Consider the following 144,179-nt stretch of genomic DNA (forward strand, 5'->3'; position numbering starts at 1 on the left):
ACTAGTAGTAATCCTATAACCCACTGATATTCACCCTGTACAGGCAGAATTCCCCTGCATTGCACAAGGTGCAGTCTAGCTCCCCAACCAATGCCACTTCTAACAGGCCCCATCTCAGGGTGGGTGTGTGTGAAGGTGACAACTCTGAACGGAGAAGGGAAGAAGGAAAAGAAAGGAAATAAAGGAAGGAAAGAAAGAAAGCATTTTATATCTAAACAAGTTGCAATTATTACCCTATGTTACATTATTTGGTTGTACAGACTCATACATTTATTTAAAAATTGTGCAAAAACTGATCATGCTCTTCAGGACTGGAGAGTATAGTTTTTTGACTTTAAGACAGAAAACTAAGTGACACAGAAAGACAATGGGCTCGATTTTCGGACGTCTGAGACGGCGGGTTTGTGGCAGGGGGGGGCTCTGAAAATCGGGGATTCCCAGAGCGGGTCCGGAGCACGGCTCCAACCCGCCCACTTCCGTGTTTCCCAGTGACGCACTCAGATGCGCACGCAGCCCCCACCTGCGAGACTCCTGCCGGCAATTAAAGCTGGAGGGATCCCACTTAAGGCAATTAATTAGATAGTTTGCAGACCTGATTTGTGGGATATTTTAGGAGGCGTGGGATTTTCAACTCAACTGAGACTGTTTCCCATACTGGGGGAAACACTCCCAGTTGAAATGGACGTGTTGCAGCCACCAGCCTGTGGCAGCTGCAAAGGTCCATTTGACAGGTGGTGGTGGCGGGGGGGGGAGGGGGGGGGCGAGACCCTCACTCATTGCAGGAGGCCACTCTGTCACTTTGGACAAAGTTTGGCCGCCACCACCCTCCTCCTAACAATAAAATTCACAAGCTTGGAACATCCGGTGTGCAGACACATTTACCTACCTTGCGGACCCCCTCAAACGTACATCTTCCGGATGGGGGCCGCCATAGCTGCAGTCATGACCTCCTCGGAGGACAAACAGCAACACCAGCCTTGCCAGCCACGCCGTCTACCTCTGACATGTGGAGCTCCACAACACAGTGCTGTGACACATCCACCCGCACAGGAGGGAGGGCAACCGCAGAGACAGATGCATCGCAGAAGGCACTACCCTCCCCACAGAGTCTACAGACCGAGGCTCAGCTTCCTGGACCTCTCTGAGCAGCAGTGCACATGGAGGCTCAGAGTCACTCGACATGTAGTCGCAGACATCTGCAGTCTCCTTCATGCGAGCTGCTCTCGGCTGGCCTGAGCACCACCTTCTTACCTGTCGCTGTCAAAGTCACCACTGCCCTCAACAACAACTTCTCCGCATCCTTCCAGGGTGCCACCAGGGACATCACCAACATCGCTCACTCATCTGCACAAAAGAGCCCTGCAAATGCACCTACACCCACTCTGCAGTGACACAATGGGTGGCATCGGGAGTGGGTCTTCATGGTGATCCTCAGGAAAGGGCGTTTTTGCACAAACCAGACAAGATTTGCAAAGACGTGGCAGTAGTGGTGGCAATATAATATGTAATGGAGTTGATCAGAAATCAAATATAACTAAAAGCCATGACAAACCCTCAAACACCCTTGCGCATCCCCTTCATGCTCACGACACGTTTGCCTTACGCTTCCTACTACACATATGTGATGCATGCCCTGTGGCTGCAGCACAGGTAATGGCAGGTTGGAAGAGGCTGACCGAGAAAGGGATGCATGAGAGGGTGAGTATGAGACAGAGCCATGAGATTGTATGAGGATTGGGTTGAGTGGTAGTGGTGGGATGAGTACTGGCGAGGTGAGTAAGTGCAGGTAAGATGAGGATGAGCTTTGAGTGGGTGTGAGGAGTGATGTGACAGAGTAGTGTTGGCAGTGCAGAAGGAGATGTGGGGTGGGGGCAGTAATGTGGCAGACAGAGTGTAGGGGAATGGGTAAGTGTACTCACTTCAGCTGACCTACTTAGGTCATTGAAGCACCTCCTGCACTGTATGCAGGTGCATGATATGTTGGTGATGCTGGTGACCTCCTCTGCCACCTCGACTCAGGCCTTCGTGGTGGCAGAGGCAGGCCACTTCCTCCCGTCTGCCGGGGAGAAGATCTCTGTCCTCCTCCTCCTCCTCCTCCTCCTCACCCCATCCAGTGGGATCTGGAGTGAGGCATCATTAAACCTGGGAGCAGCCTTCCCACAGGGCTGCTCCATGCTGTAATTTTGGCTCCTTTCTGCAGCGTCAGTGGAGGACTGCCCCTTTAAATCGGGCTCCGACAGCCGACAGCCTATGATGCGGCTGCGCAGTCCGCCCGCTGCGCAGCTTTCCAGCGCAAAACCCGGAAGCCAAGGTAAGTGCCTTCAATTAGGTTGCGATTGCGTGCGGAGCACCCCGAATTCACTGGGCGCGTTACCCATGTGCCCAGTTGACCCCCCGCTGCCCACCCACCTCCCTCCTAAAATCGAGCCCAATAAGTATTTTTATTGACCATATATTGTGGCAAATGTTGATAATGAAATAAAATTTGTATTTTTGGGATTCTCCTTTCACCATAGAAAATCTGGCATATCCTCTGATGCATTCACAGCAATATATACTCAATATTTTGGTTGGTTATTTAACCATGAGAAATATTTATATACTAAAATGATTTTATATAGTTTTGTTATATATATATTATATATACATACATACACACACATAAACACACTCTCAGTTAGATTAATGTTGCAAGGATATGTCACATCACATAATCCAATTCTCATTCTACAGACCCATCATTTGCAACATGATCCAAAGCTTGAAAGGAATTTAATGTTAAACATGTCAGAACTAACTGACAAGTGCTGCCTACTGAGATTACAGAACAATTTTGACAGTATTGGACTTATAATCCCCATTACCTTTAAAAATTCAAAAATATATAACTTGCAACAACTAAACTATCAATCAGGATCCATTAAGGGCACAATGATTAAAATTTCAATTTTCCCAAAGGCCAGAGTTCATTCTGATGTCAAACGGTAATTTAATTTGCTTGGTAAAAAAAGAAACTAAAATGGTATTTATGGAGTGCTAATGCCCCTATTTAATGTCCTTTACAAGAAATCAAAGCAAATAATAAAACTATTTTTCTCTGTGCTTCGAGAATACTTTCACTATGATGCAAGTAGAAAGCTACTGATTACACATTTAAAAACCCAGCTGATTAGTGCTGCTTTCCTTATGATACTACTCAATTCACTCTTATGATTTAAGAAGCTCCCCCAATGGTCTTCTGGATAAAGGAACCAACCAGTGCAGCACTAAACTACATAGGCTAGAACATCACAGGTTTAATTCCAGATCTGTGCTGAGTTAGCTGACCTCAGTATAAGCAGCAGCAGGCAAACTATAATCGGCCTCAGTGACCCTGGGCTAGGGTATGGAAAAAAATCAGCCAAGACTCCTGCTCCTGATTGTGTCCGAGTGTCAAGTAAGGACAGGATCAGGCTCCGCTGTGATACACTCGTGATCAAATAGTCTGTTTGGCTCATGTTTGAAGAAGTACTGGAGGACTGCCAGTGTCAATGGAACCATACTCCAGCAGAAATCAGAACAATTCACAAAAGAAATGGGGAGAGAAATAAGAAAAAAATAATTTGCAAGACAAAGTCAAGGAGAAAAAAGAAAAATAAGGAAAATTAAACACATTAAAAAGTAGGCAACCAAAAAATGAACATTTGACATATCCTCTGAATGTTTTGCATGATATTTTACATTCATCAAACAGTCACATAGCAATTACACACAATCCTACCTCGTATAGCAACACCCAGTGGCTAAAGCATGTGTAGCATCATGAAATAGAACCATAGGCATGTTTTATCCCATATTTGTGATTCGATACAAGGTATATTATATATAGTCCTTGTATCGAATATATAAATTCATACATATACAGTCCCCATCGCTTTCATGTGAACGTGATTTGCCCACTATACGCGATGGCCGGCATACCAGGGTAGCGCTGTAATATGGGTGTAAAAGTCCACTGTTCCTTTCTTTTTTTGTTGAGTGAACAATTTTAATGAATCAAAGATCATTAATTCCCTTTACAATATTCGAAAAGTCAATTGGAATACTATTCATAGAGGCTTATATGCTTTCTCAAGGGCAATAATCACGTATGTTCTTTAACCAATGACTGCACAAACTAACCAACACACACACACACACACACAATCCAACAGTCAATCTGACTGAATTTCTGTATAATGGATTCGAGCTCCAGAAATGAACTGTTTTAGTTTCTCTGTTTCACTTTTAAATAATCAAATCAGAGAAAGTTGTTACCCTGAGCCCGAAATACTCCATCTGGAGAAATTGACTCCAACATGGTTCAGATACCAAGGAGTAGATTGTCTGCAACCTGCAGTTCGAGGGCTGTAAATATGGAATGCCCGGTGATTAAGTCTGCCGGCGTGATCCTATTACAGATTTTTGGAACCATTCACTGCTCAGTGACACCGCCTCCTTTTGAGTTTAATTGAAATAAAGTAACACAATGACTGATATACAAAACATATGTATGAACTAGGACTCAATTAACTCACCAGTCGTCTTAACTTCACATATCAAAAAACATCAATTTAAAATAGCTGAATACTAATTAGGATTGGTCACCTGAAGTAAAACTTCTTTGACAAGAAACTCAATACTTTTCATTCAAGATTATGTGCAAAAAATATACTTTCATAGAAAATATTCTATTTTGCCATGTCAACTTGTGTTGACAGTACATCTGACTGCGAGGACTATTAACAGATTTCTATTTATCCATTTATTTTTTCTTCTTCCATTTATAATTTCATTTTTATAAATTGTGTTATGTTCTCCCATTTTCATTTTACTAGCCTTTTGCTCTTCATATCCCATCCCATTTTCTTTCACTTCAAATTACAGCGCACTTTGCATTGACCTCCAATTTCGCATGACTGATCACAGACATCTTTGAGACATTTTTTCAAGGATCTTCACTTGTTTATATTTTGAAAATATAGAGGAAGACACATTATGAAGGTGATAATAAAATTTCTTACCTTTTGGCACCAATATTACTGTTGACACATTGTAAATTACAATCAAATATTAAGCATTAATATACAGTTCTCATTCTGTTTGCTGCTAGAAAATACTTCAAATTAAACTGCAATATTCAACAGATGAAATATTCAAAATATTAAAATTGTCCAATGTATCCATCTTATTTTCCAACGTAACTTGTTACAATATGAATAATACACAACAAATTTGTTTTAAGCTTTTTAATAAATACATTTACTTTAAGCTCTTTTTTAATAAACAAAAGTCTCAAAAAGAAGCAAGCAACATGTGAATATTGACCTTTCGTCGATACAAATTGTAAACTTTGAGGCATTTGCCTTTTTATGTTGCTTAGACTCGGAATATCATTCGTGATGACTATATTATCTACACATTCCATTTCACTGTCAAAAGCAACTTATTAAAAATGATGGATTAACTCCTTGAGCCCTATTATAATTCAGTAGACTAATGGTAAGGCGATACAAGTAATCTGATACAGTACTAATGATACATCTTGACGTAATCTTTCTGCAACCAAAATCGATTGTGAAGCACTGCCTGATTCTGTAAGTAGCAGTCGATTTTTACTGATTCTGTATTGGCCATTTTCTGCACAAGAGCTATAGAACATATGAAAAGTGGCTTCATTAGGTAGCTGAAAGTATTTGTACCACAGGCACAAACTGTAATCTATATGAAACCGCAGCATTGGTAGAAGGAAGATGGGATTATCACATAACCTCAGACCTTAGACTGAAGGCAGTGCAGGAAACTGATAAAGTAGGCTTGATAATTAGACAGACTCATTTAAGAAATGCAGGGAAACACATGAAAGAAAGACCAAACTTGAATCAATATAGCACCTTTCACATCCTCAGGGTGTCCCAAAAGTGCTTCATAGCCACTGAAGTACATAACACAGGGACCTTCAAGTTTCAATAGGAATGGATCCGCACTAGTTTTGTCGAGGGAGCATACTAACATTTTATCCCTCATTGCATCTGTGAAAAACGAAGTATGTAAAGTAGCCAACCTGGTGAAAATGGCCAAGAAATTGGTTTTGGCTGCTGGCCCTCAGGTAAGTCCTGGGTGGGGAAGAGAGAGAACGGGAGGTGATTAACGTAGTGCTGTGGAGCCAGGAGCAGCAAGAGTGCTCCTCCCGTTCCACATGAAGGTCAGTTTTTTTTTAAAAAAGATGTATCTTTTTGTTAATGGCCTCCAACGGTACCTTTAAGGACATTAGTTAGACTGGTTAGGCCGCTGAAGCACCTAAAAAAACTGAACTCCACTCCGTGCTAATCAATTTCCAGGATGGATCCGAGAAACAGGCATTAGGCCCCTTATTAACTTGTGCAAGGAGTCTAACACCTGTTTTAAGCAGCTGCTAGGGACGCCTAAATATCACCCGACCCAATATGGAGTCAGACGTATTTCATGTGCCCTTGGGCCACGGGAGACAGCACCGCTAATTGGTGCTTTTTGTCAATTTCTGCACCCGAAAAACAGGCACAACAAGGTCCAAATTCTGGGCCAAGAACTCTGCAATCTTCACTTTATTTCAAAAAATATTTAGCAGACAATGGTGCTTACTTTCCTGGGTGGCTGCTGTTCAGGGGCAATGTGTGTGCAGCACCCACGGTAGTAATGGAACACAGGAAATTTCTGCTGGCCTTCATTATAATGAAAAGGGTGGATTTTGGCCACTGCTGAACACACTCTATTGGGCACAGGACCAGTGAGGACAGGAAAACTGGAAGTCCCATAAGAGATCCAGAAGATCAATGTGTTTTTTTAAAAAAGGTAACAGGGAAGGATTTTTATTGTGCCAGCTTCTGATGAATAGGGGTAAGTTTTCATTTAACTTGTGTGTGCCAGAAGCTGTGATTTGAATGTTAGTGGTCTTTATGTTAATTTACGTCCCTCACGAATCAGCATGTGCTATAGTGCCAAGGCTGGGACGGCAGCAGCACCCCAAGCAGCAGTCCAGGCAGCTCTGCAGTCTGCCTTGCAGGGAGCTGGTAAGGGAACTGCCAAGCAGTAGATGGAGGAACAGAGGAAATAAATGTTGGCATGAAGAATGATGGTACAGTAGTGGAATAGGAACGGGTGCCAATTTGACGGTGAGGCTTCTCGTTTTATTCCAAGTGGCGTGGAGCAGGTGTAAGATCAGGAGCAGAGGAAAGTTCCCACCCTAATAGGAAAACAGTTGTTAGTACTACAGGAGAGCCCCAGGCACGACTTCAGTAGTTGTCAAAGGGTCTTGTGTTTCCCCTTGTCTACCTCAAAATAAGCTAAATCAAAAAAGGGTGGGGGGGAAAGAGGGGTAGCACAGTTCTGAATACAGCCTCCATCACTAAATGCAAAGGAGTAATAGCGTTCTGCAAAAAAAACTAGTAAACAGTGAAGAGGATAGTAACTCACTTCAGGAGGACATAGACTAATGAAATGGACAGACACATGGCAGATCAAAATTAACACAGAGAAGTGTGAAATGATTCATTTTGGGAGGAAGAAGGAGCAGCATTATAAACGAAATGGTACAATTTTAAAGAGGGCGCAGGAACAGAGAGACCTCGGGGTGTACACAAGTCTTTGAAGGCGGCAGGGCAAGTTGAGAAGGCTGTTAAAAAGGCATACGGATCCTGGGCTTTATAAATAGAGGTATAGAGAACAAAAGCAAAGACGTTATGCTAAACCTTAATAAAGCACTGGTTAGGCCCCAGCTGGAGTAATGGGACCAATTCTTTAGGAAAGATGTCAAAGCCTTAGGGAGGGTGCAGAGGAGATTTACTAGAATGATGCCAAGGATGAAAGACTTCAGTTACATGGAAAGACTAGAGAAACAGGGGTTGTTCTCCTTAGAGCAGAGAGGTTAAGGGGAGATTTGATAGAGGTGTTCAAAATCATTAAGGGTTTTGATAGAGTAAATAAGGAAAAACTGTTTCCAGTGGCAGAAGGGTCGGTAACCCGAGGACACAGAGAGAGCAGACAGCGAAGATGAAGAGGCGAGAGCGGCGGCGAGAGGCCCCGGACCAGCCCCAGGGTCTAGACAGAGTAGATTAGAGAGAAACTGTTCCCACTGGTGGAAGGGTCAAGAACCAGAGAACATAGATTTAAGGTGGTTGGCAAAAGAACCAAAGGCAACTTGAGGAAAAACTTTTTTTACACAGCGAGTGGTTATGATCTGGAATGCACTGCCTTAGGGGATGGTGGAGGCAGATTCAATCATGGCTTTCAAAAGGGAATCGGATAAGTACTTGAAGGGAAAAAATGTGCAGGGCTACGGGACTAGCTGGATTGCTCGTGCATAGAGGCCGGCACAGACTCGATGGGCAGAATGGCCTTCTTTCGTGCTGTATCCATTCTATGATTCAAGGTGATTAGCAAAGGAGCCAGCGGCGACACAAGCAAATATTTTTTTATGCAGTGAGTTATGATGATCTGGAATGCACTGGCTGAAAGGGTGGTGGAGGCAGATTCAATTATAACATTCAAAAGGGAATTGGATAAATATTTGAAGGGGAAAAATTTGCAGGGCTATGGAGAAAGAGCAGGGGAGTGGGACTAATTGGATAGCTCTTTCAAAGAGCCGGCACAGGCATGATGGGCCGGCTGGCCTCCTTCTGTGCTGTATCATTCTATGGTCCTATTATTTTTATTCAACAAATTAAAAATTAAGACTTTTCTTGACACCAGCTACAGGAGGAAATCTGACTGCCGAGGTATTTATTTGCATACAATTTACATTGCTTTGCCTTCTTCAGGCACAGTCAGGTTCAACCACTTGAAAAGCCATTCAGGAAATTGTACTGCAGTCTGAATTAGGCAGAGAGCTCTAATTTTAACTCCGGGCAGGAGTGCGGCATGCAGGGGCCAGGATGCTGGGAAACTCCCATGACAGCGTAGCATTAGGCCCAGGCCATTTTAAATACGCTGAGCTCATTTAAATGACTGAAATCGAACTCCCGCTTGAGCCTGACAGAGACCACTAGATGGCCAACGGGATTTCAAGTGGCAGGAGGCCACCATTGGAGACCCAAGGGAGTGGTCCCTGGCACACGTAAGTGTTCAGGGGGATTTCTGAGGCAATTACGTTCAAGGGAGAGGGGGGGCAGCGAAGCCCGGGGCAGGGAAGGCTGAAGATTTCCTTGTGGGGCCTGGACGAGCACTCCTGGAAAGCAAGGAAGGACTAGCAGCTGGTTTCCCTGTGCTTCGCGCCCATTTTTCGCATGCTATTTTGTCTGAAAATCGTCCTTAACAAGTCAAGAGGTTTAAAGTAGCTGCATGACAAATAATGTGCTCTGTTTTGCAACCATATTTGGCTTTCACTTTTAATTTAACAATCTCCATTATGAGGATAAGTAGGTCACAACAATCCCTGAAATAAGTCAACTTGTGCTACAAACAAAATACTTTGCGGTTGGGAAAATATATTAACTCATGGTTCTACCTCTAGTCACTCGGGATTTCATGCATCAGGAATCATCAGGCCAATCCACTCATGAAGCTATTTTTCTTACTTTTATATTGTACCACTGGCCCCAAACAGCATTAATGGACAATCCAGAAAATGTTCAAGATTTGCTCCACCAGTTGTAAAAGGTGTAACATATCATACTTCTGTCCAAAATGTTTAATACTTCAATCATTAACTTCAGCAACATACATTTTTGATAGAAACTCATCCCCTATAGTTTTACTTGAGTAATAAATCAGATTTGAACTCAGTAAATTTTCATAAGCATGCCCTTTTTAGTCTTTTCATAGTCAAACCAAATTGTGAATAAACTATTGCTGCAGTTATATGGGATCAAGGAAACAACACTGTCATTAACAGTTCACACCAGTTCAGAACCCATACTGTATAAAATTCTGATGTGACAAGATGCCATGAAAACTTTTCTTCTCCTCTCTCAATCCTAGAGACAGACAGAGAAAACAGCTCTGTAATTACCCCAGAGTTATGAAGCGGATACTTGTGACTAACCAGCTGAACACAAACCAAAACAAACTTTAATGCTAAGAAACCTTTTAATTTATTTGCAGCAATAAGTATGTTGACCCTGTCATTTGAACAGATTTCAGTATATTACTAGCTCATACCCTAAATAATTTCAATTTTTCTTTCCACCATCACCATTGATTCATATGCAACTCCGAGAAACAGTTCATGTAGACAGCATTTTTTTCATTGTTTTTTAAAAAACACTTCTTTTTAGCTTACACGCTAGAGTGAAGTTTCAGCTTGGTAGCACTCTCACCTCCAGGTCAGAAAGATGTAGGCTAAATGCCTGTCAAGATTTGAGTGCAGAGGCAAGGATGATACTCCAGTCCAGTGCTGAGGGTATGCTGTTTGGTTCAAGTTGCTCAGGTAGATTTTAAAAATCCCATAGAACGAGTTCAAAGAAGAAAGTTCACCTGATGTCCTGGCCAACATTCCTCCCTCAACAAATACCACCAAAAAACAGGTTAATTGGCTGTACAACTCACTGTTGTTCTGGGACATTGCTGGTGCAGAATGTATCATGTTTGCCTCCATGATAAGAGTCACTACATTCCAATGGGCTGATTCTCCGATCAGGCCTTCCCAGCAAAGAGCAGCACTCACAGGAAACGCTGGTCGGGAAATCATGGGCCTGCTGTTCCTGAGTTTTGATCCATTAATTTAAATGGATGGAAAGTCAAGAGGGTAGAAATTGCATAGCGATTGAAATTGAGCCATGGGCCTCATTTAAATTAGACCAGCGAACTGCCGATGCCTGTCACGCATCCCATGCAGCTCACTGGTGAAGCATACATCAATGCTGACCCACTGTGATGTCAGCAGCAGCCCTCAGATAGGTCTCTAGAAAGGGGTTGGAGCTGACTACCGGGGGGGGGGGGCGCGGCAATCGTAATGCCTGTGGAATTGGGGCTGCGCGGGCCACCGAAGAATGCTGAGCAGAGCAGGTTCGATACCTGCCCTGCTCATCGCTGACTAATTTTGAAAAGGGGTGCAATAACAGGCGTTAAGCCCCTAATTTACATACTCAACTCGTCAACCCGGGATGCCTAAAATATGGACCCGGTAAATTTAGCAGTGGGACCAACACCTGCGCAGATTGGGTGCAGACAGTCCCACTTCTGAATTGACAGGCTTTACACCCGTTTTACACCTGGAAAATGGACAACACGTACAAATTTCTACCTCATGGTCTGCTGGCTGGCAATTTCCTCACCAGCGTTCCCTGCAAGTGCCAGCCCTCAAAAATAATTTACTGAAGCACTTTCAGATGTTTCAACTATATAAGGCACGATACAAATGCTCAAAAAATTTTTCAATCATATCCATCTGGTACAGTACTGGACTATTTAGTCCATGCATCATTGCCAGCTACAAGCAGGTTATGAAAGTGTAAACATTTGTTCAACTTATAAGCCTAACAGAATTAAGACACAAATATTTTTTTTAAAAACTAAAAAGTAATGCCGGCACCGGATGGAATAACTTTAGATTATTGTTAGCTCAATGACATTAAACAAAAGACAACCTGCACCTCCAATTATACTGTTCCAATACTATTTTAAATTATTTCCTGTAATTACACTGGAAGAGAGAAGGTTACGTGGGAATCTGAGAGAGGACGGGGCTTCAAAATTATGAAAGATTTGAGAGGATAACCAGCGAAAAATTGTTTCCACTGGTTGGTGAATTGGTAATTATCACTAGAAGAAGCCAGGGGGATGTTAGGAGAAATATTTTCACCGAGTTATTAGAAGGTGGATGTTTTATCCCAAGTGGCTATTACATAATTTTAGCTGAAATTGCATGCATATTAGGAAAAGGAAGAATAAAAATGGATACGGGAAAAGGGAATGGAAATGGGATTAGATTTGAGTAGATTGTTCTCATTTAAAAGCTGGCACCAGCAAAAACAAAATAGGCTGAATGACTTCTTTCTGTACTGTAATTTCTATGATTCTATGCTGTATTCTCAAATTTTTCAATACAAACATATTTGTGTAGAAAACAATGAGTGGTGAAATAGCACGCCAAGTACATCATCCTTCCACCTCTGAAAATTAGATTTAAAGCTAGCCCAAGAAGGTGGAGAATGAAAACTTCCTCTGATATCTGAAGGATCCTAAATACATGATTCTGAACAATCTTAACCAATTCCTCTAACAGAGGAAAAAAAGTGCTCATGATTTGTCACTAAGGAACAGAATCAGACTCGACTGATATCCTCGATGGTCAAACAACCTGGTAACATTCACAGTCTAAGTTAACATGTGAAGAATGACCACTTGACCAAGGTATCGGAAGACTACTGGCACCCAGCACCCTCAGGTGGGAGGCAAGCAAACTGGTGGGGTGGGGGGGGGCGGGGTGGAGAAGAAACAGGCAAGGAACCTGATCCCAATGTCTCAGCCAATGTAATTTTTTTTAGATGAATGCGAGCTGGTGTGCAATGGTAGCCTTGAATGCCTTGTCCTCTACTCAGCACTTCCAACAGCACAGCAAGGGTTAGGAATTCACCATGCGAAGACTAGTAAGTGCAAGCCTTCATCCTAGCAATCTTGACACAATGTATTAGAGCACCAAAACCCACAAACAACTGTTAAAACTGGAATTAGAAGCAGCAGACAAACAATTAACATTCATACGATATTCCTTTGTCTGCTATTTTAATACAGGCATCAGTCAGTTTATTTTAAATGGGTTACCACAAAAATAACGGACAAAGGAATGTCATAGACATCTTAAACATTCATTCGCTGATATCGGCAACAATAATTTCTGGGCTAAGAAGAAATATAAAATTTAGGATTGTGCAAGTGCATTGTGAACTTTTATTGCTTGCAAAAGATGAAGATGTTTGATCCAAAAACCTGAATGCCACCAAATAGTCATGAAAAGTACAGAGTATATATTGTAGTATATAAAATCGAAACAAAATGATGTTCAAGGTCATAAGCACTGAGCTGTACAAATACAGTTAAGCTACAGTAGTCCAACATTATCTTTTTTTAAATTGGAAAGGACTTTTTGCTATACACAGTGTAAAAAGGTCATAGAAATCACTTAAGCTACCATCCCTTCACCAAACATCTATGTCAGTTTCTTCAAGGCTAAATCAGTGGAAACTGAAATCTACTTGGCTGTCTCTTCAAAATGAGCAGAACCTGCATTTAGAATATCATTCACAATTTGAGCAAATACTGTACCCCAAAATACATAATCAAGATCATTTCACTGTACCAAAAGTTACTTTGACGGTGATTTGAAACAGATAACAATGTGTTTCCATTTTGCTCTGTTGCATATGATGGTGGTCTGATGTTGTTTAATTTGCAACCTCAACATGTAAAATTGTATTCTAAATCCTTTCCCCAAGTACAGGTATCCTATTCCAAATTATTCTGACCTCTGTTTATACTTAGACTTACTTAGAAAACAGCCAATCTTTAACAAATTGCTATTATAATTTTAATGTTTTTTTTAAAAATCAAAATTTCAATGAAACAGAGAAATTGGAATTTGATATTTTTTCCTGCAAGGGCTTAATCTATACAGAAGTCTAAAAAAAGGACTATCAAATTTAAAACTGGAAGATCAGCTTCTGTAGCTGAACAGGTAAACTCATTAAGATACAATTAACAATGGCTATAACTCACCATGCTCCACTGAGAGATCTGGTTGGTATTCTGGGAACTGGCTTTCAGAAGGAACACTAACCGTTCGGCGTAGCAGCCTTGCCCTACATGACTCTGCTCGCCGCTCCTGCAGCAGCAATGGATGAATCTGGAAAAAATAATATAATGCATGATTCTTCAAACCCACAGGAGAATAACTGTCTATAAACATCTTGATTGGAATATCATCTTCATCAGTCAACTGTGTCAATAATTTTTTTACTACACTATGGGGATCCACAGTGCCTTTATCTGACTTAATGCAGTCAAGGCTATCAAGCATCTAATGCATTTTAATTATAGACAGGTCATTGGATTTGATGCATCAGCTAAAGTGAAGCTCAAAACCAATGTGTCATAATGAGACATGTGGATGTTCAGACAACAGCTGTCTTATATTTTGCTTGCAGGTAAAGGAATAATTAAAGTTTAACCATGAAATCATTAAGGCATATATGGTTTCTATGTTCAGTTACGTTAATATATGCTGGCTCTTTTAGGAGGAGGGGGGGGGGGGGGGAAACACGAAACCCTCCATTTTCTCCCCAGCTTTTTTTGATCTTACCAGACCTTCCAGTATTTCAGAACTGGATGCAGATTACTGTACACCATCTGTGCAGAGGTCCTGGAAAAAATGCTAAGGACCAAGGGACAACATGAGAAATGCTCACTCTTTTCTCCAAATGTTTTCAACACAATGGGGTAGATTTTTAATTTGCCGCCTGAGCATTAAACTGATGTTACGGTTTGGCTGCCTGTTATAGAAACCGCTTGATTTTCATTTCCATTGATTTCCCTTCAAGTATGGTCTAGGGGTAGTTTATCCTACCACACCTGTTTGAGGCCTCTCATATGATGCAAGCAACTACTTTTTGAAAGTCCTATTTCAAATCCAACTTTTAATTCCTTCTGTACCAACACTTCAGTTAATGGTGTTCAGTTCTAATGGAGGATATACACCCAAAATATTATAAACCACACAGATGCTCACTGACTTATGTATTTGTAGTATTCTCCGTTCTTCTTTCCATTCATTGTTTCGAAAATATTTCTCAGACCAACATAGCAATACTTCAATATGACTGATAGCAGTAAACAGATGTACAGTACTAAATACAATGCAAAATACTCTGGAAGCATGGACACTTTGCATATCTATGTTAATCATTCAAAAATCTATACATGGCACACACAGGTCTTTCACATCAAAGGAACAATGCTGCTAATAAAATGAAAGAAGCAAATCAACTTGAACTTTTAAGTAAATAATATTAGTGATTTAACCTTAACAACTGGCTATTATAATATAGTTCAGACAAAAGAGTCATAAATTGTACTGTATTATGGTATTAATGACTAATAATCACCCCTCCCCCACACACAAATTATAAGACTCTCAGTTACAATACTATTTCCATCATACCATACCATGACTCAACCTTTTTTCATTTAATATGTCATTCAATACTTTATTGGGTAGTTGCATAATTACGTACAGCATACTTGGCTCCCAAAGACTATTAAAGGTATACAGTAATTCAATTGCTAGGTTTAGTATGTTCTACTTGCAGCTACTAATTCTTAAATGCAACTAATGTTATACATATTGCTAACCCTTATATTTTTACCCAAATTCTGAATTCAACTTTTATTAATGTATTATCAGATATTCTACTTTGCTTAAATACATAAATTTATGACTTCAAAATGTTATTTATATAATTCATAACCGTTGGTCTACAGAGTTGGAATCTGTGCTGGGAAATACTGCAGATAGAAGAGAACTGTTCCCACATCCTTACTGCAAGCAGCAGCCCTCTTTGAAGACAGGACATGTCCAGATGGAAACTATTACTGTTAGATCAAAGTGCCAAAAACACTTGTGCTGACAGCATTTAGCTACACTAAATTTTTTCCATTTCACTTACTGACTGAGCCATCATTCAAAAAAAAAAGAAAACTGTTAGAAGCATTTTTTTTATTACCACTGTGTTGCATTTTAACATGTTCCTCACAGTGAAAAATCCATTAAGGACCAGCAAGCTTTATTTTTAGTACAGCAATACTCATTACAGAAACTCTAACGAACAGCACTCACTGATATGCTCTACCATTGCATCCATAGTTGTTTATATCTCCCTCATTAGTAGGTGATGTATAAAATATTCTCTCTGTAACATCATCTTTGCACGGCTGTCAAAAGCATAGATGGGATACATATACTACTTTTGCCGTAATAGTCAACAGCCTCAAGCTCAAAAAGTTATGGAGCCAGCCCACAAACTTGGTTACCAGTATTTAGATTTCAATTTCAAAAGCTGGCACAATTTTTTTTCCTGGTGAATCTAGGGGAGGGCAATCTTTTACCTTGTAGCTCTAGCTTCAATTTGAGAATTTTTTGCATGTTTCCAACTATCTCTCCTAAAGATGTGATTCATGTTGGCGTACGGCTCTAAGGATAGGAGCTACTCTTATCCAAGTGACCATTCTTCATGTGTGAACCAAACAGTGAGTATTGGCAGGCTATATATCACAGTTGAACCTAATCATACATGCACCCGACATCCACAAATGAAAGAAAGAGATTTACATTTACAGAATACCTTTCAGGACATCCCAAAGCACTTTAGAACATAAGAACAGAAACAGCAGCAGGCCATGCGGCCCCTCAAGCCTGCTCCATCATTCAATAAGATCATGGCTGATCTTTGGCCTCAACTCCACTTTCCTGCCCGATCCCCATATCCCTCGATTCCCCTGGAGTCCAAAAATCTTCATAGCCAATTAATTATTTTTGAAGTGTAGTCAGTTACTTTGTAGACAAATGCAGCAGCCAATTGCACACAGCTAGATCCCACAAACAGCAACAAGATAAGTGACTAGTCAAGCTGCTTTGGTAATGTTGATTGAAGGATGAAGGTAAGCTGGATGTTGCTGTTCTTCAAAAAAAGCCACAGGATCTTTTGTGTCCACTGAACAGGCAGACAATGCCGCTGTTTAACATCTTATCTAAAAGATGGCACCTCTAACAATGCAGGACTCCCTCATTGAAGCTTCAGCCGAGATTATGTACTCAAGTTCCGGAATGGTAATTAAACCCACGCCTTATGACAGAGTGGAGAGAGTTTGCACTTAAATAAAACTTAGGCCCTTCTTGCTCTGAGTATCTCCTTCCAAATTGGACAGAGTATTCACCAATTAAGGGATCATGGGAGTAACTTACTGTTCCTTTAACTTACATATCGGATGAGTGAAATAAAGGGCAGCACAGTAGACAAGCAACAACCTGGTGCTTCATGGAATGATGGTGTCCAAGTTTGCATTTGTAAGTAAATGATGCAGTTGCAGTCGACCCATCTCACTACTTAACGTGGACTACAAAATTCTGTCCAAGGTCATTGCCAATCGGGTCAAGTCAGCCCTGGAGGTGGTAATTCACCCCGATCAGACCTGCACCGTGCCCGGCAGGAAGATCTCTGATAGCCTGGCGCTACTCAGGGATACGATCGCCTACGTACAGGACAGGGGGGTGAATACCTGCCTGATCAGCCTGGACCAGGAGAAGGCCTTTGACAGAATATCCCACACGTACATGATGGACGTGCTCTCCAAAATGGGGTTTGGGGAGGGAATCCGCAATTGGATCCAACTGCTCTACACAAACATCAGTAGCGCCGTTTCAATCAATGGGTGGGAATCAGAAAGCTTCCCGATCAAATCTGGAGTCAGGCAGGGCTGTCCTCTCTCCTCCGTCTTGTTAGTGTGCTGCATCAAACCCTTTGCCGAGTCTATCAGGAGGGATGCGGGCATAAGAGGGGTGACTATCCCAGGCAGCGGAGGCACTCAGGTCAAGGCCTCCATGTACATGGACAAGGTCACTGTCGTTTGCTCAGATCAGCTGTCGGTCTGCAGATTGACGAGCATCTGCAACCAATTCGAACTGGCCTCAGGGGTCAGGGTAAATCGTATCAAGAGCGAGGCCATGTTCTTTGGGAACTGGACCGACCGATCCTTTGTCCCCTTCACCATCAGGTCAGATTACCTGAAGGTGCTGGGGATCTGGTTCGGGGGGGCCGGGGCATGCACCAAGAACTGGAAGGAGTGCATTTCCAAGGTGAAGCAGAAACTGGGACTGTGGGATCGACGATCCCTCTCGATCGTGGGCAAAAACCTGGTCATCAGGTGAGAGGTGCTCTCGGTGTTGCTGTACTTGGCACAGGTCTGGCCCATACCTCGCTCCTGCACCGTGACAGTCACCCGAGCCATCTTCTGCTTTATCTGGAGATCAAAAATGGACCGTGTCCACAGGGACACGATGTACAAATCTCTGGAGAAGGGGGGGGGGGGGAAGGCGTGCCCAACGTGGCCCTCATCCTGATGGCCACTTTCGTGTGCGGCTGCATCAAGCTTTGCGTGGACCCTTGGTATGAAAACACAAAATGTCACTACGTGCTGAGGTTCTACCTATCCCCGGTGTTGCGAAGGATGGGCCTGGCCATGCTGCCACGGAACACTCCGTCCAGTTGGACTGTTCCGCCACACCTGTCCCTCGTCAAAAAGTTTATGCAAAAAAACACTTTCGAGCACAAGGCGATCAGTAAGTGGTCCGCACATAATGTCCTCGAGACCCTGCGGGAAAAGGAGACAATGGATCCTGTCAGTTGGTTCCCCGCGCAGACTGTCAATGTCATTTGGCAGAACGCCTCATCGCCAGAACTTTCAAACAAGCACCAAGGCCTAGCTTGGCTGGTGGTGAGAAGGGCCCTTCCTGTCAAATCCTTCATGCACTCCCGGACTCTCAGCGCCGTCGCACACTGTCCCCGAGGAGGCTGCTTTGCAGACGAAACGGTCACCCATCTCCTTCTGGAACGCGCCTTTGCAAAGAAGGTCTGGAGAGAGATGCAGTGGTATCTGTCCAGGTTCGTCCCGAGCAGTTCCGTAACACAGGACTCTGTGCTCTACGGGCTGTTCCCGGGGACGCACACCGAGACAGACATCAACTGCTGCTGGAAGACCATTAACTCGGTGAAAGACGCCCTTTGGTCTGCCCGAAACCTGCTGGTCTTCCAGTACACGGAGCTGTCCTCGACCGAGTATTGCAGACTGGCACATTCCAAGGTCCAGGACTACGTGCTCAGGGACGCACCGAAGCTAGGTGCGGCCGCCGCAAAGGCTCTGTGGGGAAAGGCAACCATTTAGAGCCTTCCCGCCATTGTATACCGAGGGTCTACAATCAGGGAAAACCACCCCCCACCCCAGGCAGAATGTAAAATTCAAATTGCTGTAATGTACCTGTAATGAATCTGTAATCAATAATCTGTATTGAGTATAATGCAATGAGACACCCCAGAGTGTCATGAACTGTAATTATGTACAATGTGTTCATTGAACTGTACTTGATTTAACCTGCAAATTGTATAATCTGTATTGTGCACGTTTGGAATGTGATAAGACAACTGTATTGTACATTTTGCTACAAATTTTATGAATAAAGTATATTTTTTGAAAAAAAAGTTGCAGAGTATTGTCAAGTAGAGACCAGATTTTTCCTCATTTGTATCTTCCATATATTCCTGTATATTTTTTACAGCAAAAAACTTGATGGTTGCCTATAATACACACAAATCCTTGAAATACTATCACATCTGTGCTCAGAATCATTGCTTTAAATATATGTATTACATATTTCACTCTAGCAGACTGATCACCTACTTAGAAATCATGCAAGCGTATCATTAATAATTCCTTCATAGAATATACTACAGCTTGCTAGATCTGCACGTATTTTTGTCTGCCTGGTTTATGGATGTTAATTTATAGGTGATCTTTTAAATTGAGTAACATGTCATTTATTGATTGATCGCTTCGATCATCCAAGAAAACTTAATGTTTTTCCCTTTAACAGTAGTGTGTAATGATACCAGTGTGGTATTATATAACTTGTTTACATGCATCAATGTACAGTGGAAAGCAAGGCATATTTAATGAAATCATTTAGGGTGATACTGGTGATGTTGTACTGATCTTCAGCAAGTGAAATATGAAAAGTGCTTTCAATATTCCCACAGCAGAAGAATCAGAGCAATTTCCAAACTGATGAAATCATCTAATTGCTGGAATGAAAATTTTACATTAAAACAGATGCAAAGCACAGCATATAGCATCGTTCATTACAAGGTCCTCAGGATCCAAGAATTTTGCAGAATTTAATTAATTGAAGAGGACAGTGAATTTCCCAAAACATAAAATGGAACATGATAAAAGCTAGGATACCGGATCCAAGAGCATTAAAACTGTAACTGACAATGGGATGTACAGCACAGCAGACCAAAAAATGCTCAAACTTTAAATCTGAACATTTAGATCAGAATTCAGAAAATTTGAACATTATGAGAGTTTCACGGGTTGACAAATCAGCAATTCAGAAAGTAATAACTTGAAGATTCACACATTACAGACTTAATAGGGGCGATTTTAACTTCCCCAATCGGCGGGAAAGGAGCCGGGAGCAGTTAACTTGGATCGGCTTCATTTCCTGTTCCATTTCCTCCGATCTGCAATTTTAACACTGCTGGTTTTGGCGGTGGATAAGGTTCCCGTATGACATACAATGGACCCCGATGGAATTTTAACCTAGTCCTAAGCGGGGCGCCCACCCCAACCAGGAAAGGATGACAGTCAGCAATTCTCCAAATTTTATGTAATCGCCTTAGTTGCACTGTTCAAAATGTGGAATCTTCCATCTTGAGACCTCAATTAATTTTCTTTTGGAGAAGAATGGATTTGGGAAATTTTGACACTGCTTTTGCCAGGTAGGATGTTCCACAGATCCCATCAGACTTTCTTGGGAATGTCAGAGGAGATTGAATAAGGTTAGGATTATACGCTCAAATCATCTCAAGAGGTTGCAACTTGAAGGAGCACATACACCATAACAGACATGCACCACCTGCATACCAACCAGGTGTAAGTGACTGTGCATCATGCAGCTAAGTTGTTCTAAAATGATTTGAGGTGTTAAGGCCTTGGAAGATGTGAATGTGGCAAAGCTTCCAGTTCTACATTGCACCTTGAAGATGTCATCTTATGGCATGGGTATGCACAAGATAAAAAGAATGAGCTGTAAGGTTACATTAAGGCTTAACATGGGTGACGAACACTTCGCTGCAAACAACCTTAGGACCATCCACAAGATACACAGCACAACTGGGTATTGTTCCCTTGCAGATTCCTTTGTGTACTATTTTCTTTTCCATCTAATCCCAGGTCCTGCAGGGAGCATGCACAGCACTGAGCCTGCTCACCACTTGCTGTCATGAATGATGCCCTAGTGTCATCTGGAGATAGTGCCCTGAAGTGCCAAATTAGGCAACCCTCATCATCCCTTGTGTGCTCCCTTGATTTCCAGTTGCATGTACATTTAGTTATTCCTGAAGCAAGGGAGCGCTGTTGTATCATTCATTCTCTTGCTCACAGAATTAGTTTTTTGCCTCCACATTAGGTTTCCTTCACTTTATTTATGCCTGACACTCCTAATCCAGCCTTGGTGGCCAAGGCTCACAAATATCTGAAATTAATTTTGAAGCTTGATAAAGTTGAAATAAATATTTGTCCCTATTTACAGGCACTCAACTTTAAGTCACACATCCCTTTTATTTGGACATAATGACCAGAAATTATATGTGCTTGATTGGGTTGCTCTCTGCGTAAAGGCAAAACTGCACAAGTAGATATGCATGATTATTTTAATAAGTTCGAGTGCAAATTTCAGGGCAGTCAATGCACTTCTACACTGGAGCTGCTTGTGCGAGCAATGCAGCACAAAAACCTCAACTTCAGCCCCTTGGCGATATTCCAAGATGCAAATAAAAAGCAAACCACAGAGCTGTAGAATTTCACAATGGGTTATAATACATTTATGTATTCCCTCAGAATACAATTAGAGCACTCCCAATTCCAATTAAAAAATCCTAACAAACCTTGGTAAAGATGAAGATGTACTTCCTATAGTCTTATCCATTTGCACTAGATCGGCAGAACTGCAAATTCTGGTTAAAGCATCTAACTGACCTGAACCTTCAGTTTATTGGGCCTACCACATAGCTTCCCAATCAGCCAGTATGGAATACTGACTAAGTCAGATGTACCAATCTTGAAAAGATGTTACAATACCAAAAGTAACATCCCTTACATTGAGTAAGGAAATTCACTAAAATAATTGGCTGGGAAAAGGTGAGAACAACATTTTAAAAGCCCTTATTTTATTACTTCTCCACAGTGAAAAATGTATCATTTTAAGGAGTATTATTAAATCATTGGGGAGAAAAATGAGCCTGTCCCCCAATTTGGAGCAGCTAATCAGGGTTAATTAGCCATTTCCCTATGAGGGCAGCCACATCAGTATTATTTTCTGTCATTGCCAATATGCCTACATCCACCGGAATAGTAATCTCCTCACCAACTGAATGAAGCTTGAAATCTCCAAATCCAGCTCCAAATATTTCATAGCAGTGAATAATTAAATACCGGCCATCACTTGATAAACTGCCAGTCCTTGAATCACAGATTGTTACTCTTAGAGTGTTGATATTATCACTAACCAACTACACAGAGTATACAAGTCATCGACACCAACATACGAACATAAGAAATAGGAGGAGGTGTAGATCATACGACTCCTTGAGCCTGCTCTGCCATTCAATAAGATCATGGCTGATCTTCAACCTCAACTCCACTTTCCCGCCCGATTCCCATATCCCTTGATTCCCCTAGAGTGCAAAGATCTATCTATCTCAGCCTTGAATACACTCAATGACTCAGCATCCACAGCTCTCTGGGGTAGAGAATTCCAAAGATTTGCAACCCTCTGTGTGAGGAAATTCCTCCTTATCTCAGTCCTTGCACTAGATAGGCAACCATAATACCATAGATAACTATGGTCAACCATAATACTCAATGCCAGTAAAATAATTGACCCAAAATAGAATAAAAATGCATCCATTAATTTCATGGTGAATAAATGATATAGAAGTTTGTTTTTTTTAAAATGGCACATGGGACTGATTTTAAAGGTAACAATCTTATTTCTGCATTCATTTAATTTAACCCATCAGTGAGATTACTGCCCTGTAAACACTTCAAATTGGAAAAAATGGGGAAGGAAAGCAACAAGGAAAAATGAAAGCTTCACTAAATGATGATCTATATGTGTGCACGCTGCTCCAATAGTTTTCAGTTTCTACTTTGGTTTTCAAACAAAAAGCAAATTGTGCAGCTGTAAAAAGTTGCTTTCTTATATTTAGGAGGATAGAAATCTGTGCATGAAAGTGTAAGTTTTACATCAAATGTTGTAATATGTTCAATAGCAATTGAAGATAAACCAAGAATAAAAGACATAAAAAAAATAGAAGTAACCAGATTTATTATAGTTCTCATTAATCTTTCAGATTATTAGAGACACCAACTCCAAGTGCAGCAAGGTTCAATTCTTCCTAAATCAAATTACTAATGAGAATAGTAGGCAATATCTACATAATACTGATTGACACAAAAGGCTCAATTTTGAAATGGTGGCGAGTTGGCAGCCGGGGGGGGTGGGGGGGGGGGGGCGGGGTGAAGGTGCACATGGCAAACCCGCATAAACAAAACTTACCGTTTCCGACATAATCGCGTCTCTCCAGATTTTGCACCTGGCAGCCAGCCTGATTGATAGGCTGGCCGTCGACAGGAGCTGCAATGCGATAGGGGTGGGGGGGTGGGTGGGGAGAGGGGGAGATCGGAGGGACAACAGGAGGGTGAAGAGGGGGAGATCGGAGGGACAACGGGAGGGTGAAGAGGGGGAGATCGGAGGGACAACGGGAGGGTGAAGAGGGGGAGATCGGAGGGACAACAGGAGGGTGAAGAGGGGGAGATCGGAGGGACAACGGGAGGGTGAAGAAGGGGAGATCGGAGGGACAACGGGAGGGTGAAGAAGGGGAGATCGGAGGGTTTGACAGGGTAAACGTATTGATGATATTTCCACTCATGGGGGAGACCAAAACTAGAGGCCATAAGTATAAGATAGTCACTAATAAATCCATTAGGTAATTCAGAAGAAACTTCTTTAACCAGAGTGGTTAGAATGTTGAATTCACTACCACAGGGAGTAGTTGAGGTGGCTAGCATAGATGCATTTAAGGGAAAGCTAGATAAGTACATGAGGGAGAAAAGAATAGAAGGTTACGCCGATAGGGTTAGATCAAGAGTGGTGGGAGGAGGATCGTGTGGAGCATAAATGCCAGCATGGACCAGTTGGGCTAAATGGCCTGTTTCTGTGCTGCACATTGTACATAACTATGTAAGACACTACTACCACAAGGCAGTCAGATTTTTGCACCATCAAACTATCTACAAAAGTAGAATTTGCTGATACTCCTTAATTTGTTTTTTAAAAAATATTTGACCCAGCTAATTTTAAAAAGCTAAAAGTCATAACCAATGCTCCTGAGGGTGGCATTTTGCTTGTAAATTATCTGTTGGCAAGCAAACAAAAATAGACTTAGGTACACAGCAAATTTTCCATGGTGCTTATGTGCTACAACACCCTGGACACAAGCTCAGCAAATTCAAACGCAGGATCACACATAATTTGTTGCTTAAAATGGTTTCAGATTGACTGTATTCATAGTAAATTTCATGTTGTGATATAGCTCCAGTGTGAACTTACAATCAATCTACATACAGTATAGGATTATGGGCTCACCTTTTATAATTATAAACCTTTCATGTCGCTGCGATAATAAATGTGACATTCTGCCTCATTTCACATTTCTTAGAAAATAGGCAAGAACACCATTGTGTTAAACCTCCTTTTGTTTTAATTATCAAATTTCCACTCCTCTCCTGAAGGCACTGTTTCTAACTGAAGTGCAATTCCACTGCTACAAGTAGTCCTCAAGCACCTCATCCAAGTAGTCATTCTTCACATTCCGTTCTAGTCGGTAAGCTATTCAATCTTATAAGGGTGTGGAATACTGTATAGTACTGAGCATGTGCATGTTGTGTGGCGAGTTCTGGGAAAGGAAGTGATGACATGAAAAAGATCAAAGGGGTTTCACCATTTTGTTTGTGCCATGCGGTTGCTGTTTGTGTGTTGAAGCTACAAAATAAAGTGTTTGTTCCTTTTATAAAAAGTCTGTGAATACTCCTGTGGTAGCAATACACTACACAGGGCTTTGTGGTGAGAATCTGTTCTCACCCAACATCCACACACGTGTTTTTCAACAGGGGTCACTGGAAGCCTGTCTGATTTTTCCCTCCCTGGCCCGGAAACAGAATTCAATTATGGTGTCCCAACCCGTGCCCCAGCTAAAATCAGCTAATTCAGCTCGGACCAGAAATTCAGTCTGGGACCTTCCTGGTCCATATAGCTCATTGTCTTCACCCAGTGAGTACTCATCATCCCCATTTCAAATAGCAAGACAAATTGCTGAATGCAACTGTACTGAGTTATTTGTAGTACACAACATATACATAATACACCATCTTTTTAAAATGAAAAAAGAAACTTTCACATACCTCCTCTTTATCCAGCAACAGCAACTGACCATCTGTGACAACACAAAATTTGGTGTTCCATATCGCACGTTCATAATGCGACTTTCCACAAGATATTCTATGCGTGGGTGGACCTCTTACATCTGAAAAACAGAATGTACGTTTTCAACTTTACAAGGAAGAGATGGGCATGTTTAATGTAAAAAAGTATTTTCAAAAGCAGATTGACTCAAAATAAAAGTCACTAATTGTTACAAGGCTGTTCCATGTTATTTACTTTCATTTTAGCCAAAATTACAATTTTAATGGGAAATAAAACAAGATCAGAGGGTACAATAAGCAGCTCCATTAACTCATTTCAGCTACCTCTCACTACAATTTCTTTTATTGAGAAAGGTGAAGCGACAAGGCCCATAGTACTGGATACCAAGGTTGCTAAGAGTAAGAGGAAAACAAGGTAAATCAGGAATCAGTGATTCGGTGACCTTATGCTGAGAAAGGTAAAGCATTACAAAATCATAGAAAGTTACGGCACAGAAGGAGGTCATTTGGTCGATCGTGTCCATGCCGGCTGAAAAAGAGCTATCCAGCTTAATCCCACTTTCGAGCATTTGGTCCGTAGCCCTGTAGGTTAAGGCACTTCAAGTACTTTTTAAATAAGTTGAGGATTTCTGCCTCTACCACCCTTTCAGGCAGTGAGTTCCAGACTCCCAGCACTTTCTGGGTGAAAAAAATTCTCCTCAGCTCCCCTCTAATCCTTCTACAATTACTTTAAATTTATGCCCCTTGGTCACTGACCCCTGTTACCATTCTATGTAAAGAACAAGTTAGAGAAGTAGGCTATGTGATATTTATTGGGAGCTTAGAAGGAACAAGTTCAGAGGAGGCACTGAGCTCAGTAGTACCTGCATCAATAAAATAGATAAGGACTATTGTGTGTGAGAGAGAGAGCACATGTGCAAGAGAAAGATACACAGAGATAGAAGGAAACAGATAGGAAGAAAGCTGAAGGGGAGATGGGATCCCAAAAATGCAAGCTTTTTCTTGAATTGCTGAGGGATAATGTAGCACTTGGCCGAAAAAAACTATTTTGCATATGCGCAAGTGATTCCATATGCACCTCAATACCTACTTGAAATTCATCTTCACAGAACTGAAATATTAAATTTATGGAGCTGCTTTGACTTTACTCATTATTTCTTTGATGAATGAGTAATGGACATAATAGGAATATTTAGCTCCATAAATTCATATAAAAATAAAATTGAATATGTTATCAAGTTCTGCATGTAAAAAGTTGCATAACGAAGGTGATGAAAGAGTACTCCTTCCCTTAAACAAAGACACAGGGGATGAAATTCGGGAGCGCCTATACGTGGGCACCCCTCCCCCGCGCAGGATAATTACCCTTCGCACAAATGGTGAAGTCTGAGGCGTCCTGGATATTGGGCCTCGGACCTCATTATATTGAAAACTGCACTGCAGGAGGACACCGGACAGGTAAGTGCTGCAAGATTGGGTCGCAGCAGCCCATAGGTAAGTGACTGGGTTGGACACGCGAGGCTTGGGAGGGGATCGGGTGGCTCCGGGTGGGAGACATCAGGGGGTCAGGGGGATCACGATCAGTGGTCAGAGGGATGGAGGGAGATCGGGGCCTCGGGTGTCGGAGAGTCATAGGGGGTCGGGGGATGTCGATCATTGATTGGGGGGGGGGGGGGGGGGAAGAGATCAGAGGGGGAGGAGCATCGGAGGCTAGAGCCAGGGCCTGGAGGTCAGAGGTCGGGGATCTCCGGGCCAGGAGCGGCGGCGATCAGGATGGTGATTGTGTAAGTATTTACCTTTTTTTAACGTGGGCGATGTTTAGAGTTGGTAGTCCTGCCTCAGGGCAAACCAATGTTGCAGCAGGGACCCGAAGCAGGTGTTAGGCCTCTTATTTAAAATATGCAAAGGGCCCAGCGCCTGCTTCAGGCGTGGGTAAAGGATGCCTCTTGTTTGTCTTTACCCAATATGGCAGGCAGCACACTTCTGGTCGGAATTTGAGCCTTAGGAGGCCACATACTGCCTGAAAAATGTACACTACACGGCCCAACATAACCCCCACATAATCAGAAATCACTTCAACTATCAAATATAGAATCACAGAAATCTACCTTTCTTAAAACTAGTATTGGCATCAACCAGGAATGCAGTTTATTAAAGTGCACGTTATAAGCAGGGAGACAGAGGAAAGCGTGTCAGGAAGGGACAGAAGGTATGGAGTAAAAGGTAAAGTGTTAAAAAAGGAAAAAGCAGGAACTAAGTGTCACAAAACATATTTGAAAGTTCTTTATCTGAATGCACGTAGCATTCGTAACAAAATGGACGAGTTAACGGCACAAATAACTACGTATGGGTATGATCTTGTGGCCATTACTGAAACATGGCTGCAGGGTGACAACGACTGGGAATTAAATATGCCAGGGTATTTAACAATCAGGAAGGACAGGCAGGAAGGAAGGGGAGGTGGGGTGGCTATGTTAATAAAGGAAGGAATCACTGTAATACAGAGAAATGATATTGGGACAAAGGATTAGGATAATGAAACAGTTTGGGTAGAGATAAGGAATAATAAGGGGAAAAAAAACACTCGTGGGCGTAGTATATAGGCCTCCTAATAGTTGCAACTCTGCTGGAAGAAGTATTAATCAGGAAATAGTCGGGGCATGTAATAAGGGAACAGCTATAATTATGGGGGATTTTAACTATCATATTAACTGGACAAATCAAATTGGGCAGGGCAGCCTTGAGGAAGAGTTGATTGAGTGTATTAGGGATGGATTTCTTGAGCAGTATGTAACTGATCCTACAAGGGGGCAAGCAACCTTGGACCTGGTCCTGTGTAATAAGCCAGGATTAATTAATAATGTCCTAGTTAAGGATCCCCTTGGAATGAGTGACCATAACATGGTTACATTCCATATCCAATTAGAGGGTGAGAAGGTTGGTTCTCAAACAAGCGTACTGAGCTTGAATAAAGGAAACTATGATGGTATGAGAGCGGAATTGATTAAAGTGGACTGGGAAAATAGATTAAAGGGTAAGGCGTTACATAAGCAGTGGTGTTCATTTAAGGAGTTATTTTACAACTTTCAAAAAGAATATATTCCACTGTGGAAAAAAGGGTGTAAAAGAAATGACAGCCATCCGTAGCTAAGTAAAGAAATTAAGGATAGTATCCAACTAAAAACAAGGACATATAAGGTAGCCAAACTTAGTGGGAGGATAGAAGATTGGGAAGTCTTCAAAAGACAGCAAAAGTAACTAAAGGATTGATTAAGAAAGGGAAGATAGATTATGAAAATAAATTAGCAAAAAATATAAAAACAGACAGCAAGAATTTCTATAGTTATATAAAAAGAAAAAGGGTGGCTAAGGCAAACATAGGTCCCTTAGACAATGAGACCGGGAAATTAATGGTGGGAAACATGGAGATGGCAAAAATGCTGAACAAATATTTTGTTTCAGTCTTTACGGTAGAGGACACTAAGAATATCCCAACACTGGACAAACAGGGGGCTCTGGGGGGGGGGGGGGGGGGGAGGTGGGAGGAGCTAAATACGATTAAAATCACTAAGGAATTGGTACTCAGTAAATTAATGGGACTCAAGGCGGATAAATCCCCTGGACCTGATGGCTTACACCCTCGGGTCTTGAGGGAAGTGGCAGTAGGGATTGTGGATGCTTTGGTAATAATTTTCCAAAATTCTCTGGACTCGGCAAAGGTCCCGGCAGATTGGAAAACTGCTATTGTAACACCCTTATTTAAAAAGGGTAGTAGGCAGAAGGCTGGAAATTAGAGACCAGTTAGCCTAACATCTGTGGTGGGTAAAATTTTGGAGTCTATTAATAAGGAGACAGTAGCGGAACATTTGGATAAACATAATTTAATAGGACAAAGTCAGCATGGCTTTACGAAGGGGAAGTCATGTCTGACAAATTTGCTTGAGTTCTTTGAGGACATAACGTACAGGGTGGATAAAGGGGAACCAGTGGACGTAGTGTATTTAGACTTCCAGAAGGCATTCTACAAGGTGCCACAAAAAAGATTATTGCTCAAGATAAAGAATCACTGGATTGGGGGTAATATTCTGGCAAGGGCGGAGGATTGGTTATCTAACAGGAAGCAGAGAGTTGGGATAAATGGTTCATTTTCGGACTGGCAACCAGTAGCCAGTGGTGTTCCGCAGGGGTCGGTGCTGGGTCCCCAACTCTTTACAATCTATATTAACGATTTGGAGGAGGGGACCGAGTGTAACATATCGAAGTTTGCAGATGATACAAAGATGGGAGGGAAAGTAGAGAGTGAAGAGGACATAAAAAACCTACAAGGGGATATAGACAGGCTGGGTGAGTGGGCGGAGATTTGGCAGATGCAATACAATATTGGAAAATGTGAGGTTATGCACTATGGCAGGAAAAATCGGAGAGCAAGTTATTATCTTAATGGCGAGCAACTGGAAAGTACTGCAGTACAAAGGGATCTGGGGGTCCTAGTGCAAGAAAATCAAAAAGTTAGTTTGCAGGTGCAGCAGGTGATCAAGAAGGCCAACGGAATGTTGGCTTTTATTGCTAGGGGGATAGAATATAAAAACAGGGAGGTATTGCTGCAGTTATATAAGGTATTGGTGAGACCGCGCCTGGAATACTGCATACAGTTTTGGTCTCCATGCTTAAGAAAAGACATACTTGCTCTCGAGGCAGTACAAAGAAGGTTCACTCGGTTAATCCTGGGGATGAGGTGGTGGACATATGAGGAGAGGTTGAGTAGATTGGGACTCTACTCATTGGAGTTCAGAAGAATGAGAGGCGATCTTATTGAAACATATAAGATTGTGAAGGGGCTTGATCGGGTGAATGCGGTAAGGATGTTCTCAAGGATGGGTGAAACTAGAACTAGGGGGCATAATCTTAGAATAAGGGGCTGCTCTTTCAAAACTGAGATGAGGAGAAACTTCTTCACTCAGAGGGTAGTAGGTCTGTGGAATTTGCTGCCCCAGGAAGCTGTGCAAGCTACATCATTAAATAAATTTAAAACAGAAATAGACAGTTTCCTAGAAGTAAAGGGAATTAGGGGTTACGGGGAGCGGGCAGGAAATTGGACATGAATTTAGATTTGAGGTTAGGATTAGATCAGCCATGATCTTATTGAATGGCGGAGCAGGCTCGAGGGGCCGAATGGCCTACTCCTGCTCCTATTTCTTATGTTCTTATGTAAGCGCTTCTACATATTGGTAATTAATGATTCAATAGATGCATGTGCTCATAATTAAGAAAAGCATTGCTTTCGACTTAAATAAATGCAATAGTTTATAAGAAATCGCTTCCATTAAGCAATCTGTGGATTTTTCTACTGGGCACAACCAAACCCTTTTCTACTGTCTGCCACAGGCAAAAATATGTTTCTTTGTGCATGCTGATATCTACAAGGAAGATTTCAACCAGCCAGATAACTGCAATGGTCATTTCCTGTCCTGTACATTGCTACATTCATATAAATTCCCCCTATCGTAACAGCTGTTCTGTATGTTCATATTACTGTGAAATAAAGCAGCTTATCGATTCATATCTTGTACAGTCTCATCATGTATTTGCTCAATCTGCTTTCAGGAGAGATTGGAGCAGTAGATATGCGAAAGATAAATATCTTGTTTAGGTTATACCTTGGGTTACACTATTGTAAAAGTAGATTATAGGGCAGTGTGAGTCAACTCCCGCAAAAGTAAGATATTCAGACCACTTATGGAAGCGAATGACACCACTGAACCCGAGAAAGTATCTATGACAGACTTGAATTCTTAACAGCTACAAATGACAATTGCAGTACACGCAGCCCGTTTTTTTTAATTAAATGTTAGAGAACTAGGGTTAGCTAGCTAGATGTATGTGCAAAATTATTAGACCATTTGATGCAGTGCAAAACTCCCTTGAGGCATATTTGTTTTTAATCAAGTTTATTTTTCTTTATTTTATTTGCATAATGCTTTTATGCAAATAGTATCAGGCAATAGGTATGTTAGATCCCACAACCTAGCACCCCTACAACCTGCCCCTATTTACGTTATACTACTTGCTACAAGAACAAACCTGCTAACATAATTCATACTACAAGGGAGGTTTCTATTCTACTGTGGATTCCAATTCTAGCTAGATTTATGACTGGCACTTTCAATAATTTAATTCTTGAGAAATGAACAGCCAGAAAAGTTTCTTTAAAAAGGTTTAGCGTAGCTGCAAAATTATTTGGAGTACACTACAAAATAGTAAAATTTGTTCAAAATAATTGACATAATTCTGGAATGAATTTAAAACTAATTGCTTTACCTGTAATATGTAAATTCTGTACACATCCTAAGAGTATACAGTATGTGCATAAACAGGGAATCTTCATTGATAGTAACCTAATGACTATCTGTGCTCATTTTAATTTGGTTCTGTTGGATTAAAATGCCTTGTGACTCCTACAATTGAATTCCTCTGACATCAGCATTAGTTGGTACAAATATTTAAAAATAAATAGAAGAAAACTATTGATCATAGTTATTTTTAAATATTTAAATTTTAAACTGGGTACTGATGATATTTTTGACTATTTCCTACAGCTTACTTGTGTTTGTGTCATAATCACCAGGTACATAGATTACAGCAAATGAGTGTTGAACTCTCAAAAATCTTGTTTATATGTATGGCACCATATACCATGTGCCATGGCACTGATCCACACAGACCAGGAAAGATCTCAAGTTGGATCGTTTGTCTGAGCAAAGTTAGCTGACCTTAACCAGAAGTGATGAATGAGCATATAATTCACCTTTGCATTCCGATGCTGAGGAGGTGAGAAAAATCAATGTCCCCACTCCTGGTGGCATGCTTTTATAGACAAAGGTGAGGTCAGGATCAGGCTCAGCTTTGATGATCACCAAAGTTAAACAGTCTGCTGACACTCACTGTCCATGGATGATGAAGTTATTGGAAAGTGGTTACTATTGCCACCCATGAAACCATCCCTGCATTCAGCAGAGCAGGAAAATTGGAGGAAAAAAAGACTTCAGCCAGAAAATTGAACATGAAAGATTCCGAGAAATAATTCAGTAGTGAATTTTGACTTAGTGTAATGTACTATTAACACACCTCAATAAAAAAAACTGGTCACTCATATGTACAAATACATCACTGAATGTACATTTGAGAATTGACTAAAGTGCCTTTTGTCTGGTACACTCAGTTTTAAAACGTAAAACAAAAAAATCCAAATGATATCAAACATTTAAATTTATTTCACAGTCCATAAAGCCTATCCTCGTTCTGTCTTATTGTTTTGCAATAACCCAGGGTCTAATAGCAGACAGAATTCAAATTGTTAAATCTCCTGCAGCTGCAGAGACTAATCATCCTAAGGTCATTTGTCAGGTAAGAAACAAATCCTAGTTTGACCCCAATGGACCATGCTGGCTAACTCAGGCTGCACTATTTACTGGTACTCTGTAAAGAATGTGTTCAACAGATAAGAAACAAGACACCCACAGCTGATCATGATTGCCAATTTGTTTTTATGTCGTTAGAAGCAAATGTCAACAGCCATGCTTATTTTGTACCAAGGGGAAAATGAAATCGCCTGTTAACCCTGACCTTTAATGACGAACAATTTAATTATTTTCATTCCCTACATTAAGCAAGCAAAAGCATGATTATGATGCGAATAACTATCCTTAACCAGTGTTCCCAAACGGAGGTAAACAAACTCAGATCATAAATGGAAGGGATACCATGGTAACCAGGGACATACCTTTCTATGTTTTTTTTGTGGATACAGTCATAGGTTCAAAACCTACAAATTAAGACTTAGTGCCCCCAAACATAAGGTTTGGTAATTCATAAGAAATAACAATTACCTTTACATTACATAAAATCAGAAATGTAAAACAGAGTTGTCCAAGCACATCAGATTAGAACCACTACATGAAGCACTCAAATACTGTCACACTTGACTTTTTTTTTAAAAAGCAATCTTTAATATGAACATGACTGATTTTCTGTAACACAATGGAAAGCATATTTCAAGCACTGAATTATTACACTGCACCATCTTGGAGATCAGTAATTAATGAAGACTCCCATCACATCCAATATAACTATAAGTGATTATCAAACACTATAATCTTAAGTAGATACATGACTGTGTTCAGTAAGTTAAAGCAAAAGAATGAAACCAAGTCAAACCATGAAACTAAGTCAAGCCCCCAAACCAAGGCAAAAAATGGAAAACTTTCAAAAATCTGCAACTGCAATTTTCATTCCTTAAGAAAATCAAGCACTGACAACTCAATCCATTTCAGTATCTATTTCTCCAATAACAAAGATAAAAGGCCAGTTCATTTCTGCCAGTTGCCAAAATCAATTTTCTACAATCAATTTTCCACAGTAATGACATTTACATTAAGCATGAAGCCCAATTTGAGCCCAAAAGCCAAAATGTTCCCTGAAGTTGATACAATCCATACAGGCTTTCATTTTCCACATCCTTGAGAATATTGTATATGTCAACCCATTAGGAATGCTACATATTTCAGTAAACATACGCAGCTGCCTGTCTTGAAATTATCAGGTCAACAATAATATAAATTTCCTATAAAGCAAACACCAAACACCTAGGTAAATGTTTCCTATTATGGAATCAGCCTGCAATGATAAACAATGTACTGAAAATAACTGCCTTCTCAGAAGAATCTAACATTAAAGCATCACAACTTTAAATATATGCAGCAGTCTAAAACATAACTTTAGTTTCTGATAGCAACACTTCTGTTCATAAATAATCTACAATGTTTAAAAAACTCAATCTATACATTAACTACAGAAGCAATAAACTGAGTCCACCACATAAATAAGTGATCCCAAGGAGTTAAACTTCTGAATCAAATAGGTATTCAGAGTCTGCACTAAAGCTGAAATTTAGACTACAAGTTTAGCATCGACATTTTGGCTTCTCACTGACGCTAAACTTGTGTTGTGTAAGTTCGGTTTAGGGGCCAAACAGTTAGAGGGGAGAAGAGCCCCCCCGGCCCCTCAAGCAAACCTGTTTACTTCCCTGCAACCGCTCCACACGATCTATCCACGCCGCCAACTCCCACCATCCCCTGACAATGTCTCCGGCCTCCCTGATCGATCCACAGCACACCCCCTCCGACTCATGATCTCTCCCTCCCTCCTCTCCGCACCCTAGCTGCGGCCAGGTGATACAAGCCTTCCCGCCCGACAGCCAACCAGCCTCTCAATCTGGCTGGTTATGGCTGGAAAACGGAGTCCAAAAATTTAAGTCAGGTCCTGCCATTAAATTCAGCAGGACCTCCGGGAAAACCATACTTCCCGGCCGCTACACTCCCCACCACCCCGTCTCCCTGTAAATATCAGGGCCAAACTCTCACTTCCTGGGTGAAACTGTTTTGCAACAACGCTGTAGGTCAAGTGTAAATGCAGCTCAATAGGTCAGGGCCCAACCGGACACCAAGGTGCAATGGAATAAGATTCTGTCCTCCAAAGAGTCTCACTGTATTGCGCTCTGGGTTCAGCTTGCAGTTGCACTATAACTCAGCATCAGTGTAGAACACAGCCACTTTTCACAGACACTTCAGTTGTAGCGTAACTTCACCCTTAATTAATTTCCAACTTCTTACAATCTATATTATCCCTACCCTGAAAGTTATTTTTGCTATCATTTTTCCAAAACCGAACCTGATGTAATCAAACTATATACTGTAACTTAATCACTCATCAAATGAATCTGTATTTACCTTTGATAATCTGACACAACAGAATTCATATTTGATTAATTGTTGCTGCTCTATTGGAATAAAATCTGGCTTAGAAAGCTCAGGATCCTGAACAAAAAGTGATAATTTAACATGATTTGAGAGGAGGTTTTAAGAAATGTTTAAAATGCAGAATTTGCATCTAATTTTCAGTAACAGTAGATATAACACAATTTATTGTTAAATTTTAACAACTGAATCCAACAATGAGTGAAAACCAGATTCTCAAAACACCACTTTTCACCTCTGGAGACTTAGCTGGAGGTGGCAGCTACAATTTCATCACCAATATGATTAAGTCTACAGGATTATCAAAGTACTAAATAGCTCTAAAGTATATCTAAGAAACACAATAGTGATGTGAACTCAGCACATATAAAGGGCTAGTATAAATTCAATTTATTTATCCCATTCTGCTAGCTTTGTGCATCCCCGGGCTGCTCTGCTTCACTCTGTATCTGTATTTTTTGCAGGGTCGTCAATTCCTCAGTACATTGACTATTGCTATAGTTTATGCAATCAGTCATTTTTTTTTCAGGCTGTGTTTTGTTTTTGACTCCATTCTCAGCAAAGTCTTATATAGTCATAAAAGACTGGTATTATTTGCTACTGAACTCCAAAAATTAAGGAAATGGATATTGTACGGAATTTGGTACTGACCAGCAAAGAAACTGATTTAACGAAGGTTGAAAGAGAGACTGGATTTTCCATCACGCAGTAAACATATATGCAATATACATGGGAAATTGGTTGAGAAGTTTTAAAGTTTCAAAGAACTAGTCAATCTGTGGGATGCGTTAATTTGTCACAATTCTATTGACAGGATTGAGGAACTGATCGACATTTGCTAACAAATTTCCTAACGCAATTGTTAAACTGATTTCTACTCTGACAAAAATTAGTCACTGAGTTTAGGGATCAACACATTCTATCTGTAGCAAAAACTTGACAATATGTTTTTATGTATAAATCAGCTATTGCGCGATTCCAAAATTAATCAGCATCTCTGATTTGTCCACAAATTTCGTACCATGTGTCCTATTCGACCCTGAGCTGAGCTTCCTACCCCTTATCCTTTCCGTCACAGAAATTTATTTCCACCTCTAACATCGCCCTACCTTCGCCAATCTGCTGCTGAAACTCTCATCCATGCCTTTGTAACCTCCAGGCTTGACTATTCCAATGCTCTCCTGGCCAGACTAACATCCTCCACGCTCTGTAAAATTCAGCTCATCCAAAATTCTGTTGTCTATATCCTATTCCGCACCAAGTCCTGCTCACCCGTCATGCTGTCCTTAACCTACATTGGCTTCTGGTCGCTCAATGCCTCCAATTTAAAATTCTCATCCTTTTGTTTAAATCCCTTCATGGTCTTGCTCCTCCCCATCTCTGCAACCTCCTACATAAACCCTCCAACCTCTCTATTCCTTTGACTCTAGCCTCTTATGGTTCCCACCCCCCCCAATCCCTTGCCTTCGCCCCACAATTGGCATATGTGATTTCAGCCATCTAGGTCCCACATTCTGGAATTCTCTCCCTAAACCCCTTCTCCCCTCCACCTCCCTCTCCTCCTTTAAGCCTTCCTTAAAACCCATCTCTTTGACCAAGCTTTTAGTCACCCCCTCCCAATATCTCTTTGTTCAGCATTCATTTTTGTCTAATTATGCCTCTAAAACACCTTGGGTTGCTTTTCTACATTTATAGATGCTACATAAATCTAAGTTGTTGTTGTAGTCAACTGGGTGTAAATGAGCTAATATGATGGTTTTTTTTCCACTTCTTCATTAAATTTAATACAATTAATCACAAAACCAATATCAACTCCATAACCAAGAACAGGCAGGAAACAGTACAACCATCTACCAGTAGGAAAGATTCAAATCAGATTTGCTTAGAAGAATTGACTGGGATAGGGACCTCTATAAAGTCTTTTTCTAAAGTTTTTTTTTTAAAAACAAGCCCACCGAATTCAGGAATAGTAAAAACATGGAACTACTCTCCCAGTAAATGAAAGGCCCAATCTAGAAAGAGATTATGGTGTTATTTAAAACATACAACAATCCTACATTAATCATAGAACATCATATAAAGCACAATAACCCCTAAGTATTAAAATACTGTGATACTGAATTAACTTTTTGAAATAATTTTTCTTGATTTAAAAATTTTTTCTCCCATCCTTGATTATTTTTTTAAACTTTAGGTTCCTCTGCACCAATCCCTGGTAAGGGGGGAATGCAGCCCAGTCATTATAATTCTGTAACTGTCCTCCACAATGTTCACAAGCAGGAGTTCTTCCTTATGGGGATAACTTAGCCTCCACTTAATATTTCCTCTTGATAACGTAGCTAAAATTTAGAATGTGACATGTGGGAAAATTGCAGACGCGAATCTGGATCCTACCCACCTATGTCACAGTGTATCTGAGCACCAATGCACATCAGAGTGTTAAACTTTAATCATTGCAAAACCAAAATCAATGTTAGATCAATACAGATACTGAAACTATGAAAGTTTTAAAATCCACTCAAATATAAGTAGCAAAATTCAAATTCATTCACTCCTATTAAACTTGCAAATTTACTTTAATAGATCGTATTAATTAGTAGCTTTTGAAATATTTCACAGTGAAATGTAAGTGCTGAAACCTCTTCTCTATTTATATATAAAAAAAATGAACAAAATGTTTGTTGCCTGAAGGAATTCACATAAATTTTTATCCTGCGGCCCCAAAAAATTGTTTAAGTTTAGAATACGCAAGAGGCTGGGTTCTGTATTAATTCTACTAGATTCCAAACTGCAAAGTGTAAAATGTTTTTAAGCAGGAACAGTACAGTAACAAACGCTACTGAAGTTCACTTAGTGGAAAGCCATTTACTTAGGTGCATAAGGAGCTTATAAAACCATCAAAATCTCAAGTATTTCAGAAGGTTTACTTTAATCAGGATCGACAAAGCTTTTAAACTATTTTAAAAAAAAGAGTTGTGAACAAATTGCTGCGGGCAGTTTGTGAAAAGCTTTATGTTTGGCGTGAGTTTTTAAAATTATCATATTTATATTTTATTAAATGAAGTACAGCTTATATTCACAATTTGCAAGTTAGCTTGTGACAAACTCCATTTCCCAAAATAACTAATTTGAGGGGGGGGAATTCTTCAATTTCTGGAACAGAGGAACAAACTGGCTCTCAAATAGCAGCGTGTAGCATTAAGATACATATTTAAAGACAGCTCTAAAGGTAATCAATGAAAGAGAATTACAAGGTTATAATTGATAAGAACGGGTTTAACTGAAATAATCTCTGGTAGTTTGTAATCATTTGATCCCTGATTTGAATTACAGTCTAACTTAATCCTAGATATGTTACTTTACTTATGTTTTAAATAATCTTAACTTTTTAAACTGTTTTCTGCAATTTTATTACAAGTGTTACGAATTAAAATGTTAACATTTTCTTATTGTCAGCATAGCACAGATGATATTTAGAAGTTTTTTCTTTGCTTCAAAGTTCAACTAATTTCTTTTGGAAATCAGGATGAAGAAAAGCACTCTGCCAAGGTTATAAAACAAGCAACAAAATGTACAACAGATGTGTATTCAGTGCTGCCTTTTCTCACTACCTCGCTCATACACACATAGCCTTTCAGCTGAAATAAACACTCAAAGTGAACTTGAATGAACCTTTTGAAGTGAGTTTGTGTAGCAGATTTTCCAGTTACTGTCGCAACAAAGGGTTGTTAGTCCTTCAACAATAACTTCCACATGATTCAGGCCCAACTGGTTATTCAACAAGTTTTAATATTGACTCAACAGAATTGCACAACAGCTGTCTTCAACATTACATTAAATGACAAGCAGTTCATCATACAACCTGGACTCAAGGTGATCAGACTCAACCTCCATAGGCTGCCTTTCTGGGCTGTGGACTTCCGACTGTCCTGAGAGCTCTAACTTTTGGGAGGGTGCATGCCTTATCTTTATACTATTCAGGTGCCATGTTCTGCACGTAAGCATCTCGGTCCTTATCTCATGGTTGTAAATTATCGCACCAGGCTGACGCCACGTTAGCAACTCAAGGTGAGCTGTTTTATGTAACGTAACTAATCACAACAACAACAGCTTGCATTTATATAACACCTTTAACGTAGTAAAATGTCTCAAGGCACTTCACAGGAGTTTTATCAAACAAAATTTTATACCATGCCACATAAGGCAGTATTAGGACAGGTGACCAAAAGCTTGGTCAAAGAGGTAGGTTTTAAAGAGAGTCTTAAAAGGAGGAGAGGTTTAGGGAGAGAATTCCAGAGCTTAGGGCCTAGGCAGCTGTAGGCACGACTGCCAATGGTGGAGCGATTAAAATCAGGGATGCGCAAGAGGCAAGCATTGGAGGAGCGAAGAGATCTTGGAGGATTGTAGGAGGTTACAGAGATAGGGAGGGGAGAGGCCACAGAGGGATTTGAAAACAAGGATGAGAATTTTTTTTAAATCGAGGCATTCCCAGACCGGGAACCAATGTAGGTCAGCAAGTACAGGGGTGATGGGAGAACGGGACTTGGTGCGAGTTAGGATACTGGCAGCAGAATTTTGGATGAGCTCAAGTTTATGGAGGTTGGAAGATGGGAGACCAGCCAGGAGAGCATTGGAGTTGTCCAGTCTGGAGGTAACAAAGGCATGGATGAGGGTTTCAGCAGCAGATGAACTGAGGTAGGGGCAGAGACGGGCGATGTTACGGAGGTGGAAGTAGACAGTCTTGGCGTTGGAGCGGATATGTGGTCGGAAGCTAATCTCAGGGTCAAATAGGACGCCAAGGTTGCGAATGGTCTGGGTCAGCCTCAGGCAGTGGCATGAGAGAGGGATGGAGTCAGTGACTAGGGAACAGAGTTTGCAGCGGGAACCAAAGACAATGACTTCGGTCTTCCCAATATTTAGAGGAAATTTTTGATCATTGGACAAGCAATGTGACAAATGAGAGACAGTGGAGGGGTCGAGGGAGGTGGTTGCAAGGTAGAGCTGGGTGTCGTCAGCGTACATGTGGAATTTGAAGTTGTGTTTTCGGATGATGTCGCTGAGGGGCAGCATGTAGATGAGAAATAGGAGGGGGCCAAGGATAGATCCTTGGGGATTCCAGAGGTAACAGTGCGGGAGCAGGAAGAGAAGCCATTGCAGGTGATTCTCTGGCTATGACTGGATAGACAAGAATGGAACCAGGCAAGCGCAATCCCACCCAGTGGGACGACAGAGGAAAGGCGTTGGAGGAGGATGATGTGGTCAAACCGTGTCAAAGGCTGCAGGCAGGTCGAGAAGGATGAAGAGGGTTAGTTTACCATCGTCACAGTCACACAGGATGGTCATTTGCGACTTTGAAAAGGGCTGTTTCATCTCTGTTCTACAAGCTGTTATTATTCTCAGGAATGTGTAGGCTCCTCTTATCTGTGTCTCATGGCCTTGTGTGTTCTGTTAACCCAGAGATGAGCACCTCCACTACAACCACCTTCTTGCTAAATGCCTAGATGCTATGCGATACTGCATACTTGACCATGCTAGTTTTAAATCATATTCTTACGGTTTGCTACCTATTCTTCAAATAATTTGGAAAAACAATTGAACAGAAGCTGCTGAAGTTAAAGAAAAATATTCCAATGGTTTAATTGACTAAATGGTACTGATGTATCCTGGAAAAATTAGGTATACTGCACAATCTGCTTTCAGCTCAATGAGTCACAGTTGTGGGCAAAATTATCAAAGCCTAATCTTCTAGAAGAGGCTTAGACCTTCAAGAAAAAAAACTTTAATGAAAGCAATAAAAGACACAAAAGACAATTCAATGGAGAAATGTAATCATGTTTCTTTTATTTGTTTTTGGGATGGGGACAACATTTACTACCCATCGCTAGTTCCCTAAAATGGTGGTGAGCCTTCTCCTTGATCTGCTGCAGTCCCTGTGGTAATGATGCTCCCATGGGTAATTTCAGGATAGTGACCTGGTGACGATGAAGGAACGGCGAAATACAAGTCAGGGTGGTGTGCAACTAGAAGGGTGAACCTGCAGACGACAGTGTTCCCATGACACTTCCGCTCTTGTCCTTCTCAGTGGTCGACATCACAGTAGAGAGATGCTGTTGAAGTATCCTTGGTGAGTTTCTGCAGTGTATCCTGCAGATCATACACATTGCAGCCACAATCCAACGGAGATGGATGTGTGGATATTCTCCCACACTACTGCTATAAATAAGGCGGTAGTTCAGCAGAAATGCCATTTACACAGTTACGTTGGCGGAGCAGGAGAAGCCCCAAGGAAATTCCCGACAATTGAGTCTTGTGGCAAGGGCACTGATCAAGTGAACTGCTCTGTTCTGGATGATATCAAGCTTATTGAGTGAGTGTCATTGCAGCTATAGCATCCAGGCATGTGGTGAATATTCCATCACACTCCTGGTAAAGAGACTTTGAGGGTCAGGAGGTAAGCCACTTGTCAGAGTATCCAGCTTCTGCCCTGCGCTTCTAGCCAAGGTATTGATATGATTACTCCAGTTCAGCTTCTGGTAAATCTGAATCACCAAGATGTTGATGGTGGTGCTATTGATAGGAAGATGGCTGGGCTCTTATTTGAGATGGTCATTACCTGGCATGTGTCAGCCCAAACCTGGATATTCCCAGCTCCTGCTTTATTATCAGAGGAGCTGTAAATGGAGCTGAATACTCCAACAGCTTCTCGCTCTGGATGTCGACCACTGATTCATTAGCAAACAGCCCCATTCCTTTTCTTATGATGGAGGAAAGGTCATTGATAAAATATGTAATTTTTCGATTTTTAAAAATTTTGTTTAAATCCTTACTTTACATACACAACTTTCACATTGAGAAAAAAATGGCAGTCGGATTCTTTTCAGAAAGCATTGAGAGTGATTTGCGAAGAAATGCGTGGTGGTGGCGGTGTGACAGGCAAGTCATAAAATTAACACTGAAATTCTGATTGGAGTGCCGCCCATTAGCATCACAGGAAACAGCCAGGTGGGGACATTTTAACATTGGAATCTCCATAGGAAATATTTAAATAGCTGTTTTTAAAATGGAGCACCCAACCCATATACAAATTTAGACAGGTATATATACACACACATGCATACATACAAATACGTACATATATACAAACACACCCTAGTAGTTCTCCTGTGACATCTCATGATGAATCAGTCTATGCTATTGCAATGAAGTGCCCCGCGGGATGTGGAAATAAGGGAGTGGTGCACATCTCAACTGAAAGAATTTAGAAAGAAGTTTGCAAAAGATTTTGCCCGATACAGCAAAGTAAATGTTTTTTTTGAGTGGTTCATGGAAAAGTGTGTCTTTTTTTACCCATGGTGAGTAAGTAGACTTACCACACTTACATTAAAAAATTACCTTTACTGTCCATCTGGTTAGAGTGTGGGTCTTTGCATCAAATACTAATATATAAAACTTAAGATTAAACTAATTTGCATTCTCCTTCTTTACCAAATACCTCTGCAACAGTGCTTACTATTGCCAAACATAAACTAAAAAAACGTACAAGTTCAAGACTTCACTCCAAATTCAAATAAGTGTACAATCTTTCCATAATTCAAAAACAAATATAAATAAAAATATATAAAATTTAAAAAAAAAACAGATTTGAGTAGGCACTTCGTTACTTGCCAGTTCAGGACTGGGAGGTTTTTTTAAAAAATTGAGCAATTTTATTGCTTCATTTTCTGCTGCTCTTTGGTACTTACCAACTGAAACAACTGCATTTGATTTGTTCACCTTTAATTTAATTGGTATCTTAATAAGCAAGTCCTCATTTCAGCCAATCACTATTTTTTGCCTTACAGGCATGTGATATTTTTGAGTGTGACACGTTCAGGAATGATGCATTTGAAAGGCATGACACGTACTAGATTCAAGACTCTTAATTAGATAGAGATATGCAGATAGCCAACATGCTGAACTAGGAGTTGAAAACATAAATAATCATTTTTTTTAAAAAAGTAAAACCTCGGGCATAGCTTCATACAGTCTCACAGTAGCATTTTGTGTAGGTTTCTGGTCCCATGAAACCTCATTAAAATGCATCTTTTTGGACTCATGTGAACCAATTAAGTGTTTCCGTATTTATAAATTTGCAAAGACCAAAATTAAAGCAGTGAGGAAAAAAAATCATTGGAGAATATTCATTTGGCAGCATTCTGATTTTTTTTCCATAATGTCCTGCACTGCCACATAATGGCTATAGCCAAGCCCCTCTGGTATATTTTCTCATTATAATTCTTTTGGGTTCCAGTAGAGTAGTTATAAAGAGACAGAACCAGAAAATATATTCAAATAGATTGTTTACCTAATAACTAAAAACAAGGGCAAAAATACTGCTTAATCACTGCTAAAAATTCCTGTTCAATTTGTCTTAGTGATGTTCTAGTATTTTTGTATTGTACCAGAGGATTGATGGGATTGACTTCTTTTTTTAAGATAACCATCCTGACTTTGAGAGTTAGCAGGGGATCATTATCTAACAGTAGAAACTCACTGGGGTTAGAGTTTGATGCTACAATAACACTGCTTATAGTAAAGTCCTTCTGATGGCTCAGGGTGCAAACCATGTGGTGTGATACTGAGGAGAGATATAGTTCAACATTTAAACCCTAACTGAGCAGCAGTGGGGTTGCTGTAATTGGTCTCAGTGTCCCTAGTCTGGGGAAGCGGGGAAGGGTACAATGAATGTTTGTGGTCCAGATAGGAATTCAGCAACCTCGGTTAGGATTACATGTATGCTTATTATGAGTGAAGACAGGGTTGGATTTAGCTGCGATGTTCCCTTTGGTTCTAGTGACACTTAGCATCCATGAACATGCTTAAAGAGTACCTACTCGGGCAATGAACTGTTGCCTGTGGAGATAATGCCAAAGTGGAGCCATGGCTTTCAGGAAAGGAGACATAAATAGAAAAACAAGTGCTAAATCAAATAAAAAAAGTGAACAAAAAACTTGCTAAAATTATGGCAAGATAAATCTCAGCATCATCACCTAAATGCAACAATAGCCTGAAAGGCAGAACCTAGTGGCTGTTTTATCATGCTTGACCCAACTTCCCTTACACATGAGCAAAAAAAATCATAGGATGGAATTTTTTTTTAATTTACTCAATACATTTAATATCTGGGTATGACTAATATGCTTTTGCAGAGGACAAGAACTTTTAAAAAATCATAGAATGACAAATATAAAAGTGTATTAATATATTAGTAGTTTTAAAAAAGCCTGGAATAGTTCATAAAGAAACTAGAAGATCTCCCATGGCATTGCTCATGGTGTGTCATGGGTATGCAGTTTTATAATGATAGGGATGTTGTGCCATGTAACACAATGTATTATCAGAACCACTAATTTACAGTGACTAAGTCGAACTCTGTTCTGTCAAATCAATAAAGTGGACTAGCACATGTGAAACTTACAGGAAGTGAGCACTATAGGCAAAAATGTTAATATTTTATAAATAGATGTTTTATTCAGGCAGAGCAGTATGATTATTAAGAAACCAAGTGAAAGGACCAAGTCCCATTGTGCAAGATTAAAAAGAATAAAACAGGTGTTCTTTGATTTAAATGAACAGAATAAGACATTAAACTGTGAGAATAGTTACATTAAAATTGTACTTATTTTAAATCTGTATTGGAACTTTTTCCCTACAGACAAGGTCAGGTTTAAATTAACCAACGTAAGGTATCGGTCACTAAACATTACTGCCCAAAAGACATTCTGGTGACACATCTTTGTTATCATGAGAGGTCCTTTCTATCTACAGTAAACTATGCACGAACCATTAAATCCATTTTGTGAAAATTGCCCAGCAATACAATTTCAGTGAAAGCAACGTGCTTCAGGTACAAATCAATACACATTATAAGCAAACCAAGCACTTCCCGCAAATCAAAAATTACAATAAATTCACAAAGCTAAAATTTAAAATGAACACGCCCTTCATACTTCACTTCCATTTAATGGCAAAAAAAAAGCCCGTTGTTCCAAGGAACAATTTTATGATGCACTCCTCTGGTTGAAAAATGCAACGACACACCAGTTTTACACAACCAATTTAACTTCATGTTAGGTGGATAGAGAAAAGGTCGGCTTAATAGTTGTAACATATAATACAGCCACCATTTTCAGCATCATCCCCAACGAGATTCTTTCTAAGTCTTCATATAGTATAACAGTAATAAAGCATAAAAGGCTGAAATTTGGCCATTCCTTCAGAGCAAAAGAAAATCAGTTAGGGAGTAAAACAGGCTACCAATTCGTATCACCCGTTTTGCGCTACCAAAGACCAATTTTACCCCCGACATCTTTTTGGTGTCACAGGAGAGTCAAGCACTATACAGTAGTAAACAATTTTACAACACCAAGTTATAGTCCCAGAGCATGGTACATTGGCGAGACCATGCAGACGCTGCGACAACGGATGAACGGACACCGCGCAACAATCGCCAAACAGGAGGGTTCTCTCCCTGTCGGGGAACACTTCAGCAGTCATGGACATTCAGCCACCGACCTTCGGGTAAACATACTCCAAGGCGGCCTTCGAGACACACGACAACGCAAAATCGTCGAGCAGAAATTGATAGCCAAGTTCCGCACCCATGAGGATGGCCTCAACCGGGATCTTGGGTTCATGTCACACTACACGTAACCCCACCAGCGAACAAATGTTATCTGTTTTTAATATAACGGGTCATTGACTGTCTTCCTTATCTCTCTCTCTCTCTCTCTTTTTTTTGGGGGTTTGTATATTCGGTGGCCTTTTTAGGTGACACCTTTCTGTCTGCTCACTGTGATTGCCTTGGCCACGGGCAGTAATCACCAGGCATTGTTCTGTGATCTTAAAATGCGAAGGATTCGAAAATGTCATTTCCACACCGCCTGAGGAAGGGGAAAGCCCCCGAAAGCTTGTGGGATTAAAAATAAAATTGTTGGACTATAACTTGGTGTTGTAAAATTGTTTACAATTGTCAACCCCAGTCCATCACCGGCATCTCCACATCATGACTATACAGTAGAGATGAGTAGCACAGCAAGAGGTCAGAGACCAGGTGAGCTTAGGATCCCAAACAAGGATACCTAGCAGAAAGTGCATAAGAAGTTTCACCAATCTGATGGTTGCAATGTGACTATATAGGACTTGTTGTTCGTCCTTGGATATCGATTATATAGGACTACTGAAGGACAGATAGAGATTGACAGACATATTGTGATATTGACGGTCACTGACTTGAGAAATGAAAGAATTTCTAAGTGCTACTTTAAGCCATACAATTGTTATTTTATGTACTTGCACACATTATGACATCAACGAATGCTGCAGATGTGCACTCTCCTAGGAAAAAAACATAACCAATTATGAGAAAAGACCTTTTAGGCAGCCCTGTGAAAGAGTTGCTCAACATCCTCACAACTGCATATTGCTTTCATTTACAGACAGTCCACTGTGCTTCCATTCTTTCAACCAGAAAAGCAAGGTCTCCAAGTTGCGCTTGAGGATCCAGGTTGCCCTCTACAGCTATGGCTCATGACGCCTGTGCACGTTCCCAGGGCACCATCCAGGAACTGCTATAATGAGATCCATTCTGCCATCTGAGTTGTCACAGAGCACACAATTGGAATTATGAAGGCTCACTTCAGGTGCCCAGATTAATCCAAGGGTGCTTTGCTATATAGTCCAGTTAGGGTCTCATGGATAGCAGTAGTATGCTGCGTGCTGTACAACAATGCCTTACAAAGAAGTCTTCTCAGAGACCTTGGAGGAGGAAGGCACCCAAGGATTGAAGAGGAATCAATCAGAGGAGCAGCAGAGCCTGAAGAGCATGCAGAGGACAACTCCTTGCGGGCTTCAAGAAAAAATTTTGCCAATCACTTATAGATGACCTTCTCTTGAGTACCATATCTGACCAAATCAACAACAGGTGCCCTGTTTGCAACTTCCTAATTCGCACCACTTAGATCCCAACACTCTTCTCTGTGCAATTCATTCACACTTAAAAGCTACTTCCCAACCTTGCCAAGAAAAATGACTGCGTGCATAACTTCAGTGTAACCACAATTTTATTTACATTTCAGGTGCTGCAAAACATTCTCCTCTTAAAGAGTGAGAGGGTACAGGGTCTGGGGTCCACCACCTCTGCTTGATCTATATCTGGTGTTATGGGCTGCTGCCTTTTTAAAAAAATGCAAAAAGTGAGAATGGCCTCCAGTTAGCATGAAATGCCAGTATGTAAATCATAATGGGGCCGACAACGGGTATATAAACCAAGCAATTTTATACCATGGGATGCTTTCACTTGTGAAAGTATGTAAGAATATGAGTGAAGAAATACTTGCAGGGAAAAGCTGAGGGTGCAAAACATCCCACAGTACCACAGGCATTGATGGTGAGCTACTGAAGCACTTCAATACAGTGAGGAGATGGTAACTGTAGGATGCTAACTTGCTTAGTTTAGTACATTCTTGGAACATGTGGCTGGCTCCTCTTACCTTGACAGATGTTGTAAGATTGTTAAACTTTTTGTAGCACTGTGTTGCTGTGCGTGTGATAGTAGTGTTGTCACTGATTGCCCAGGTCTCCTCTTACCATTTCTGCTATGCTGCCCTTTTTGTTGGATGCTGTTGAAGGGTTCCAAATAAGAGCCCTCTACTCTGCCTAACTTCTGTTAAAAACACTTCCACTGTTTCATCTGCAAACCTAGGGTTTCTCATCCATTCTGTGGAACTTCCAGGTATCTTTGTTTAAAGAGCTGCTGGAAATTTCTGATTTTGATGTGTTGTCCCTTTAAGCTTTAAATCCTGCAAGAGACCACAAGTTTCCATCTGCACAATGGCAAGCTAAAAATGAATGTCGCTGCTGTTGCGAGGAGCTTGCCCACCTCAGAATCTCCAAGTGTTAGCTCACTTGTCGCCATTTTTCCGTTCAGCTTTTCGGTCAAGCAGAACACATGCATGCAGTTTTCTATCTAGACATTCAGGATACAAGTATATTCAACAGACTCATTGCAAAAAACACAGGAAGTAGATAATAATGCAAAAAAATAAGCCCCATGTATATGATACAAAAATATCATCAAGATTTGTTCTAAACTAGAAAAGCTGCCCCTTATCAATGCAAACTGTATCTCCCTCACACACAGTTCCCCCCTTTCCTCCCTCCTCACTGGCACTGACACACAACACAAAAAACACACAAGGCTGCCAGGTACATTGACATTTTACTCTTTAAAGATAAGCTTTTACTTAGTACAGTGTGAAAAATCATTAACTACTCCCAAGGGGTTATTGATAATTTTTCACAATTTTGATAATTATTTGGATTTCATGGGGCAAGCTATTTCTCTCCTGCCAGGTGCATGAATTAAATATCCATGTTCGAGCTCACGCCCATATCTTGAATATCCATCTTCTGCCCCTAACTCTCCAAGATCCCCATGCCATCTCATTATTTTTGAGGTTCCAGTGTCTAACTCTGCATCTCCCCAGTCCTATTCCCTCTTCAGGACTTTGGGTTCTCCCACCATCTCGGAACCATCTCTAAATGTCACTTTGCCACAAATTCCCTTCCCTTCTCATGCTTATTATCATCAACTTTAAGCCTCCTCCATACTATCCATTATCTGCATCAGTATCCCCCTATCACTTATTTATTCTTTGGGAAATCATGTGCCTCCCTACTTCTTTACTGGATGCTGCAATAAGATACAGAAGATAGTAGATTACATCAACAAGGCAATAAAGAAATTTAAAAGTCCCTACATTCTGCAATGTAATGGAGGTGGGGGGGGTGGGGAGGTGGGGGGGGTGGGGGGAGGGAGAGAGGAGATATTCTTGATTCAGCGAAGAGGTGGAAGCAAAGTTGCAATTCCACATCAAACAGCTGGAGGAAGTTACCTTTGATAGAGGTATTTAAAATCATGAAGGATCTAGACAGAATAGATAAAGAAACTGTTCCCATTGGCGGACAAGTCAAGAACCAGAGGACATAGATTTAAAGGTGATTGGCAAAAGAACCAAAGGTGACATGACGAAAAACTTTTTTTTTTACACACAGCGAGTGGTTAGGATCTGGAATGCACTGCCCAAGGGGGTGGTGGAGGCAGATTAAATCCTGGCCTTCAAAAGGGAACTGGATAAGTACTTGAAAGGAAAACATTTGCAGGGCTATGGGGATAGGGCGGGGGAGTGGGACTAGCTGGACTGCTCTTGCATAGAGCCGGCACGGACTTGATGGGCCAATTGGCCTCCTTCTGTGCTGTGACCTTTCTAGGATTCCTTTCTAAGTTATACTAGTTAGCAAGTGAGCATACAGGTACTGATTCATGAAATAGAAAAAGTTCCCTTTGTTAGAAGTATCTGGCAATTTATACAAACACACACAACTTAGAGGAGAGGCTATTTGTCTGCGTCACAGATTAATGGTTTCATACATTTGGACCCCTTTTTCTCTAAGCTTCTCTAATCGTCCTAGCTTTTGACATACATACTTCTATTGAAATCACATCTTGAGTGAGGAAATTGATTTTTTATTAACAACCTCTATAGTATCAGCAACCCTTCTCACTGCAAGGACTTATTTCATTTCCGCCCAAGGCAAAATTAATTTTCAGGTTTTCTCACAAAAACGTCTCCCCAACTAAAAACTGAAGTCTTATTTATCACATCAAGAACCAACAGCAGAGTCCCAATTCAAGAATATGAACATTTCTAACAGAGCTTGCAGCAGGATCATCTCCATCCAAAGGGTGATAAAAAATATGAATTACAAAACTGTATGACAGACAGACAGTCTTAAATGTTAACTTTTATATGTTACAATTATTTTCATTTAAACAGTAGCACACTGTGGCTACAGTATATTTCCTTATTATTGTTGTCATTCTCCCCAGTTGATTACAACCTAATGATGTTCTTACTAACCTTATGTTTATGCTTATTTTGTACCAAAGTTATCATACAAAAAAGGAATCAGCTACAGTACATTGGTCATTACAATACTCTTCCCAAAAAAATGAAATATGTTGTAAAAAGATTTCCTGGTAATCAACTACAGATTTATTTCTCAATCAACAAACCTGCAATAATATTATCATAGCCATTAATCCTTCCATGAATGTCATCATTTATCAATCAAATGGAGTGCTTTGACATAGCTATCAATGCTGACACCCGGCGACATGAAATAATACCACCATATAAAATAAAAACAAACAAAAACATATGCCATGGGATGATTTCAAAGTGGCAATACCTAATCACAGGGTTCAGAAAACTTATAAACTACTCAGCCTTGCATTTACAACATATAACATCTAAACTACCTGCTTCACCTGATGCTATTTAATAATTATTCACAAGTATCCATCATATCCTACTAGTAAAACATTAGTAATTAAGATCAGAATGAAACCTTGGTACACTCCTGAGAAGTGAATTTTTCTTAGTTGTAGCATAAAATTCTGAACATTATTAACACACAGACTATTTCTATCAACATTTCATGCACAGAGCACAAAGGAGTTTTAAAGCATACCCATCAAATTATATTCATGTACCATATGGTCTGAAAGATCTGAAAATCACAATAATTTGAGTGTATCATTAAATGAATGTTGCATTTTTCCTTGGGGTTAATAAAGGCATTGTAAGCCAATTCTACTTGAAGAACTTAAATCCATAGTTTTCTATTGGAGCTCCTTCCAGACCAAGTAACATAGCCTGCTGCTACAGGTAATAAAATGTTGTTTTGAGTTTTGTTGACAGCAAGTAACAGTTCTCTTACTACACCAGGCAAGATCGATCAAAACTCAGTTAATACCAAAGAATATTGGGTTTTGGAGATAAATACTGATTGCAAAGTCAATTTAGCCAACAAAACTACTCCTTTTCTGTTTTTTTCCCTGATTACCACTCTGAGCACTTTGTTTCTGTTGAATACCAGAAATAAAATATATTTTTCTGCACCATTAAGTACAGTTGATCCAAAGGCAAGCCTTTGGAATAGTTATTCAGAATTTAATTACATCTCTTTTCTCATTACTCTTTAAACAGCCAGTTAAACCTGCTAATTCATTTATAACTAAATCTTAAAATAACCCACATTAAATATACATCTAAAAATACTACCATCCTAGTATCAGAATACATCAAAACCAATCTTTGTTCATTTACTTACCGTAATTCTACAAAAACCTTCCTCAAAAGAAAAATAACCGTCACAATCAATTTTATTTGGAGTTTTATAAATCTTAAGAATAATTTGTGCCCAAATGTAGGTGATCATGATCTCAGCTTATCCATCTATACTTTCTGCCAATTTATACTTGTATAATATCAGTCTCTAGTTATGTTATGTTGTCTATTGCTTAGATGTGGAACCAGCTGTGCGCTTATACTGCCGGCTCCGCATCACCCTCTGGTGAAGTAAGTGCAGCCCTACATATGCAAGCTTATACACACACATACAGAGCTCCATTAACCAACAGCCAAATACCAGTCACATTTTTAAGTCCTGATTTTGACCTAACCTTCCTGGTGGGAAAGGGATGGATTTAAGTCTGTTATACACCTCACCCGATTTTACTCTCCAGTGAAGTCAATGACACATAAAATAGGGCAGGGTGTTAAAGAGGCATCGAACCCAAACCCGTCCCCTTTCCGCCTGATGGGTTATGTTAAAATCGAGGCTTTAATGTCAGTGAAGATCTGACAGGGCAGTCAGTTTTTGGCTAATACTTGAAAAAAAAATATTGGGAACTTTCAAAAAGTTCACTTCGCACCAATAATACAGCTGCTGCAAAAGTGGTGTAAGACTACCTTCTTTAGGTGGTCTTATACCACTTGCCAAAATACAGGCCACTATTAGTTTGCCAACTTTTCTGTATAGCTATACTGCAGTATAACTGGGCCTCGAGTCACAAGCAAACTTAGCCATCATCAGCTCTAAAATGGTTGTCCGCTTTTGCAAAATTATGTTACTTAAGCTCGCACAGTGTTATCATCAGATACCACATAGAACACTAGCAATAAGATAAGCCATTGCATCAGGAAGTGACAAATTTGAATCACGGCAATATTAATACATTACCCTTCAAAATGTCTATTGTACACATCTATCAAAATAAAACAAAGAAAGCCAAACACATAATTTTCTTTTTGATGGGATGTTATCATGAATACAGTTTTTATAGAAGGCTGTGAAGCCATTACTATGTATTGATATATCATTTACTGTGCACACACATTAGTGCACTAATTGTAGTCCACATTTCTCAAGCCAGAATAGTAAGAAGATTGACCATGATTCATACACAAGTCCCAAATTTAATTAGACTGTGAGGAGGTGGTGCCAAACAGAAGCAAGAAGAGAGTTGTACTAAAAGGAAAATGAGGCAACCTCCACCACTCTCAACGCTCCAATTGTCTTTCAAACAGAGGACTGGAGGGTTGTTCAAAAAGGGAGAAAGGTAAAAATACAGATAACAATAGACCAGTCAGCCTAACATCAGTAGTAAGTTTCTAGAGGTCAAAATACAGGATAAAATTAATACCCATCTAGAACGACAGGATTAATTAGGATCATCCAACGTGGACAAGTCGCGTCCAACAAAATTAACTGAGTTGTTTGAGGAAATAAAGTAGTGACATGGGGGTGATTTTAACCCCCAAGAACAGGTGGGTTGGGGGCGGGTGGGAGTTGAAAATAGTTGTTTTTTTGGGTTGCAACTGCAAATTTTTCAGACTTTGCATTCCCAGTGGGAAGCCTATATTAAACCCGGAAATAAAGACTGGTTGCGGTGGTGACCCAAAAAACAACTATTTTCAACTCCCACCCGCCTATTCTTGGGGATAAAAATCATCCCCATGGAATTTGTGTATGTGGATCTTCAACTGTGAAGAGGATCATAAGCAACTCCAAGAGGTATATTGGGTAGATGGATGTCAGAATAAATTTAATATGGCAAAATGTGAGGTGGTACATTTTGGGAGGATGAATATATAGAGAGCACATTACATTAAATGGTAAAACTTCAAAAGGAAGAGGAGCGGAGACTGAAAGGTTCCGATACACAAATCTTTAAAAGTGGGAGGACAAGTTGAAAAAACTGTAAAAGCACATGGGATTCTAAGTTTTATACACAGGTATTATTTAGTACAAAACTGAGTGAATAATGCTACATTTATATAAATCATTAGTTAGAATATTGTGTCAAGTTTTGGGTGCCTTACTTTAGAAAAGATGTCAAGGCCATGGACAAGGTGCAGAAGAGATTCACTAAGATGATGCCAGGGTTGAGAAGCTTAAGTTAGCAGGGGAGGCTAGAGAATCTGGGGCTCTTTTCCTTAGAATAAAGAAGGTTACGACACGAGAAGATGGAAATGTTCAAAATTATATGGGGTTTTGATAAGATGAAATCAAGAAAATTTGTTTCCACTGCCAGAGGACATCGATTTAAGATCATCACCAAAAGAACAAAGTGAATAGTTAGGGGAAAAAACATTTACGCAGAGGTTTGTTAGTACACAGAGAGCTGGATTTTCATGTGTGGTATACATCAGGTGGGCGGAGAGTGGAACAATCGGGACAGCCACCCAATGGCATTGATTCTCCACCCCACACTCCTGTTGATTATGGCTCCCGAATGGAGCATAGGATCAGTGAATTTACCCAATAAATTTGATATCGTTTCAGGCTCCAAGCTGTTTAGATGGCAGTTCCTTAACTGGGAGAAAAAAAAATTCACGTATAAATACAGTAGAATATAAAATAAAAACAGAAAATGCTGGAAAACACTCAGCAGGTCAGGCAGCATCTTTGGCAAAAATTATGGCAGGCATCCTGTTCTCAGGTACCTCCCAAAGCACTCTTCAACCAACCACTAGGACATACAGGAGAGTGGTCTGAATTGATTCTTTTTGATTTTTCCCACGGGAAAGCACCTGCATGCACTTGGCTTCTGCCCATGACTGCACAAGTGAGTTTGGAAATTTATCATATGGGGACATCAAGGGCAGAAACTCACATCCCATGACATTATGGCATTCTGTCCTGAGTTCAAACTCACTGAGCTACTGCCCAACCTCATTTGGTTGCAACACTTAAATATGAACTGTGTAATATCCATAACAACAATTTGCATGCAGCTTCATTACAATTTCAGATGATTCAATGTCTGTCAATATGTATACAGTTACTGTCACCTGAATAAGTCAGTTAAAAAGAGAGATAAATTCACTTGCTTAATTAACCTCTCACTGTGCAATCATTGGCTGTTTGGAAACAAAAAAATTAGCATCAGGATTTGGTTTTGATTTGAATCCTGTTAAAAACAGCAAATTATCTATAAAACTGTTCTAGTACGATGGAAATAAGAAAACACAGATTGAAGTTAATAAACTCCTGCTTCCAATTTTGTTCGTATTAGTTACTCTAGTGAATGCCAGCATGGACTTATTAAAAGGCAAATAGTGTTTGACTAACTTGATCGAGTTATTTGATGAAGTGATGGAGAGTGTTGATATTGTGCGTATGGACTTTCAAAAGCATGTGATAAAGTATCACTAATACTTATTAGAAAAATTGAAGCCCATGGGATTAAAGGGACAGTGACTGCGTGGATACAAAATTGGCTAAGGGACAGAAAGCAGAGAGTAGTGGTGAATGATTGTTTTTCAGACTGGAAAGAAGTGTGCAGTGCTGTCCCCCAGGGGTTGGTATTGGGACCACTGCTCTTTTTGATATATATTAATGACCCGGAGTTGAGTATAAAGGACATAATTTCAAAGTTTGCAAATGACATGAAATTCAGAAATGTAGAAAACAGTGAGGATAGTAACAGATTTCAGAAGGACATAGACAGACTGGTGAAATGGGCAGACACATGGTAGATGAAATTTAACACAGAAGTGTGAAGTGTTGTATTTTGGTAGGAAGAATGAGGAGAGGCAATATAAAGTAAATGATACAATTTTAAAAGGGGGTGCAGGAACAGAGAGACCTGGAGGTGCACATACACAAATATTTGAAGGTGGCAGGACAAGTTGAGAAGGCTATAAAAAAAACATATGGGCTTTATTAACAGAAGTTCAAAAGCAAGGAAGTTATGCTGAATCTTTATAAAATACTGGTTAGGCCCCAGTGGAGTTTTGTGGGCCAATTCTAGGCACCACATTTTAGGAATGATGTCAAGGCCTTAGAGAGGGTGCAGAGGAGATTTACTAGAATGGTACCAATGATAAAAGACTTCAGTTATGTGGAGAGATTAGAAAAACTGGGGTTATACTCCTTAGAGCAGAGACAGTTAAGGGGAGATTTGATAGAGGTGTTCAAAATCATATAGGGTTTTGATAGAGTAAATAAGGAGAAACTGTTTCCAGTGGCAGAAGGGTCGGTAGCCAGAGGACACAGATTTAAAGTAATTGGCAGAAGAACCAGAGGCGACAGGAGGAAAACATTTTTTTACGCAGCAAGTTGTTACGATCTGGAATGCAATGGCTGAAAGGGTGGTGGAAGCAGATTCAATAATAACTTTCAAAAGGGAATTGGATAAATACTTGAGGGGGAAAAATTTGCAGGGCTATGGGGAAAACAGCAGGGAAGTGGGACTAATTGGTAGCTCTTACAAAGAGCCGGCACAGGCACGATGGGCCAAATAGCCTCCATCTGTGCCGTATCATTCTATGATTCTAGTTAAAAGCAGAAATTATGGATAGCAGAAATTATGAATTGTAGTAATACATATTTTTAACCAAAAGAGATATTACTCTGTTGATGGTGCACAGAAAGTTACTCACAAAACCAAATGATTGACACTTGGATTAAACCTTTCAAATCTCAAATTTAATATTGTTTATAAAAATTGTGTTCATTTTAAATGAATTTAAAATAATTTATAAAAACTTTTAACAACATTGATTAACTGCTTGTAAAACAGATGAATAAAATATCTGGTTGGGAGTAGGGTTGAATATTAGATAGGTATGCTTGAAAATGATTACTCAATGGGGCACAATGACTCCTGCTCCACTGGAACTGCACAGAGTAAAGACGAGAAAATTTGCTTATGGAGGGCAGCTAACCAAGGACAAGCAGAGATAGATATTATACAGTTCTCTTTGATTATTGTTTGGATTCAGAAGTCATTATCACCATCTCAAGAAACAAGGGAGACACTCAAGCATTGGAGACAGTGTAGAGAAGAGTCTGATCCTTAGTGTCGGGGTATGAGTTACAAGGAAAGATTGGAGAGAATTAAACTTCCCAAGCCTGAAAAAAATCAGTTTTAAATTTCTTTGAAAATAAAAGTTGCCACCCTCAATATATTTACAAACTACTTGTTCAATTAATTGCCAAAACAACATCCACATTTTTGAGAGAAAATTGCATGCTCCAGTACTTTTAAAAAAAAACTCTATTACCTGCTAAAATATTTATTAACTCTAATAAAACATTACCAAATGTCACATCCCCTCAGTAGTTACAGTTGAAAGTATAGTCCAACCATCTGTTCACTTCATGAAACTGGAGCAAAACCTGGCATCAAGCATCACAATACTTTTAGCTCTGTGCCAAAATTCACAAAGGTGGTTGAGCACAAATGAACAGTGCTCACCAAAAAGGTTTTTCTCAGAAGATTGTTCCAATTATAAGCAGTTTTGTTTTGATGTACACTTTAGTCTTTAGCGTATTATTCTGGTACTATCAGCTTCTAACAGGTTATCACTACACTAGACTTTAGATTCCTTAGTTTAAAAAGCAAAATTAGATGTGTTACAGTATACAATAGACACATTCGTACTCAGCCCACCATCTTGTTAACGTGGCACATATGGCTGTACAGGCCTCAAAGCAATGCACGTAGTCCTCCGAATAGCTCTTTAAATGACTACTAATCTGCTCACAGCTGGTCTCTTACTTCCACTCTATATTCCCAAGAGAAGTTGACAGAAAGTAAAATGTAAATTGCTCATCCTTGAAATTAATTAGTACAGTTAAATTTATGTGGGATATACAGTGCATGCCAAATAAGGGCTTAACTCACAGCTCATCACATGCAGACTCATTAGTCAAAAGATATCCTGCCAAATACTGCCTATTGAAAGTTTTGTTTCTTTTTCTTCTTCCAATCCAGGTTTTATTAGTAGTGTCAAAATGCACATAATGTGACTTTTTAATTACACAAGAGAGATCAATCTTTGGTTGTAGTACAAAATAATTGGTGCAGCTCGTTGAGGCATTCAGGCACTTGGACTCAGCTTTTGGTTACTGCAGTCATTATTCTTCAAATAAAAGGTACAGTATTATCTATACAGCATGGGAAAGGGGTCAAATCTATCCAGAGAATGTTAAAGGGGCAGTTTATACAGTACTTACCTACCACAGTGCTTCTAAACTAAAAAGCAAGTCCAAAAATCAAATCCACAAATTGTACATACACACGGTATGCTGTCTGGGAGTGCAGAAGCAGTCAAGTCATTGCTACCATGATTTGTTTTTCTTTAAAATTTCATGATTAAAAAATACAGTAATATGAACAGGGTGATTTCATAAAATCAGCAGCAGAATCAAATTCGTCCTAAATCAGCATACAAATCCATCATTTTTGTGCACTAAGTAACAGGTTACTGGTCCTAGGTTAGTTTACTGGTTACAAGTTTGTCATTTTTAAAGGACTTCTGAACATAAATGTTGGTGCCTATCACCCCATTAGCCCTGGAGGACACCATGGGTGCTCCATATTTGAATATATTGGTTTGTTTTGATTATCTTAACTCAACTATTTTCTTCTGTTTTGTGACTCTACATTTTTTGAGGCAAGGGGTGGTTCTTGCAATTTGGGGAAAAATGCTTTTGATTTTAAGAGCCATATGTGAATGTGTATGCTGCTATCCCTGTTGCTTTCTAACTATCCATTTGTAAAACTAAAGATCAGCCCATTATTTTAATAACTTCCTTATTCACCTGTGACCTCAACATCCGATCGGAGAAAGTTGCACAAAATAACCACACCTGCATATCAAAGACAGCTGAAAGTAAAGCATTTGATTTTATCCAATGGTGCCTGTTTGAAATGCCTGCAATATAAATTTAAGTTTTTGAGGTAGAGGGGAGGTGAGGTGATGAAAGGGATTTTGAGATAGATGAAAAAATTCTTCTTGCTCACTCAAATGGTTGAATAACATTCAAATACAGAATTTCCAGAAATTAATATATGCAATACCTAAAAAATGGATCTCAGTTTTCTGAAAACATCTTTTTTTGAGTAAGTAGTCAAGTAAGCAAAAACACACAATAATAGAAAACTGAAAACAGATCACTCGATTAAACATATAGCACTTTATAGCCTTATTCTTCATTCCAATGGTCTATCCTTAACACCCCTAAATTCAGACATTAATGCTTAAATTATCTCTATTAAACCAGCAGTCGGCACAATTAATCCAACGTAGATTTGTCAACTTTGTTTGGGTCTTAGTTCACATTTATGGATAATTTTAAAACCTTTTTGTTTTTGTAGTCTCCACCACAACAACATAGAATTACATACATACAGCACAAACAGGTCATTCGGCCCAATTGGTCTATGCCAGTATTTATACTCTACCCGAGTCTCCACCCACTCTAATTACCTCTTCCCACCCTGCCCCATGTCCCTCTATTCCCTTCTCCCCCTAAAAGCATCAATGCTATCTGCTTCAACCACTCCATGTGGCTGCGTTCCAAATTTTCATCACTCTCTATGTAAAGAAATTACTCCTAAATTCTTTATTTGATCTGTTAGCAGCTATCTTATATTTATGCCCCCTTTGTTCGCACATGCCCAAACTAGCGAACCCCTTCATGATTTTGAAGGCCTCTATCAGGTCGTCTTGTAGTCTTTTCTTTTCCAGAAAAAAAGAGCCCCAGGTTGTCAATCTTCCTTGCTAGTTGCATTCTTTCAATTCTGATAACATCCTTGTAAATCTTTTCTGCATTTTCTCCAGCGCTGCAATATCCTTTTTGTAGTATGGAGACCTCAACTGCGCACAGTACTTCAAGTGTGATTTAACCAAGATTCCAGATAAATTTAACATTACCTCCCTGCTTGACATTTCATATTAAAATAAAATTCTTTCCCCTTCACCCAATTCTACGAGAATGTCTTGCTGCATTTAATATTACACCATAAATTTTATTGGCAACCTAATTTTATAAATTTAGATTTCAACTCGGATCAGCTCACTGCATCCTGATTGCAAAGTGTGAATCTACTGTTTTAAATAATCATTAAAATTCTGGGCTTAAATCATGCCTAACAAAATGGTACAAATAAAGCATTTCCATTTCACTGAATGAACAATAGACATCAACAAGGTTCCATGCTGAAATAGTTTCATTTTCTAACAGTAGTTTGACTTAAAAAATTATAAATTAAAGAATGAGAAATTTGAATAAATTACACTGTTACTTGCATGAACAAAAAAAAACAGAACTTACATTTTATCTTCGTGCATACAGTACATTTTAGAATGACCTGAAGTCAGCATAATCCATATAAGTCAGGATTGTTATGCATGCAACAGGCTCACTGTAGCAATGCATAATATTTCTCTTCAGTCCTGTTTCTGTTCAAGTACCTAATTAGGACAAAGAAGGAAATACTCCTACCACTTCAAACAAAATGTACTTCTTTATTGAAAATTAGAAGATTTGTTGCCTTCTAAAAAGTTAGCAATAATTTGCCAAAGAAAGAAAAAAATTGTATACCCTTATTTACAAGTGCAGTGAAACCTGTACAAACAGACACTCCCATAAAACAGACGGACCTAAGGAGAGACCCAAATAACTTATACGGTAAAAATACAAGAGGCACTCTGAAACCACAGACACTCGCAAATTACAAACTACAGACAGCCTTCAGTGCACCAAGCCCTTTTACAGATTAAAACATGGGACACAGCCTAATGTAAAGCTGCCACATCTGGAACTTTCACTGAATCGGGATCACTGGCGCTTCCCCTTACAGCCTGCTCTACACCCAAATTCTCGTAAGGTCAGCGTATGCCGGTCAGCGCAAGGCGACAGCAGGCTTTGTGAAAGAAATGGCTTTTGTGGACTGGGGAGCTCGTTACCCAGCATGTATAGTGGCAGAGAGGACGTGGAGGCCCTGCTGGTCTTAACAGGGATTGAATGCTTGCAGGTCTCTATCCCAGGGATAGAGTGGTTTCACTGCCTCGAGGGATGCTAGGTAAAGAACTCCCCATTCTACCTAAAAAAAATTTTTACAGTGCATGCGATGACCATTTTGAAAATAAGGATACCTGCGAAAAAAAGGACAGCTGACGCCAGTCTCTAAGGTGTCCGTAATTTACAGGTTTCACTGTAGTCTGATGATATTCCTAATCAAAAAAAAGTATTTGTCTCAGTACAGAGACAAAATCGGTAATGAACACTTATTTCCTCTTTTGTAGCTATTAGTTCCATATTCCTGAAGCATCCAGTGGCAGTTCGCAGGACATCCCTGGTGAAAAGCCCCAATTATGTATTGCTGCTTCCTTGCTTTACAGTACATATACCATCTGACCAAAGTACTAGTAAGCTGACACTTATGCCTGTGTACTCCATCATGGCATATACATACATAATATGTAAACATTTCACCATCATGGTGTGTTGACGAACCAATCAAATCACTCAAAATGCTTTTGGAAAAAAATTGTACCTGATGTTTTTCTCAGTAACTGAAATTTCTATGTCCAAAATAAGGTTTTAAACAATTTTTAAAATTACAATTCAAAGTAACAGGATTAAAATTACCCAATAAATTGTCTTTTGTACTTCGTAATATGTTCATGAAAGTTTTTACTTAAACGCCTCCAACTGTCTCAAATGTCCGGGCTTTAATATGATATTTTTTTAAATCTTAGTTGGAAAGAGCGTTCAACCACATTTATGCATTCTGAGCACGTGCAATTTGTAGAACTTCCCTGCATACTTTGCTTTATGAACTGCTCACAGACCAGTGGTGAGTAGCACCTGTGATTGTTTTCTTTCTAACTAGCAACCAAGGCACAAAGATTGTTTATCAAAAATTGATTTTTTTTATTGTCACCAACCTCTTTATTGATGTAGAAAATTCAGTGAGAAATCTCTCTTCTGAACCGTTGTTTGAGGCTTACAGAATTTTTTCATATTAAAAACATGTACAGTATAAACAGTGAACTTTTGAGTGTTGGTGTGGTCATTTTTAAATTGTATTATAGACATTTCTATCTTTTTAAAAGACTGCAGAAGTTGACAAACTCATTAATAATGCAGTAAAAGGTAAATTTACCACTCCTACACTTCCTATGCACACTGAGTGCATATCAGGAAACTGCATCCCCAACCTGTAAATTTCCAACCTTTAATTCCAATAAACAGAAAATCACAGGCTAGAGGGCAGCAACTTCTCTACTTGTACTCTCAGCATGCGCCAGGAGCACAGAAGCTAAAAACTTACCCTTAAATGTTTACGGCTAGAAAGTATAAAAGTCAGAAACTGCAAACAGTGTGGAAAGTGATGGTACATGAGGGTGCAGGAAGCTCTATAGACAGGTCAGAGGAAGTGTCTAATGGGTGGTAACTCAGTGAAGAAGTGTCATCTGATGGTCTGAAAGAGGCCAATGGTAGTTTGGGTTCCATTTTCCTGGCTCCCGTCCCACAAGGCTGTTAGTCCCTGCTCCCTCCAATTGCTGCAGGATCCCACAACCAACCATTACTGCTAGAATCTGCTCCCTAATGCTTAGGGTTCCCCTCCCAATTCTGATGAATAACAGGATTTCCACCACCCTCTTCAGATTCCTCCCAAACCTCAGATCCTGGGATCCTCCACCCACCCCAGTGCTCACAAATACCTAGACTAGATTCCCAGTGCTCTCTGACCCCAATACCTGCCTCAATGTTCTCAGAAACTCCACACCGCACATTGCTCCCAGACTCTGCGACCCATTCAAAGTAGCACTAGACCTCGAGAACCCACCCAGTTCTGCCAGACTCTGGGCTCCTTTCCCAGAGCTCCAACACCCAGGGCTTCACCCAGTGCGAAAAGTCAATATCCCTGGTAATACTATTTGACATAACACCCTGTTTCTTATAAAACTTTCAAATCACTGTGCCCAGCAACACACGAGATCTTCTAGTATATTAAAAAACATATTATGGATATCTAGATGCCCAACTGTTAGTTGATGCCATTTAAAAAAAAATTATGTTGAATCCAAACGGTGAATGCATCATAAACTATACTTTCCTAAATGAAAAGCTGTACAGGACCACAACAAAGCAATAGAAATGAACTATGTTTGAGAAAAACATAGTACCAGCCATGCTACAAAATGGAAAAATACATTTTACTCATCATTTATTCAAAAATGATATGCTGCCCATCTTTCTGTGCAGTTGGGGGAGGGGTTATCAAACAGAAACCAACGCACTTCTTGCAAAGGAAGAAAGGAACAAAATCAACAGCAAGTCAACCAGGTCACACTCAGGGTGCATTTACACAACAACTTTCAGACTTAAAGATAAGCTTAGGACAAAAATATTGAAAAAGGGGAAAGATAAAAATAACATTATTTTAAAAGTACATAATCAGTTAAACATCAATTGGCAGCAATGTGCATATTATGCATTCAGAAGCACACAATCATTTATAGCATTGTGTTACTCATACAGTTCAATCATGCTTAAAAATGTATCCACCTCATCCCATCAATTAATCATAAATTACATTTCATAATGTAGATTATTAATCAAGTATTACTGGGCACAAAATGCATTTGAGATGTCACCATAAAGCTATTATTGTGACAGAGTAAGAGATTAAGTGCATGCCTTTTACTCATTCTGATAATGTTGATCAATGGCCATTAATATTGTTGATTAATATTCCAAATACTGACACCAGTGGTGAATTGACATGATCATTTATCATTGACTGTGGATTAAATAAGCTCCATGCCAAAAAGAAAGCCATGCCAAATAGGCCCTTTTAAATGTCAATGGCAAGAGTTTCCAATATTCCAGTATCTAAGCACAGCAAAAAAAAATTGGAGTCATTCAGCTTTAACATCTCTGTACTATACGATCCATAGAGGGAGCTGTTCATTGAAATTAACTACCCCTTTCATTATACAATATTCTAAAAAAAATATAAGCTTGAAGTCACTTACTATAAAATCATTTTGGTACCTTTTACAAACTATTGCTGTCTATTTCCTAATGCTGTATATTTGAAACCAATTTGGATTGTGAAGTACATTGTCAAAGCAAAATTTGCCATTAAAGATGCTGTACATATAATTGCAACAATGTATAAGTCACATTTGCTACTTTAACCTCTGGCAGCGAAAGCTTGCTTACACCTCTAAACCTTCATGGGTTTTTAAAGTCTGGTATAAAGGAACAGTTTATGCATGGGATTTCAAGGTAAATTACATGTAACACTACAGAACAAGAACTCCATGTTCCAAGAAATATATCAATAAATCAAGAATTTATTCAAAATGTAAAACTTGATATAAATTCATTTCTCACATTTAACTTCCACCATTAAAAAGTTGTCATTTTCTAATGGCACGGGGGCTAAATGCGCCAGGTGGTGGGTTCTGCACCCTGGCTCGAGAGGAAGGGGAAAGAGAGGGGGGAGGGTGAGGGGGTGGGCCGACATACAGACAGAGATGAGGGGGGGGGGGAAACAGAGAGAGTGGGGAGACAGCGAGAGGGGTCAGGGGGAAACAGCGAGAGAGAGAGCGCGAGAGATATAGGGCTCAATTTTCCCAGGAAATTGCGGGTGCCTTGGGGGCAGGGGGTCTTCGAAAATCGGGGAAATCCCGTTTGGGTTCGGAAGCCAGCTCCAACCCGCCAACTTCAGAGTTCCCCACGGACGCAACTGTGTCCCGAATCCAGAAGTCCCGCCAGCAATTAAAGCCGGCGGGATGATAGTTAAAGAGCCAAATGTACCTCATTGAGGTACCTAAGGCACTTTACCTGTGGCATATTAGGTAGTTGGAACGATTTTTAACTCACCTGGGCGACTTGCCCACCGCTTCTGTTTCATGCCTGGTGAAACCAGGCATGAAGGGCTGGATCAGGCAAAAAGAAACAAAATAAATTAAATAAAGACATTGCACGGAGTTAAAACACAAAATCAACCTACCTTTCCACCCTGCTCCGATGCCTTCCTCTCCAATCTCCCCTTCTCCTCCTCCCCCCGATCGCCCCCTCTTCACCCCCACCCCCCGAATCTTCCCCTCTCCCGCCCCCTCGATCTTCCACTCTTTCCACCCCCCACCCCAACCACCTTCTGTTCCAGCGCCGGATGACGTCTCGCTCTCTCCCCACCCACCCCCCGCGTTCCAGCTCCTGACGGCAGCCAGCCTGTCAATCAAAACCCAGCACGAAAACCCGGAGAGCACGTTAAATCACCATCAATTACGATGCCATCGTGTGGGAAACATCATCAAATAAACCCTGTTCCAAAGTACAAAGCACTTGTGGAGATTGGATGAGAATAGGATCAGGCTTGGCTCCACCCTACTCCTATTATGGGGAAATAGCCTGCCACATAGGAAAAATGGCTGTGACAAAGTACTAGAGCACTGTGGATCCAATCCTCAACATGAGTCATCATTTTGGAAAAGAAAAGTAAAAGGAGAAAGTTTGCATGAAATGAAATTTTGCAGCATTACTAATCACAGCCATGGAACTACATGAATAATCTTTTGTCCCAAATCTTGAAGCCACACTGCTCGCTACTGCTAACATGAAAATATAAGTATGCCAACATAGAAGATTTTTTATTTGTAAAACAGAACAAATTTTGCAAAGATTATTCCAGGAAGTAAAACATGACTTTTCTATACGCTAATAGCAGTCCTGCCTTCTTTAAAAGAAAAAACTGCATTAAAATACACTGAACTATAAGATTTCAATTTAGTGATTCCTTGCCGTGGGTCCATAGAAAGAAAATGTCGTCGATGTATCTGGTGTATAGTGTTGGTTGGAGGTCTTGTGCAGTGAAGAAGTCCTGCTTGAACTTGTGCATGAAAATGTTGGCGTATTGGGGTGCGAATTTGGTCCCCATGGCTGCTCCCCACGGCAAGGAATCACTAAAGAGACTACACGATAACATCAACAAGTTCCATCCCACCATCAAGCTCACCATGGACTACTCCTCAGAATCAGTTTCTTTCTTGGACACACGAATCTCCATCAAAGACGGGCACCTCAGCACCTCACTCTACCGCAAGCCCACGGACAACCTCACGATGCTCCACTTTTCCAGCTTCCACCCTAACCACGTCAAAGAGGCCATCCCCTATGGACAGGCCCTGCGAATACACAGGGTCTGCTCAGACGAGGAGGAACGCGATGGACACCTACAGACGCTGAAAGACGCCCTAGTAAGAACGGGATATGACGCTCGACTCATCGATCGACAGTTCCGACGGGCCACAGCAAAAAATCGCAGAGACCTCCTCAGGAGACTAACACGGGACGCAACCAACAGAGTACCCTTTGTCGTCCAGTACTTCCCCGGAGCGGAGAAACTACGCCATGTTCTCCGCAGTCTTCAACATGTCATCAATGAGGACAAACACCTCGCTATGGCCATCCCCACACCTCCACTACTCGCCTTTAAACAGCCACCCAACCTCAAACAGACCATCGTTCGCAGCAAATTACCTAGCTTTCAAGAGAACAGCGTCCACGACACCACACAACCCTGCCACGGTAACCTCTGCAAGACATGCCAGATCATCGACACAGATACCACCATCACACGAGAGGACACCACCCACCAGGTGCATGGTTCATACTCCTGTGACTCGGCCAACGTTGTCTACCTCATACGTTGCAGGAAAGGATGCCCCAGAGCATGGTACATTGGCGAGACCATGCAGACGCTGCGACAACGGATGAACGGACACCGCGCAACAATCGCCAAACAGGAGGGTTCCCTCCCAGTCGGGGAACACTTCAGCAGTCATGGACATTCATCCACCGACCTTCGGGTAAGCGTACTCCAAGGCGGCCTTCGAGACACACGACAACGCAAAATCGTCGAGCAGAAATTGATAGCCAAGTTCCGCACCCATGAGGACGGCCTCAACCGGGATCTTGGGTTCATGTCACGCTACACGTTACCCCACCAGCGAACAAATGTTATCTGTTTTTAATATAACGGGTCAGTTGCTGTCTTTTCTATATTTCTACCTCTCTATCTCTTTTTTTTTGTTTGTTGTTTTTTTTTGGTGATTTGTATATTCTGAGACCTGGCAGGTAACACCTGTCTGTCTGCACACTGATTGCCTTGGCAACGGGCAGTTGAAAAAACTGTCTGTACTCACCAAGCATTGTTCTGTGAATTATAAATGCGATTTCATTTCGAGGATTTCATTTTCACATCGTTCACCTGACGAAGGAGGAAGCCTCCGAAAGCTTGTGAATTTAAAATAAAATTGCTGGACTATAACTTGGTGTTGTAAAATTGTTTACAATTCTCTAACAGTAAGTTGCACATCTGAACTCTTGATCTTTACCTGATGTCCTCCCCTGCATTGTTCCCTCTTTGCTTTGGTCACTCTTACAAAGAGGCCCTCCTGTGACAGTTCTAACAAAACATCTCCATCTAAAATGTTACCCTTTTTTTTTAAGGTGCTTAAAGTCCTGCAACACCAAGGGTGGTAGAAGTTTGGAACTCTCTTCCACAAACGGCAATTGATACTAGCTCAATTGCTACATTTAAATCTGAGATAGATAGCTTTTTGGCAACCAAAGGTATTAAGGGATATAGGCCAAAGGCAGGTATATGGAGTTAGATCACAGATCAGCCATGATCTTATCAAATGGCGGAGCAGGCATGAGGGGCTGACTGGCCTATTCCTGTTCCTATGTATTTCCAGCATTTTTGACTTGATTGCTGAGCTGAAATTCCTTTATATGGCAAATGAACATCACTTATTATACCTCTGCTATATTCTATACTTCATATATGGTACTCTGATTTTTAATTTAAAAGAACATTTCATTGTACTTTTGCCAGAGAAAGAGGTAGATCTTAACTTTCGCCACTGGGCTGAAAACTGGCGGTTGTCGATAGAAAGGAAAATCAGGAAGGGTGCATAAAGGGCAGCTGAACCGCTACTACTAGTTTTCTGCCCAGCGGTGAAAATTAAACACTACCCCAAAGAAACATCAGAAGGCATTCTAAATAAAAAAAAAACATTAACTGCATCTACCATGAACAAAAAGGTGGGATAAGCTTTCACAATCTCAACCAATTAAAGCCACAATAAGATGTCCACAATAAATTCTTATTTAATCTACATAGAAGTCTATTTTATTTTTTATTCATGAAGTTAACACCTTGTCATATTGTGCTAGATGCTGTAACACCTTCAGTCATGCCACAGATTCTTATCTCAGACCCCAGTAAGCAAAAGGTAATATAACATCTACTATGATGTTACACATTTATATCCTAGCCACAGGAACAGAAAATGAAAATTAATAAAGAGGGGAAATAGGAAATATAACAAAGATGAATCATAAACAATATTGCAGTCCTTGGCTTAGGTTGATAGCATCTTAATGTGGAACTATCAAAATTTAGCCTGTGACTTCCAGAAGAACAAAATTGGAATGTGTTCAATCCTAGAACATTCTAAAGTTTTGACGACAGTAATTTAAACCATTTGGCGCAAGCAAAATTGGCTCCCCTATTGGAATAATTGTCACTGGCTTCCTTCCACAGGATGAAAAAAAAATCAAAATAGTTTAAAAATAAATTTTGGGTTATCCTGGTTTCTGTTTTAGGTCAATACCCATAGAATACTTTACTAGTTTCAAAGCAGCACTGAGTTTATTTCATTCACAAAAAATACTTTGTAATTTTTGCACATTGAGCCCTTCAGATTCAGGAAATCAACAAAATGCCGTAACGCAAACTTCAGAGTACACCTTACTTCACCAGAGTGATTTTTTTTCCCCGAATTCCTATATCAGCCAACTCAGAGTAAAAGATTACAAAAATCTGCACCAAATTATGGGCAATATTGTGCTGCAGATTTGTTCACACAGAATGCATTGAGCAGAGAAAGTTAAATTTCATTCCAGCAATTTGGCTGGATTTGAAGCTAAATCACTAAAGTACATGGGCAGTCCTCTAACTTACTACACCACCCATTCCCATTTAGACTTCTTTTAAAGTTAGGTCTCATCAAAAAAGATAGTTTCAGCACACATTGTCTAAATAAGATCCATATCCTAGTAACTTTTATTCCACCTATAAAACAAAATGTTGCAAAAAATTAGCAGCCAACTACCCAAGATCTCTGCTGTAAATGGTTCAGTGCTGGGTCCCCAACTCTACAATCTATATTAACGATTTGGAGGAGGGGACCGAGTGTAACATATCAAAGTTTGCAGATGATACAAAGATGGGAGGGAAAGTAGAGAGTGAGGAGGACACAAAAAACCTACAAGGGGATATAGACAGGCTGGGTGAGTGGGCGGAGATTTGGCAGATGCAATACAATATTGGAAAATGTGAGGTTATGCACTTTGGCAGGAAAAATCAGAGAGCAAGTTATTATCTTAATGGCAAGAAACTGGAAAGTACTGCAGTACAAAGGGATCTAGGGGTCCTAGAAAATCAAAAAGTTAGTATGCAGGTGCAGCAGGTGATCAAGGCGGCCAATGGAATGTTGGCTTTTATTGCTAGGGGGATAGAATATAAAAACAGGGAGGTATTGCTGCAGTTATATAAGGTATTGGTGAGACCGCACCTGGAATACTGCATACAGTTTTGGTCTCCATACTTAAGAAAAGACATACTTGCTCTCGAGGCAGTACAAAGAAGGTTCACTCGGTTAATCCCGGGGATGAGGGGGCGGACATATGAGGAGAGGTTGAGTAGATTGGGACTCTACTCATTGGAGTTCAGAAGAATAAGAGGCGATCTTATTGAAACATATAAGATTGTGCAGGGGCTTGATCGGGTGAATGCGGTAAGGATGTTCCCAAGGATGGGTGAAACTAGAACTAGGGGGCATAATCTTAGAATAAGGGGCTGCTCTTTCAAAACTGAGATGAGGAGAAACTTCTTCACTCAGAGGGTAGTAGGTCTGTGGAATTTGCTGCCCCAGGAAGCTGTGGAAGCTACATCATTAAATAAATTTAAAACAGAAATCGACAGTTTCCTAGAAGTAAAGGGAATTAGGGGTTACGGGGAGTGGGCAGGAAATTGGACATGAATTTAGATTTGAGGTGAGGATCAGATCAGCCATGATCTTATTGAATGGCGGAGCAGGCTCGAGGGGCCGATTGGCCTACTCCTGCTCCTATTTCTTATGTTCTTATGTTCTTAAAAGACTGCAGCAATAAATGCAGTCCCTCATCCCAAGATAGAGTCACACACTATTTAATGGTTTCTTCACTTTCACTTGGGCTGATAAGTCAGAACATAAACTTGTATTAAAATCTCTAGCCTTTGCAAATGCTGTCATCTAGCCTGTTGCTCAAACTGCCGCTTAATTAATTTTTTAATTATTACATAGAATATATAGCACAAAAATAGGCCATGCGGCCCCACAGGTCCAAGCCGCTGTTTATGCTCCACACCAGCCTCCTCTCTCCCTACTTCACCTAACCCTATCAGCATATCCTTCTATTCCTTTCTCCCTCCTCATGTGTTTATCTAGTTTCCCCTTAAATGCATCTATGCTAGTTGCCTCAATTACTCCTTGTGGTAGAGAGTTCCACATTCTAACCACTCTCTGGGTAAAGAAGCTTCTCCTGAATTCCCCATTGGATTTATTAGTGACTATCTTATATTTACAGCCCCTAGTTCTGGTCTCCCTGCATTGGAAACATTTTCTCTACATCTACCCTATCAAACCCTTTCATAATCTTAAAGACCTCGATCAGCCCACCCCTCAGTCTTCTCTTATCTAGAGGAAAGAGCCCCAGTCTGCTCAATCTTTCCTGATCGATGATACTAGAACTGAGAGGTTATATCTATTAAATCTTTTTTGCACCTTCTCCAGTGCCTCTATATCCTTTCTATAATATGGGGATCAGAACTGTGCACAGTACTCAAAGATTGGTCGAACCAAGGTTCTGTACAAGTTTCACGTAACTTCCCTGCTTTTCAATTCTATCCCCCAGCAATGAACCCGGGAGCTTGGTTTGCTTTTTTGTGGTCTCATTAACCTGCGTCGTTACTTTTAGTGATTTGTACCCCCAGATCCCTCTGCTCCTCTACCCCATTTAGATTCTTATTATCCAAACAGTACATGGCCCCCTTATTCTTCCTACCAAAATGTAATACCTCACACTTATCTATATTGAAATCCATTTGTCAATTACTCATCAATTCTGCAAGTTTATTAATGTCTTCCCTTATTTTGTCGCTGTCCTCTTCGGTTTTAACTATACCTGATTTGGTGTTGTTTGCAAATTTTGAAATTGTACTTCCGATTCCAGAGTCCAAATCATTTATGTAAATGGTGAACAACAGTGGTCCCAGCACCGATCCTAGTGAAACACCACTTCCCAGCTTTTGCCAGTCTGAGTGACTACCTTTAACCCTTACTCTCGGTTTTCTGTTTTGTAGCCATCTTGCTATCCATTCTGCTACTTCTCCCCTGACTCCACATGCTCTGACCTTAGTTATGTGTGTACTGTGCAGTACCTTATCAAAGGCCTTTTGAAAATCCAAATATATTACATCTACTACATTATCCTTGTCTATCCTTTCTGTTACTTCTTCAAAGAATTCAAAAAAGGTTAGTCAAGCATGACCTTCCCTTTTGAAATCTGTGCTGACTATTCTTTGATATATGTTTGGTTTCCAGGTGCAGATACAGAATGCACACAGATTGACAATTAAGTCCAGAACTTGCTAATTTCTCTATCAGCAGACCACCATTATGCACATCCTTATATTGCTGTTCCTCAACATAACAGAATAGTGAAGTTAGTGATGATGATCAGCACAGGATGATGGATTTCAATTTAAAATCAAATAATTGCATGACATGGTTGAACTGCATCATTTGACAGAGGGGAGGAAATCTTATATAACTGCTCCTAAAATGATTTATTGCTTGGACTTCTTTGTATGTCGTAAGTGGTGTAGTGTGTTAGAGCTCTAATTCACTTCAATGAGGAACCACAGGGCTGCTGACACTATCATACACCAGCATAAGTCAGGAGAAAATTAAGGGGTATGGAACAAACAGGACCAATGCTAAAGAGAGCATCCTTCAAGCACAGCAAAACATGGTCCAAAATATTTGGCAAAGAGCCTTGTTCATTAATAGGTTTTGAAATGCAACTTTTTTTTTTAAAGTATTATTTTATCTGCTAGTTATCCCTCTTGTTTTTCTTCCCTTCTGGTTTTGCAAATGCTTTAACACCTCTTCCAACCAAGAGTATGGATGGGTGACCTATTCCCAGGTCTCCATCTTTATTGCCAAAGATTTGCCTCAACTTCACGCCTCCCCACGCAGAACAGCAGAGATCAAAAGCTCAGCACAGCAGCGGAAATTAAATCTGTTCTCCTACACTGTGGTGCTCCATTACAATATGCACTTTTTTTTTTAAAAAGGAATTGCAGCATTTATAGCAAGGACATACAGTGCTTACATGCTGAGATTTTGGCCTAGACTTTTTCTACAACATACCAAAATCAGGTGATATAGCAGCAGAAGAGCGAAAATGGGGCAGATGAGGTACCACAGCAGGGAATTTGGCCACCCAGCACTTGAATGCCCTGCTACATTTGTATGATGCCGGGGACCCGCCAGGAAACCTGGCCAATTTCCATGCCTCTGAGCTGAAGTACTGACAACCCCAGCTACCGGCAGAAAAAGTGTGACAGAGCATGATTGGGCAGCACAAAAAGCCCACTGATGGCCCTGTTGGAGAAAGAGGGCCTAGGCATGGCCACCTCTCCCTCTCTTCTGCCCCCATACAAGAAGGGGTTACAGCTCAGTCAGAGCCTTCGAGATTTTTAAAAATCTTCAGGATCTTTCTTCCCCCTTTAATTTTGTCTCCTCCTAGGCACCGCATTTCACTACCAGACAATGGCAGGCTCCTTCCATGTGACGGCGATGCCACCAGAAGCCCCAATTCTGGAAAATTGGAGATTCAGCTCAACTTTCCTGGGTCATGGAAGCTTCAAGGCAGTGGGAGGAATTCCCATCCTGACCCACCTCCAACAGCAAAATTGTTCCTGGAAAAAATCCCACCCTGATGTTTAAAAGATTTATCTCTAGTTTCAAAACATTTTCTCACTCTTCGAAATAATCCTTGAAGCACAAAATAGTTCATAGGGCTACGGGGGGAATGATTTCCACTTTCAGAAACCAGGGTGTTAAACGAGCCATTTTTTGCTTATTTTAACAGCCACAAATAGAATGCTGATTACTTCAGTTTCCCATTGGCTGCGTTCATTCTATGGAATTTTGTCATCTTTACCAACATAAATCAGGGCATTTAAGACTCATCTACAATCATTTCATGCCTCTCAAGTAGCCGCATAACAGGTCAAGTATTAGCCAAAGACTTTACTGTAGCTTCACAGCATGGAAAACTGTAGGAAGTTAAGCAGAGCAGTGAATTTCAACGTCCTGATTCACTTGCACAGCCATTCCTGCATTTTAAAGACCAATTCATGGCATTAGTGCCAAAGTATTTGCTCTTATGTATGTAATCAATTTCTATAGTTTTGAAATTTGAAACAAGTAAACTACAGTTCAAATTTTTAAAATTGTATGCATCATCAGCTTTTGTAGGCATTGATTAGTTCTGGTCTTCTTAGTATTTGTAATGATTTAGTTCACCCAAACCTTGAGATTATTCATTTCTTATCAGAATGAAATATATAGCTGAGCAGCGCATTGGTACTTTTCAACAGTTTATTGCTCAGCTGTTTAAAGCACCTTTGAGCCAATCACCGCTCAGCTCATTAACAAAACCTTAACAAGGAGGAGCAGATTTTTTTTTAAATCCAATTTCAATTCCCTTTTTGTTGGCTGGAAAACAGAACTGCAGAAAAGGAAAAGAAACTGGTGATTTCAGCTTCTCTCCCAGTTTTCTGGTTCCTTTAACACCAATCTCTGCTGTGAAAACCGCTAAACAGCAGAAAACACTTCCAGTATATTTTACAAGGAGAGGGGTTAATCTCTGCATAAATAAAACACACAATAACCGATCGGAGTTAAAATGCTGATGTTTATTGCATTCTTGTATTTAGACTGAGATTTCAACAATGGAACAAGTATATTACTCTTTTTTTCTTATCAAACCACTCCCGAATTACTTCTGTGCAATTTGGTAGCACTACGATGAGATTTTCCGTTCTTGTTGGCCATAACAAACTGAACATTTGTCATCAGCCACAGCTCTTTATTCCATCCATACTTCCACACTGATTACCTTTTAAAAAGATGTGTTAGAGACTATGGGGTAGACAACCACAATGTATGTTGCACATACCATGACAACAAAACCTTGCCAATCTACAGATAAAACCAGATTTGAGACATAAGCAATCTTTACCCTACTCCAATGCAGCACTCACTAGGTAAAGACGGTCACATGTTGGTAATATGGGACAGTATTAACACCAGCATTCTGATTAATTTTAGGTATTGAACCTGCCTCAACCAAAACAAAAACAGTCCATTTCCAAGCATTCATTTTTCTTTGTCAAGGTGAAGTTTCCCACTTACAATGCCAATGCTTTTGAGGATTTGCATGTCAGAGTACAAACACATGGCAGTAATGGGATGCAGGTTTGATGATTTGCTTATGGTAACCATATCATATCACTTTAGGGAGCTGCCAGGCAGAGGTTAACCGCTGCCCCACAGGACCAGTTTGCACATCTCCTAGTGGCCAGCCAAGAATGGCAGTGACAGATTTGTAGGAGATCACCCCTCAGCAAGAGAATCAGGAAGCGAGAAAAACACTGCTAAAATTTAGGGGCAACATACTGTTATCGAAAGGTTTCTTTGTTCAAAAAAAGTCCTTTGTAAATTTTGTGCTTTTTAATGCTACTCCTTCAGCGGCATTTTTTCACGCAATGAATCACACTCTCAGCTATGATGCCAAGGGAGGCACAAACAGATACTGGGAAAGGACGGCATTTTGGCAGGCAATTTATCCCAAGTCAATCAAACATACTTTAGTATGTGCTAGATTAGCAACATCCTACAACTAGATCACCCGCCTGTTCTCTATAGGAATGATACATGGCTTAGGCAGAACTACATTTAAAAAGCTGTCAGTTATTTGTTCCAAGGACACAACATCTTCCTTCTTGACATTTGTTCAGCTTACATTTTATGCTAATTATTCAGCATTCACTGTAACATGCAAAATGCTTAGTTTTATTAAAAGAGTGTACTTACTTCGAAACCATTCCATCCTTACTGTTTTTCAACTGCACACAGCAGCACCACAGACTCCCGAGCTCAAAAATGAAAACAAATCCACCCAATTACACACAGCATAAACTTAGTGAACATTTCTCAGATAAACTACATTCCAGTTATTGGGAGAAAAAAAAGCAAAAAAAACTTGAATTACAAGGAAAATTAAGTGGAGAACATATACTTTGAAGAATACCTCATACAGTTGTTTGTGGCCACAGAAACAGACAATAGGTTAGTCCCGGAAATCAGGAAGCAGACCAGTGGATAAAGGAAGTACTGTACAAAGTTTATTGAGTTCAATAAATTAACCATTCATGTATTGATATCCTTTGCATCTTTCATAGAACTAGGAGCACAAAGTTTGACTTTTTTGAATTGAAAAAATGTAATTTACATAATACATTAACGTATTAGTTGCTGCACTAGATCAAAATGGCAGCCAAAAAATATTCAAAGTTGAATCTTGACTATAAAAACAAACCATCAAGGCTCAGTGAGTTCACTACAGCCCTGCATAACAACACACAAACCATGCTAAAGAATACTATAACAAAGACCAAGAATTAGAGACCACTGACCAGCCAAGAGGAATCTCTTTTAATCCATCCATACACCAACATGAATTAAACATTTGCCCCACCATATTTCTGCAATCTCCTCCTCCTGAATGCTGCATTCCTCTGACTCCAGCCTTCTCTACATCCCTCCTCCCTTCACCCAATCATTGGCAACACAACTTTCAGCCATCTCGGTACTACTTTTTGGCACTGTTTTCAGAGGCAGCATTAGGGCCAGGCAATTGCAGGGGGCCCCGAACCAGTCAGAAGCCCCGAGTGGATTCAGTGAAAGAGCTTCTACAATCCATGGGACACAATGACGTGCAACATAGCACCGAGCTCAATCAGGGAGGTTGTTTCATTTTTCTGCTGGTTCCTTGTTATATTATAATGACTAGCCAGCCTGCCTTTATATTGTTAAAGAAAACTATTGGCCTCTGGTAAAGGAAAGAGAAAAATAGGCACTCAGTCCCAGCGGCAGAAGTTAGAAGGAGTCTCTCCCAGGCAGGAGCTCTGTCTTTGGGTCCTAACTGTACTTTAAGCATTGATTTTCAGTTTAAGGCTGCTGATACTGTGCTGCTAGTGAGTGTAGGGGTCTGTCTCTGGAGTCCCATTAAACGAGATGGAAGGTAAAAACTGTGGAACTTATTGCTTCCCTCAATGCTCTACCTACTGGCTTTAAAACCTAAGCTAGATTCACCTCGACTTTTGTCTACTCTTTTCAACCTTAATGTGGTCCTGCACTATGGATTGTGGTTCATTGTGTTAATTTAAAAACAAAACAAACACTCACTTCATTTTCTACTTATTTCTTTTGTCTCCTGAAGCTGTATATGACAACTGGTTTAGCCATTCATTGCCAGATCTGCTGGACCACAAAGCACTATCCTGTCCTGCTCTCCTCTGCCAAAACTGCTCACTATTCTGGAATGCAAACATAAGGCCAAACGTCCACTAACAGCACTCTGAACCAATCACAAGGAGGTGCAGGAGTAGGGTCCTGAATGGGTCTCCCAACCAATTTTCCTTCCTTGTAGTGACAAGATTGGCCTCCATATCAGTGCCTCCTCACAGTTATGGCTATGAGACAAATCACTCAGTAAGTGGGAAATCACTCGTCAATCGTGAGTCTATGCCTCTTTATAGTAGGGCAGTTTTATCCTTGCTAAATAATTCTTGTCACTACAAATTCTTGCATAACAACAGAGTGAAAGAGGGCTACCAAACAATTTATCTTCGAATCAAATAGAGTCTTGAGGGAGGATCAAAGTACTGCTCACTTTATCCACTACTGCATCTGAGGAGATATATTTATTCTGTTTATTAAGCAGAATGCCTAAAAACTGCTAGAGCAATATTTACAATTATTAATTATTCACCTCAGAAACTCTGATTTGTGACTCGAATGTGACTAATTCAAGATTTGTAATTTAAAAAAAATTAGTATCAAGTTTATTCTTCCTCTATTTCAAACCAAACTGGAGATTGCATGAGGTTTCTAAAAGGTAAAAGAAAAAAGCTAATATATTTATGTGTTCCAACGCTGGTATTTGGATTGTGTTGTTCTGGGGCTGTGACTGGCACCCACAGCTAGTTGGTAATAAGCAAATGAGGCCAGTGGACCAATTTGCCATGGTCCTGCGGCATGCCTCGTTAGGTGCATGTGTTGCATCGGGATCCTGCCCTGATTCGGTCCCAATCCAATTTCTAGGCCTACATCTCAGTTTATTAATTAAATTTGCAGATGAATGTGTGTTTAGCAAGGACGGGCCTGACAAAAACACTCAACAGTGTAAACCCAGTAGTACTTTTAACGGTTTCCTTCAACATTTTTCCAAATAGAACCTGTATGAGAGCTATAATCCAGTCCAAGGGATTAATTGTGAAATAATTTTAATGCTCAAGCAAAATGGCGGTTTATTACACAAATGTAACTAAGCAAAATTCAGCTAATGCCAAGATGTTGCGAAGTTTACAATTGAGTTATCGTTGTACTTATGACGACTATAATTCTGTTACGAATCAACTTAACTTTAATCACCAATATTGAACCTTTGATGGTACTATTCGGATGATTGCAAATATAGTTAAATAAAGTAGTATTAGTGGTGCATCTCTGTTGGCTTTGGTCTTTAGTATCTCTGGCAAATAAGAATTAAGCTGCATTTCATAGTGCCGTATTGTGCTGTTGACTGATCTAGTTTGGTAAGTAATCAATATGTTTCAGACTGGGTTCTGTAGGGCAGTCTAGGCTGATAACCTGACTTAATACATGGTGCAGTAATCTGCGATATGAATTAGTAATGCAGCAAGTGATTTCTTTCACCATAGACCATGTCAGCTGCTAATGTCCAAGGATAAGACCTTATTATGTTATAGTATTCCTTGTGGTTCAAATGATCCAGAATTCGCTGTGACAACAGGAAAATGTCGCTCCACTAGCATTTACTGAAATTTCTTCCAGGGCTAAATGTTACAGACTGTTGCTGAGCTAAGTAATTAGCTAATAAATGAACTTGTGTTTATTTTACTAATACTCAGTAACTGTGAAGACAGCAAAAGAAATAACCTTACAGTTCAGCAAATCATGGCAGTTGTTTTTTCCAATTCCATTTCTACTGGGTAAGAACATTAATTGACAGCTCAAGTGGAGCGAGGGCTCTTTCTAGGAAGGTATAAGAACTGACTTTCTTGTGCTTTGCACCTGGGGAACACAAATTCCCAGACAGAAAGTGCAAGAAAAGGGGTGGAGACCTCTCAGCAGACCTCTGCAACCTTTACATTATCCTAGGATTTCATGGCTTCCCTAGAGAGAGGGGGGTGGGGTGGAAGGAGGAATGCCTGTGTCTACATTAGGCACAAGCCACAGATTCGCATTTGCATCCCACCTGCCTCATTTTCCTTCCCCAGCGCTGGAAGAGCACCCATTTTGAGGCTGCCCAAAAGAAGTGCGCCTAAGGTCCTTAGTCCAACCTCTCTCCAATCAGAAGATTTTTTAACTAAATTCTCTACAGAAACAGTGACAGGTAACTAAAAAAAATGCATTCTCTATAAACAATGTCCTTGTCTTTGTTGACGATTAGAAAAGAAAACATCACAATCACAAGTGCTGCTGATCACTGGTGCTGTCTGAAGTTTGAGAGGATAGCACAACAATTGCTAATAAATTTATATAAATATCATTTGCCTTACTTAAAGTAGATAAGTCACCCAGTCCGGCCATAATCTTCCAAAGATCCTTAGAAACGGAGGTGGTGCCAGAGGCCTGGAGAATTGCAAATGTTACACCCTTGTTCAAAAAAGGGTGGAAGGATAAACCCAGCAACTACAGGCCAGTCAGTTTAACCTCAGTGGTGGGGAAACTTTTAGAAACGATAATCCGGGACAGAATTAGAAGTCACCTGGACAAGTGTGGATTGATTAGGGAAAGTCAGCACTGATTTGTTAAAGGCAAATCATGTTTAACTAACTTGATAGTTTTTTGATGAGGTAACAGAGCGTCAACGAGGCCAATGCGGTTGATGTGGTGTATATGGACTTTCAAAAGGTGTTTGATAATGTGCCGTGTAATAGACTTGTCATCAAGATTGAAGCCCATGGAATAAAGGGGGCAGTGGCAGCATGGATACAAAATTGGCTAAGTAACAGGAAGCAGGGAGTAGTGGTGAACGGTTGTTTTTCAGATTGGAGGGAGGTGTACAGTGCTGTTCCTCAAAGGTCGGTACCAGGATCACTGCTTTTCTTGATATATATTAATGTCTTGGACTTCGGTGTACAGAGCACAATTTCCAAATTTGCAGATGACAGTGATGTAGTGAACAGTGAGAAGGATAGTGATAGACTTCAAGAGGATATAGACAGGCTGGTGGAATGGGCGGATACGTGGCAGATGAAATTTAATGCAGAAAAATGCAAAGTGATACATTTCAATAGGAGGAACGAGGAGGGGCAATATAAACTACAGGGCACAATTCTAAAAGGGGTACAGGATCAGAGAGATATGGGGGTATATGTGCACAAATTGTTGAAAGTGGCGTAGGATACGCCATTTGATGCACCAGCCAGCCGACTTGAAGAAAAGGACGAGGACCTGCTGTTTGACTAATGCTGCTGAGTGGCTTTGGTTGCCTGCTATTCATTGAAGTAGCAAGCATTTTGAGCTTGACAAATATTAACACTAGTGACTTATTTGTATATGTTATATTTAATGTAACAAGCTTGCACAGCAGGTTGAGAAAGCAGTTAAAAAAGCATACAGAATCCTGGCCTTTATAAATAGAGGCACAGAGCACAAAAGCAAAGAAGTCATGATGAACCTTTATAAAACACTATTTCGACCACAACTGAAGTATTGTGTCCAGTTCTGTGCACCGCACCTTAGGAAAGATGTGAAGGCCTTAGGGTGCAGAAAAGATTTACGAGAATGATTCCAGGGATGAGGGACTTTAGTTACGTGGATAGACTGGAGAAGCTGGGGTTGCTCTCCTTGGAACAGAGAAGATTGACAGGAGATTTGATTGAGGTATTTAAAATCATGAAGGGTCTAGACAGAATAGATAGAGAGAAACTGTTCCCATTGGCGGAAGGGTCAAGAACCAGAGGATATAGATTTAAGGAGATTGGCAAAAGAACCAAAGGTGACATGAGGAAAAACTTTTATTTAAACACAGCAAGTGGTTAGCATTTGGAATACATTGACAAGGTTGGGGGTGGGGGGGGTGGTGGAGGCAGATTCAATCATAGCTTTCGAAAGGGAACTGGATAAGTACTTGAAAGAAAAGAAATTGCAGGGCTACGGGGATAGGGCGAGGGAGTGGGACCAGCTGGATTGCTCTTGCATAGAGCCAGCACAGACTCAATGGGCCGAATGGCCTCCTTCCCTGCTGTAACATTTCTATGATTCTAAATAAAGCTTTCAGAATTCAATCTCTGATTAATTTAAAAATCTTTTGGAAAAAGCAAAAAAATCTTGAAATTATCTCAGGATGTAGCGATCTCAAGTTATGCTGAATCAGATTGCCTGCTGGAAAATTCTGCAAACTGCACATGTTCAAAATGCATAACTTGCATGCTTGGAAATTCTACAAACTGCATGGGCTAGAGAGTCGGCCATATAGCACCCGTTCTTCAGGCGCTACGCGGCCTAAGGTCCCAAAATGACGTCCGGAATGCACGCACACACTTCTAGTGTGATGTGCACCAGACGCCATCTTGGTAAAGGCATTTGCATATGCTGAATTCCAGAGGTGAGGTGAGGTGAATGACTGCCCTTGACATCAAGGCAGCATTTGACCGAGTGTGGCACCAAGGAGCCCTAGTAAAATTGAAGTTAATGGGAATCAGGGGGAAAACTCTACAGTGGCTGGAGTCATACCTAGCACAAAGGAAGATGGTAGTGGTTGTTAGGGGCCAATCATCTCAGCCCCAGAACATTGCTGCAGAAGTTCTTCAGGGCAGTGTCCTAGGCCTAATCATCTTCAGGTGCTTCATCAATGACCTTCCCTCCATCATAAGGTCAGAAATGGAGATGTTCGCTGATGATTGCACAGTGTTCAGTTCCATTCGCAACCCCTCAGATAATGAAGCAGTCCATGCCCACATGCAGCAAGACCTGGACAACATCCAGGCTTGGGCTGATAAGTGGCAAGTAACATTTGCGCCAGACAAGTGCCAGGCAATGACCATCTCCAACAAGAGAGTCTAACCACTTCGCCTTGACATTCAACAGCATTATCATCGCCGAATCCCCCACCATCAACATCCAGGGGGTCACCATTGACCAGAAACTTAACTGGACCAGCCACATAAATACTGTGGCTACAAGAGCAAGTCAGAAGCTGGGTATTCTCTGGGAGTGACTCACCTCCTGACTCCCCAAAGCCTTTCAACCATCTACAAGGCACAAGTTAGGAGTGTGACGGAATACTCTGCGCTTGCCTGGATGAGTGCAGCTCCAACAACACTCGAAGCTCGACACCATCCAGGACAAAGCAGCCCGCTTGATTGGCACCCCATTCACCACCCTAAACATCCACTCCCTTCACCACCGGCGCACCATGGCTGCAGCGTGTACCATCCACAGGATGCACTGCAGCAACTCACCAAGGCTTCTTCGACAGCACTTCCCAAACCTGCGACCTCTACCACCTAGAAGAACAAGGGCAGCAGGCACATGGGAACACCACCACCTGCATGTTCCCTTCCAAGTCACACACCGTCCGGACTTGGAAATATATCACCGTTCCTTCATCGTCGCTGGGTCAAAATCCTGGAACTCCGGACCTAATGGTATTATAGGAGAACCTTCACCACACGGACTGCAGCGGTTCAACGCGGCGGCTCATCGCCACCTTCTCAAGGGCAATTAGGGATGGGCAATAAATGTTGGCCTTGCCAGCGACGCCCACATCATGAATGAATAAAAAAAGGTAACAAACACCGGTACCATGTAAAAGTAAGGAGAATATGAGTTAGATCAGTCTGCAAAGCTGATTTAAAGGGATAGATATCATTTTGGCACTCTACACTCCAACCAAGGCATTGTCTTAACCACAAACAGCTGAATATTTCTTCGACGGCCTGGTAGACCCCCACCAGCACTATTTAAAAAGGGACCAGTTTAGTTGCTGGATTATTACTTCCGGCTATTGATGCATTTGAACCTGTTTTTGGAGGTCACCTGTACTTGAACACTAGGATTAGGGGACATAGCCTAAAATTTAGAGTCAGGACTTGCAGGAGTGAAGTTAGGCAATGCTTCGACACGCAAAGGATGGTAGAAGTTTGGAACGCTCTTCTGCAACTGCAGTTGATGCTAGCTTAATTGTTAAATTTAAATATGAGATTGATAGATTTTTGTTAACCATAGGTATTAAGGGATATGGGGCTAAGGATGTGGAGTTAGGTCACAGATCAGCCATGATCTCACTGAATGGCCGAACAGGCTCGAGGGGCTAAATACCACTGTCACTTGCTGCCTCCTGTTATGCGTCACCTTCTCCTGCAAGAAAGCAGGACATGTGTCAGTGAGTGTCCTGCAGGATGTTTGGGTGATGTGCCTGTCACGGTTGAATAGCTGCCAGTGTGTGTGACCTGTGAGTTGTGGGTGTGCAGCTTGCAACAGTGGTAACGTGTGAGGGGGAGAGGAAGCATCTTATTGGAAGAGTTGAATACTGATCGAAAGAGTTTTTTGGTTTGTGGGTGATGGGGGGGGGGGGGGGAAGGTGTAGTGCGTGAAGCAGTGGATGCAGCTAATGGTACAGTTGGTGGGAGATGCCACTTGACAATTGACCTCACTCACCTTGACCACTCGTCTCAAAACAATTAACTTCCAACTGCACTGCATCCATGTTCATGGTGCTATACGCCTGGCATTGACTTCGCCCCCTACTGCCTCGGGATCAAATGTCTGGAGCGCCTCTTGCCCCCCACCGTGGATATAGGATGCCCCTCCTTCTGTCCACCTCTTACACCAAGGCTCTAGTGCATCGGCAGAGAACCTTGATGCATGCTCTCACAGGCCTGGTACAAACTCAGATCAGCAGATTGGTGAGGTCTGGCGTGCAGATTAGAGGATGTGAGATTTAGTAGTGCGCAACCTTTATTCAGCAGTTTGTAAACATAGGGATGAGACCCGCATCTGGGTTTTACATGTGCGATGTCTGATCTCCGTTCAGTCTCCGTCCAGACCCGTATCTTATCTTTTGCAAATATGAGGTGCAGGCAGCCTTTAAGAGGTACGAACAACTCACACTGAACCACGCAGCTAGGCCTGGCTGCTCCGCTACAATCAGATAAATGAGAAGGCAGCATGAATCTCTCATGCTGTCTGCACCGGAACGACCGGGCGCGGGTTAACTGAGCACCACCTTGCGCCTGATCGAATTTAAACCCCCCATATGTTCAGAATGCACAGATGTAGTTGAAAACTCTACCCAAATGTTGTCAAAGCCCAGGCTTTTGAGACAGGCTGAGCTTTGAAATAAAAACTTTAACAAAGGCATTAATTTCAGTTGATAAATTTAACTATATAATTGCAAAATAAGGATTTTATTTTGAATAAAACAGTTCGAATTTTGAAAGCTTTATTTAAGGCAAATGATAACTGAAATTTCTAATGTTCAAAATAAATATTATTGAAAAAATTGTCAAGTCATTTTTATCTTCAAAAAGCATTTTGAATGCTTCAATTGTTTCATCAGCAAACAATGACAGAGAATTGTTTACATGTTTAGTTAGGATTTTGCCATTATTACTGTTTACATTCAGATTTCCATTAAAAAAGTTTACATAAAAATTTTCAATCTTACATACTGACTAAAATAGTGAGTCAAAATCATGACATAGGAAATAAAGTCTGTGGAGCAGAATTCTGCATCATATACAAGATTTGTGATAGTATAAATAAATATTAAAAAATGTATTATCTTGAAAGGAAATAGATGGTCCAGATTTTTAAAAAGGTAAAAATCTCTAACTTCTAATTTACTGTGTAGGATTGTATTTCAGTGATAAGGCACTGAATTGGCAAATTGGGTAAATATTGTCCTTTTTAAATTAAAAACAATGCATATCAAATCTGGCACAGATCATCCTACAAATACACAATCATTTATTGTGAATTTAGTATATTTTCCTTTACTTCTCTACATATCTTTTATCTCATTTACAGAAATTAATTGCAAGAAGCTCATTCAATAAAACAATAGTAAGAAACATAAATTAAACATCTAACTATAGTGGCTGCAATCAAAGGCCTGCAGATAAGTGCCAGAACTAGCCAGGCGGAAACTCCACCACTGACCCTGGCAAAGTATGCAGAGTGAAGGGGAAGTTCCCTATTTAACACATTCCTGGCAGGCGCTCACACCACTATTGGTGCATCTTCGCCTCCCATCATAGTAATGGGAGCAGGTGAAATGGCGGAAGCCAGCTGTGCTGGTAAACCTATCACCCCCAGCCCTTTCAGGAGATCAGCAGAGGCCTCTTGCGTTAGAGGCCAATTTATTTACAGTGTCAGTTTCTACCTTCTGGCCTGGACTCCCTGGGTGACTCCGCTGTAGCCACCAAGGAGGCAGAAGGCTAGTACACATCCTTTTACCCAGCATACTGACCGCCCAGCAGTTCCCTGGCCGTGGCTGAGGAAACTCCAGGCCTGGCGGGCACTGGCGAGTGTAATTCTGGCCCAACTGTCAGGATAGCAGCCAGTGGATTTCAGGTCCAATATCTACTTGTTTCATATACTCTAAGAGCTAAGAACCGGGGCAGGCACCTGTTCTGTGTCCGAATAGCAGCCTCCATAAAGTCATTGGTATTATGAGAGAGCAGTCTAGTATGGCTCACCTCTTAAATCTCTCTCTTGGCCTTTGCTCTCTTTCTTCCACCACCCCCCACGAGGAAAAGCCCCACTTTTCAAAATCGCCACTCTTTATGGGGAAGGTGTTAACAAAAATTCACTTGATAGAACATCTGAAAGGAGTTGTGCAAAACAAGTGTTGGCTTAGTTAACTGTATCTCATGGAAAATAGTGGTTGCATTAATTTCTTCACAATATTTGAAAATTAGCAGCAGCCAACTACTGTGTGGGTTAATTTTAGCTAGCTGATATCAGAGAAAACTCCAGCCTGTATTGACTAGAGAACTATCCAAAATATTTTTTTTTAAGTTAGCACCTAATCAATCATGATTTTTAAAGATTATAGAGATTATCTTGGTTCAAAATGCCAATTGTGTTAACATTCAGGTCCCTACCAAAGTCTGTAATTAAGGTCAAACAACCATGGGAATATCTTCATCAGTAGATAAACTTAAAACACAATTACATCCATCTTGATTTTCATCAGCCTTTACTAATGTCCAAGCTTTCTTTACAATCAAAACCGCATCCTGCAGCAAATTATGATTTTTATGCTTCTCAAGAGATGTTACTGCCTAACCATTGTTAACCCCTTTCCTGTTGGGACTCCAGACTGGGATACTCCCCATAACATATATACAATCATGAATTTCCTGGCACAAGCTACAAACTGCTTGCACTCCATATTTGCAAGAGTTCAGGACGCCTCTATTGAGTTCCAAGTTTTGAACATCTGTGATATTTGCACATGCTTGTTTGTTATGTTTGTGTGATGTTTGAAGCATAATTTGGCTTCCTCCTAACATAAAATTTCAAGCCAGTAAAATTGTATTCCCTTGTATCAGCTAGCAAAATAAATTATAATATCACTTCTAACCAAATCACATGCAATTTCTAAAATTCAACTGCCTGTCTACCTTGACATTTCCTGTTCTGCCAGCAAAAAAAAAAGTAAACCAAAACTAGACAAACAGTAAGCTGTTATTGTATTTCAAAGAATCACAGACCCCAGGCGAGAGTGTGTTGCAAGGCAGCAACATACTCCAGGATGTATTATCCTATATAAAGTAATACAGGGTTCACTGTTGAAGTGAGCTGCTGTTTTTTTCAGACAAACAAATCCCAGCCTCTGGTGTAAGCCCATCTGATTGGACTCCAAATCTATGCTAAATTTTGGCACATCAAAATTAACATACTCTTCATAACACAAAACTTTTGGCTCCCAAGGAAATGTTGGGCGCATGAAGCATAGTCTGTTACACTTGCATTACAGATTATTTACAACGATCAATCAGTGGCTTTTTTTTCTTCAACAAGTTGCACACATAGTGCTTTGAATGTAAAAAAAAAGTCCCAAGGTGCTTCACAATTAATCTAATTTGGGAACAGAGAAACAGCCATGGAGGAAAAGACTAGGAAGGGTGATCAGAAGCTTGATTTAAAGACTCATCTTTTCAAGGAGCAGAAAAATGTGGAAGAGGTATGGGGAGGCAGTTCCAGCGAGTAGGGGCCAAGACAGCTGAAGCCTCAAACAACAACGCTTGGGCAAAAGGGTGTGTGGAGTGCATAGAAGGCCCAAATGAGAGGACTGAAGGGTGTGGGAACAAAAATAAGACTGGAGGTGGCTACAGAGACAGTACGATAGTGTAGTGATTATGTCACTGGACTAGTAATCCAGAGGTATGGACTAATAATCCAGAAAACGTGAGTGCAAAACCCACCATGGCAGTATGGGAGTTTGAATTCCGTTTTAAAAATAAAAAAAAAAACTGGTATTGGTAAAAGTGACCATTAAGCTGTCGGACTGACATAAAAACCCAACTGGTTCACTAATGTTCTTTAGGGAAGGAAGCCTGCTGTCCTTACCTGGCCTGGCCTATATGTGACTTCAGTCCCACACCAATATGGTTGACTTTTAACTGCCCTCTGAAGTGGCCAAGAGAGCCACTCAGTTGTATCAAACTGCTACAAACTCCCTACCCAACAGCATTGTGAGAGCACCATCACCGCACAGACTGCAGTGGTTCAAGAAGGCTCACCACCACCTTCTCAGGACAACCACATCTCAAGAATGAATTTAAAAAAAACATAATTCTTCTAATCCTGTGGAAGGTACAAGTTTATGCCATGATTTTTCCATTCTTTAAAATTCACAATCACTAAAGAAGTGCACAACATCAACTACATTTTGCTTTACAGGAGGGAGGTAATTGGAGAGAAAACAAACATATTTAAGTCAGTGACTGACTCATTCTGAGCAGCTCTCTGTAAGGGTTATAGAGGCAGTTGCAGCCCAACATCTGAGAATGGCCAACATGAGGGAAGCATTTTTAACCTTATTCATCCTTTTTTGCAATACATTTATTACATTATAAAGGAGTGGTAGCAGCCTGCCATTATCTTGCCCCAGTGGCTATTCTTCATGTGCCAGCAAATGATTCCTGAAGCAAGGAAAAATGAAAAAAAAATTTCAACTCTGTTCCTAGCAGACCTTGAAATTCACATTTCATACACCATTTTCTTTGGCAGTGTAAAGAATATATTAAATGCATTTTCTTTTTAAAAATACTCCTGATAATGCTGCATTTGTTTCAATATGAGGTTTCTCACTTCTTTATTACTATTAGAAAGGTTCCATCAGAAAATCCTGAAGAGCTTTAACCGTTCCAATTTATTTTTTTGGCCAAATGAATCAAAGTAAAGGGTAATACAACATTGAGCATGGTCCACAAATTTTCCCAACAATCTCAGTGAAGTAAATCACATCACACAGGATCAAATTAACTTTACCTTGTAAACACCTGCTGGGTGTCACGTAACCAGATACTGTACAGTCTAAGCATATTGGAATTAAGGCACGTTATGCAAGAGCATGTGTTCACCATAATCCTGTCAACTGAAGACAAGTTAAATGATAAAAGTATAGACAATTACTTATCTGTAGCTTTCAAATATACCTCCCAGACAAAAATGCTATCAATATATAATATGTACTTTCCTGTCGACCAGAGGAAAAAAAATTGCATTATAGTGCCAGATCTCTAATAAACCCTTAGCTTTTATGCCATTACCTTTACAATTTTACATCTTCATCACAGTTTCTACTGTACTCTAAGCACCTGCTAAAATAGTTTAAATGGACTACATTATGTACAGTAATAAAAATTCAAGAGGCAATAAATCAACCTTGGAGTCTGCTGACATTTATAAATTGCTCAAGCTTCACGTATGGTTTATGGCATCATCAGAATCTCTTGAATGAATTACTGCCTTATTAACTACTGCCAGACATCTGTTACCCTACGAGCAGTTTCCAGAAACAGTTTCACAAACAATAGCTTAAATACTACACGCTGCTTAATGTAGCGCAATTAAAAACTATACATAGATGCAAATATTACGTCACTAGTGTCCAGCCGAACATCCTTTTTATTTGTGCCTCTATGGGATAGAAATTCCTGTCAGTGAAAGAATTTTCACCGGTGGGAACTGGACAAGCGAGGGCCAAAAATTACGACTTACAAAACTCACCAGCTACCCTCCACCTCGCTAATTTTTATTCAAACCAGTGCATACTGAGGCAACCCACAATTTCCCAGTTTTCCCAACCTGTGCCTATGCAAGCACTAAGCTCGCTCATTTAAAATAGGAACTAAAAGCCAGCAAGGTTATTGTGTGCCAAGAAGGGATAGCTCAAAAAAGTAAATGGCACCAGAGTTGGACCACCAACATTTGCCATTAAACTACCAATCATATCTACAGGCTCAGACATAGCTACCTGGTAATCACAGAACACAACTGCCCCCACAACCCAAGTTGAACAGGAAGGTAGCTGTAGTGCAGTACCATCTTTTGCAAGGAAACCTGTGCTAATCTCCACCATAGGATGGCATTTTTAGTGACTATCAAGGTCACCTACACCCTCAATGTTAATGTCTCCAACTAGCATCTTCAGCATTAGCCAATTTGCTAACCACAGATGTACCAAACATCACTGAGCAAGGCCAAAGCTTTGATCACCTTTCCCACTGAATAGCAACAGAATCATGACAGGGCTGCCCAACTTCATCACATTCCTGCATTTCCCAAAGTACAGAAAGTCATTGATGCTGCCCATATGGTCATTAAGGCAGCAGGTTCCTGCTCATCCTCTGGCACCAAAACCTGCACCTCTTCACACGTGCATTGTGGCTCACTCAGTGCTGCTGCTGCTACTACTACAACAATATGCATTTATATAGTACTTCTAAAGTAGAAAAACATCCCAAGGCACAATCAGACAAAAAATGGACAGCGAGTAAGGGACGGGTGCAACGAAGTGGGTTTTAAGCATGATCGTAAAGGAAAACAGGGAGGTAGAGAGCAGAAGGGTTGAGAGAGTGAATTAGTGAGCATGGTACCTAGAAGGTTGAATGCATGGCCAATGGTAGGCAAAGGGCATTTGGGATGCACAGGAGACCACAGTCAGAGGAGCAGCGAATTCTGAAGGGGCGGGCAGGGTTGTTTGGCTGGAGGAAGTTAGAGATAAGGAGGGGCGACGTCATTGGAGGGATTTAAACACAAGGATGAGAATTTTAAATTGGAAGTATCGGGGGACCAAGAGTCAATGTAAGTCATAGAGGACAGGAGTGATGGGTGAGTGCGAATTGGTGTGGCATAGCATGCAGGTAGCAGAGTTTTGGATAAGCTGAAGTTTACATAGCATGGAGGATGGGAAGCCGGCAAGGAGAGCATTGGAATAGTTGAGTGTGGCGGTGACAAAGGCATGGATGAATGTTTCGGCAGCAGATGGGCTGAGACAAGGGTGGAGACGGACAATGTTACACAGGTGGAAGCAGACGGTCATGGTGATGGAAACTATATGGTGTTGGAAGCTTAGCTCAGTGTTGGAATAGGATGATAAGGTTACAAACAGTCTGGTTCAACCAGAGACAATGGCCAGGGAACGAGATGGAATCAGTGGTGAAGCAACGGAATTTATGGCGGGGCGAAGGCGATGGCTTCAGTCAACCCAACATTTAACTGGAAAAAATTGTAGTGCATCTAAGACTGGATGTCAGACAAGCGGTCTGACAGTACAGAGGCAATGGAGAGGTATATGCGGAAGCTGACCCCAAAGCAGGGATGTTCTGCTGGAACTGTATAAAACACTAGTTAGGCCACAGCCCGAGTACTGCACACAGTTCCGGTCACCACATTACAGGAAGGATGTAATTGCATTAGAGAGGGTGCAGAGGAGATTTACGAGGATGTTGCCAGGACTGGAGAATTTTAGCTATGATGACAGATTGGATAGGCGGGGGTTGTTTTCCTTGGAATAGAGGAGGCTGAGGGGTGATTTGATTGAGGTGTACAAAATTATGGAGGGGCCTAGATAGAGTGGATAGGAAGGACCCATTGCCCTTAGCGGAGGGATCAATAACCAGGGGGCATAGATTTAAAGTGATTGGTGGAAGGATTAGAACAGAAATGAGGAAAAAAAAAATTCACCCAGAGGGTGGTGGGGGTCTGGAACTCACTGCGTGAGGGGATGGTAGAGGCAGAAACCCTCAACTCATTTTTTAAAATACCTGGATGTGCACCTGAAGAGCTGTGACCTGCAGGGCTACGAACCAAATGCGGGAAAGTGGGATTAGGCTGGGTGGCTCATTTCTCAGCCGGCGCAGATACGATGGGCCGAATGGCCTCCTTCTGTGCCGTAAATTTTCTATGATTCTATGATTTACAGAGGATGTTGCCGAGGGGCAGTATGTAGATGAAGAGGAGGGGCCCCAAGAGGTAATGGTGTGAGTGTGGGAAGATAAGCCATTTCTAGAGATGCTCTGGCCACAGTTGGATAGGCAAGAGCAGAATCAAGCAAGGGCAGTCCCACTGAACTGGACAACAGAGGAGAGGTGTTAGAGAAGGGTGGTGTGGCCAACCATGTTAAAGGCTGCAAAGTGATCGGAGATAACAAACTTGGAAAATGCACCACAGCCAGTGACATTGGATGCTATCTGTGACTTTGATTAGGACTATTTACATGGAAACCTGATTGAAGAGATTCAAACAAATTGCAGGAAAGATGGGTGCAGATTTCAGATGCAACAACACATTTAACGACTTGAGAGGAAAGGTAGGTTGGAGTTGGGGCGGTAGTTTGCAAGGACAGAGGGACCAAGGATTTTTTTTTTGAGGTGAGGGTAATGGCAGTGGGTTTGAAAGGAAGGAGGAGGATAGTACCTGAGGAAAGCGAACCGTTTACAATGTCACCTAGCAGGAGGGCTTGGAAGGCAGGTTGGGTGGTCAGCAGTTTAGTGGGTATAGGGTCAAGGAGGCTGGAGGTGAGTCTCATGGACAAGATGAGCTTGGATTAGGCGATAGGAGAAAGATGATAACTGGAGAAATATGTCATCCCAAAGTCTCTGGTGACCATGTCTAAAGATTATATGATTCTACCTCTCCCTCCACCGAATAAACAGAGGTTAGAACCACCTGAAATCCTCCCCCCACCTCCGCTGCACATAAAACCTGATTATGGAACAAAAGTAAATTAAGATAGTCACACACCCAATCGACAGTGAAGCCTAAAAGCGCAAATTAACATAGAACCTCAACTGCCCCCCCAACAACTCCATCCACTGATCAAAAGTCCCTTTCCTCTCCTTTCCTCATCCCCTTCTACCCCTCCCTCCATCTTCCCCCTCCCCTTTCCCATTCTCGCCCCCTCCCTTCACCCTCCTCCTTGTTCTTCCTTCCTCTCCTCTGCATTGCTCCCACTCCCTCCTGTCCATGTCTCACCCATCTCCCTCTAAATCATGTCCCTCCTCTACCTAACACTCTCTCCCTCTGCTCTCAACCTTCCTGCCCCCCACTTCATCACTTCCCTTGCCCTTCCATCTGCCTTTCTCCCCTCCTCCTTCTTGGTGCTTGACCTAAATACTGTCATTAGTCTTGACTCCATGTGCAACGCCATGAGATATCAATCAGTAATATATTAAAATTCTTGCATATGGAATGCCCTTCTTCCTATAACACCGTCCTCTCATGCTATTTCCATCACATTGACTTGTAATGCTTTTCAGTCATGCTTAAACTTGGTACCTCAAAATCCAATTCTTATATTTACCTCTGATTGACTCATTCTCCCATGTGTCCATTCCTGGTGTGTTTCTCTCAGCTGCTAATTTGCTTCTCCAAGTTGTGTATGATACTGTGAAGATTTGGCCTCTTGCCCAACCTGAACTCCTACTGCCTCTCCTGACTATCAATACTGGCCACTATCCACTCCCATCCCGACCCACCCTCACCCTGAGCACTGCTCCCCATAGCCTCTCTAAAACATTGCCAGGTTCAGAACCCTCAATAGTCCTTGATTCTATCCTTCCCATACTCCTAGATCCTAGAATCCATTCTCAGGTTTTTGTCCCTTCCCCCATCAACACTCCTGCATCCAAGTTTCACCCTCACCATTCCCCAGTACTACTACATGTCTCCTACCTATCTAAATCACCTCCTCTACCATCCTCCTGTTTATCCTTAGCTTTAAAAAAAAGCCGAAAGCGATAAAATTGAGTGGACGCATAAACAAAGTTATAATGATAAGCTACTGATTTACAATTTCCACAAAAATATGGACATAATCAAACAATTCTAATCTTTAGATATGACTAATACTCCCAGAATACATGGAATAAAAGTGCAATTTGACTTACTCAATCCCCGTGAATCAGTGGCCATGATGATATATTGTATGCTTCAGTGCACAAACAGCATATCCTCTGGCTTACCATGAGCAGAAACATGAGATGTGCTAGTGCAGCATATAGATAATTCCATTATACACATTCTGTAGTACTTTTGATTTGCACTATCTGTAACATTTCTCAGTCACGCTTAATCGTCAAATTTATTCTAACAGGCAAATTTATTCCACCATTTCTAATTGGATCATTCTTTCCAGGTAATTGGCTCCCAGCCTGGTCCTACCAGTCCTGACTTCCACTTTCTCAAAACCTGCAGCAGGCCGTGGACATGTAAGTTAAAGGAAAATTAAAACAACTGAATAGCTTCAAGCAGGGTGTAATTTTTTTATACATTGATTCTTACAATTAGGATAATTTAAACCTTCTACTTCTGACACGGCTCTCTCTCTTAGATCCAAAATAATTTTAAATGCTGTATGTTTCAGCTTTCTCTCTCCAAGAACATACTGGTTGCACAATGTCTCCCAACTTCTTAATTTACCAGTCAAACAAAGGCAAGGGTTCTAATCTGCAGTGTGAACTGACTCCAGCACTCATTTGAAGAATCCACAGTAATTACATCTTCTAGTCTGACAAGGGACACATATCTACATTCTATTTTACATGGTATATGTTCATTTCTTTATAAAATAGCATATTCTCTGACTGAGCAAAATCACTAGTAATGTAATATGGCATATATGTATGCATTTTCTAACCATCACATCACACTCCCTGTGTCACAGTTAATTATAGGCAAATTTATTCTAGACATATTTCTTGCAGCTCATATGCAAATTTCTTTCAACAATTTTTTTTTAGAAGAAGGGAAAGTCAATCATTTGAACTGTACAGATAAACTCCCCAAACCAACTGAAAATACTGCATTATCAAAAAAGAGTCAGAATGTCTGTAGGCTACAACTGATGAGTTAGTATTAGATTAAAAAGCAGGACGTCAAGGATAATAATCAGGATTACTCCCAATGACATGTGCTAGGCCGATTAGGGAGAAGCAGAGTACACACTTCAATATGTGGTCTAACAGATGGTGTAGAAGGGAAGATTTCAGATTGCTAGGGCATTGAGATGAGTTCTGGGGCAGAGATAAGCTGTATAGATGAAATGGCATCACCATCATTAGGGTTGGGGAAGAAATGTATTAGCCAGGATTCCTGCTTCTGATCCTTATCCAAGATCTGCTGTTGCAGCACATCTTTAGACATACCCATGCTTCTCATTCCCCATGATAAATCACTTCATTTGGAAGAAATGCAAAGGGAGAAAAATCTAACATTTTCCAGCTAGCACATTCCTTTAAGTTTTCTCCCAAATTCTTAGATTTCTATCATTTTAAACAAAAACTTCATAGACCATTAATTAAATAGATTAGTTATAACTGGAAATTGTTGTGATTCACATCTGCAACTCAGCTTCATGGCAAATGCTTGCTCTTGGTTGTGCTGTAAGGAATCAAGCAGAGACAAATAAGGTGAAATTCCTCTTAAAAAACAGGAGAAGGACGTCAGTTTTTCTCTAAAGTTAACAAATTAAGAAATAAACCTTTGAAATGTGTAATTTCTAAAAGTGCAATTTCATAAGTGAGTCATTAATTTCAGAGAAAAATGGGTATTCTGCCATTTTTCATTAAAAGAGGGATTTTGCCCCCATCCCCAAGTACTTGCCTTATAAAAAGGTAGAATGAGGTGGGAAAAAGCAGAATTGCAACTGGAGGTAAAACTATTTGTGCATTTCATCCATCATTAAGGCTATTGGCTACTTCTAGGTGTATGGAACGGATTCAAAAGTAGGTTGGATAACTAAGCACAGTGCTTAGTGCTTCTTAGTGCATAAATTAGTGTTTCTTTCATCATCACTGACAAAAATGAAGCATCTTTTTCCATGATGAATTATTTATAGATTCTTTCTTGCTGTCCACAGTGCTCACATGGTTAAAATTAGGTACTGTAAGAGGATGCAAATGGGTCAGTTCAGGTGCAGTAGACCTAAGAAGAACTCCTTGACATATTCCTGCTTCAGTGTCATTGAATTTAGTGAGCTTGACACCTTGGTCGACTACAGACAGGCTGAAAGATGTCACTGAACTTTACTATAAGTAGCAGCTGTATTTACGTGAACAAACAACCAATGCGATCGACAACCTGTGAATGACTGAACATCTAACGTAGTTATGAGAAAAACAGTCCCGAAATATCTTCCAAGGACTGTGAATGTCTTTTGAGACTCATGTTCTCCTAGTTAACAGGCAGTCTGAAGCCATTAAAGATACTGGACTGAAGAGGGCTATGATAGCATTCCGCCATATAAGAAGTGAATGATCATATTTCAAAGATCAGGTTTATTTTGAGGGCTAGTACAGGAGAAACATCTTTTTTGCTTTGACATTTCAAGGAGAATAGTAAAGTGTGTAACCACTGTAAATATATTGTTTGTACAAAATATTATTCACTGACCTGATGTTAAATATATTTGTCTGTTGGTTTACAGCCTGAGCTATGCTGTGACAGTGTATATTCTTCTGCCATCCAAAGTCAAGGAAGTCACATGGCAGCACATGATATATTCTAGTAAACCAGACTATAGTGATAAAGGTTCTCCATTTGATCCGAACACATTCATCTAGATGTTGAGCACGTAAAGACACAAGGATATGCAAGATCTGCTTACGGGGATAGCAGGGGGACTCTGAATCCAAGAACATCTAGCATATAAATCAAAAATGTGTCTATTGACTATTATATCAATGATTCTCTGCAACTGAATGTTTCCCCTTTTCCTTTTCTCTGTTGTTGAAGCAAAGAAGTACTAATACAGCCTGTCCTCTACCAACTGTCTTTAATCCAGATTAAATCACTTCACCACAATAATATCTTCAATCCAGCTCAATCATTAATGGACAATGAAGGACACATTTCATCAATCAATTTTTGTGCTCATGTCTTTTTAAATTTTAGGGTTTTTTTCCCCCTATTAGCCTCGTTGCTAAGTGTGTGGAGCCCTGGTAGCAAGACAATTTACATAAACAGATTTTTTTTTTCCAGGGAAAATGGGATTTTCTATTTGGAATTCAATGGATCCCAATCACTAACTGGAAGATCATCCTTGTTTGCACAAGCTCAATAAGTACAAATTTCAAATTTTATTTGGGACTCATCAAAATCAGAATGAAATGTGTGTGCAGAATCCAAGTTTTAGAACACAGCAAATTGGCTGCATGCTGCCAGCAGTTGACACCCATGAGGAAGATAGCAAATGCAGTATCCACCATCAATAATAACTAGGCTGTACTTCACAACTGAGCCTTCAGAATGCCAAAAGAAACAAAATGCAAGCAAAAATGGATTTTCTACACTGAAGTTTCAATTTACATTCTAAATAATCAGGCTTGAGCAACACGTAATCTTAAACTGTCAATGTCTGAGATTGTCAGTATCTATATCTACTAAAAAGAATTGAACATAGTACTGAAAAAATGATCAACTTGGCATACTGGCTCTTCAAGTCATACTATTAAAAAGGTGCATATAGTTTTAACTATCCCTTCCCTAGACTTGTGAAAATTAGAGACCACTCTTAGCTAAAATTAACTTAGAAGATCAGTTGAGTGATATACAACAGAAAACATTTATCACTTCAACAGCTGGCAGGCACATTTGAGAGTGATCAGGTTTATATTGATTGTATCCAATTACTATATCTTTCCTCATTGCATTGTAAGATTTGTGACATCTGTGAACAATTGACCAAAGGTGGTCCTTATAAACTATTAACTAAAATGCCACAAACCATTAACTGTCAAGTATGTATTTTTTTGTTTAAGACAGTCTTCACAGTGTAAGGCAAAAAGGACAAATTTGCAGATAATGATACATTTAATGAAACTAAATCTATTGCATTTACTGTGGTTCATTAAAGAAGTCAATTTGCTATGCACTCCCAGCTCCCTTAATTTAGTCCCTTCTAATTTAAGTTATTCTATCCACATGGTTTTATATTGCTGCAGAAAAAAATTAATTATACTTTGTGAGTATAATCAAAGCATAGCACCCATACTGGAGAATTTAAGAACCGAAGAAAAAAAAATATTTTTATACCAAGCCAGAACCACTTGCAAAACAAGATAATGATTAGCTCTCAGCCTTAATGATTTGAAGAATGATCTTTAAGACTAGGACCTTGAAATTACACTGTGGGATAATGGATACAAAATGTTATGTTTGTCAGAAATTTCTGACAGCTATTTTAGAAGAGGCATTAACCAATTTTAAAAGGGTTAATGCCTCTGCTAATATAAAAAATGGTTGAATTTCAGACATCACACAGGGCTCGATTTTAGGAGGGAGGTGGGTTGGCAGCGGGGGAGGTCAACTGGGCGCGTGGGTAACGCGCCCAGTGAATTCGGGGTGCTCCGCACGCGATCGCAGCCTGATTGAAGGTACTTACCTTGGCTTCCGGGTTTCGCACTGGAAAGCTGCGTAGCGGGCGGACTGCGCAGCTGCATCATAGGCTGTCAGCTGGAGGAGCCCTATTTAAAAGGGGCAGTCCTCCACTGACTGATGCTGCAGAAAATATGCAAAACTACAGCATGGAGCAGCCCAGGGGAAAGGCTGATCCCAGGTTTAATGATACCTCACTCCAGGTCCTACTGGATGGGGTGAGGAGGAGGGGGAGAACAGAGATCTTCTCCCCAGCGGACTCCAGAGGAAGTGGCCTGCCTCTGCCACCAAGAAGGCCTGAGTCGAGGTGGCAGAGGAGGTCACCTGCACCATCAACATATCGCGCACCCGCATAGAGTGCAGGAGGCACTTCAATGACCTAAGTAGGTCAGCCGAAGTGAGTACACTTACTCATTCCCCTACACTCAGTCTGTCACATCACCGCCCCCACCCCACATCTCCTTCTGCACTGCCAACACTAGTCTATCACATCACTCCTCACACCCACTCCTCACACCCACTCAAAGCTCATCCTCATCTTACCTGCACTTACTTACCTCGCCAGTACTCATCCCACCACTACCACTCAACTCAATTCTCATACAATCTCATACTCACCCTCTCATACATTTCTTTCACAGTCAGCCTCACTCAATCTGCCACTACCTGTGCTGCAGCCACAGGGCATGCATCACATATATGCAGTAGGAAGCGTAAGGCAAACGTATCGTGAGCATGAAGGGGATGCACAAGGGTGTTTGAGGGTTTGTCATGGTTTTTACTTATTTGATTTCTGAGCAACTCACATTACATATTATATTGTCACCACTACTGCCACGTCTTTGCAAATCTTGTCTGGTTTGTGCAATAATGCCCTTTCCTGAGGATCACAATGAAGACCCACAACTGATGCCACCCACTGTGTCACTGCACATTGGGTTGTAGGTGTATTTGCAGGGCTCTTTTGTGCAGACGACAGATGTCGGCGATGTCCCTGGTGGCACCCTGGAAGGATGCGGAGGAGAAGTTGTTGAGGGCAGTGGTGACTTTGACAGCGACAGGTAAGAAGATGGTGCTCGAGCCAGCCGGGAGCAGCTCGGCATGAAGGAGGCTGCAGATGTCCACGACTACCTGTCGAGTGACTCTGAGCCTCCGTATGCACTGCTGCTCAGAGAGGTCCAGGAAGCTGAGCCTCGGTCTGTGGACCCTGTGGCGAGGGTAGGGCCTTCTGCGACGCATCTCTCTCTGCTGTTGCCCTCCCTCCCTCCTGTGCGGGTGGATGTGTCACAGCACTGTGTTGTGGAGCTCCACATGTCAGAGATGGACAGTGTGGCCGGTGAGGCTGGTGATGCTGTTCATCCTCCGAGGAGGTCATGACTGCAGCTATGGCGGCCCCCATCCGGAAGATGTACGTTTGAGGGGGTCCGCAAGGTAGGTAAATGTGTCTGCACACCGGGGTTGAGATTCCAAGTTTATGAATTTTATTGTTAGGAGGAGGGTGACGGAGGCCAAACTTTGTCCAAAGTGACAGAGTGGCCTCCTGCAATGAGTGAGGGTCACCCCCCCAACCTGTCAAATGGACCGTTGCAGCTGCCACAGGCTGGTGGCTGCAACACGTCCATTTCAATGGGAGTGTTTCCCCCAGTATGGGAAACAGTCTCAGTTGAGTTGAAAATCCCACCCCTCCTAAAATATCATGTCAATCAGGTCTGCTAACGACCTGAAGTATCTACTTAATTAGTTTAAGTGGCATCCCGCCGGCTTTAATTACTGGCGGGAGTCCCACATGCAGGGGCTGCGCGCGCATCTAAGCGCGCCACTGGAGAACCCGGAAGTGGGCGGGTTGGAGCCGGACTCCGGATCCGCCCCGGGAATCCCCAGTTTTCAGAGCCCCCCCCCCCCACCGTCACGAACCCGCCGTCTCGGAGGTCTGAAAATCGAGCCCACAGCGTTTGTACCCATTATCCCACAGTGTGTTGAGGTTTTTTGGTCTTACCACTGCTGTCTGCAGCCTAAACCTCTAGAAGACATTGTCTTCCAGATCTTCGATAAGATTCATGATCAATCGTTGTTCGCAGTCATTATCCACTGCACCACACCTGTTTAAAACTCCATCTCAACAGGAGAAGCATTAATATCCCCAAAGCTGTTTGTCTTCAGCATTTCTTGGATCCTTCTCATTTGTGCATTTTCTGTGCTCTATGTTTGAAGGATCGCTAGTATTTGCAACACTGAAATCAATATTTTCAAATTGTGTTCATTTATATATTCCCCATAACTAAATTATCACATGAAGCAGCATCTCCAACAGCATTTTTTTTGCTACTCCTGAAATAATGTTGTCAGTCTCAGTCAAAGCATTCTGGGCATCCAAGAGTAAACTCCTGTATAATTTAAAATTTACAATGTCCCCCAATCCACATGGAGTATTCAGAAAAAGAAAATATCTACAGTTCAACATTAACCATGTCAAGATGCAAGTAAAAGGTTGAATTATCTACAAAATAAGACATGATGACTTTCAGTGTGCCTTTGAACAGCCATCAACTCATCCATGTGTTCTCATTTGCAACGCCGTTAACAGAGTATGCATTTTCAATCTGATGAAGCTGGGATATCATTGCCTATTTAAAATAAAAATTAGTGTACAACAGCTTGTTCCTTTCCCCAACAGCAACAAACATATAATCCAGTCTAGTGGATTACATTTCACAAGATGTAACACATGTCATTTTTATTTATGTATTTTGGCATCAACTGTGGCAAATTTGCCATAGCCTACAAAAGCCACACTATATTTTACAAAACTGAAGAACCAGTTTTTGCTGGCGGATAATCTCTAATTGACCAAATCTCTTTGCCTTTCTTGCACCAACGATCCCACAATCTTCATATTTTTAGTAGAAGCTGTCAGACACCTTAATCTCCTGCCACTTTTCTTAGAACCTGCTTACAGATGCAATTTTAAAGTTCAGCTCACAACTTCTGGTACTTAAATTGCTAGTGTTCTTTTCTACAATAATTACTTTTTAATACAAAATGTCCACTTCTCTTTATATCTGCCTTTTGGTCAGTCTTCGTGTCAGAAAAATTCATATTTTCATGAATTTCTTTACTACAAGCTGAAGAAGCCATTTTGATCTCTGACAATGCCTATTTGATTTCTGCACAAAAATTAGAACAGAAATATACAACTGTTCTGCTCTGGTTTTCTTATAATGAAGCTGATAGGATTTTTTTCTCCAAGAGGTTTGCTGTCATATGTGGCTGACATTTACAGGTGCTTATTAAGACAGGTTAAGCTCTGTTCCACAATAATGTTCACTAAACAGCAATTGTTACCATCAATCCTGATGTAAAAATAACTTTTAACATCCTCTCAATTTTTCACGTCTATTTTACTTGTTTTGTCGACTTCAACTTTATTTTTTTAATGAATTTATTTATGCTTGAGGATCAGTCATGATACATAAAAGCACTTACAGATGCATAAAGAGGTACACAGATACCTGTGTACAACTGGTGTTAAAGGCCTTCACAGATCCATACAAGAGAAGCAGCCACCCTCTCACACCAGAGAGTGTGCCAAGGAGAAATAAACAAAATAGAATGTAAACACGAAATAAGAATGATGACACAATGGAGGGGGGGGGGGGGGGGAAGAGAAGCAATATTAGAAGGGCATCAACAAATTAGTGCTATTCCCCCAAAGTATGAAATACCAACCTATAGTGCACATACTGTACAAGTCTTAATCACAGAAAGATGTAAACATACAAAAGCACACAAGAGGTGGCTTTTAGTGGTAGACAGGACCTCAGGGCTAGATGCTGCAATGAGATGACGACTGGAGGTTGAGTTTACGGCAAGTGAATAAAAATTTCCAAGGGACAAGCTAACAGAATTCAGGAGCAGCTTCATGGTTTTTACAATCTCCGTAGAATAGATAAACTCTTTCAATTCAGACAATGGGATTGCGAAGCTTTACACCAAATTATATGGCTTGTGAATATACTGCCACAAAGCAAGCCTGGGACCAATTATAGATCTATAACTCAGCTCTAACCTATACACACAATATTAACTCATTTACTCAAAACATCGAATTTAATATAAACTAAAGTATAATCAATAATGGCAGGATCATTTGGTTTCAATCACAAACAATTTTTGTAATTATCACATCTATGAACATCAGAAAAATACAGAAGTAACATCAGGAAAATATCAAAAGTGACATATATGATCTTCATATGTGAGCCTATAAAGCAAGCAAGTGTTAGTAGCCTATTTGACTGGGGAAAGTATGACAGCCAAACTGGAAGCTGTTTTCACTTGACATCCATACACAATACCTTCCAAAAGGAGTCATAAGATAGCAACTGAGTGGAAACCTTGCTGGTTTTTCCTATCCAAGGTTCAGTAGGGCCAAATCTAATATCTTGTAACTGCCCAAATGAGATCAGCTAATTTAGCACAAATCAAGGACCACACCCAGAACTTTTCTGGTCTGCATAATTTAGTACCACGAATGGTGGTGTATTTACCCACTGAGCAAGCTGAACTCAATAGGTAACTATTTCAAAAGATAAGTGAGTGACTGTCGCTCCTAATAACAGATCCAAGATTGAATTTTAATTAGCTGCTACCGAATCCTTCGAATACTATTTTCCACTTGATAATTTACTGCTAACAGCAAGTTAAGCCAACAAATGAAAACCCCTTTTTCGAATAATTTCTTTGAGCAGGTTAACTAGCTGGCAATTAGATCCCTATAAAACAACATGATAACACTGCCCAAAATAACACTTTTACCAAAGAAAATCAGGAAGCTAAAATTTTGCAGCATGTGGTCAAACACTTCATCATGAAGATGCTGAGGAAGAGAGCAAGCAACTTTGGGACCACCATGAATCCACCAAACCCTAAAGCTCAATGACAGATAGTCAAGTGGTCCAATGTAATAAACTAGCATGTTTCAACTGTAATCTTTCTAGGACATCAAGAAGACTGCCAAGGAAAAGAAAGTAGTCAACTGCCAAGCTTGCAGAGGAGGACATCACATCCCGATTTAATATCACTGAAAAACCAAGGTGAAGGACCAAGCCCTATGGTAGAAGGTACCGCCAAAGTTGAAGAGAGTAAAAGACGACAAGATAAATCAGGAAATTAATTAGGTGACACAAATCTATGATTTGTAAATCCTGAAGACTGCAGGAGGAAGGAGAAACTAATGGTGGTAAGGATTTCCATAGTTTAAGGTTGTGAAAAAGAATAAAATGGAATATGAAATTGTCCAATAAGTCTTAATTTCAAGTCAGTCATGGTGTTGGGAAGAGAAAAAGTGTGTGTGACATAGAGAGAGCGGAAAGAACCTTTAGCAAGAGGAGATATAGGAATTATACTTGAAGTGAGGAGAGATAGCGAAGCTACAAATTTCAAAGCATTGAAGGAGTAACAGTATTGGCATCAAAAGTTACGAGGTTGCTCAACCGACTGCACATAAAATACTTTGTTCATTACAAACCTATATATTCTTTACCATTTAACATTGCATGTTTGTTCTAATCTGATAGTCGTAGAACATTTGTTGCATGTTAAGAAAATCTGTAAATTCATCATGAAGTTGCTTAAGATTTCTCTTTCTACAAATCAGCCCGGAATATCAAGGATTCCAAGGGGTATTGACTACAGCTCATGCATCACTAAGAACCATCACTGACACCACCACTGCAACCATCACAACTATCAGATAACTGTGTATCATCACAAGTGTAATCATAAGAGTACTTCTCAGTGTCTCAGCATGTAACAATCCCAGTGAAGTTGACATATGCAGATATATTCTTTAAAATTTGAAGACCACAAACACTGTAAAATGATTCATTGTTGGGTTCACTCCATCTTGATGGTATAACAGCTTGAAGTCTCTGTTGCATATAGGATAGTCAATGTTTGGATTATCCAGACTGCTATCAGCCAAAGGATGGCTCCCCAACCCCAATATTGGAATGCTTGAACACTTTAACCAGAATGAAAGCTCTCTGGTCAGTACCTAGCCTGTCGGTGGCAAGTCCAAGACACATGCCCATTTAGTCGAGGACAGAACCCAGTACCCTATGAGGTAATAATACAGTGCCCTGAAGCATGAAGCTTAATATATTTGATGCATTTCATACAATTCATACAAACTATTTAGAAACAAATTCTATCTAATTTCTATGATAAACGAAGCAACAAGCACAAAAGCGGTTTATTTTAAATCTAGGAATATTCACTTCTACAACTGTGATATCTGCTCTTCTGAATTCTTCTTTCTTGATCTTTCATTGTCTGCCACACTGTCCTTCAGGATACAGATTTTCTCCAGGAGTAAATCTGATGAAGGAAAATAAATTCAGTTGTATGGTTTCTCTATTCTCTTTAAGGGAAAATATATGCCTAAATGAGATTTGGGTTAATTTCCCTTGGCTACTGCAAATGTATCACCTGCATGAGCAGGCTCTCGTACTGCAGAATCCTTGATTGTTAAAGCGTACATTTTTTCTTTCAGAAGATTCATATTGATGCCATAGTATTATCTAAGAATTAGCATATTATGAATATCCAACATACGTTTTGTAGAGTATACTCCAGGCCACTCCCCTCCCCACCCATCAATCCAGCCAACAGAAATGTACTTAGAACATTCCAAATATTCCTTCCATCACTGACCTCAGAGCTTGACAACCATCATTAATCATTATGGCTCTATTCTGCAAGAATCTACGGATTGTGTAAGTCATTAACTGTGACTTAAATGCCACATCCATAATCTCCAAGAATCCAATCACAGTTCATCATCCTTCCCTTAACAAGCTTTATAAAAGGCCTGCACATTAAAAACAACAAAAATTTTTGCATACTGCATTCTTGATTTATGTATTCATAAATCTGTCTTCTGAAAGTCTTTACCCACAAATCTGAACCAGCAGAGAAGCAGTGCCTGAAACATCATCCTTAGTGAGTCCTCTATCATCAGCATGGTTGATCTGCTGTCATGAAAGCTACTGACCCCACAGTTATACTCAGAATGATGAACTGCCACTGCAATGTGAAGAGTTCCATTTCATTCTATTAACGAGGACATACAAATAACAGTCATTTTGTGATATGAATGACTTTTCAACATCTGTTATAGAGCCAACTAGACCCATCTAATAATGATTTTATAAGGGATATTTCCAGTGAAGCTACATATAGATTTGCAAAATTAATCTATAGACCATAATTATGCTTTCCAAACAAGTATTTATAAACTATTGCAGCACTCCCCCATGGCTGAGCCAGTGACTGAGTCATACAGACCAGGGAGAGCCCAGATTTGATCCCTGATCCATATTGTTAGCTGATTTCACCCAGAGCAGCAATTGGGATGCTGCAACTGAGCTCAATGCCATTAAGCCAGGGAAGGGAAAATCAGCTAGGGTTTTCATTTCTGATCACTATCGAGCGATCCTTGCGAAAAATATGCACACACAAACATACAAAAATGTCAGACTCCAAAAGACCAGAATCCATCTAGCCTGTCAAACAATCGTGATGACTTATGCATCACAATTCAGACACTCCCTACCCACTAGGAGTCATGCAATCTCCTGGAAGAAAAATCGGGAAAATTCCTGTCCAAATCTCCCAGGTGACCAAAACTACTCCAGGAGACCGCACTGACCATGACTTATATTAGTTGGCACCTACTGTCCACATTATGCGACCTCCACCCCAGACAGGAACAGGTCCAGCTCTCCTTTGAAGGCATACAATGAATCAGCACTCACCATACGAGCCGGCAACTTGATCCATAGGTTTACTATTCTCTGGGAAAAGAAACACCTGACATCTAACCTAGTTCTACCCTTTCGTAACTTATAACCATGTCCTAGTCCTGCCTAAACTATCTAATTGAAATAATTTGTCAATATGAACACAGTTTAGTCCCTTTGTTATATTATAGACCTCAAATCAATTTTCCTCTGAGTCTGCACTTCACTAAAGAATATGGACCCAGCTTTTTAAGCCTATCTGGGTACCTAAGGTGTTTTAAACTGGGAATCAATCTTGTGGCCCTCTTCTGAACCATTTCCAAAGCGTCGATATCACCCACCATGATATTGAGCAGATCAAAACTGGACACAGCATTCTAAATGAGGCCTAACCAAGGACAAAATGGTATGTTTTATTTTATATTGAATAGTCCTGTGAATGCAGCACTGTACCCTATTTGCTTTAGTTGCTTTACAGCATTAGTAATGAAATCTTTAGATAGTTATGAACTATGATAACAAGATTTTATCTTTCTCCACAGGCTTCAGTTCTATTCCCTGTACAGTTTATAAATACTTAACGTTGGTCCTGCCGGTGAGGATAATATTGCACTTGTCTAAGTTAAATACCATTTGCCAAACACAGGCCCATTCCCCCAACACAATGAAATCTGCTTGCAGTAGTTTACTTTCTTCCATAGTCCTAACACTTGCACAGATCTTTGTATCATCCATAAACTTGCAAATCATTCCCTCTGCACCAATATCTAGATCATTATTAAAGATAGTAAAAAGCAAAGGCCCGAACACCGATTCCTGTGGGACGCCACTGGAAACTGGTCTCCAAGCAGATCCACAGCCATTGATAATAACTCTCTGCCTACGAGCAAGTCACCAATTCTTAATCCACTGTAGCAGCTTCTCACTAATACCACAAGATTCTATCTTGGAGAGCAATCTATTGTAAGGTACCACATCAAAGGCTTTCTGAAAATCTAGGTAGGACATGTCTACCTTGCTACCCTCATCCACTAAGCTAGTGATGTCTACAAAAAATTTGATCAAATTAGTAAGACATGACCTTCTTCTCTGGAAGCAGTGTTGAATGTCCCTGATGACTTCTTCTCTATCTAGGTGATAATATAGAGCATCTCTTATGTTCCCTTCGAATATCTTATCTATAATATGTGGACTTGGGTGAAAACAGGATTGAGTTTTGCTGCAGTACCCGTGCCCCCACCCCATCCCAATCTCCCTCCCTCCATGGTCACATAGCCTGTCAACACTCTTTGTCCAGGCTCACATGAATAGCAGCCATTTAGGCAAGATACTGAAGGACGATAGGCACCCATGGAACTGTACCGCAGCAATCTGTCAACGCCTTCAGGACAAAAGGAGAGAAAATTGGCAAACAGAAAACTCAGATTGGAGGGTTTACAATTGATTAAAACATTGCATTTAGCAAGATAAAACTGGGTACCTACTAAAGCATTAATACAGCAAGAACCTTACCAAGACTTCATTCAATACTAAACAGTGGTTATCGTGCAATTAGACTACTGTTGACTGATTTTAATACTTAGTCCAGTTGACCAAGTTTCCCAATGTTCTATCAGAGGTTGGCGTATTTGATGACTAGCAAACAAGCTAAAGCAATAGTCAATAAATGAAGCATGCTGGATAAAACTGAAAATTCCACTTCTGTTAATCAAACACTGAAATATATGTATCATCAATGTTCCTTAGTTACAAGCACAAAATCTTTTGCAATCAGCTATTTAACATCATTATCAAAATAGGGCCAAGGAAACAAAGGCAAAACACCTTTGCAAAACAAAATACTGCTTACACCTGATGCTTATCCCACCTTCAAGTGTTCTTCACACCCTGCACATTCCATGCCAGAGTCTGCACATTCCCTTCGAAGTCTATACATGCCCTTATATCCAACATGCACGCTTAAAACCACACCCACAACTTACTTGCCCCACCTACACATGTCCTTCGCATTTTCCATAACTTAACAATCTGCCTGCACCTGCACTTATTCTTCAACTGTACAAACAGGTCTTCCCAACCAGCCCATATACTCATTAGCGTGCATTGTTAACACAGTATCCACAATTGCATCGTCCCTAACTGATGTCCACTGTGTTCACACCTTCACTCATATCCAACTTCAGGTGCTGTATCCTCTCTTCACTCTGCTCTCACCTCACATACACCTATCCTGTTTTTACAACATGCAGGAAAATTCATACCCGGTCCACACATATGTACTGGCTCTTACCACCGCATTGGCACCTGTATGTACCACATCCAGCATTCACTCACACTGCCCAGACTCTTCCCACCCTACAAGTACCATTCACATCCTACCCTGTTTCACCCACTTTGCACGCAACTCTTGCACACGCTCTTCCCACCGTGTCAACACTTGCGCGTGCCCTGCACACACCTCGCACGTGCCTCAGCCTCGCGCCCAAGAAGCAGAAGGAAAATCTAGAAATTAAAATAATAAAAAAAGTAATCCTTGTCATCTACTTCTTGACCAAAATAAAGTACATTTAAATCAAAATATAACAGGATCGGTACCAGTTTTCGTACAATGTTACACATGCACAAATCCACATTGTCATTCATTTTTTTTTTAAATATACAAAAACTTGTCACCTTACAACACTTTTGACAGAACAACTTTTTTTAAAATTAATTTCGAGAATAATCCGTGCGGCAAATCGAAACTCTGCACCTGTCACCTGCACTTCAGCTCCTGGGTCAGCAGAAACTTTACGGTTATAAAATTCTCACGGTTGTATATTAGTCTCCTGATCCTATTCTCTGACAGGACTCACCGTACACTCGGAGCCACCCCTGGTATAAACTGGCAGCAAAGTAGAGGAGCGAGTCCACGTCTATTACCGCCTCCATCGATTTCCCCCACTCCGTGTCAACCAGCCACTGCCACGACCTCTTATCAGATCAGCGTCGCCATAAGTAACGGTCCTCGCGCTGTCCTGTCGGTCTATACCCAAACACCACTAAAATAAAAATCTCGACGCCTTTTTTTTATATATTGTTTTTCCCCAGTCAATAAAACCAACTTTTAAAACGGCCCTGGTCAAAGTCAGCGCCTTTTATTCATTTTGAATTAAATCACCTGGCTTCGTGCTTCAAGCGAACGAGTTACGCTCCTCCCGCCTTCCCACTTCACCTCAGTGGAGAACACAATGATTGACGGCGGAAATAGCCATTCATAGGCGGGGCACGAAATTGATTGACAGCAGCTTTGCCCAAACAGAAGAGAGTGTTTGGTAACAACGTTGACCAGACAGAAACGCTGTGAAGGGAGAATCGGAGCAACCAATCAGTGGTTGGGAGGGGCGGATCCAATGTGCCAAGGAGAAGGGGATTTTGTTCGCAACTTCGGGGTGGCTGGACTGTACGTGGGTTCATTTGACATTGGTGTTGAGGTTAAATGTAATTTTAATATTTTCAGGAAACTTCTGCACGCTGCATGATGCATTGAGGAAGCGACATGTAATTTCTCAATATAGGACTACTACAGGGGGAATGCGTTTTGATTTAGAAACCTGCAAATAAACAAAAACAAATTTTGAAGTTTTTAGAACACAGCCTCTATAAATGGAGGAGGCTACCCTATCTCCACCAGTCTGATAAGGGGAAATGGTGGATGATTGAGGGTCCCCAAATTGTACTGCTGATTGCTGTTCTGAATTTTGAATGTGCTGCATGTCCTACCAGGTTCAGTCCTTCTCAGCAGCATTCCCCTCCATTGTTATGCGGGAGCACCTGGCGACCACATTAATAAGGAATCAATTTCAACTGCCCTCTGTGCACTAAAATAAATGTGGCACAGAAAACGGTGGTGGAATGGGAGAGAATAAATCTTTAGATTTGCAAACTGAGTTTGCATCATGAAATGAAATGTCAATGCATTTTTCTCACAGCACAAAACATGTCAAATTCATAGAATCATAGAAAGTTATGGCATAGAAGGAGACCGTTCGACCCATCGTGTCCGTGCCAGCCGAAGAAGAGCTATCCAGCTTAATCCCACTTTCCAGCACTTGGTCTGTAGCTCTGTGGGTTATAGCACTTCAAGTGCTCATCCAAGTACTTTTTAAATGAGTTGAGGGTTTCTACCTCTACCACCCTTTCAGGCAGTGAGTTCCAGACCACCAACACCCTCTGGGTAAAAAAATTCTCCTCAGCTCCCCTCTAATCCTTCTACCAATTACTTTAAATCTATGCCCCCTGGTCACTGACCCCTGTGCTAAGGGAAATAGGTCCTCCCTATCGACTCTACCGAGTCCCATCATAATTTTATATACCTCAATTAAATCTCCCCTCAGCCACCTTTGTTTCCAAGACAACAACCCCAGCCTATCCAATCTTTTATCATAGCTAAAATTCTCCAGCCCTGGCAACATCTTCGTAAATCTCCTCTGTCCCCTCTCTAATGCAATCACATCTTTCCTGCAATGTGGTAACCAGAACCGTAAGCAGCAGTCAAGCTGTGGCCAAACCAATGTTTTATACAGTTCTAGCATAACCTCCCTGCTGCTACATTCTATGCCTTTGCTAATCAAGGAAAGTATCCTGTATACCTTTTTAACCACCTTACATACCTGTCCTGCTACCTTCAGGGATCTGTGGACATGCACTCCAAGGTCCCTTTGTTCCTCTACACCTCTCAGTATCCTCCCATTTATTGTGTACTCCCTTGCCTTGGTGGCCCTCCCCAAATGCATTACCTCACGCTTCTCTGGATTAAATTCCATTTGCCACTTTTCTGCCCACCTGACCAGTTCATTGATATCTTCCTGCAGTCTACAGCTTTCCTCTTCACTATTAAACACACAGTCAATTTTTGTATCGTCTGCAGACTTCTTAATCAAGCCCCCCACATCCAAGCCCAAATAATTAATATAAACCACAAAAAGCAAGGGACCTAGTACTGAGCCTTGAGGAACCCCACTGGAAACAGCCTTCCAGTTGCAAAAACACCCGTCAACCATTACCCTTTGCTTCCTGCCACTGAGCCAATTTTGGATCCAAATAGGCAATTTCCCTTCGATCCCATGAGCTTTTCCTTTTTTGACCGGTCTGCCATGTGGGACCTTGTCAAAAGCCTTGCTAAAATCCATGTACACCACATCAAACGCATTCCCCTCATCGACCCTCCTTGTTACCTGCTCAAAAAATTCAATCAAGTTAGTCAGACACAACCTTCCCTTAACAAATTTATGCTGACTGTCCTTGATTAACCCGTGCCTTTCTAAATGACGATTTATGCTGTCCCTCAGAATCAATTACAATAATTTGCCCACCACCAAGGTTAGACTGACTGGCCTATAATTACTCAGTCAATCTCTTTCTCCCTTTTTAAATAACAGTACAACATTAGCAGTCCTCCAATCCTCCAGCACCACGTCTGTCGCCAGGGAGGATTGGAAAATGATGGTCAGAACCTCCACTATTTCCTCCCTTGCTTCTCTTAACAGCCTGGGGTACATTTCATCTGGGCCTGGCGATTTATCTGGGCTGGGCCAATCCATAGTTTATAATCCGGCTGCTAAAAAAAAAACTCAGGAACAGGAGTAGGCCATTCAGCCCCTTGAGCCTGTTTCACCATTCAATTAGATCATGGCTGATCTGTATCTTAACTCCATTTATCCACTTTGGTTCCATATCCCTGAATACCCTAAACCAAAATCTATCAATCTCAGTTTTGACATTTTCAATTGACCTAGACTCAACAGCTTTTTGGGGATGGAGTTCCAGGGGACGTTCACTGCATGGCAGTGATGTATAAAAAGTACAGTGTCCGAAGTGATGTTAGTCTAATAACTCACAAATGCCACAAACTCAAGTCCCTATTGTAATAATAGCTACTTGTACTTCATTATAGTTTTAAAATGTAAAAGCCAATGCAGAGACTCTGTCTAGTAGCCACTGTCTTTTGATCCCTGCAAATGCATCAATATGTCACATTTGATTGATGTTATAAAAAAGATTTAGTTTGAAGAAATATACCATGGTGATTCTTTTAATGAAACTATATGTGTTATTCCCTAAAGCAGATAGCTAGCAGAGATTTTAAGGGAGTAACTAAATCTCAAAGGTTTCTGCTGATGTACATGAACAACTGAAGGTTTGCTCTGACAGTTTTGACAGACCCAATCTATTGAATTATTGCCTTGTAACTCAGTGTTAGCTGTCTGTTATTCTACATTAATGGAATTATCCTAGAATGATGCACTTTTAACAGGTGTAGGAATAATTAATATAATAAAAATATTGAACTTTAATTTCAGCCCCACCCCATAAAAATGTTGTGCTATCCAGGTGTTTGTTACTCGTACAGGGTATAACAAAATATGTAAAGTGCAGTTCCAACAAAAATGGACTTGCTACTGGGAGCTATTCTGGATTTTATTTTATCATTACTCATTTCCAAAAAAATGGGGTACAATAAAATCTCTGGAAAATAGAAAATCTAGTGATAAATAATGGATAGATTTTAACATTGTACTTTGAAAAAAATCAACACACTTCTGGCAACCATCATCATCATTTAATTTCAGATCATGTTCAGTTTTAAACCAAAATTATATTTTACTGGAACAAAATCACTTGTATCAACCTCAATGGACCCATAAGAAATGTGAAAATATTGCTGCAATCATCTAAAGTAATCTCTGTTCACATTTGGTACATTTTTTAAAAATGTGAATGATTTCAACTTTTTTGTGACTGACCAATACCAGGAAATTGCATAAATAATTTGGTGTTCACCAGTTACAAGAAAGCTGAAGTGCTTCATTGGAATCTTGCACAATTATGTTTTCTAAACTAAGTTTTCTGGGTTGGAAAGAGTCTCCCTTTTTGTGACATCAACCCAATGCATTATCGAACTTCCAGCAAACTATATTTTAATGAGTATCTCAGCGTCATTTTTTTTAAAAAAGTCTATAAAAATATTGGTGATTTTTTTAATATTTGTTTAAATATTAAGTACTAATGACATAATTGGAGGAACTGACTGGGAGGAGTCACCTACTCCAATAGCATGCAGGAAGTGAATTAGCATGTACAATTGAATGTTAAATTTGTGAATCATGCTGGGTTAATGGCTAACTATGGAGATTGATTTAGCTCCATCACCACACAGATGGGGCTTAGTGGTTAATCCAGATTTTCAATCATTCCCCCTGTGATGTCATTAGTACACGCTTCAGCAAAAACAGACAGGAAAAAAAAAAGGTTTTTTTAATGTTTCTTTCTTTTAGAAGGCATGAAATCTTTTTATTGTCTCTCCAGTTCCCTGGTTTCCTAGACCATGTGCAGACTGTGACAAAGAGGGAAAACAGGCAGATAATCTGCTGCCAGGCTAATGCTAATGTTGCTCTGAGCAAGAGTGCTCAAGAATGCATCTTATTTTCACTTCTCTGGATTAAATTGTGAGAAGACTATTAACTTCCACTCAGCACCTCAGTACAGCAGCATGGATGAGATTAGTAACTCAGATGGTTCAGTCACTAAACACACTTGGTGTGCTCCTAAGTCATACAACAAATTGCATTTATCTAGGGTATTTGATGTAAAGAAATGTCCCCAAGCACCTCACAAATAGGCACAAAGAAAATGGATGCCAAGCCATAGGTTGAAATTAGAAGGGGTGACCAAAAGCTTGTCAAAGAGATGGGCTTTGAGAAGATTTTTTTTTATATAAAAAGGTGAAGAGAGAAGCAGAGAGCTTTAGAGAAGGAGCTCCAGAGAGTAGGACGGAAGCAGCTGAACACTGTGCCACCAATGGTAGGGTGAAATAAGGCCAAGACTCACAAAAAACTGAAGTGAGAGGAACGGAGCATTCAGGGTTGGAGGAGATTGAAGAGACAGGTTGTGACAAGGATGGATTTATCGACAAAGGTGAGGATTTTAAATTTAACGTGTAGGGTGATGGGGAGCTAATGTAGGTTAACAAGGATGGGATGATGAGCAAGCAGGACAGGCTATGTGCGGCAAAGTTTTGGAGTTTTGGGGGTCAACACAGTGAACGTTAGAATAGTTGAGTCTGGAGATGACAAATACATCAATATGGGTTTCAGTAACCGAGGGGCTGAGGTAGGAGCGGAGGCAAGCAACGTTGGAGAGGTGAAAGGAAGCAATATCGATGATGGATATATGAGGTTTAAAGCTCAGCTTGTAGTCAAACAGGCGACCAAGGCTGTGAATGGTCGTGTTCAGCCTGAGTGAATGGCTAGGGAGCTGGGTGAAGTCAGTGGCAAGGGAACAGAGTTTGTGGCAGGGCCCAAAGAAAATGGCTTCAGTCATCCCAATGTTAAGCTGGAGGTAATTGCAACCCATCCAAGACTTGGACAAGCAATCTGATAGCACAGAGACAGTTGAGGGGGTCAAGAAAAGATAGGTACAGTTGGTGTCATCAGCATGCTAAAGCTGACCTGGTGCTTGCAAATTATATCAGCAAGGTGCAGTCAGATACAGGAAGCGGCCAAGGCTAGATTCTTGTAGGACCCTGGAGATAATGGTACAGGGGAGGAAACAGAAGCTGTTGCTAGAGATGCACTGGCTGTGTTTGGACATGTAGGACAAACTGTGCAAGGGCAATCCCAAGGAGCTGAACAACAGATGAGAGGTTATAGAGGAGGATCCATATTGAATGCAGCTGAAAGGTCAAAGAGGATGAAGTTACAGTCACACAGGAGATTATTCAAGACTTTGGCTAGGGCGATTTTTGGAGCTGGTAGAAGGGTGGAAACTAGAGTGGAGGAATTTGAACGGGAATTTTGGACAAAGTAGGAAGGCAATGATACATTAGCAAACAGAGAAGAAAGGGAGGTTAGAGTTGGAGCAGCAGTTGGAGAGAATGGATGGGCCGAGGGTGGACTTTTTGAGGAGGGGGTGATGATCGGAGCTATTAAACAGGAAGGTCTCATATTCAATCCCTGGGCTGTGCTTTTAGTCAATTTCAGCTAGTGTACCAGTGGGATGCTACAATTGTCTTCAGTGTCTCCAGGTTAGGAAGATTTTTTTTTAAATGGCTGGGTTCCCATTCCTCATTGATTAATCCTGCTGGGAATTTTATGTGTATTGGATGTCCTCACCACCTGCAATAAAATTGCCCTTCGACATTCACTAACCAAGCTCACACGTGAAGAACAGTCTCTTAAGCAAAGTAATGATGCCTTGCTAATGCATGTAGAACTGTTTGGTGACATAAAGGGGACAAGGTTGGAGGAACAATGTCTCCATTTTCTGTTTCATTATTTACTCCACTTTACAGTGAAGTAAATGACAGTGGAGAATATAAATGAATATAGTTTGCATGCTTAGTTTTCTGATTTTAACATTGATGGACAGCTATTAGTGGTGCAGGTATGCGTGGATTGCAGAAAGAGAAGTATCCCTCCAAATTATGAACAATGAATTACTTTTATATTTTTTGTTTGACACACATTGTTTTTGACTTAAGAAAATGTTGTGTGGGTAGTTAATAAAGGATGTGGAGTGTCAGGCTCACACCAATTACAGCTGTGAGTTATGACTCTACTGTCAATCATACAGCACGATTACCCCATACCAATTATGCACAGACACTAGGAATGTGAATAATGCCATCATCTTAAATCACTTGTTCATAAGGATGCTTGTACACAACCATCACTTGCTTGCACAAGGTGCATTATAGTAGATAAGGGTGCAGATATATTGATGCATACTCTCTAATTGCTTTAGCTTCTAAGGAGACTCATCATGGCATCTTCAAAACATCTTGAAAACCTCTAACTAGACACAGGTTAAGTTTTAAGAAAAGGACTGTAAAGAAAACGCCATTTAAAAAAAACAAGAACTAATCTGAGGAATTTGTAAACATTCAAAATTTAAAAAGTGTTAAAAAAAAGTTTTTGCCTCTGCAGGTAGAAATTTATTTATTTATTATTTTTTTTTGTATTCTCCCCCCATTTCTCCTTTATCGATTTTAGATGACTTGCTCCCAGGTCTGCACTAATGTTGCTCTGAAATCAGCAATTAGAAGCTAAGAGTGTCTTGCATGACTCTTCCTCCTGCCCGATGGAGAAATGCCTGGACAAGTGCTCAACAACTCTGTACAGCATCATGGCTGAGGTAATAATTATATTCTGATCTCAAATAGTATCTACCTAATTTGTGTTAAAATATTTACACAGACATTATATTTACAGTTTTTCTATTTAAACCTTGGTTGTTTCTTCTGGAATTGCATTGCATGATTTTCCACCATCAGCTTCTGTGGCCCTGCGCACCCAGAAAATCTGGATCATCCATTAAGGTACATGGACAGTAATATGGATTACGTCAATAGTCTGGTTGCTGTTCCATTCCATCTGCTAGTGTCCTTAAACTGATACCTAGCTGTTCCTGGCAAAAGGACGTTGTCCAGGTATCCTTATGCTAAAGATGGACCGCTGCTCTCCCTTCACTGGGACATGAATAGCAATTATCTGCCAGAACGTTGCACCTATAGACTACAAAGAAAAAGGAGTGAGTTACACAAATGCCGCCATCATTTGAAAAAGGGCATTTTAAAGTTAAAAAAAATGTATTTATGTGAATGAACATTTTCCTATGTAGATGGTAGAGAATTCTCAGTATAGCTGATGTTGAAACGATTACTTCTACAATAGGGGCAAGCAACAAAACATCTAGGCCATCTTATCTGTGCTGCACAACAGCATGACTGAGATCTGGAACTCAGTAATGGGCAGGAATTAAATCTGGATACTCCATTATCTTGGCATATGAATTGGTGGTCCAATATCCCATACAATTGCAACAACCTTTAGTCACCTGCACAAAATGTAATTAACGGATTGGAGATTTCCTCCTAAAACATATGCATTAGTTTGTCATCAAAAACATGTCTGTCTAGCATTACAATGTTGCTTGCACTATACAATATTTTGAGACTCTCAACAGTCCAGCACTAAAGTTGATAATTAATTCCATTCCATGTTCAGTTTAAATAATTACTGTTAATATTTACATTGTATTTTCAGTTGAATTAGTTTACAAACATCACAAATGGTTATATACTAAGGTTTCAGGTTTTAAGCCGACAACCTTATATTTAGATCTCAATGTTTCCACATATTGATTATAGTAAAGTGATTTCAGTGACATGGAGGCCGATTTCTGTCTTCACCTTCAGACAGGAACAAGATGGTAGTGTGATGAAAATTGCGGTGCAGCATTTAACAAACCATTCCGTTGCTACTTCGGATGCCACCATTTTTGTGGGGGCCTTGAAATGTGAGGCTTGGGCACCCACCAGAAACAGGCAGGTGTCTAATTAACCTATCCAAATTGGAGTCCTATAACGTCAATAGGACTCTGATGCAATTTTCAAGTACCAAAGGGCAGAGCATGCGCCGCGCACACTCCACCCATTGGTACATGGCAGTGAGCCACCGAACCAGCAGCTCTTAAAGTGACTGCTGCAAAAGCCTCAGAGGTAAGAACATAAGAAGTAGGAGCAGGAGTCAGCCATACGGCCCCTCGAGCCTGCTCCACCATTCAATCAGATCATGGCTGATCTTCGACCTCAAGGTAAGTATTTGGATTATTTTTGTGGGACGAGGAGGAGCATTACTGCAAAAATTGACCCTGATACCAGGCCCTCCCGGGATCGCCTTCCCCCCCGCCATGTTTTACTTACTGTGACCAGCTTGGCTTGGTGGAGGAGCTGCCAGATTTCTCACTCTTTCCAATTAGTGAGATGCCTATCAGCGCTTGTTTATACTTACATGAGATCTGACTGTGAAAATGATTTGGGCCTCCGACCACTTCCATTTGACAAGGGCAGCCTGGCTCCACCCACCTCCTGCCCGAGGGAAGTGGTCACATGAAAATCTACCCCATGGTCTTTGGTTACAAGCACTTGAATCAATCTTGAGTTTTTCTAGCAGAATAATGAAGTTATAATTAAAAATTGCACATTTTATTACTGATAGATTTTATAATTATGAAAGAACAGATTTCCCTTTCAATTCTTTTCATTGAAGTTCGTTAAGATTAACCCATGGGAATATTACAGAAAACTAGTCATTAAATTATAACAGTAATTCTAAGAAAGCAAGAAAAAAGTGTTCCTAGAACTAATCATTGATCAGAATTGCAATTATGCAAAAAAACTCATGCAAAATTGAAAGTAATTTAAAATCTTAATTAATATCCTAAAATCTTTAACTCGAAAAAATGTATCAAAAATATGATCTTGACACTTAAGCCAAACTTTTATCTTGAGAATAGTTCCTATATTTCTAACAAAAATAGAACTAGAGGGCATAGTCGCAAGATAAGGGGTCGGCCATTTAAGACTGAGATGAGGAGAAATTTCTTCACTCACAGGGTTGTGAATCTTTGGAATTCTCTACCCCTGAGGGCTGTGGATGCTGAGTTGTTGAGTATATTCAAGGCTGAGATAGATAGATTTTTGGACTCTATGGGAATCAAAGAACATGGGGATCGGACAGGAAAGTGGAGTTGAGGTCGAAGATTGGCCATGGTCTGATTGAGTGGTGGAGCAGGCTCAAGGGGCCGTATGGCCCACTCATGCTCCTATTTCTTATGTTCTTAAAAAGAGACCTATTCGGAAGAAATACCTTAAGTCCAGCTAAAACGTCCAAACACGAATCCCAGGCTTTCTTTTAATTCTTTAGTATCGAAGGAAGAATCAAACATATTCATGCATTTCCAATGATCATGCCTTTTATCTTAGTAAGTAATAAGGTTTTCAAAACTGTTAATTCAACAACTGCGAGGTGATTGACATCGGTAAAAACCTTTTTACAGGTGAGCTCCGTTCACTACAATGAACATGGTGAATACACATTGCTGTCAAGGATTCAGAATTGGGAATTAAACAGAGTAAAATACGTGTGCAGTACCTATGGAATGTCTAGCCATGCCAGAGCAGCCTACTCCACTTCAACCTCATTTAACATTGCTGTCAAATAAAAGATTGGTAATTATTTGTTCCAAGGCATCTTTGTTTGCAGGCAAATTATAATCTTAACTCTTGCCAATGTTTCTGATTGGCTCAGTTGATGCATCTGTTGAAAGTTAAGAACTATTATTTCTGATTTATCCAGTATTTTCCACTTTCATTTTTAAAGGATGTTGGGAAAGAGACGAGAAATCAGAATGTGGTGCTAAGACTGGCACAAGCACAATAGGCCTCTTTTTGTGTTTAAATTTCAATGATTCATTAGAAATTGTGCTATTTGCATGTTTGGGGAACTTGTAAGGGTTGCTGAGAAATGCATTTTTATTAGTCTTCTATAGAAAAATATATTGAAACCAAAAAGGGGCAGCAATGTACTAAATTCCATCAATTGCTTCCTTTTAGTTATTTATATTATGTGCTAGTTACAGCAGAACATTTGTTTTTAGAAATAGTTGAAATAACAGGGATTGCAAATCACTGCACACAACCAGAAGAGGATATCAGACACAATTTCATATGATTAATGTGTATTATCATCACAGGTTTGGTGCCGGAAGTGTTTAGATTCCACTTGCACTCAATTTTGTTTTAGACATCAGATTTATATTGCAAGATCTGTCCCACTAACTGATAAACAAACTGGCAGCCTGAGCGGTTACTGCCCAGGAGGGAAATGATTGAAACTACATTAAAGGATCATTCCTCTCATATTTTACTTTTCAATTCAAAACTCTCCAATATCACTTCTCCCTCACAAGATATGCATTAATATGCCAGGTTCTTTTCCCTGTGTAAAAAAATGATTCTTTGATAAGTTTAGCCAAGTCCGAATCCAGTCCAGAATGATCAGAGGAAATGTAAGAAAGGTTGGTATGGATTTATTTCTAGAGCTAATTGTGTTACAGAGACAAACATTTTAGTTCAGCTGGGACCTTTAATAAACAAAACTGATTTAACTGTCACTACTGATATTACAGTAACAATATTATAAGTGCGATTAATAGCAGCACAAAATAAATGTAAATATTACATGTATAGTAGCATAACATCCTATAAGCTCAGCTTGTTGATAAATGGATGACTTTTAACAGCAGTTCAAAGATTGTTTGAATTTCTTTGCAAAGATTGAACCGCCCACTTGTTCAACACAGTCATTTAAGTGGCTCTTTAAAGGAGTCACATTTACTACAGAAATGTTGACATCTTTTGTTGCATGTGTTACTTACTGGACTGGGAGGCCATTGTTTGACGTTAGGTCGCCTTGTTGATGGCATTAGTTGTGCTGGACCACTTAACAGAGACAACCAGGTAAAAATTGCCGTTGGTGTGCAAATAAATGCACACCGTTATGAGAATCATCGCAGGTGGGTTCTGAAATCAACACCAACAGTCTGGTTCCCTGACTTCTCACATAACTTGTTACCACCCCTGAGGATCTCAGGAGAATTATCATAGAATCATAGTATTTTACGGCACAGAAGGAGGCCATTCGGCCCATCGTGTCTGTGCCAGCCGAAAAAGAGCTATCATATCAATTCCACTTTCCAGCACTTGGTTCGTAGTCCTATAGGTTATGGCACTTCAAATGCATATCCAAGTATTTTTTAAATGCGATGAGGGTTTCTGCCTCTACCACCCCTACAGGCAGTGAGTTCCAGAGCCCCACCGCCCTCTGGGTGAAAACATTTCTACTCAGCTCCCCTCTAATCCTTCTACCAATTACTTTAAATCTATGCCCCCTGGTTATTGACCTCTCTGCTAAGGGTAATAGGTCCTTCCTGTCCACTCTATCTAGGCAGCTCATAATTTTATACACCTCAATTAAATCTCCCCTCAGCCTCCTCAGTTCCAAAGAAAACAACCCCAGCCTGTCCAATCTTTCCCCATAGCTAAAATTCTCCAGTCCTGGCAACATCTTCATAAATCTCCTATGTACCCTCTCTAGTGCACTCACATCTTTCCTGTAATGTGGTGACCAGAACTGTATGCAGTACTCAAGCTGTGGCCTAACGAGTGTTTTATACAGTTCTAGCATAACCTCCCTGATTTTATATTCTACGCCTTGGCTAATAAAGGAATGTACCCCGTAAGCAGCAATAATCGGAGAATACAACCAGGCCCTAGCAAACTCAGATTTGACTATTAATGAAGATGTCCAGAAGCTTCTGAGATGCCTCAAGTCCAGGAACCTCTTCTGGTTAGCAGTCAAAACTCAAAATCTCCGAACTCTCACCTAAAGACAAATGTAAGGAATGTGGAGGATGTGGGAAACCAGCGAAGTCAAGAATCGGGACTCGATCATGGACCCCGCGGATCAGTCACCTGGCCTCACCATGCCGTGTAAAATATTGGTCACTGCAAATCACATCAGAGCTTCATCTGGGTGCAGCAACCGCTTGCTACATAAACGGAAGATGAAGGATAGATAGATGAAGGATAGATAGATGAAGGATAGATAGATGACAGATAGATAGATGAAGGATAGATAGATGACAGATAGATAGATGACAGATAGATAGATGACGGATAGATAGATGACGGATAGATAGATGACGGATAGATAGATGACGGATAGATAGATGAAGGATAGATAGATGACGGATAGATAGATGACGGATAGATAGATGAAGGATAGATAGATGACGGATAGATAGATGACGGATAGATAGATGAAGGATAGATAGATGACGGATAGATAGATGAAGGATAGATAGATGACAGATAGATAGATGAAGGATAGATAGATGACGGATAGATAGATGAAGGATAGATAGATGACGGATAGATAGATGACGGATAGATAGATGAAGGATAGATAGATGACGGATAGATAGATGAAGGATAGATAGATGACGGATAGATAGATGAAGGATAGATAGATGAAGGATAGATAGATGTGCATCTGCGGAGAGGCTCCAAACCATGCAGCATCTTGTGAACCATTGCTCACCAAGATCCTTCCCTGAATGAGTAGCTCAACTAAGATCCTTGCCTGAATAAATAGCTTCAATTCACTCTGTATTAGCCAGAGGCCATTGGGTGAATGACGAACCTGGATGTCGACATTTAATGTTGCTTTTCAAGCTGCCATACGAAAGAAGAACATCTTTCGGACTTGAAAAATAATACTTTAAAGAAAGAATTTGCATTTATATAGCATTTTCCATGACTTCAGTACATCCCAAAGTGCTTTTTACTTTAATTTGAATAGTGGAAAATCATGGGCTCGGGCTGCACAATTTTAAGATAAGCACCCCGAGCATGCACCGGGAGTGCAAAAGCAGAATTTTACCCCTTATTAAAAACTACTTTTGAGCTGTAAACTGGGATTCTCACAACATTTTCATACCACTATGAGAGTAAATAAATTTTACAGAGCAGCCAGTCATCAACTTGGTTCAGACTACTGCAGATGACAACCTGAATGTCTGTTAATCTTTCTTGGAGTGCAGACAGCAAGCTGTCTCAAATGTCAGCCAAACCAACAGTCAGAGCTGAATATATTCAAGGATGTATGTCAGCAAAACAAAGATACTGCACAGATTATATTGCAATGCCTCAGGCATTTAATATAATAGTGCGAGCGGATTATAAACCAGCCTTCACATTGGTTAAACTAACCGTCATAGTGGCTTGAATCCCTGCCAAGCAGAAATCCAGTGCATCATTGAAGTCATTAAAGGGCCTTTATAAGTCTTGCAAGCACTACACTTTGAATATTGGGCATATCATTGGACAAAATGGACTGCAGTTCCTGCAAGCTTTGCTGTATTGAAGATTGTAAGTTTCCAATGTCTATTCTGCAACCCATTACTGCAACAGAATTCTAAGCGAATAGTAACAAGATTAGTATTTGGCATATCCGACATCAAAAATGTTTAAAAATCAACGCAATGTTGATGCGAAAAATGCAACAGAAAATGCCTTTCCATGTTGAATTTTTCTCATCCATTTACCATTGTATTAATGAGTTCCATGCCTCACAAATAATTACATTAAAAGAGACACTTACCAAAACTAGTGGTGGTCCCACTCAGGGCATAATTGTTAACTCTTTCCAGGTGTTGAAAAAGACCAGGAACTCCCTCCTCAACATTTGTTAGTTCTTTTAAGATAGATGCAAGGTTAGCTCTCCTAATGGTAATATTAGGCTGAGCACCAGATTCAACTCATGGTCTCAGCCAGAGTAGCTCTCCATCACAGTATGCAACTTTTTAAAAATGATTCCAAAGCTTTTCCAAGTGCCTATTATTCTTTACATGAACAATTTCTTGACATCAGTTCTAAATTAGCCTTTCACTAGCTTTAATATATTTTCCCTTCCCACGGGACATCCGTTGATTTCTACCGTTACTAATTTAGTAATATAGTTCAGCATTCTGTTTGTTTCATCGAATGTTGTTCCACAGTGACTGGACATTTTAAGTGCCGGGTCTTGTATTGCTAACATGGCAACTGTCTGTATTTCATGTGGAGAGTCAGAGTTTCAAACTTAAGGGGTCCTTTTGCAAAAATCTGCTCCATGTTTGGAGCTTCGCCAGATGGAAACAGGTCAAAAATAGGGAAATAGCACTGGAGGGGCGATTCTGTGACCCGGAATCAGAGGGGTCCTGCTGAAAAGGGTGTCGGTTAAAACTAGTAAAAGGCAAGGCCCTACTTGCAAGCAGAACATCACAAAACTAGCCCTTTAGTGTCAGCTTGTCCACATTTGCTGATGAAAGTCAGCATTGCTCTTGGATTCTTCCCTCACCTCCATTTAAAGTTGCTGTTCAAGGTAATTAAGACGCTGCCACACAATGTGGGTGGGAATTCCCAATTTTGCAATACTTTCAATTTCCCAAAAAGTGCCAGCATGAACTGATGGTGGGGGTGTGGGAAAAAGAATGTCATTATTAGCTGGGAAGTGTGCCAGACCTGGGATGGAGAGGTGGGGGCGGGTGGGGGCGGGTGGTGGGGGGGGGCGGGTGGGGGGGATGTGGGTGCGCAGTGGGGAAGAGAACAGTGTCAGGGTGACAGAGGAGGGATAGGGTAAAAGAAGAATGCCAGCATGAACTGGGAGTAAGAGGGAAAGAAGAGCACCAGTGTGAACTTGGTGGGGTTGGGAGGGACGGTGAGTAGAGTTCTTTCATATCACGTTGATAATTGTATAAACAATTTGTCAGAATTGGTGGCAGAGAGTACATGTCCACAGTAGCCCACAACACCAATCTAACTTTAATTGTTCATGGCCCTTCAGTATGGTTACCATCCATAGCACCAGACTGGACTGGTCAAAGTCTCCAAATGTGGGACTGTGATTGTGATGGTGTATCCAATCTTATCTTGCTGAACCTCTCTACAGTCTTTAGTACAGTCAAGCATTTCATCCTTCTTCACTGCTTCTCTTTCGTGGTCCATATCTGCAGCACTGCCTTCTCTGGTTTCACTCCTAACTGTCCCAGCAGCTCTTCCAATGGTATCTCAGCTTGAGCACACAAAGTCCTCTGCATCCTGGTCCATCCTATTCCTTATCAATATGCTGCTACAACCACCCCCCACCCCACCACACGTATCGACTTTACCATGGCCTCATTCTACCCTGTTCTGCAATCTTCTCCAGTCCTATACCCCAGCACACACCATCTGCTCTTGTTACTTTGCCCCCCTTTCTGTCAGCCATATGCCTCTGCACAATAGAATTCTCATCCTAAAACTCCTCACGCTACCCCTCTCACCACCTTCATAGTGTGCCCAAAAGCTTACCCTTTTGTCTGTACCTTCAGTCACTTTCACTGACTTCTCACCTATGTCCTTTTGGTGCCACTGTAAAGCACATCGGAAGGTTTCACTATGTAAAAGGCACTATGCAAGACAATTCCTTTAAAGTTGGATAAAAATTCACTTGTAAATAATGACTTTTTAAGATTTAAATTTCATCGTAACCATTAAATTTGACTCACTGTTGTTTTCACTGCAGTTGCATGGCCTTTGTTAGAGCTAGCTAATTGAATTATGATTATGCTGCACAATAGCACCATCTACAGAGTGTTAAGGGAGTAGACAGTTAAAACAAAATGTCTTCTGCCCTCTTAGAACAATAAAACAAAGGATAAAATAAATCCCCCCAGCACCAGTAACTAGTAACACCTGGAGGCTGAAGCTTTTCAAACACGAGAGGCACATTGACATGCCATTCTCACAGAATAAATTTTAATGGTGATTATGGAAAATGGTGATTATGGAAATTGATCTATAACAGATCAATTTCATGAATATTCACAGGCTTCCTCTGCCAATGGGATATCCCTGGTGATTTTACTCTGGCTGAAAGCTCTGTTCATTATCTGTCTCCTAAATCCCTTTTAACTGAAAATTTTATTTTTGGAGCGTTTTAATTCACTTGTCAAGGGTATTACAATTTCTTTGCAACATTGCCTCCAATGATTTTCAAGGTACTCTTTGCCTGCAGCATTATACAATATAAATGTATTCCTGCTGCATTGAGATAATGAACCACAATTTCTTTCTAACTATGTTTTCGATTTAACCTAATGTTCTATGCTCCTTTCCGATTGTGTTTCTACAGCTTCTTAAAAATGAATAATCTTTTGAATAATGTAAAATAAAAACATTTACAAATTAAATCATGAATAAAACTATAAACAGATGCACAGGTGACAGCCAAGGTCACAGCTATATAAAGGATACACAGCGGGGAAGAACAGTATAGCTAATAGAGGGAGATGGAGAATGCAAGTGCTAAAAATCTCACTCACGAGTAGACAAACTGAGTATTTCACAATTATCTTGTGATTTATTCTGTTTATACAGCATGTGTGGGGATTTTTATTAATGTGAATTTGTAAATTTTCATCTCTATTTTGTAAGTTATTTTCTTCCACATCTAGGAGTTATTCAACCAATTATGGTACCAAATAGCTTTAGAAAACTGTGGCCACTTTGGGTCAAAGGGAAACCCTCCAGTGGCTGAAGTCATACTGAACACAAAGGGAGGTGGTTGCGGTTGTTGTAGGTCTATCACTGCAACCTAGAGCATTATACAGGATTTCCTCAGGGCAGCTTCCTCGCCCAATCATCTTCAGCTTCTTTGTCAGCGTCCCTCTATCAAAAGATGAGGAGTGGGGCTGATCATTAACAATTTCAATGTTCAGCTCCATTCACAACTCTTCCAATAATGAAGCATCCCCTGCCAGCCTACAGCAGGACTTGGACAATATCCAGGCTTGGGCTGCGAAGTAACATTTGTGTCACATAAGTGTCAGACAATGACAATCTCCAACAAGAAAATGACCAAACACCTCCAGCTGACCTTCAATGATACCGACGTCTGAGATCCTCAGCATCAACTTTTTGGGGGTTAAAATTACCCAGAAGCTTAACTGGCCCAGCCATATCAACTGAGCAGTGAGGAGGCTAGGTACTCTGCGATGAGTAGCTCACCAAAAACACTCGAGAAGCTCAACACCATCTAAGACAAAGCAGACTGTTTGATCACTGTCCAGCCACTGAACTCAATGTCCACCTGCTCCATCAGCGTTGCACTATGACCGCAGTATACACCAAGGTAACTTCAACAACACCTCCCTCCCATGACAGTTGCCACCAGAAGGACAAGAACAGCAAAGTGATAGGAATGCCATCACTTCCAAGTTCTCACCAAGTCACACACCATTGTGGCTTTGGCATATATCGCCATTCCTTCATCGTTGCTGGGTCTCTACTGAATACCATCGTAGGAGCAGCATCACTACAAATACTACAGTGGTCCAAGGAGAAGGCCCACACCATCTTCTCAGGGCATCTAGGGATGGCAATAAATACGGCCTTGTCAGCATCACCCACATCTTGAGAACATGTTAAGTCTCACCACGTTGTACAGATGCTCAACCTTACTTATTGTAGGAGAAAGGAGGGCAATGGGCGAACTAACTGGTAAGAAATAAAACCACCTTAGCATTAGCCACAATGTAGGAAGGACAGGAGGAAAAGAAAGAATCAACGTAGAATCCCCCCGCGCCCCCCCCCCTCCCCAAGTGTCAGCAGCATCTTCAGATTATGTCTTACTACAGATTTCAGAGACAGAATTCAAGTTTGAGACTGTGAAACACAAGAGAATGAAGGTATGAAATAAAAACAGAAAATGCTGGAGAAGCTCCGCAAGTCTGGCAGCATCGGTGGACGAAAGAAACAGAGTTAATCTTTCAGGTCGACAAAAGGTGCCTGACTTGCTGAGCTTCTCCGGCATTTTCTGTTTTTATTTCAGATTTCAAAGCGGTATTTTGCTTTTGAGAGAATGAAGGTAATTGTGCACTATACAAGGAAAGGCCATCCAGACAATAAGGTCCAATCTGGCTATTTTCCAAAAACCCTGCTAATTCAGTAATTGATACAACTGAGTCAGTATTTACTGCGTACTAAGTAGCAGTCAATTCTATACAGTACTCCTGGCACAAAGCTTTGTGCGTGAAGAGCATATATTGGGAACGAAGGCACAGGTCCATGCCCAAATGCCCAACATGCATTCCCAGTGTGTGAAGCTCTGCACCAGGAGCATTCAAATTTACTCCAGTGACTCTTAACTCTAATAAAATGGTTTCCGGGTGATGGCTCAGTGGGTAAATGCACCACATGGCAGGATACTGAGCCACATGGATGAAGATGATCTCAGGTTTGATCCTTGGTCTTTTCAAAGTTAGCTGATGTGGGCCACTACAATTGGCCTAACGTTTTTTTTCCTCCCCAGCAAAAAATCTTATGAGCCTGGTTTCCTGCTTCTAATCATTATACATCATTAAAATGCACACCTATGGATGCCAGGCAAGAACAGAGATCTTCTTAGTTCAGATAGCCTGAATGGTCAAATAGCCAATCAACATTCACTGTCCAGTCATGCACATGAAGAAGAATCACATGAGTGAGGGGCTGCAGTTGCTTGTGGTACAGGGGGAGTTCTCTCCAGGAGGTGATGGTAAAGGGGGAAAATTAGCAAGGGTGGGAGAGTTGCCAGGCGAGAGATAATGGGCCAGATTTTGCTGTGAGCGGTGAACGAACGTAGACTTGCATTCACCCATAAACTTTCTGTCAGGTTTTGCACAGCAAGTTGCTGTTGGCCAAACAGCCAAACAGCGCGGCACCCTCTACAGGACATCTAGGACCTGTGTGAACAGGGCAAACAACTGTGTATCTCCTTAACCAATCAGATTGAAGAATCGTTAATGAGCACCGCATAGTCTGAACCAGGATGTGTAAGTTAGAATAGTGAATTCAATGTCAAATCAGGTACAGAAAGCGAAATAAAGAGAGGGAAAGAAAGATTGGATTAAGAGAGAGAGAAAAAAGAGACATAAAAAGTAAAAAAATATAGTTTTTTTAAATCTCTAATAATAATTAAAAGCTGAAGGAATGAGACTCTACACTTGTAAAAGTTGATTTTCAGTGCCACAGAGGTTGTTTGGCAGTACTTAAGTCTTACCAAGCTGTTAAAAAGGTACTTAGACTGGAATGGACAAGCCCTAACTTTTTGGCAAGTTTAGTCCATATCTATAAGGTAAGTACAGGAACTTCACACTGTTCAATGCATTTGAATGGGGAGCCAGATGGTGAGATGCCGTTCTTGCGCAGCTTATGGAGGGGCACCGCAATTCAGACAGCAACTTCCAGATTTTTGCGTTTAACTGCACATGTCTGCTCGCCAGCAGTTGCTGTCCGATTTGCGCATAAATAACAGTGAGTGATGTTAGCCTCACTGTTATTTTCACAGCAAAATCCGGCCCATTAAATGTAACTGAAAAAGGATAGCTGAAGAGCAGCATTGACAAAGGCCTATCGACAGTTTACTTGCCTGCCAGCTCAGTTAGTCAATGTAGTGTGTTACAGGGCATCTAACATTTTTAAATGTAATACCTGGTTTCTTGGTGATTTTTGAATGGAGTATTTATTGCAAGAATTTCACTTTTACGTAAAAAAAAGCATTTAAGTATGCTTTTGTTATTGCCTTTCAAAAAGCACTCGCTATGTACTGAAACTCCACTCATGTTTCATCAGAGACCATTGGTAATAGGCACTACTACTTTGGAGGAAATAGCAGTTACTATTGAATTTTCTTCTAATGATATATTAGTTCAACAGTGTTATTCTGTGCACATTTTTACCAATTACAGTTCTTCAAAAGAATTTCAAATCCACATAAAATTATTTGTCTGCTTATTTTTTCCCCTACAGTTGCCATATACTAGATACATTTCAACAGCACTGTCACCGATAATAAATATGAAGTATCATCTTGGAGTAAATGTTGCATATTTTGCAAAGTTTTACATCATTAAAAATCATTTTAAATTCATAGCTGCTAGTCTATGAATGCGGATTAAGCATCATTTGAGAGTTTCAAACCCATACCTCAAAAACTGACATCCCAATAGTGTCAGGGAGCACCGCTCTGTGGCAAACCCATGGAGAAATGTTAGAGCTGGAGCTCAACATTATTTTATTTGATGCTTCAGCAGTTTACTCACAAACAATATTCCTTGCCAAGTGTTGTGAACTACACAGTGTTGTGTAGTGAAGAAATCCAACTTGTAACCCGACACCCTGGGGGATGCCATTTGTTCTACTTCATCTGGCCCATTCTGGGTGATAATCTACAGAGTCCTCATGGCTCTGTATAGTCTCTAGATTTTCTTTACTGCATTTCATAAAGGAAATACTTTGTTTAAAGAAGAAAAATGAAGACCCAAGTTTCATAAAAATTATAAATTATTGAGATCTTACACATCAAAAAGTAAGCTCTTTTTCAGCGTTGCTAAGTGCTTTGTACATTTGTTTACTCCTAGGTAATTTGGCACTCCTTTCTGATTTGTTTTTTTTTTGCTAATAGACTGATTCATGTTGCAACAGAAGTAATTTTTCCTTGATTGTTACAGTTGACTAGTAAGTAGATTCCAGGTGAGATCTATTAGCTAAATTACATACGGTATTAGTAGCAAACGTCTCATTCTTTAAAAAGGAAAATATTTGGCAGCTCAATAATTTGCCCACTACGTTTCACCTGCAACTTATTCACACACACACACATCAGCACACTTCCGTATCCACACACACACACCAATTAATGAGGGGAAAAACTTTCCCTGCAACAGGAAAGCATTTGTTGCACACAACACAAATCGGGTGGAAGAACCAATTAACCAAAGAGAAGAAGATAATAAATGAAACAACCAGAGACCTAAAAGGAAGAATTTTTTGATAAGCAATCAATCATTCAGAATGCACTTGCATTTGTTTCCATTAAACACAACACAGTCTGTAGTGTAACCAAGTGTAAATAATTCAAATTTTTAATTTGAAACAAGACTTGTGTTCTCCTCAAATATCATTCCACCAAATTTGCCAAAATATTGTAAGATACTCTTTCAATTAGATTTGAATAATATATAGAGTGAGAAATATCATACATACATACCATTTTAACTTAAAAAAAACTTGAAACAAACTTAACAGAATTTTAAAAATAGGTGAAGGAATGGATTTATATTAAAATTAACTGATCTATATTGATAAAATCATTAATGTAGAGTTCGATAAAGATTTAGATATAAGCAGTTTTGATGAACCTTCAGGGCAATATTTTGGAAGAATAGGTTAATTTAAGATCACACTGCATAAATGAACAGCTGAGAAAAAAACAGATGAAATTCTAAAATATTGTATTAAAAAAATCACAAACAAGGAGAGACAAAAGAATTTGTTGCACAAATAATCGCCAAAAAATTTCACCATAGCCCATTGTAGTGTCAAAGGTTAATTCTCTCGCCCATTGTGGAGAAAAGGGAGCTTTAGATTACATTTGATGCCATTTCACCTTTTGATGATAGGCATCTTTGAAATAAAAAGTTTGACTTGGATTTTACTTTGCTGGTGTCCCATGGTAAATTTTGTATACTGGGCACACAAGACTGAAAGTCATCAATTGCTAATCAGTAACACAGACTGACTTTTTCTGAAGTGAAGTGATCATGCAGTATTCAACCATTAACGATTCATTAGGAAACGTAGTCTTGATTTCAAAAACTAATTAGTTGTTACCCAAGGGTAATTTGAAAGTAAACAAATGTCATTATCTAATGGTGGCTGAATGGAAACTAATTAGTTGTTCTAATTTTAATTCTTTATATCTAAACGACAAACTGAAATGTATGTAAATTTATCATTAAATTATATTTTTGTAGCATCCTTAGTGGATATAAAGACCCAGCATAGCATATGCATGGGCAGCAACAGAATAGTAAAAGTATAAAATGAAAAAGCCATATGACCCATTGACTCACCATGTACAAATCGACCCTATTTTGGACCCTACCCTGCCTGTTCAATATTCCGAGGGACGGTTCTGTATAAATGCTTCCTGATCTTCAATGGTAATCGGGTAAAAATATTAATCAGGTCATGATTTGATGCAATTTTCCAGCAAGCAAGGAATGCCACTATTCAACAACTTATCTTCTCAGTAACCCAAACACAACCTGGTGAAATAACTCACCAGTATCACACTGGCACCCCCTTTTTTAAAAATTGATAAACCCTGTTAAAGCCCAGGCCCACAGTTCAGGACAAGATTAAAGCCGAAAAGAGAAGATGAGGTAAATCAAGAAGCAGTCTTCAGAAGATGCAAAGCTTGGGTTTTAAAGATTGTAGAATGAATGAAAGACTGAAAGTGTTCCACAGTTCTGAGAGTCTGCGAAAATATGAGCTAGAGTAATAGACAACGTAATGAATCTTGACTTTAACACATTGATGATACAAGGAGGAGGAGGAAGATGATGATCTGGAACTTGGCAGGAAGAAAAGAAAGAGGTTCGGAGGAGTAATGGTCACATTGAAATCAATAGAAATGAAAAACTGGCAGCTTTTACAATGGGGGGCCGTTCTGCAATGTCAATTTTATGCTCAGGTGACAAGTTGAAAATCAACCCCAGTGCATTAGAGAACGTCAATAGATGAAGGACTACAGGTAGAGTCAGAGGTAAAAGGTGCATTGGGCTTGAGAAATATGAAAACATTATCTTTGGCGTGTTGTAGGAAACAAAATTTTTATTGTTCGATTGAAGGGTGCTCAAAGGGTTAAGATAATAATTCATCTCAGGACTAGGACAAGGAGCAAACTGCTCAGGCTTCTGAACAATTGAATTATATTATTAATTATATTATCTTCCAGTTCTGACGAAAGGTCTTTGACCTGAAACGTTGGCCCTGATTTTCAAATCAAATTGCGGGAGCGTTTGGGGGCGGGGGGTGCTGCAAAATTGGGAAAATTAAAGCCGGCGGGATGAGAGTTAAAGAACCAAATGTACCTCATTGAGGTACTTAAGGTACTTTATTTCTGACATAGTAGATAGTTAAAACGATTTTAAACTTACCTGGGCGGCTTTCTCACGGCTTCCGATTCAAGCCTGGTGAAGGGCCGGATCAGGCAAAAATAAACGAAATAAATTAAATAAAAAACCATTCCACAAAGTTAAAAAACAAAACAAATCTACCTTTCCACTGATGTCACCTGCACCCCCCTGCTCCGATATCCGATGTCCCCCTCCCCCTGATATTTCCCTCTCCAATGTCCCTCTTAGCCCCTCACCGATCTCCCCCTCTCCCCCCGCCCCCACGATCTCCCTCTCCCCCCCAATCTCCCTCTTCCCCCCTACGATCTCCCTCTCCCCCTGCCCGATCTCCCCCTCTCCCCCCGCCCAATCTTCAGCGCCCTCCACTCTCTGTTCCAGCGCCAGATGACGTCTCTCTCTCTCTCTTTCTCTTACCCGCCACCCCGGCGTTGCAGCTCTCCTGTCGGCAGCCAGCTGGTCAATCAGCCGGCAAAACCCGGAAATAACTTTAATCACCATCAATTACATCACGATCGCGTCGGAAAAGGTAGTTTTTTTAAAATTCGGGTTTGCCACGTGCACCTTCACCCCCCCGCTGCCATTTCAAAATTGAGCCCGTTATCTCCGTTTCTTTGTCCACAGATGCCGCCTGACTTGCTGAGCTTTTCCATCATTTTCTGGTTTTATTTCAGATTTCCAGCATCCACGGTATTTTGCTTTTCATTCAATTATATTATTGTATTAAAATTCACTCACAGCCATCCAGGATCCTATACATATTTCATACCTGAAGAAGGTTCCTTTCATGTCAGAACATTTTCAGTTCGGAAGAGTGGATCAAGTTTGACAAATGAATTTATTTTTCCCTTGATGTGAAATAGAACTGGAATAGATCAATATTTCTTGAAGTTTCTCTTTCCTTGCAAGAGGCAGTCTTACAGTACAACCATAGGGACAGAAGATTGTGTTGCTCTAAAAGTCAAGGTATAAACTTTGATCAGAAGACCCGTACAGCAACAGTAAGGTTATTTAATTCACATTGCTATAGTAACAGGTTTTAGTCTTGATGACAGAGTAGAACCTGACAGCTATACCTAATGAGGGTTATTAGTTTTAGGTGGGATATTACATCCCATCCTCTAATAAATGGGTGGAACATTTCTTTCCCTCTGGCATTTTTTTTGATTCTCTTGGAAAGCTTTTGGGGTTTTACAGAAAGAAAAACTAATTGAAAATGCAGGATAGATTGCAGACCTAGGGCTAGGCTCTGGGAGTGTTTTCACATAATAATTAGTCATTCCAATTTGTGCTGCAAACTTATTCTGAAAAACATTTGGCATAATTATGACAGATGTTGCTCTTGTAAATAGATTTTGATCATTACCAGAAAATAATCAAGACGCTATCAAAAAGTACCCTCAATAATTATTTCAAAAGAATTGAAAAATGATTCGTGAACAAACAACCCTTATGTGGCCCAGTAACTCAAGCAACTAAGGATTTGATTCCCAGCCAAAGGACCTGTACTCAAGCCCTGGGGCTAGCAGAAGCTGTCAGTTGGATTTGCTCAACTCAGTTGGATGAGTTCAATCAGTTCTTTACTGAGGTACTAGCTGGAGCCCTTTGGAGCTGTGTAAGGAGGGGGGGGGGGGGTTAGAAAACCTAGGTGTATACATCAAGAAAAATGTGCTGAAATTAATTACAATTCTGATTAAGTACTTTGACAACAAATACAACATGTTGCATTAATTGACCATCTAAACTTGTAACAATATTATTTTTGGTCAGCATTTTTATTGTTATTCTCTTATTCCAATTACCCTTTTAGGTACACCTGGAGGCTTTTATCCTCTACTACTCAGTGGATGGAAGTAGTCTTGTGCTTTGCCACACAGACTCAAAATATCCTAATACACCCAAAGCACAGAAGAGCTTAAAGACTCTTCCATAAATAATTAATCGTAAACATCCGAAGCAATGCAGCAAACCACTCTGTCCATGATGCTCCATATGGAGGCTTCCCATTCATATAGTTCTTTCTGCTATCAAAAATGGCTGATTGAGTCATCCAAACATGATGTGGAATCTGGAGCAGTGTCTGGTCTTCTAAATATGCATTCTGGGACATGATAGTATACAACTATAGATTCGAATGAACTTACATTTATATAGCACCTTTCACATCCCTAGGACATCCCAAAATGCTTCACAGCCAATGAGGTACTTTTGAAGTATAGTCACTGTTGTAATTTAGGGAAGCCAATTTGCACACAAGATCCCACAAACAGCAATGAGATAAATAACTGAATAAACAGTTTTAATGATATTGGACACCAGAAGAACGCTCCTGCTCTTCATCAGAATAGCGTTGAGATATTTTATATCCACCTGAGAAGGCAAGATTCAATGTCTCATCTGAAAGGCGGCACCTTTGACAAAACAGCACTCCCTCAGTACTGCACTGAAGTGTCAGCCTAGATTATGTGCTCTAGTCTCTGGAGTGGGGCTTGAACACGACCACTTTGCGGGGAGAGGCAGGAAATCTGGCGATTCATGCTCCTCCTGGCCCCATAAGTATCTTTCAAAAACTTACCTTTGCCATTTTGATAGAGGCCCGGAACAGTCTCTTTAAGAATCACTTGTTAGGCTGCCCTATGCCTAGTATGAATGGGCAGAGGCAGTGAAAATCTGCCCCATTATTCTTTCAAACAAAATGGCAGGGAAACCTTGGCGACTTGCACCATTGCACCAATATTGGTGAAAGACCTGCAACTACAGTGTGATAGGCAGATAGTTTTCCCAATATAGAAAGTGTTGACACACTCTTCATAGCTTTTCCCATTATCAATGTTTAAGTAGTGATTTCAACTATAAATGTTGACATAAATAGCATTACTCAAAAGTCGTGACAACAGGAAGTAGGATTTGTGGATAGGAAATGTGTGCAGTCATAAAACTTTAAATATAGATACTAATCAATCTTGGACAGTTAAGTCAGAGAAAAAGGTCTCTCCCTACCCGCCTCTGCTGTCTTCATGTTGCTGTTTCTCTCTGTATCTCCTCTGTTTCTATCTCTCTCTGACTCTTTGCTGCTTTCTCTCTATCTTTTTCTTCTTCGCTTTCTGGTGGGAGTTGAAGGGTGGCATGGTGTGGTGTGATGGGTTAAACAGCCTGCATTTGGAGTGGGGGTTGCAGGGAAAATGTAGCTCTCAGTGGCTCCCGTTCCATCCCCTCCTCCAATCACTAATCCTCCCCCCACCCTCCTTCAGTCCTATTGCGTCCTTTACCCCTTCACCTTCTCATTCCTTATTCTCCTTCCTACCATCCACTCACTCCCATCATTATGCCTACCTTTTCCCCTTTGAACTGCCTGCTTAATCACAGTATTCTCCACTATTCTTTATCCACTGTCACTCACTTCACCCTTAACCCTCCATCCCCTCTACCCCACTCCTGACATGAATGACAAGAGGCCAGAGGCCCCACATTCTCCCTCCTACTCTCACTTCCTATCCATTTCCCACGCTGCCATATTGAATGATTTTTATTTCATTTTGCATTTTAGATACAAGACATTTGTCGTGTTGTACCATGCGCTGTTACATGCACTTGATTACCAGTGGGTATAATAATTGATGACATTGAGTTTGGTTGCAAGTCTCCTTAAAATACTGCAGCAGTGCAAATAAATATCTAACAGCAATTAAGGAAACAGCTGTTGAAAACCTCTTTATAAAAAGTGAGTACTGTATCTATTATACATCAAAACTGAAGTGATGTAGGATGAGATAACAAATACTTTAATTGATTACATTTAATAGAAATTGCTTCCACTAATAAAAACAACAAAAAGAGTAGATAGTCAGGAGATTAAATTACAGAGTTGTCACTGGATTTGTAAAGTAACTTATGCACATAATGGACCAAAAGTAAAACAGGTCTATGAGCTGCCCTGGCTTTATATATTGCACACTAAATAATAATCTTGCAACACTTAGTCCTCACACAATGCTATTTCATCTCATGGATCTATCTTTAACTATTTATTGATTAAAGATTTGCAGAAATACAACATTAATAGATACAGATGGCAAAAAGCCAATCCCTGCAAATAAATAGCTTACAAATCCAAATAGGAAAACAATTATATCTTTAACATTTAGCAAAAAAGCAGAGAAAGTACAAACATTTTGGAGGTATATGTTGTTCTGTTTGTAGACTCAAAGAAAATGATTTACCATGTTCTCATAATGAAGCTTCCAAGTTTAGTAAAATATTTCAACTTAAGACGTGGAGTAAAATCTGCCCCTAACATATCATTTATCAAGCTATTCCTATGATTAATCTCAATACACACAGCACGAATATGGAGGGTTATAGGAAACCTTATTTATATCTGTCACAATATATTTCCTATTGTTTTATCAGTAGCAATGTTCAATGAGATGTGCATTAAGTCCAGACATATAAATGGTGTAACAACATCTCACAGAGCAAAGTCGCACACAAACTTTCAACACAACTAAAAAGGCCTAGAAAAGTAGTAATCACATATATTCCATCAAACAACACAATTAATTGGACGGTGGCTAAAATATGAGCAAAATATCATATTTTTAAGTCCTCATTCACCACCCTTTCCTTGCATATGCTGACTCTATCTTGACAAACATGAATATCACATTAGTGCTCAGGAAGTCTTTATTTGATCATCTTCTATTACAATAGAATGCCTTTAATTATTAGTTTTTTGGGGAATATGAGAACTCAGGGCTTATTAACTACATCATTTTGCAAATGAAGGAAGTAGTTAATGAAAACAACCACTAAGATTGCCCACAATGCATTAAATACACCGCTACAGACATTTCATTATACAAACCCACCATTGGCAAAATATCACACATATTAATATGATTCACTTTTGAAGTTATCTTGTCCCCGCCACCACCACTAATCTTGTATATATCCTCAGGTCATGACTGATCTCTGTTGAGGGGCCAGCAGGTGACCTACTCCTGTCGTTTGGCAAAGTAATTTTTGAGTTGGCATTAAGAAGTGTGAAAAAAATGACCTAAGTTAATGGATGTCAATTGTTCTTCATCTCCTGGAAGGTGGGGACCAAAGCGTTTGGCCTCTACTCATGCTCTCTTGACAAAATATCAAAGCTTGAAAATTCACCATGCAGGGAAGCAGTGGCATAAACTGTGAAAATAGATTAGTGGCTAACATAAAAGGGGACGCAAAAGTCTTTTATAAACATATAAATAGTAAAAGGGTAGTCAAAGGAAGGGTGGGACCAATTAGGGACTAAAAAGGAGATCTTCTTGTGGAGGCAAAGAGCATGGCCGAGGCACTAAAAGAATACTTTGCATCAGTTTTTATTACAGAAAAGGATGCTGTCATTGTAGCAGTAAAGGAGGAGTTGGTGGAAATATTAGATAGGATAAAAATAGATAAAGAGGAGGCACTTAAAAGATTGGCAGTACTCACAGTAGAAAAGTAACCCAGTCGAGATGAGATGCATCCTTGGTTACTGAGGAAAGTAAGGGTGCAAATTGCGGAAGCTCTTGCCACAATCTTCCAATCCTCCTTAGATATGGGGATGGTGCAGGAGGACTAGAGGATTGCAAATATTACACCCCTATTCAAAGAAGGGGAGGCGGATAGACGTGGCAATTACAGGCCAGTCAGCCTAACGTTGGCGGTGGGGAAACTTTTAGAGACAATAATCCAGAACAGACTTATTTGGCACTTGGAAAAATATGGGCTAATAAATGAAAGTCAGCACAGGTTTGTTAAAAGAAAAATCGTGTTTGACTAACTTGATTGAGTTCTTTGATGAAGTAACAGAGAGGGTTGATGAGGGTAGTGCGGCTGATGTTGTATATATGGACTTTCAAAAAGGCATATATTAAAGTTACACATAATAGACTTGTTAGCAAAATTAAAGCCCATGGGATTAAAGGGACAGTGGCAGCATGGATACAAATGTGGCTAGGGGGACAGAAAGCAGAGAGTAGTGGTGAATGGTTGTTTTTCAGACTAGAGGGAAATGTACATTGGTGTCCCCCAGGGGTTGGTGTTGGGACCACTGCTCTTCTTGACACATATTAAATAACCTGGACTTGGGTACAATTTCAAAATTTGCAGATGACACGAAACTCAGAAATGTAGTAAACAATGAGGAGGCTAGTAACAGACTTCAGGGTTACATAAACAGACTGGTGAAATGGGCAGACACATGGCAGATTAAATTTAACACAGAGAAGTGTAAAGTGATGCATTTTGGTAGGAAAAATGAGGAGAGGCAATATAAACTAAATGATACAATTTTAAAGGGGGTACAGGAACAGAGAGAGGGGGTGGACATGCACAAATCTTTAAAAGGTGGTTGGACAAGTTGAGAAGGCTGTTAAAAAAGCATATGGGAGGCTTTATTAATAGAGGCATAGAGTACAAAAGCAAGGAAGTTATGCTAAACCTTTACACAACACTGATTAGGCCTCAGATGAAATATTGTGATCAATTCTGTGATCAATTCTGGGCACCACACATTGGGAAGGATGTCAAGGTGCAGAAGAGATTTACTAGAATGGTGCCAGGGATCAGGGACTTCAGTTATGTGGAGAGACTGGAGAAGCTGGGGTTGTTCTCCTTAGAACATAGAAGGTTAAGGGGAGATATGATAGAGGTATTCAAAATCATGAACGGTTTTGACAATAAATAAGGAGAAACTGTTTCCAGTGGCAGAAGGGTCGATAACCAAAGGACACAGATTGAAGGTGATCGGCAAAAGAGCCAGAGGCAACATGAGGAAATGTTTTTTTATACAGCGAGTTGTAATGATCTGGAATGCACTGCCTGAAGGGGTGGTGGAAGCAGATTCAATAGTAACTTTCAAAAGGGAAATAAATAAATACTTGTAGGGAAAAAATTTACAGGGCTACGGGGAAGAGCTGGGGAATTAGACTAATTGGATTGCTCTTTCAAAGAGCCGGCACAGGCACGATGGGCTGAATAGCCTCCTCCTGTGCTGCATCCACTATGATAAACCAATGTGATAAAGTAGGGAGGTTTCCGTATTCTATTTTATATAGTTTTGAAGTAGCTAGATTTGAAATGGAAGCTATCTTTCTTTATAGCATTTCAAAATGAAAATCAGGAGATTGGTGGGGTGGGGGGGGGGCGGGAAATTGGATAAGGCCTATTTTTGGGCGTGGGTAGTGTGATCCGCTATTAATTTGTGCCCTATGGCCCCTGGGCAGGCAGGACGAGACTTTCGAGCCCAAAAATAGGCTTTATCCAAGCAATCGATGCAGTTTGCACTTTCCACCTGCAGGGGGAGCCCCAATCTCTCAAAGGGAGGATGCCTCTTAAAATCTCTTAAAGGTAGCCTGTACCTGCTATTTACTAAAAACAAAAGTCTGCTGGAGTCTGAATGGAGATCATACATCGCACATGTAAAACACAGATGCAGGTCCCATCCCTATGTTTACAAACTGATGAGTTATGTCAAAACATTGAATAAAGGTTGCGCACTTCTAAACACCACATCCTCCAATCTGCATGCCAGACCTCAACAATCTGAGTTGGTACCATGCCTGCAAGAGTAGGTGCACCAAGGTTCTCTGCTGATTCATTAGAGGCCTTGGTGTAAGAGGTGGACAGATGGAGGGGCATCCTATATCCACGGTGGGGGGGGGGGGCACGAGGCCCTCCTGACATATGCCTAAAAGGCAGTGGGAAGCAGCAGGGGACGAAGTCAATGCCAGGAGCACAGCACCATGAACATGGATGCAGTGCAGGAAGAAGTTCAATGCTTTGACACAAGTGGGCAAGGTGAGTGAGGTCAACTGTCGAGTGGCATCTCTTACCAACTGCACCACTAGCCACATCCACTGCTCCATGCACTACACCCCCCATCACCCACATACCAACAAACTCTTTCCATCGGTACTCAACTCTTCCAATCAGATGCTTCCTCTCACCCTTACACATTACCACTGTGGCAAGCTGCCCACCCACAACTCACAGGCCACACACACTGGCAGCTATTCATCCATGACAGGCATATCACCCAGACACACGTCCTGCTTTCTTGCAGGAGAAGATGACGCATAACAGGAGGCAGCAAGTGGCAGTGGCATTTAGCCCCTTGGGCCTGTTCCACTATTCAATGAGATCATGATCCATATACCCGCCTTAGCCCCATAATCCCTTAATATCCTTTGTTCACAGAAATCTATCAATCTCAGATTTAGAAGCTAGCACTAGCTGCCGTTTGCAGAACAGCTTTCCAAACTTCTCCCACCCTTTGCATGTAGAAGTGTTTCCTAACTTCACTCCTGCACGACCTGGCTCTAAATATTAGGTTATGTCCCCACGTCCTAGTATTCAAGTATAGGAGGCCTCCAAAAACAGTTACAAATGCATCAGCAGCCAGAAGCAATAATCCAGCCATTAACCTGTAAATCCTGCATGGTCCCTTTAAATAATGCTGGCGGGGGGGTCCTCCAGGCGCATCAAGCTGGGAACGTGCATGCGCAGCCAAGACACCATCTTAGCTCTTCGGGAGGCCAAGTAGCGCCGAAACAATGGGAGCTACACGGCCCAACTTCTCGCCCAAATTGTCTATGGGACCAAGCCAGGTTGATTGACCTGAAAATTAATCCTGGTATGGGGGCTTGGTGGTGGGTGCAAATTCAATTAACTGTACATGGTCAAGGCATTAACAGATACTTGGAACCCAAATGATGCAAGCACCTGCTCATTAACATTCTATGCAGTAATACCTCGAGTGTGTCTCTAATCATGGATATTTGACAGCTGGAGCTCCAGAGGCCTTTGGATTGGATAAGTACTGGGGATTTCTTCAAAAGTTTTTAGTTCTGGCATGAGATTCAGATTCCACAGATGAAACTGAGATTTTTATTATCCATGTACAATATCATATCTAAAAGTGCTTTCAAGAGAAAAAAATCTGTTTCACCCAAAAATCATTTTGCTTACTGAACTCTAAGAAATGCATTGCAAAAAGGGTTTTTTAACACTTTGTAGACTGATTCTAGTCTTATTCTTATAAAGTATTGTGTTAATTTAATGTCCTGCAGTATCATTTGGATACTGGTTTCAAGATCATTGGAAACTTGGCCTGGTTTTAGAAAGTGCCTATTTGTGCCGAACACAAGAGAGTGTTACGTGGGTCCTTAGAGGCAGAGACAGGAGAAATTATAATGGGGAATAAGGAAATGGCAGAGATGTTAAACAAATATTTTGTATCTGTCTTCACAGTAGACGACACAAAAAAAATATCGGAAATAGTGGGGAACCTAGGGTCTAATGAGAGTGGGGAACTTAAAGTACTTAAGATTAGTTAAAAAAAAGTACTGGAGAAATTAATAGAACTAAAAGCTGACAAATCCCCTGGACCTGATGGCCTACCGCCTAGGGTTTTAAAAGAGATGGCTGCTGAGACACTGGATGCATTGGTTTTGATTTTCCAGAATTCCCTAGATTCTAGAATGGTCCCCGTGGATTGGAAGCTAGCAAATGTAACCCTGGTATTCAAGAAAGGAGGGAGAGAGAAAACAGGGAATTATAGGCCAGTTAGCCTGATATCAGTAGTAGGGAAAATGCTAGAACCTAATTATTAATAACATGGTAACAGGGCATTAGAAAATCATAATATGATTAGGCAGAGTCAACACGATTTTATGAAAGGGAAATCATGTTTGACAAATCTATTAGAGTTTTTGAGGGTGTAACTAGCAGGATAGATAAAAGGGAACCAGTGGATGTAGTATATTTGGATTTTTAAAAAGCATTCGATAAGATGCCACACAAGATTAGGGCTCATGGGATTGGGGGTAATCTATTAGCATGGATTGAGGGTTAGTTAATGGACAGAAAACAGAGAGTAGGAATAAACGGGTCGCTTTTGGGTTGGCAGGTTGTAACTAGTGGGGTGCCACAAGGATCAGTGCTTGGGCCTCAGCTGTTCTCAATATATATCAATGACTTATATGAAGGGACCAAGTGCAATGTATCCAAGTTTGCTGATGATACAAAGTTAGGTGGGAAAGTAAGCTGTGAGGAGGATGCAAAGAGGCTGCAAAGGGATATAGACAGGTTACGTGAGTGGGCAAGAAGGTGGCAGATGGAGTACAATGGGGAAATGTGAAATTTTCTACTTTGGTAGGAAGAATAGAAAAGCGGATTATGTTTTAAAAAGGTGAGAGACTAAGAAAGGTTGGTATTCAGAGGGATTTGGTTGTCCTTTTACATGAATCATAGAAAGTTAACATGTAGATACAGCAAGCAATTAGGAAGGCAAATGATATGTTAGGTTATATTGCAAGGGGGTTGGAGGTCTTGCTGCAATTATAAAGGGCTCTGGTGAGACCACACCTGGAGTACTGTGTACAATTGGAAGGATCTACTTGCCTTAGAGGGGGTACAACAAAGGTTCACTAGATTGATTCCTGGGGTGCTAGGGTTGTCCTATGAGGAGAGATTGAGTAAAATGGGCCTATATTCTTGGGAGTTTAGAAAAATGAGAGGAGATTTCATTGAAATGTATATAATTCCTAGGGGGCTTGACAGGGTAGATGCTGAGAGGCTGTTTCCCGTGGCTGGAGAGTCATAATCTCAAGATAAGAGGTCAGCCATTTAGGACCAAGATGAGGAAAAATTTCTTCACTCAGAGGGTTGTGAATCTTTGGAGTTCTCTACCCCAGAGGGCTGTGGATGCTCAGTCATTGAGCATATTCAAAATTGAGATCGATAGATTTTTGGACACTAAGGGAATCAAAGGATATGGGGATAGGGCAGGAAAGTGGAGTTGAGGTGGAAGATCAGCCATGATCGTATTGAATGGTGGAACAAGCTCGAGAGGCAATGTGACCGGCTCCTGCTTATGTTCTTATGTGTTAGGGAAAGCCCGAATTATAACACCCATGTTTTACCAGCCTGTGACAGCGAATGAATAACCTGTGAGGATGAATGAGCTATGCCATCGGTTATGCTTATTTTATAAATTACAAACTGCACCAAGATTTCAATGTAGAAGTAAAGTATCAATGAAAAACTTTATGGGGTAGATTTTAACCCACGTCCCTGAATGGTTAAAATCAACCCCACTTTTATTTTCACCTGTTTAATAGATTAAAATTGTTTACAAAAAATGGATACAAAATTTAGCAAAATAAAGATATAACTGCTGCTTTATCTCGTGGTAATCAAATTGCAAAGTAGCTCATGAATAATTGAGTTCATTTGAAGTCTGAATCTTCTGATACTCTAGCTACTGTTCGTGAATTTTTGAACCTGAAGAATTTAAGGATGCACTGTGACTCTCCAGATGTTGGTTTGCTTCTCCATCTGCTGCTAACTCATTGAGGTTCATTAGCTGAAGTGTCTTATATTTTTGGACAGTGTGCATTTTACATTCTGAAACTAAGCTAATTAAACCCCCTCAAGATTGAAGTAATTTATTTATAGCAAGAAGCGAACAGTCGTAATGTGGAAATCAAGCTCATTTCTAAAACGAAGATCAATTATAGCTGTGTTCTGTCTTCTACCCCAGCAAATTATTTGTTCATCTGTTATATATTTTCAAACTTGTTATTTAAATATGTGCAGGTGCTGAGGTTTGGAAAATACAAAAACAAAAATTTTAAAAATGCTTGAAGTTCCAGGAACTGAGGAAGGGGTCGGGGGGTGCAGAGGAAAAGTTTGTTCTACTGTAATGAGCTTTTCTTGCTTTTAGAGGGAAGGGGAAAAGTATTTTTTTTATGTACATCAACTTAAGGGATGTCATTGTTGAGAAAAGCAACATTTTCCCATTTTAGTCACACAGGCATGGATTTTCCATGGTGTAGAGTTGGTCTGGCAAGTAAAATGGGGCAGAGAGGGCCCTCCACCAAAACACTGCCCCTAAAAACAGCAGCCACGATTCCCCTCCCCTGACCCCGCTGTGACTTGATCCGCCCGTCAGGAGCGTGCCCCACCCCCGAGATTTCCCTTGAGTTTACACCTACTCACCGCTTCTGAAAATTACCGCCACTGTAAAGGTGTCAGTGCCGAGATGGTCCGGAGGTGGGAAGAGATTGGGAAGGTAAAAGGGCTGCAATGGAATGCAATTTCGCAACACTGTTTTGGCTGGGAGTCACTTCCAATTCTTTGAAGCTGCAGTTCTGTTACATGCTCCATAATTTGGCCGTTATTAAAGGTTTGAATCTTCCCAAGCACAGAGGGTAAAGAGGAAAGTGGCACTGGAGACCTATCACCTGCTCACAATGAAGAAACTCAGGAGAGAAAGGTAGTGGGCCAGGCACCCCGCTGACAGCAGGAGATCATCAACTTTTTCCATAAAGAAGGTGCTCTACATTTGCATGACACAATAAAGCTCTTCATGATCCCTTGCCTTATTCTCAGACACCCATTTGGCTAATCTGTAATAATCTCTAATATCCTCTCGAGGGGAGGACAGTTGCAAACATTAATCACCACGTAAGAGTGATGATAGGAGTCCCCATCGAATCACTTTACTGATCGTTCTTTTTCTTTTCTTGCATGTGTGGTCATTTTTTTTCCCCAACCCCTTTTCCCTTGCTCTGTTCCTCCTTGTAAACTGTTCATCTGTAACATGTTCCGGTTCTGACGAATATATCAGAAGACCTGAATATTAACCTTTTATTTCTCTCTACACAGATGCTGCCTGAGCTGCTGAGTGTTTCCAGCATTTTCTGGTTTTATTTCAGTGTCAGGAGGTTGTGAGGTTTGTGGCTGAGACTAAGGTGTCAGTCGTCTCCGTGAGGCCAATTTCATTCAAGGACCTGCTTCCGGTATCATGTTTCTGTGTATCCAATGGCAACGTGTCCATTGTAGACTCCATTCCCCTCCCTCCTCCCTCCTCCCTCTATCCTCCCACCACCCCCTCCCCACCCCCCCCACCCCACCCCCTCTTCCCCTCCCCCCCACCCCCCCCCTCCCCCTCCCCCTCCCCCTCCCCCCCCCTCCCCCTCCCCCCCCACCCCCCCCTCCCCCTCCACACCCCCCTCCCCCTCCACCCCCCCCCCTCCCCCTCCCCCCCCTCCCCCTCCCCCCCCACCCCCCCCCCCCTCCCCCTCCACACCCCCCTCCCCCTCCACCCCCCCCCTCCCCCTCCCCCCCCCTCCCCACCCCCACCCCAAGACAGTGCTCTCCTTTCTGCCATTGCTATATTGCTTTTCAAAGTTCAAGTGCAGCTCCAG

General features: G+C 40.6%; 1 long non-coding RNA gene across 1 annotated transcript; it reads left to right on the forward strand.

The window, feature by feature from the left end:
• The first annotated feature begins 27,024 nt into the window (after window positions 1-27,024).
• Window positions 27,025-95,639, forward strand: LOC137300590 (uncharacterized). The gene is made up of 3 exons (XR_010958135.1): window positions 27,025-27,086; window positions 92,478-92,550; window positions 95,321-95,639. It is a non-coding gene; the product is annotated as an uncharacterized lncRNA (long non-coding RNA).
• The last annotated feature ends 48,540 nt before the right edge of the window (window positions 95,640-144,179 follow it).

This window comes from Heptranchias perlo, chromosome 31 (genome assembly GCF_035084215.1).
Source record: "Heptranchias perlo isolate sHepPer1 chromosome 31, sHepPer1.hap1, whole genome shotgun sequence".
NCBI lineage: Eukaryota > Metazoa > Chordata > Chondrichthyes > Hexanchiformes > Hexanchidae > Heptranchias > Heptranchias perlo.